Source organism: Schistocerca nitens, chromosome 5 (genome assembly GCF_023898315.1).
Source record: "Schistocerca nitens isolate TAMUIC-IGC-003100 chromosome 5, iqSchNite1.1, whole genome shotgun sequence".
Classification (NCBI taxonomy): domain Eukaryota; kingdom Metazoa; phylum Arthropoda; class Insecta; order Orthoptera; family Acrididae; genus Schistocerca; species Schistocerca nitens.
Genome location: NC_064618.1, coordinates 278,752,442 through 278,870,064, shown reverse-complemented (window position 1 = coordinate 278,870,064; position 117,623 = coordinate 278,752,442). Strand labels below are relative to the sequence as shown.

General features: G+C 40.1%; 1 protein-coding gene across 3 annotated transcripts; it reads right to left on the bottom strand.

Annotated features, from left to right (window-relative positions):
• Positions 1–11,073: 11,073 nt before the first annotated feature.
• LOC126259504 (major facilitator superfamily domain-containing protein 12-like) lies at positions 11,074–103,206 on the bottom strand. 3 transcript variants are annotated; one of them, XM_049956353.1, is made up of 11 exons: positions 102,979–103,206; positions 101,986–102,082; positions 67,080–67,408; positions 63,189–63,396; positions 57,478–57,595; positions 57,152–57,307; positions 50,412–50,597; positions 50,215–50,326; positions 36,412–36,562; positions 27,129–27,256; positions 11,074–16,356 (listed from the first exon to the last, which is right to left on the bottom strand). In XM_049956353.1, exons 3-11 carry the CDS (start codon positions 67,387–67,389, stop codon positions 16,256–16,258), a joined length of 1,470 nt encoding a protein of 489 aa, XP_049812310.1. In that variant the 5' UTR covers positions 67,390–67,408; positions 101,986–102,082; positions 102,979–103,206; the 3' UTR covers positions 11,074–16,255. The 3 variants fall into 3 exon arrangements, with proteins under 3 accessions (XP_049812310.1, XP_049812309.1, XP_049812311.1); XM_049956352.1 differs by having other exon boundaries at positions 102,988–103,206; XM_049956354.1 differs by lacking the exon at positions 102,979–103,206 and adding an exon at positions 102,764–102,805.
• Between the last annotated feature and the right edge of the window lie 14,417 nt (positions 103,207–117,623).

Below are 117,623 nucleotides of genomic sequence, written 5' to 3'. Positions count from 1 at the left end.
TTGCTCCTGGGGTATCGGCGAGGACCATTCGCAACCGTCTCCATGAAGCTGGGCTACGGTCCCGCACACCGTTAGGCCGTCTTCCGCTCACGCCCCAACATCGTGCAGCCCGCCCCCAGTGGTGTCGCGACAGGCGTGAATGGAGGGACGAATGGAGATGTGTCGTCTTCAGCGATGAGAGTCGCTTCTGCCTTGGTGCCAATGATGGTCGTATGCGTGTTTGGCGCCGTGCAGGTGAGCGCCACAATCAGGACTGCATACGACCGAGGCACACAGGGCCAACACCCGGCATCATGGTGTGGGCAGCGATCTCCTACACTGGCCGTACACCACTGGTGATCGTCAAGGGGACGCTGAATAGTGCATGGTACATCCAAACCGTCATCGAACCCATCGTTCTACCATTCCTAGACCGGCAAGGGAACTTGCTGTTCCAACAGGACAATGCACGTCCACATGTATCCAGTGCCACCCAACGTGCTCTAGAAGGTGTAAGTCAACTACCCTGGCCAGCAAGATCTCCGGATCTGTCCCCCATTGAGCATGTTTGGGACTGGATGAAGCGTCGTCTCACGCGGTCTGCATGTCCAGCACGAACGCTGGTCCAACTGAGGCGCCAGGTGGAAATGGCATGGCAAGCCGTTCCACAGGACTATATCCAGCATCTCTACGATCGTCTCCATGGGAGAATAGCAGCCTGCATTGCTGCGAAAGGTGGATATACACTGTACTAGTGCCGACATTGTGCATGCTCTGTTGCCTGTGTCTATGTGCCTGTGGTTCTGTCAGTGTGATCATGTGATGTATCTGACCCCAGGAATGTGTCAATAAAGTTTCCCCTTCCTGGGACAATGAATTCACGGTGTTCTTATTTCAATTTCCAGGAGTGTATGACACTTTAACACTTTAACTACCATGAGGCCATGGCAGACACAGTAGAGGTTCAACCCTGATCTCGTGCACCCCCCAACAGCCACAAGCTCTACTCTGTTTAGTACAGTATAAAGTGCAGTGCTGCACATTTATTTGCCTTTTTTGATTGAGTTGACACTACTGTACAGGAAATTAGGTTCAATATCTTGATCAACATTTTGAAAGTTTTTTGCAACTTTGCATACAACCTGAAGATATCCTGTACTAAACAGAGCAAAGTATGTGGCTGCTGGTAGGCACATGGTAGCAGCTATGAACTCCTGCCACATTCACCAGCGATACCGTAGCAGTCAGAGTGTTAAGGGTCCAATGCAAGGAAGGGGCATTTAGGTTGAGAAAACCTTCAGAATCATAGACTGATGATTTCATCCAGAGCGACTCGTATCTGAATTAATAGTGGAATATAGAAGAGGGAGTTTGGCTGAAAGGATCTCCGATTGCTTGCTGGTGTGAAGCAGTTTTGCCTGTGCAGAGCTGCCTCTATTGAGAGTGGTGGTCTGCTAGCTAATAATTTGATAAGTTGCCTTGGCTGCTGGTGACAGACTGAAGTCCATACCTGACGTTGAAGCAGTGATTACTTTTGAGTCACCAGACAGTCTGAACTGCTGATGGAAAATTTATCCCTCAACCAAAATAATAACTGCATTGAATTCTCCACCTAGATATATGGTCTTATGGAGCCACTAAAACTCAGAGTACAATGTTATTATTATTCACTTGTTTCATAAGCTGAATCAAATTTGTAACTATTCCTGTAACCTAAAACTGGGACAAGTAATTTAGCTATAGGCCACTGGCTGAAGAGGATGAGAACTGTGTCATATATATTAACTGGTGGGAATTAAGTGGCAATGACATTAATGTTTTCTACATGTTAGGCCAAGTTAGGATTGGGAGTACAATGGAACTCAATTACAGCAGCTATAGTGAATTAAAAAGAAAAAAAACTGGAACTACCTTAAAGAACAAAAACAAAAAGTTCTGGTTTGTAGTTAAAAAATAATAATTCTAGAAAAAGAAAATGAAAGTACTTCACAAAGAAATATATTATGAAAAGATTAGTAAGAACCAAAGAGATAACACCTATTTCAACGATAAAAATTGATCAGTTACAAATGAGATTTTGAAGTGCTGGGATAATGGTCAATTTATCACAGTGAACCTCTACACTACCTGCATGTAGATCTCTGAGCTCAAAGCATGGAACTTCGACATGCCTGCAAATTCCTGTAATCTGAATTGTAGTCTGCCATGTTATAGTTAGGCAAACAAATTTCTACCAGTTTGCAGGTGATAAAGTATTCTTTGGTTATTTCTGGCATTGAACCTTGTATTAATATATGATGGGGTGACATGGAAAAAGAATATAACAGGATTTTCATTTTGCATTCTTGTGACATTTCGTGTTATAATTAGGCAATAAACAAAATATGAGCATTTTGGCCAGCAAGTTCAGACAATTGGAGTATGACTCATTTATTATGATACTCCACTGACATTGACCATTATCCTAGCACTGGTATCCCTGGGAGAGTTATTACATCTCTATCTTACTACAGCAATAACAACTGAAAGAGGATTACAAAAATCTTTATGTAAAATTTCTACTTAATCATTACACATTTCTTTTGTAAGGAAACATTGTTTTGTATTTTTCTGGAAACCATTTGTTTGATTGATTATAAATTTACAGTATAATTTTCATATTTCCAGTAATAATATAGTCTCAACTTTACTATCACTTGATTATTCTCAATGGATTTTTATTCTGATTATTAATCCACTGCAAATAATCATTTATCTATTAGTAATATAATTTTAGATATACTGCTATTCTGTTGTATTTACTGTTTCCTTTTATGTTATTACTTTCATAAAAGCCTTGTAGATTCATTACTGTTATGTCCTTTTGGTGGAATGTTCTGCCACTGTGATAACTCCTAGGGTTGCCCAGGCTGTGCCCAATCGTCTGTGATGGCATATATCAGTGGAATGATCTTTGGGAGGACCTTTCTTGCACCACTAGGCTACAGCCGAGAAAGAGCTTACTTTGAATAACTGAAGCAATTACATCATCACCTTCTGCTCACTGAGTAGAGCTGTAATGAGACAAGGCAACTGGAAGTAGCAGCCAAGACCTAAATGAAGAGCCTGCTGTGGGTTTACAACTACCCTACCAGATGTGGAAGACTCTGAACAGACTGTGAACTGGATTGACACATGCAAAGTAAGCTTGAAGAGGTGGTGCTACATTACTGGAGATACAGCATATGAATTCAGAGAACTTCAAGATGCTGAACTGCTCGTGGTCCGCCCAAAGTTTCCTGAAGCCTTCACACTGGATGACCTGGTTTTACCAGATGATCCAGCAATCATGGCATCTGAATTCTGGGCCTCAAAATAAATTTTAAGTTTATGAAGTCTTGTATATATATTTGTTTTTGTAAATGACTGTACTGTACCATCCAGAATATGAAAATAATACTAATAATTATTACCTTCATTCTTGTTTCAGTATCACTATTTTACTAGCATTTTCTCACATTTTTATATACTGCACACATTGTTGCCATGTTTTATCAATTGTATCGAAGTATCTTTCTCTCTGCTACGTTCACACACCTTCGATTTCCACACTTTCTGTCAGGTAAGCATAGCCGATCGAAGACATAAAGTCAAGTATACCTTCCAGCTCTGTATATATTAATAGCTATGTTTTTCTGCGACATGACAGATCTAAAAGACAAGGCAGCACAGTGTGGCAAGATATTTCCTACATGCAAACTTATTACCTAATGTTGTGCTCACATCCAAAAATAAGGACAAACAACCTAAATATAGGCTCATCAAAATCAAATCTCACAACATAAAGTGTCTTATCTGTGCAATATACAAGCCACTCAAAGTTAGACAAGTCTTGAATCTTTGTATAATCACACAACTATAGTCAGATGTACGAACACAATTTTGCTAAACAACAGTTCTTCCACAACAATACTCAGCCCTGTTCTTTCCTGCTCGAATCTTCCACTGCTTCCACTTGGGTCAACTCACCATACAGCAGACACTTCTACATTTATCAATATATTCACAGCCAAATCTCTAAATAGCATAATTTTCACTGATCACATCTCTGCACCTGGCTTGTCTGCTCATAGTTTAATATTCATGACTTACTCATTGCAATGTCCAAAGAAGAAACCACAAGAGGCAACTTTTAGAGATTTTAACAGCACAAATGTGTCTGAGCTATGATATTTCTTGGCTGGCAATTATGACATAAATTATAAAGTATATAATTTCACAGTGAGACTCTATAATTTATACATTAAATATGCTCCATAAAAAACTGTAAGAATACAGAGAAAACCTGCACCAGGCTTACTGATGACCTCCAACACATTATGAGCAACATGGACGCAGCATACAGGACATTTAAACAGCACAGACCTCTGATGATCACCTTGCCTACCAACTACTGCCCAAAAGAAGTTAGTCAGTCTGTGAGAAATGGAAAACTGAGGTACATCCAGCCATTAATTGGGAACTTTCACAGGCCCTCTGACTTGTGGAAAAATCTACTACAACTGAACCTCTAGTTCCTAATGAGTATCCAAAAGTGTATTTCATCTTGCCAATATCTTCAGTTGAGCAAGACACAAAAGTGCAAACCACTGATTACCTTGAAGAATCCGTGGTTCGTATAAACTAGAAATTTTTTCTGCAGCTGGTAAGGATTGATACAGTCAAGAAGTCAACTGCAGGAATTCATTTGGCAGCTACACAATGCTATAATAGTACAGTACAAATGATACGTTTCCTCCTCAGCCCACTACTGTCCAAAATAACAGACATATTTAACCATTCTCTGACCTCTCAATAGTCTTGAAGAAGGAGCTCTTAAAACCATTACCCACTCACGAATCTGCTAAGAACCCTCTGACTACACATCTATTTGCATTCTACCAGCATTATCTAATGCTTTGGAATACATAGTTCATGGCCAGCTTACTATTTACTTAACATCAAATAACCTTATATTTTTAACCAGTGTGGTTTCCAGCACGGTGAACTGAGACAAGCTAGGGACAAACAAAATGTGACTTTTATAGGCTTTTTGAATTTCAGAAAAGGTTTAGTCATTATTGACTTTTGACATTCTATGTACTAAACTCAAAATTTTTCTTCAAGTGTTGTACAACGGTTCAACTCATGCCTTACATCCCACCAACAGAGGGCAATGAGTGGAACAAAAAGGTCACAAAGGAGAGATGTAGTGTCATGCGTCCCACAAAGATCAGTATTCAGTCCATTACTTTTCTCATTGTATGTTAATAATGTGTTGACCATTCTCTCTGAATGCAAATATCTTTTATACGCTGACCACCTTCAGTTATACCTAAATGCATGTCCAACAAATCTGTACACAGTCATCCAATATGTGAATACGGAATTACTTGCTTGCTCGCTTTATCAGAGTAGGCGCAGATCATAACCCATCTAAAACACTAGCAATCTTAGTCCTTCACAAAAGACTTATCACCCTTCAGTTCAGAAAATATCTTCCACCTTTAATCCTAAATGGCACTGAACTGACCTTCTCTTCTTCTGCAAAGAACGTGGGCATAATTCTGGACACTCACTTAAACTGGACTTAGCACACAACTGCAATACATAAGAAAATGTCAGCATCAATTCATTAATTACAGAAATATAAAAAAGTATTTTCTTTTGAGGTTAAAAAGAAAGTCTTAAGAGTCACTAATACTACCCATTCTTGATTACAGCAATCTTACTCTCCAAGGGCTTTTGTAAGAGATCTCAAGGCAGCTGGAGCTATCAAACACTCGTGTACAATACATTTGTGATATATGCTATTTTTGCCATATCTCTCCTGCCTGCTCACAATCATCATGTCTGTGTGTTTATAAGCATAGAGATTATCATACCCTGAATTTGCTCTACCACCTACTCTATCATTGTATCAAGCTTTACACAAGTCTCTGAAAACCGCAGCAGAATTACTCATTCTGTACCACTATGTAACACTGCCAAGTTCCCTATATAAGTTCTCTATCAGGAACCCAAGTTTGGAACAATCTTCCTCAAAATATCAGAGAAATTAAAATCCTTTCAAACTTCAGAAGACAGCTAATGGCCTACGTATCACAATTGCTATGTCTTTCATATACCGGGTGCTTATAATTAAAGTGCATCTACTCAAGAGGGTCCAATGTGAACTGTAATTACCATATGGGAATGATACATGGTAGATATGCAAATGTAGTAATGCAGTACTGATTCATGCTGGAAAACAAAGTTCCAACTTTAGCTACCAGGTGCAAGTCTAGCAACTGTAACTCATATGCATGATGGTATGACATTCACATTGTCATTTGACAAGACATAAAATTAATGAACAATATGGCTACCAAGAAGAAAGCCCATGTGCTGCTAGTGAAACTGTTTCATGTGAACAGCAACAATTACAGTGCTGTGTTGAGAGAGTATTGCCAACTGAAAGGTCTGAGAAGCTCGAGGTCTTTAATGGTTTAAAGAAGATAATGAAATTTGAAAACACAGGTGAGCTTAGAGTGACATCCAGAAATGGAAGGCATCCTATCCTGGTTGAAGTTATTGAAGATGTTGCTGTTGCTGTAACTGACCATGCAGCACACACCCTGTGTTAGAGCTCGTGCAATGCTATGAGACTTGTCCATCCGATGGTCAATGGTATCGAAAGTTTTGTGGTCTATATTACATTCGGACTTGTACAAGTTCCAGACAGTGCAGCAATTGAAACCTCATGACCCGCAGTAATGTTCTGAATTTGCTCTTTGTTTTCTGGTATGGATCAAAACTGATGATGTGGCTGGGCAATGCTCTACGGAGGGACAAGGCACATTTTACGCTACAGGGTGCAGTGAATACACAGAACTGATGAATTTGGGGTACTGTTAAACTGTGTATCACACATAAAGAGTATTTGCACTCGCTGTACGTGACTGTGTAGTGTTGATTCACAAACACCTTTATTCTCGGTCCATTAATCTTTGAAGAGAATACAACCAGAGGGCTTGTCAAGTGTACCGAGACATCTGCACATTATCGAGACCTCCTTGTACGGCACGATTCCTGCTTTTGGAGAACACAATCATGTGCAAACTGCTGTTTTCATGCAATATGGGTCAATGCCTCATGTCGTTTACCCAGTGAAAGATATGCTTAATGCATCTTTTCACGAACATGTTATCTCCAGAGATTTTCCAGATGCAGGGTTTGCAAGATCACCTGATCTGAATCCGTGTGACGTTTGTCTCTGGAGACATCTAAAAGAACACATTTCCCACATTTCTGTCTGTACCTGATCTGAAGGCCTATATACAGGAACACGTTACTCATATTCCACCGGAACTGTTGATCATGTCGTTTTATAGAAGCAGCATCTTGCCAAAACCTCTGTTGCTCATACTGAATGATTTGTGTATGTGGTGGTTAATAATAAAATCAACATTATGGCTTTCTCACTTGTTTGACCGTTTCTGTCCATGTCCCTTTTATAATCCGTTATATATGGCAACATATAGATATGTCTTTCTTGCATTCACAGTGCCAGATTTGCACCTGGTGGCCAAAATTGGAACTAATTATTTTCCAGTGTAAATTGGTTCCACATCACCACGTTAGCATACCTACCTAGTTTCACTCCAGTATCATTAGTACATCCCACATCTGACCTCTGTGAGTTGCTGCACTTTAATTGTAACCACCCAGCACTTTCGTTTACAGTTCATTCTCACCAACTGTCCCTCCCCCACACATTTCCTTTCCATCTTATCTACAGAGTTCCCAATTATGTTCCGTTCTTTCTCACCAGCCACTGTTGGCTTCACTTCAGTCTTCTCCTCTTTCATTATCCCTTCCACTTCTGATAATACCACGCATAACCTCAAATGTGTTAAACCAATCAATACCACTCTTAATACCATTTATTATTATGATTATTATTATTAATACAAGTTGTTGTTATTATTGTAATTGTTACATAATTTTTTGGGGGGTGTATATTTCCCAGTCTAATGTACCAGAAGGTCTTAAGCTCCAACTACATAAGCAATAAATAAATAGCCATGTAGTATACAAAATACCTTCAAAATGGGGTAAATTAAAGCTGCAAACCAATGGATCAGGGATTACTAGTATGTTGCCACAATTACAAGTGATCTAAATTTAATTTTGTACAGTGCACTGAAATTTCATGCTTGTCAGATTAATTTTTTTATTTATATGTATGAGTACAAAGTGAATAATTAGGAAAGCTTGAAGTGGGTCAATTTAAATTATGATAGTATAATCATTTTTACATAAAAGATAACTGAACTTTCACATTACAAGCAAATGATTACTACATACAGAATGATTGTACCAAAAGATTAATTGTGTAGTGTCACAAAAGTAAAACTAAACAAGAAAGCAGCAGGCCATTCTTTGAGGCAGTACATGCTCCATATGTGAATGAAATATGAAAATAACTGATACAATGGAAAGTATCCTCTGCGACAGTCTTCACACTGGTGTGCAGAGTATAGATGTAGATTTGCTTGCTTTTAATTCTGTTTAACACATTAACTGCCATGTGGCCACTGGTGGCTGAAATAGATCTAAGTGCCTGAGACTGTGTGGCCACTGCTGGCTGCAGCAGAGCCTGACATCTAATGCCGTTTGCCTGGCCTGGTGGTGAAACATCCATCACTAAACATAGGGCAGTTCACGTGTTAATTAGCTTGTTCTATAAGTTTTGGAAAACTTCCAACTGAAATCAAATTACAGTAGCTAAATAACATTTCTATATTATTTCTTTGGTCATAACACTTTAGCAAATTTACACTAAATTCCAATGCAGATTTAAGTGTTTCTTCCTCTCCAACAGCAGAGTCTTGTTGCATCAAGATGCATATAGTTCACAATTTCTCAATGACCATCTGTGCCAAGTTAAAATAAGAAGAGATGTTCTCAGGAGCAACTCTTAAACCTTGGCATTTGTGGTATCAATGTAAGGAAAATCGGCCCACTTCGATACTTCTTAATTTGTATCCTACCTTCAGCAGAAAACCCAAGTTCTGCACATTTACTCTGCTCAGATGTGCTCAAGAACAACATCTAACATGAAACTTTCTGAAACTTAGTGTTACATGGAGTTGGTTTCCAGAAATCTGATTCTCTGCTAAAAGATATTAAACTGGCATTTGGCAGAGTCTTACTGGTTTATACCTTTGGACAGCCACTATGTAGATGCATAAAACTGTTTTAAGTTAAACATCACACACAACTGTTACATTCAAATGTAAGTACAGGAGAGTAGGATTTTTAAAGCCTCATCGATGACGGAGACATGGTACGTACGAGGCACGTTTTTTTAAGTAATGTCCGTTTTGTTGCAGACACTAGTAGTTCGTGCACATGCCACAACGAGCGCGTGCGTCTTATACCGGCATGCCTCAGGAACAACTGTGCTGTTTCAGCTCTGTAGCTTACCTGTACAGTTCTGTTCTGTGCTTTCAAAATGTTTAAGACTATCAACTTGCCTGCCGTGTGTGAGGTTCGCTCAGTGATACGGTTTCTGTCAGCAAGGAACCTGTCTGCTGCAGAAATTCGACAGATTTGCGAAGTGTACGATGATACTGTTATGAGTGAAAGCACAGTGCATAAGTGGGTATAAGAATTCAAAGATGGCCGTGACAATGTCCATGATAAGGACCACTCCAGTCACCCTTCTTTGATTACAGATGATTTGGTGGCTTCAGTTGAAGCGAGGGTTCATGAGAACAGGCATTTCACAAATTTCCTGATGTGTAGAGATCAGTGTTTTACAACATTTTTCCTGAACACCTAATGTTTAGGAAACTGTGTTCTCATTGGGTCACGAAACTCCTAACAGAGGACCACAAAAACCAAAGATTAGAGAGTGCGATGAAGTTCTTGACTCATTACCATGAAGAAGGTGATGGCTTCTTGGGTCAGATCATAACTGGAGATGAAACATGGGTTTTGCATATCACACCTGAATTGAAGCACCAGAGCATGGAATAGAGATACACACAATCGCCTGTAAAGGCGAAGGCCAAACACTCTGTCCTAGCGCAAAATCATGGCGTCGGTGTTTTGGGATAGGCATGGTGTTTTTGTTGGTCAACTTCATGCAATGAGGAACTAATATCAAGGCAGAAGCATACTGCCAAACCCTGATAAAGCTACGCAGAGCAATTCAAAACAAAAGACGCGGCATGCTGACAAAGGGAATTGCCCTTCTCCATGACAATGCAAGACCTCACACTGCAGGTCAGACCCGCGATTTATTGGACAGTTCTGACTGGGAAGTTTTAGACCACCCACCCTACAGTCCTGATCTTGTGCTGAGCAATTACCATCTGTTCCTCACCTCAAACAACACCTCAGTGGCAGCCATTACAATGACGACGACGACGACCTGAAAATGGCAGTGAACTCTTGCTCATCGAAGCAGGTGGCTAGTTTTTATGAATGGGGTGTTTTAAAATTGGTTGAGAGGTATGATACGTGTTTCAACAAACTTGGCAACTATGTCAGAAAATAGAGTGAAGTATGTACTTTCTGAAAATAAATTTACTTTTTTTAAATAACCTTTCGTTGTGTACTTATGTTCAAATGGACCTCACTTAAACGCGCCTTGTAAGTTGAAGGAAATCTGCCAGGTCTTTTACAAGGAACCATTCTGGTATTTGCTTTAATTTACCTAAACCACAAGTGGGCAAACAAGATTTCAATGATCTTCTCACAAGTGCAATTCCAGTGTGCTTATCACCGTGCCACTTCATTTGCTATGAGATTACACTGACATAGGGGTAAAAACAGTATGGGAAGTTGATGAAATGCAGTATGGGTTGAACTGCTGGAAACTTAGCTTCTATGGACATGAGAGTAAGATAATACAGGGGAGAACTTTTCAGCCTGCTCTTCATAACAAAGTTTTAGTGCTGCTTCTTGTACATGCAGTTCAATTTTTGATGCCCTCAGCTGACATACAATATTTCTCATCCATTCTCATGGGAGTACAACATACAAAAACTGAAAAATTACAAACGTTTTGAGAAATGATTTTAAATTTTATTTTCATAAAATACTGTGCTGAATAAATATAAATGATTCACATAAATAAACTTCTGCAGGTTATAAAATATAATTTATCACATTGTGCTAATTAAATCTCTCTCTTTGTGCTCTTTAAAAAATGTGTTACCTTATAACACACTAATTCTTCCGTATCACCTCAAACATAGTACCTTGACAACATTCACAATAGTGCTTTTAAAAATATACAAGAGGCAATGATTTGTGATCCATAAATAAAAACAACAAGCTATGAAAACAATGTCTTGGTCTCACAATTTTAGTAAGTAAAGGATACACAAAAAACAGTTTTCAAGAAACCTTCTTATTACATAGTAATACAAAACTGAGTACTTATACTTCTGACAGGATAACTTAAAGTAACATTTCTACAAATAATTTCTGAGTGAGTATTTGCAACATATTCAAGTGTTTATGCTGAAAGAGCCAGCAGTAAGAGCTGAAAAATACACATTTTTCAGGTACACAATGTTATTCATTGATATCTGTAGGAATCAATGGAAAAAACAGGGAAACAGAATTTTGTCTTAAAGACTAATATTATATTTCTGGAAGGGATCATTGTCACAGGACAATACCTGAAGCTGGAACTAAAGTAAACTCAAAACCAAAAATGAAATGCATGTGGATATATAGCCTTTATCTCATCAAAGCTGACTACAAAACACAAATAATCAGAGAAAATCTATAACTGTGACTTATAGGAGATTCAAGGAGTAGGAACATTTATTTTCAGCAGATTCAGTTTCTTAATTTGATTAATACAGAATACATTTCACAAATCCTACCAATATCAATGTTGGCATTAAAATATTAAGTACAAAATCTTCAAACCATGAATGTGGTTAGGCAGAAACTGGTCAGCATCTGAGCTGTTATTAGAAGACTAACAAGAATTATCATATAGGGTAATGCCTGTTACATTTGGTGCTAAAAGAGATTAATTCATTTAGTGACACACAATATTATAACCTTCAATGGAGGGCAAAACACATATATAGAGAGAGGATAACCCACATTCAGCATAGTAATGACATACTTTCGCGTAAGTGTCATTATATTTGAGGTACAAATAATTAACAAAACGATTATTCAGGAAGTCTAAGTCATAATAATTTAAGACAAACACAGCTGAAACCATGCAACTTAAAAGTGCAAAATGGTATTCAGATTATTCACTCTTACATGTAATAGGAGTTTCACATTCAACTGAAAAAGTTACAAAAATAAATCTTTGAAACATTACTTTTTCCAAGTCAAAATTATCACAAATTTGTGATAAAGTGTGGCAGCAATAAGTTATAAAAAGTAGAGGATTTTACAGGGGAAAATACCTTATTGGACGGAAATATCAAATAAGAATTCGTTGTCACATATACAATTATATGAAAGCTTTAAGTAAAGCAGCATTTCTCTTGGCCCTATTTATGAACACGTTTGAACTAGGGCCCACAATTACAGAGAGGACATATCAAATATCACTTGCAAGCTTATAGGCAATTCTAATTTTTTCAGGTTGTTTTTGTTCTACATTCCGTGAGCTGCAACTATGTGGTCTGACTGATACTGTAATATACAATGTTTCCATAATAAACTCAATGAGGTGCTTCCATAAAAATTAAACATAAGGTAATCCTTCACTACATCGACTCAGAATGTTAAGTTTTAAGACATGTCGAAGCAAAAAAATTCTTGAACTATTATATAGTATTCAAAATTTAGCAAAAAATCCGCAATTTGGATTTGAACATTTTCCTTCAGGTTCTGATATGATTAGTTTTACACATTTAGCACCAATAAAACTATGTAAGGAAAAATATTCTGTAGGCAGGGATAACTACTCAAGTTCGTTTATATACAAATGCACCTAACAATAGATCTTAATAACCTGAGTGGTGGTGGTGGTGGTGGTAAAACTCAATTCTACAGAGTAATGGAGGCTTAACCTGTAAGACTTTTCAACACAGTTGTCAACTACGGTTTTTCTAGCTTTTTTAAAACCACACTTGGCCATATCAAGCTTTATGGACCCTTAAAATTGTGTCAGACGATAATATTTGACTATGATTCAATAATATTATACAATTATTCCTATAAAACAGAACATTGCTAATAGATTTTTTATGTTTCTCCTGTTCCGTAGTTTTTATGCTAATTCTTTTAACCTGTACACTTAGTGAGCAAGGTGATTCAAATCTGATGTTTGAAACATTTTTATTCCACCTGTCTACCCTGGGTCTTTTAACACAATATTGTTAATATTTGCTTCCCAAATGGCTACACATTAAGCATCTTTCTTTACTTTAACCCTGCACATCAGTAGATCAATACTACTCATAAAACATTCTGTTTCAGTTTTATAAGAACTGAACATTGTGCACACGCACACGCGCACACACACACACACACACGCGCACACACACCTTAATTTCATTTTCTATGTTTAAACTTGATCAGATTTCTGAGAAAAGAATTATAAAGCCTAATGACATAGCTATGCAACACAACATGGCTGAACAAAAATTTTCAATTGAAGACACATTCAGAATAATTTTTTGACATTCACTATGCAAGATGTATTCCTGTACAGAAATTAGGTGACAAAAATTAAGATGTGCACCGCCACTGAAGTGATAATGAGGCTTTCATTGTTGTACTTGTGCAGACTGTAAGTGCTCTCCTTGCATTGTCTTGTGGGATACTATATGACATTTTGCAGAAAAGTATCATCAGTACTCTTAGTCCAGATGAGCATGTGAGCCACAGCACCTCAGACACATGGAGCAGTGCAGTTAACATCACGAGTGCCAGGAGCATCACTAAGACCAAGCCTGAGATACACCACAAGAGGAAATATCAGGAATTCCAATGCAAGCGTAGCATAAAGATGGTACACAAACTGACAAAAAGATAGAACTACTCACAGCATAGGGAGTTTGAGGAATACCACATAACTGTGGAAAATTACAATTCAATGACAGGTTTGCTGAAATAATCGGCACTGGTGGCTGTGATTCAGCATGACATATCATTATAAAAAGAATTGATGGCACACGTAAGATATGCCGTCAAGAGCTATCAAACCTTCTATACAGAGTATCTATTGAGACACACAAGCTTGGCAACAGCTCTGCAAAGAAAGAGGACTTGCTGATAAAAGCAAGAAAGAGGACTTGCTGATAAAAGCAAGAAACCACACCAGCAACAGCCAGGAAAGGACCTACAGTCAATGATGCTGTGGCTACATGTAACCGATGGGTACAGGATCAATTCCAGTCTGCTACCTGTAGGGTAGAAGGAATGTTTAAATACTGCCACAGTGTAAAATTCAATCTCTAAATATCGCCAGACATTTGCCATGCTGCATGCTGCTACAATACCACTGCATGATATGGTGAGACACTCATCTGCAACGCAAATGTGTGAGCATAAGTTTTATGTAAATATTTTAAATTTTCTGTATACTAAGTACAAACACATACAAGAGGCCTCAGTGAAATGAAATTTGGCAATTCAGACTTCGCAGGTGGAAATTTGAAGGTGAATATAAGATACAAAAGATGATAACGTTATGCAATCTTAAGTTATTTGTGGACAGCTTAATGGGTTAACATTAAAAAAGAAACAAATAACTTATATGAAGCGTGAAGTGCACTTAATTCAATGATTTGAACACTAAAACTATGTCACCTTTCTCGAACATGCTATTAAAGAATTCAGAGGTCAACATGAAAATCAGTTACAATTGTCAACTATTAGTTTCTTATGGTATATGAATGGAATCTAAGAGTGAACTATCTCAAAGATCATGTCTATCAAAGAAATGTGCCTGCACTCAAATTCAGAAATGGTGCTAATTTGCTCATAAAATATTCGTACAAGATGTCTAGTTAATGAATGGTTCTTATCAATGGCTTTAACTACCCATAAACCTATACCTCCAGCTTTCAAGTTCACATAAATAACAAATAAAAAAGTCCGTTTTGGAAATAGTTTCAATTATGTTACTTTGAATGTCTACTCCTGTTGGTGACTAGCTACAATATGCCTTTCCTATAAGACACTCCCAGAACAGAGGAAATGAAAGAAGAGAGAATATGTGTAAGAGTAAAATCTGAAGTACTTTTGCAGAAGATACAAGAAAGCTAATATGGAATTAGATCTGGTTACATTGGCCTTTAAGAGTACTGTATGGCATATTGGCAACATCTTTCCTTTTTTTGGAAATTGATAACTGAAATAAAGTATTAACCACAGCATAAAAGATCACATTCAGTTGGATTACAAAAATGAAAACAAAAGCTCATATTGTTCTCCAATGTAGTGTAAACTAATATCATAATATCAAAAGTGGTCATCTAAACTGTTTGCAACAATTGTGCATATTTGAAACTTAGTCCAATATAAAATTTCCTATTTGTATTACATTTAACAAGAAGTTTTACAAAGTGTTTTGTAGCATTATCAAATTATGTACATAGTACAAAAGATCAGGTAACTACTAGCTGTTTGCTAAAACAGAGTTTCAGGTTGTCAGCCATAAATGGAGTGTAAAATACAAATACCTCTTATTATGATTACATATGGGAATTCTTGAAAGTCAAACACACATACTATGAATAAAATTTGTTCACAGAAACTCCGTATTAAAGTTGTGCACTGTTAGCAACAAATAATCTTGTTAATACACTACAGTTTCCACCTGGAGATGAAAGCATAGAATGAAATTCTTTAGCAATAGAGCAAGCAATATTAAAAATAAATAAATAAATAAAATAAAACTGTACTACTTGTAATCTTTTTTTAAAAAATGCATTGTCTAGGAAGCAACATCACAAAACTTTTGAAGTATAATTTCAAAAGTCTCCTGCCAGTTATCTTCCATGTAGTGTGTGTGCAAAACATTTTTAAACTACACTCATTAAACAACAAATAAATAAATACAACATTTGCTAAAGCAATCATTGCACACATACTTGATGATGAATATATATATATATATATATATAAACAAACAAGGAAACCATTTTTTTGAAACAGTAGGTACAATAAAAATTCACACACAACAACAAATTATAAGTGACTAAGTTTATGAGTCAGTACCATTTACAAAATATATCACAGTCAACAGTCATATAGTAACAACAATTATACATTAAGATATCAGGCCAGCTTGATTTTCATTTTGGATGCTGGTATTAACAAAGCCATCTGTTTGTTCTTCAGAAGTCAGTGAACTGTATGGTGGTGCTGCACCTGAAATGACAAGTTCTTTTGTCAGAACAGGTTTTTTTTTTTTTTTTAATTAATCACTACCTTGGTAACACTCCCTCAATATAGAACAACATGAGTGACAACTTAATAATACTGATAACAAATAAGTAAAATAAATAAAATGTTCTCTGCCTCCAGAAAAAACAGCAAATCTGATGATTCAATACCATATGGTAACAATGTGTAATTCCATTGAATAGGCTTACCAGATGAATAGCAAATATGAGAGAAAGCAATAACTTTATGAGGGAATATATTACTAAGAATTCAAACTAGATGAATTGTATTGTGGACCTTTTAAATTCATGATATTAGCTACAAGAACAACAGACAACTGCTGTGACTTAAAAACAGTAAATTTGGCACTTGTTTCCAGTTTTTGTAATCCAAAAAACCGCCTGCAGCTTAGAATCGAGTGCAAAGTAAGCGGAAGTTCTGAAAAATGTTGGTAGGTGCCGCCACAACTAACTTCTGCCGACGAATATATGTAGCGCTACACAGGCATGCTTTGCAGGCACAAAGCTAAATACTGGCCCCAAAACCTCTGCGTCAGTAAATAAAAAAAAGGTGGAAAACGAGCTTTTTTTCTTCGCCCCGAGTTTCGACCACTGCATTTTCATACATTATCCAACGAAGTAAATACAAATTCCGTATTGTTCATCTTAGAACGTAGCAGAACTTTCAATGTACTATGAAAATCCGACTGGCAAGACTGTTTGGGATGTTTGTCAATATGGCCAACTCTAAGTTCTGAATTTTTTCCTACCTGTGAGAAGAGATGGTTGCTAATAGGAACTTTTATGAATTGTGAATCACATGCAGTATTCTCTTCGCCATAAGAATAATACGAATATAAACATTTTGCCATGTATTCTTTCGTCTTTGCTGCTATCTCATTTAAATCTGGTCTGCCTAATAAACTACGAAACTAGAGTGAGACAACAGCAAATGCGGAAGAATATACATATCATGTCATGTTTATATCCGTATTATTCTTATGCCTAATAGTGATACAGTCAGAAATGAAGCACGGCAATTGCCTAGATTTTTAAATCTAAGATGACTAATTTCTGTGCAGAATGTAATGAACTAAAGAGGCGTCTGCAAAGATTTTCAAACGGAGAAAAATTTTCGCTAAACTCTCATTCAGAACATCATCTATCATACACAGTCTATTATATGGTTCTTGTTGATCATTATCAAAGAAAGCAGCAGTGTAAGTAACAACAAATAGCAGTCTCTTGCCATTGTTTCACTAATGAGACAATTCCTCTTTTCTTAATTGTAAGCAGCGGTAGCGTGCACAAAAGCAAGCCATGCAAAAAGTGGCGACAGGTCGCAAACACTCATTATCAGAATGTGACAAACAATGCATGACACACTACAGTAATGCATTTTCAGCTTAGAGTGATGTAAACACCTATAACAAAGAGAACGGCACTTAACAGATCAAAGAAAAATAAGCAATCAATACAAACCAGACGAAGCACGTGAAAAAGGAAGGGCACCCGTATAAATATGGACGGAGCACCTGACGCATAGCAATGGTTACCTGGTAAAGCTTAACTGCTCAGCTTACGACTCGAACCAAACTACTGTAGCTGTATCGTCATTCATTCGACCTAAATTGTGTCTCATATTACAATGGCCCAACTTTGTTTCGATTTGGAGGAGCGGCCTAAAACTTTTCTCTCCCCTTGAATTTTGAGTCTCAAATTTCAGGTGCGGAGTAGATTCGAGTAAATACGGTAACCAGTTCTGCATATTTTATTTTACCTATATTCAACAGTATGTCAGCTAGAGATAAATTTTCACTCTAATTAAACAGTTATGGGACTGTGCTAGATTCAGTGCTGATATCCACAAGCTCTTGCAGTTGCGATTCAGGATAAGCATGCAGGTTAGGTCTGCCTTCCAATAAGCTCTTTATTGTCAAATGCTTGTTCACCTTGGAAAGGAGAAAAAGAGCTTCGCAGTTTTACTTGCTTCAGATTATAGAAGAAATAGTAACAAGCATGCCTTTCTCAGACAGCTCACTGCAACCTCCTTTTTGCTGAGAAAACTACAATTTATTGAGAAAGACAAATGACTGCCACACTGCATCTCAGTAACACACAAAAAACTAGTGTCATTTGTACAGAGACCTTATTTCTGTGGTGCATTAAACTGACTGACTTGTCAGTCAGACTCTCATATTACAATCACCATCGTATAATACAGAAATCAGATCCACAGTACTCCTGGCAGCACAACAAGGGTCCATCTCTACTGGATTATGTTTCTTGCTCTCTGCTGCCCACCATTCTGTATGCAAAATTGCAGGATATACCATTGGAGATTATCCTCCTGTATTTTCTTACTTTATTAGTTATTTGCATGTTCCATGGGTTGAAACTGTAATCTCTTGTTGTGATGGAATGAATCAGTTTGCAATTATAAAACATTATGCCACATAAAAATATGAGAACATGGTGACCATTAAATGACCGACTTCTACATTATTTATTTATTTATTTATTGTACAATGATTTATGAAGGTCATTTAATAAGATTTTAGAAAATACAAGACATGAAGCTCGCAGTATCGAAACAGTTTGCTGTTAGTGAGAATCACATCGCTAGAAGGCAGGTCAAGCTGCGGCCATATCCATCACATGGTTTCATTGTCCCAGTCAATTTAAATAGCAAGCTCCTGCTTATTTTGCAACTTGGAAAAAACTGAGTTTCAAGTGGTGACTAAACACTTCTATTTAAAAGGCATAACACTGAAACAGATCAAATGTGAGTTGAGTAAAGTTCAAAGCATATCTGCTCCTGTTTTTGCAGGTAAATAAGTTTAAACAAGGTCATACATTCACAAAAGATGAACAGCATTGGAGACATCCAGTGGAAATTACCACCCCTGAAATGATTGATAAAATTAACAATACTGTTTCAAGTGACCAACAGATGAAAGTGTGAGAAATAATAGAGGCAACATGCATATGGCAAAGTACAGTGTATTCAATTTTGGAGCTGAACTGAGTGTGGAAAAAAAATCTCGGCAAGATGGATACTGCATTTGATCTCCGTGGAGAATAAATGAAACACTGGTTGATGCTGAGACTGTTTGGCACTTTTCCACCAAAATCCTACCAGGTTTCTGTGTTGATGCCAAACTGTGGATGAAACAATGATACACTACTACAGTCCAGAGACTAAGGAACAATCAAAACAGTGGGTTTTTGAAGGCAAACGGGCTCTGAAGTAGGCAAAGACAGTGAAATCAGCTGGCAAGTTGATGGCCAAGATTTTTTGGAATGCACATGAAACCATCTACAGCAATTACTTGAAAAACGAACAAACAGTAACTGGAGGGTATTAAGTGTCATTACTGCACCAGAAGAGAGAAGAAATTATGGAAAAAGTCTTCATTTCATAAAGGAAAAAATCCTGTTCCATCATGAAAATGCATGAATGCACATCTGTGCAATTCTGAGGGCCAAAATCATGGAATTTTGGAAGGCCAATTCAAGTCACAGTTCATTCCATAATCCTGGATGATCACATGATAACTGCTAAACAGACAGTAGAGACCCTGGGCATGCCCCAAGGAAGTGTGGCCATCTTATTCATGACATTTTGGACATGAGAAAGCTCTCAACCAAATGGGTTCTCAGATGTGTCTATGCAGACCAAAAGCATGAATGTCTGATTCCTCTGCAGTCCATTGTGGTCCAGTTTCACCAGGATCCTGTGGGAGTTTTGGATTATCATCACCATGGATGAAACACAGATATACACTTATGATCCAGATACCAAAGAACTTTGCAAAGAATGGAGACACAACAGTTTTCCAAATTTTGAGAACTCCAAACCACAAAAGTAAGCAGACAAGTTGCTCGCATCCATCTTTTGGGATCAAGATGGAATCCTACTTACTGACCACTTGCAACGTGGTAAAACCATCGCGGCAAAGTACTACGTTAAACTTCTTAACTGAAGCAACAACAACTGGGCTCCACAAATATCGAAGAAAGCTGAAAAAAGGAATCTTGTTTCTGCAAGACAATGCTGCTCCTCACAAGGTGGCCATCATGCACAAAAAACTGGCAGATACTCACTTTTAAATCCTAAAATATCCACCCCACTAATTTGACTTTGCCTCCTCAGACTATTATGTTTCCCAAACCTCAAGAAACATCAAAGGCAGATGATTTCAGAACATTGAGGAAGCCTGAAAGGCTGCTGACGAGTGGTTTGCAGCAGCATCAATTTTTTAAATAGATAGATTAAAGAATCTGGAACAAAGATGCCTATATTTTTTGAGCTCAAGGGGGAAATGCTGAATAAACAAATTTCTTCAAATCCAAAACAGCATTTTTTCTTTATAAAATCAGAAATTTATCAGTAATCCTCATGTTTCTCATCAGAAGTGAACAGTAGCTAGTTATTTAAGTGTTTTTTAGTAGTGTTATATATTTTTGGTGTACGAGTTTGCATACTTTTCAGTTTTTTTGTGTTGAGTGAGTTCAATTTCCTGGGTGGGGGTAATGTTATCTATGGTTCAGACAATACCTGATTAATGATGGATAGGGACAGCACCTGTTATGTGCAGATATTGGGGAAATTGGCCACTGTCTGAACAGCCAGAGGCTGAGCTGGCCATGGTTGATAGGCTTCACATTGCTGCCCTGGGCTACAGTAGTGTTGGGGCATCCAAGACTAATGCTTTGGCACCTCTGTGGACTGTAGCGTCACCTGGGATCCCTGATGCTGCCGCATGTTCCAATCCACATGCGAAATGACACGTGATGGTGACTGGCAAACAGTGGCAGGGTCATGAATCTCTGGGCAGTGTGTAAAATTGTGAATCAGCTGCAGGCTGTCCCCATATGTCTTAAAATCAGGTTTGAGGTACAGCTGCTGCTGAAACTATGCTGGAACCAGCATGAAATGCCTCACCTGTTGGGACTGTGGCTGATCTCCCCGAGAAGTCCAGATAAGTGAGGAGGGTGGGAAGTGAGAGCTCCAACGTTAGGTGAGAGATAGTACGGAGGTCGGAAATGAAGGCCAATGCCCACTGTTTGCCTCCCGAGTGGTCTCAATCAAGATGTGAAGGAAGCTCTGCTAGCAGTGACTATGCACATTTGGTGCACTTGGCTGCAAACTGTGGCTCGTCTAGGCACAAATGATGCACGAGAGCTGCTGCCTGGGTTCAGAGGCCATTCTCAGTTCCTACAGGCTGCTGGCTGATTTGGTGAACAGCTAGCAACAACCGCAGGATGGACACAGAGCTATTGTTTTGCAGAATCATTCCCACAACCTATTGTGGTCATCTGGTTTGGAGCAGAGTGGAAGTATAACATATAGACTCACACGATTCTTTGACTATCAGATACAAATTCCTCAACCTCCACTAGTAGCTGGAGGAATTTAGGGTTCCCCTTCTTGGTCAGGCATATGCTACACACAGCAGCTATTAGGGTACTGGAGTACATGAATAGGCCCTATAAGATGTCTTCCAAATTGAGACAGAGTAGCATTTGTCAAAGCAGATTGGAGAATGAAAATGTTAATATAATACTACTGAGTCGCAGACAGGCACAACAACAAGACTGTCACAATACACGTGCACCCGCATGTGCATAGTGGAAGTATGTAATACAGACTCAGACGATTCTTTGTGCACGCGCGCACATAGAACTGCAGTCTCAGGCAACTAAAAACCACACTGCCAGTTGCCTGAGACTACAGTTGTGTATGTGAGTTGCGTGTGTGTGTGTGTGTGTGTGTGTGTGTGTGTGTGTGTGTGTGTGTGTGTGTGTGTGTGTGTATTGACAAAGGCCAATGGCCAAAAGTGCTTTAATTGTGAGAGTCTTTTTGTTGTGCCTATCTGCGACTACATCTCCACTATATGGTGAATAGCAACTTTCCTTTTCATAATATTGTTACAATCCATCCTGGATTTTCCATTGTTTGATTAATTTAGTATTAATTAATTGCCAGAGCCTCTTTGGAAAGGTCTCAAAACTAATCTTTCATAAATGGTAGCAATGCCCCAATGTATAAGGACAGAAAGCTGGCTGAAACCACTTGTCAATAGCAATGAAATTCTAAATTCTGGTTGGAAAGTATAACGAAAATATAGGTTGAACACTGATGGTGGTGGTGTGTTTATAGCCATAAAAAATACGATAATGTATAGTGAGATTAGTTCAGATCCCGAATGAGAATAATTTGGGTGAACAAATGTTGAAGGCGGCACAAACACGGTCATTGGATGCTTTTATAGGCACCCATCTCAGCAGTAGTAGCGGCAGAAAAGTCACGAAGTAACTTTGTTAAGATTTTGAGTGAATTTCCTAGTCACGTTATAGTTTTGGGTGGACATTTTAACTTGCCTGTTACAGACTGGGAGACTTAAATGGTTAGGATGGCTAGCAGGGACAAAGAATCATGTAAAATTGGCTTAAGTGCTTTATCTGAAAACTATCTTTAGCAGATAAGCAGGGAACTTACTTATAAAAGTAACATCTTAGACTGCTGGTGACAGGACGAGAGCTTTTCGAGCCAGTTAGTGTAGAACAGGGAATCTGTGACCATTAGGCCATCATATCATCAGTGAATATGACTGTAAATATAAATCAAAGAAAGGCAGAAAGATCTTTCTAGTTAGCTAGAGCAACAAGAAACATTTCAGATTAATTGAGCGATCAGCACAAAAATTTCATCTCCAGCACTAACAGCATTGAATATCAATAGACAAAGACCAAGCGCATCATAAAATATGCTTTATGACAGGTATGTGCCAACCAAAGGTGTGAGGGATGGGAAAGAACTGCCATGGTTTGACAGCCATGTTAGAAAACTGCTACGAAAGCAAAAAGAGTGTCACTGCAGTTTTAAACACAACCAAAGCCTCAAACACAAACGAAAATTAAATAAAGCCAAAATTAGCATAAGGAGAGCAAAGTGTGAAGTGTTCAATGACTTTGAAGGTAAAATTCTGTCTACTGACTTGACAGAAAATCCTACAAAATTTTAGCCATATGTTAAATCAGAAAACAGACTGAAGCAATCTGTCCAGACACCATAATGGCACTGAAACTGTGGACAACAGGAAAGATTAAAAAAAAAAAAAAAAACTTTTTGCTTAACAGAGGAAGATCACACAGCAGTGCCTCTAGATCCTCACATGAATGACGAAATGGCTGCTATCAAAATAAGTGACCTTGAATAGAAAAGCAACTGCAATCACTCAGAGTGCAGGCCAACAGACCTGAAAAGATACCAGTATGATTCTACACAGAGTATGCGAAAGAACTTTCCCCTCTTTTAGCAGCAGTGTATCATAGGTCTCTGGAGGAACAAGTATTCCTGATGATTGAACAAAAGCATGTTATTCCATTTTTCAAGAAGGGTCGTCATAAGGACACTCAAAATTATAGGCCTATATCTCCAACGTCGGTTATTTGAAGAATTTTCGAACAAGTTTTATACTCATATTACGAGACATGGAGGTCCAAAAATCTCCTCTCCAGGAACTAACATGTGTTCTGAAAATAACAATCAAGTGAAACCCAGCTCAATTTGTTAGTCCACAAAATCCAGCAGATACAACACCCATGTTGATGCCATGTTCCTTGACTTCTGTAAGGCATTTATACAGCCCTGCACTGCTGCCTAATGAACAAAATATGAGTCTATGGAATATCAAATTGCCTGTGTGATTGGACTGAAGACTTTCTAGCAAACGGAAAACAGCATGTCATTCTGAACAGAGAGGAAGCTTCAGTCATAAAATGAATTTTGAGATGCCCCAAGTGAGCATTATAGGACCAATACTTCTCACAATACAAATAAAAGGCATAGTAGATAATGTCGGAAGATCCATGAGGCTTTACACGCATGACGCTGTAGGATATAGACAAGTCATGACAGTAGAAAATTGTAGGAAGACCTGCAAAGGGTCAATGCTCTGTGCAGGGAGTGGCAACTGACCTTAAATATTAACAAATTTAATGTATTGCAAACACATAGGAAGAAAGACCCTTTACTGTACAATTACACATTTTCAGAACAATGACTGGAACCAGGTGCTTCCACAAAATATTTTGGAACTACTTTAACATCTAAGAGCGACTAGAAATGGAACAACCACATACATTTATATCACAAGTAAGGCAGATGGCAGAAGATTCAAAGTCCTCAAGAAATGCAGTCCATCAATCGAGGAAGTAGCTTGCAAAACTCTCTCTCAATCGATATGTGAATATCGCTCATGGGTATGGGATCTGCACCAGATAGGACTGATATAGGAAATTGAGAAGATCCAAAGAAGAGTACCACGTCTTGTTACAGGTTCTCTTAGTAAGCACGAAAGAATCACAGGGATGATCAACCACCACCAATGGCAGACACTGCAAGATACTTGTTCTGCATCATTGTGTGGTTTATTGTTGAAGTTCCAGGAGTACGTTCCTCGAAGAGTCAACAAATATATTGCTTCCTTTTACATATATCTTGCGAAATGACCATGAGGAAAAAGTTAGAGATAGATGAGCCCACTTTGAGGCTTACCAGCAATCTTTCTTCCCACAAACTATTCGGGAATGTAACATGAAAGTGGGGAAGTGACAATGGTACAGAGAGTACCCTCTGTAACAGACTTGTTGAGTATGGGTGGGGATTTAGATGCAGAATTGTGCACATTCAATAGAAGACTCCCAAATTAGTTTAGTCCAATATTCATTTTATCAAAATGTATTAATGGGGTCAGTGAAACAGGAACAATAACTAATAATCTGGCAGCAGCTGAGTAGCACTAATGCCTGGACGAAGCAGATAGCATGGGGCATGGTGGTATGTGAGTCACTGCTGAAGTATTGGTTATTCTTTATGTTTTACTGTCCCTGTTAATACATATTGATAAAACTAATATTGCACCAGAATAATTCGGGACTGCTCTATCAAATGGGGATATATAATTCCTCTTTAAAACACATTTTAAGTATAATAGGAAACAAACCGACACACTCTGCTGAGAGTAGGTGTTACATAAAATGTGGTGAGCTGTATTTGTTTGGACTGATGCCATCTACACACTGCAAAAACAAAATTGCCAACTTTTCTTGAAACACCAGAGAAAATGTGCATAGGGACTTAGGAGAGAGACCCTGTGCATTCAATTATTATACAAATATGAATACAATAAAAAGCCACTATTTTTTCTGACAAGTGTTAACCCTTATTTTAAATTCTGTTTTTAAATTACTTATGATGACATAGGCTGCATGTTAGTGATGGGTGCATAAATAAAAACAATTAAATACTCCAGTTAGCATATAAAGGCAACATCACGGGGGATTAACAACCTTCAAATAAATTATAAAGTTTTAAAAGTTTTTGGAAAGAACACACAATGGACAAATATAGTAACAGCTGTTTGCAGCAAATATGCTCATTTTACCTCTGCCTGACCTGATTTATCCACTAAAAATTCACTCCTATGTACTCAAATCCAGATTTTTTTAATTGGATCAGCTGAAAGCGATATGTGGATAGTGTGTACCACCTCCATCTTCTTAATCTTTGCTAATAATATTCTGTCCATTCCATTCACAAGAAGACTGATCCTGCTCCCTGCACTTTCTATGGTCTTGCTCATTTGTACTGGTTATGTCACTGACCTGGATAATATGCCTGTATCGGCATGTGCCAACTGAGTGACATTCTTATTCTCCATTTAAAACTCACTGATATTATTGTGGAACATTTCCCTCATTTTCTTATCTAGCAGAAACTGAAATAAATCTTGTGATAAAACAACATCCTAGCCTCTGTTCAACGATGTTACCAAAGCTATCCCCAAGATTCACTTTGTCCACTTTTTTACACAGATATAGTAGCTAGATTCATTACAACAACAAAAATAATCAGTTTTTGAAAATGTAATATAAGTGGATAGATAAAAGATCTACTCATCACCTGCCGCCAGTTGGTGAGTAGATTTTTACTTATCCAATTACATTATAACTTCTCAGATATTTTGAATTGAGTCCGACAGTTCAGTGGGCCCTCCTGATGACTAATCATAAATCACCTTTAATCTTGCCAAAGGCCCACAAATTTTTGTCGAGTTTGCAAGACATTTTGGTGAGTTATCTAATATGATAGATGCTACACATTGTGGATAATTGTTTCCAGAAACCACTATGAGTTTTACCGATACTTTCTTCCTTCACAGATTGCATTTTATAAAATATACAGTTGGGCATCATCTTATAGTGGGTTTTGACAAGAGCTGTTCCTCAACAGTAAGTGCAGTCCATTTTACTGTCATCTTTGTAAATCAGGTAATTACACCTTTTTCCCTGTTCAATAATTATCTATTAATTGAGCATCTGTCCTCAGTCTTGAATAACCAATTACTCATAATGACATCAAAAAATATACATACTTTAATCTTCTTGATCACTAGTCTGTTCCTTATAATAATATTAGCTACAAATTTAACAATGATATATTTTTAGATGTCTATAACACTTATTCCAAAATTAGTACTTGTGTATTTCTCAGTTTAAATAGCTTTTTAATTGTACACATCTGCAATAGCAAAAGTAAAAAAAAAATCTTACACCTCTTGAGTATACAAAAAAGAGTGTTACCAAAATTAAAAAAAAAGAAAAAATGTAATAAGAACACTCATAGCAATAATATCAGTAGAAACAGTGACAAAATTTTGTTCCAGCAGTGGTCATTGCTTAACTTACCATCCTTTCTTCTCCCTATCTGGAATGGCATCAGGGTCACTAAAGCAACAACACCAAATAAAGCTGCACCACCACACACATATGTCATTACATCTCGGTAGTAGCCAACACACAGTGTGCCACATTTCCTGAAACAAATTATATTTTTTCTATCTGGTAGATTCCTTAAAAACATTCAAAACAATCAAGTTCATTTAAGATATAAAATACATTAAAATTGTAGGACTACACTTTTAACCTAGACATCACAATAGGAAACATTTAGATCAATGCAATTTTTTCTAATATTATTCCAGTCAGTAGAAACCACCGGTAAATGTGTAAAATGTGATTTCTTAAGTCTCATTACATACTTTGTACAGATCATCCAAACAATGATTCTCAAAGGTTTGCAAAATCAAATACTACAGTATAAAGTTATTTATTGCTATCTAAATGTCTTCTATCCTCAAATTCCTAGGTGGAAATCAAGGAGAGGCGTGTGGTATGGAGGGGGTGCCGTATCGTAAGTTTTATCGTTCCTGAACCATCTTTGTGGTTAACTGTTCAGTTCTGATAATAAAAAGGACATTTTCCATCTTTTTCAGCCCTTGCACACTTTCACCCAGCTGATGATGCCATTCATTGTTATATCCTCTGAAGGCTGATAAAAAACAAATACCTGTTTTGCATCTCGGCAAACATTGTCCAGACGCCTTTCCAGCAGACTTAAGTGTCCTTGCCTTTTGTTACAGAAGTACTTCTACCACTGCTTTGATTACTATTAAGTTTTAACCATGAAGAGGTACTAACTCTTCTGACCTACAGTACAAGCCAGTACACAAATTATGTTATTTTTTAGCATTTCTATTGAGCAGGCACAAAAGTGCTCTTATTTACACATAGATGGAATGTTCCAGCAAACTGCAGTATTCCATTAATAACCAAGTCTCAGAAATTACCAATAATAGATAAATGCAAATGATGGGAATCCAATCAGTGATCCATATATTGCTATTCAGTGACAAACTACTACACCACAGAATACATACAGTATATGGCAATACTGCAACAGGGATCTTCTCCTACTTGAAGGAATCTGGTTGTGACACAAACAACATTCTGAGAAGAATGTTACGTTTCCAGATACATGGTTCAGTACATGCCTCATTTAGTTGATGGAAGGGACAGAATGTGGAAAATTAAGATATAGCTACCCCCCCCCCCCCCAAAAAAAAAAAAGTATTTTGAGTTTTGCTGTTAATTACTTCTCTCATGAATTCCTCTGTCCTATTGAAGCTGTTATGGAGAAACAAAAGATCTTTCATTTGAAAATCCATCTGCTACGAGTCAGAAATTTTATTTCAATGAGCAAAAAGTATTAGTTTAACGAGTGTTTCACTCTATGTTCTGTTCCAAAGTTAGATTCATTAGGGGGTAGTGTAGATCAGTTTTCCCTCCTGTGCTTGTGAATATTTATGGTTGTGAAATGGACAGCTAGCAGCAAATTTCATGAGGGAATAAATGTATTGATGCTTGAAAGATGTACATGTGATTCAATGTGTAATGCAAAGTTACCAAACTTGACAATTATTCTTATGACCGAAGCTGGCACTAAACATCTTACTTTGTTTAGAGAGAGAGAGAGAGAGAGAGAGAGAGAGAGAGAGAGAGACCAGCATGTAACTTATTGCTGTGGGTGTACAGGCTTACTAACTGAATATGAGTATGTGAATAAGCAGTATTGCACCAATCATCATACATTCTGATTAGTGTATATATCCTATGCACCTTGCTGGCACTATGGTATTTGTCCCATCCCCTCCTACACACTTTAGCAGTACTCACAGATGGTGTACACAAGTATTTAGCATGTAATCACTCATAACACAGTTTACCAGTACCTTTCTGAAGAATAAAAACCTACCCTTTGCTTTACTCACAACTGTACCTATGTGCTTGGTCCACTTTGTAACTCTACATATTGCTACTCCCAATAATTTGCAAGATGTGGCTGACTGGTTGTGATTAATTAATCTCACAGTCTAAGTAAACCACAGATTTCAGGAACAGCACATGATGATGATGATGATGATCATCATCATCATCGGTTTGTGTGTGGGGCTCTCAAATGCACGGTCATTAGTGACTGTACAAAGTCCCAAGCTTTGTTGTTGTTGTGGTCTTCAGTCCAGAGACTGGTTTAATGCAGCTCTCCATGCTACTCTATCCTGTGCAAGATTCATCTTCCAGCACTTACTGCAACCTACATCCTTCTGAATCTGCTTAGTGTATTCATCTCTTGGTCTTCCTCTACAATTTTTACCCCCCGCGCTGCCCTCCAATACTAAATTGGTGATCCCTTGATGCCTCAGAACATGTCCTACCAACCGATCCCTTCTTCTAGTTAAGTTGGGCCACAAATTTCTCTTCTCACCAATTCTATTCAATACCTCCTCATTAGTTATGTGATCTACCCATCTAATCTTCAGCACTCTTCTGTAGCACCACATTTTGAAAGCTTCTATTCTCTTCTTGTCCAGACTATTTATTGTCCATGTTTCACTTCCGTACTTGGCTACACTCCACACAAATACTTTCAGGAACGTCTTCCTGACACTTAAATCTATACTTGATGTTAACAAATTTCTCTTTCTTCAGAAATGCTTTCCTTGCCATTGCCAGTCTACATTTGATATCCTCTCTACTTCGACCATCATCAGTTATTTTGCTACCCAAATAGTAAAACTCCTTTACTACTTTAAGCGTCTCATTTCTTAAACTACTTCCCTCAGCATCACCCGACTTAATTTGACAACATTCCATTATCCTCGTTTTGCTTTTGTTGATGTTCATCTTATACCCTCCTTTCAAGACACTATCCATTCCATTCAATTGCTCTTCCAAGTCCTTTGCTGTCTCTGACAGAATTACAACGTCATCGGCGAACCTCAAAGTTTTTATTTCTTTTCCATGTATTTTAATTCCTACTCTGAATTTTTCTTCTGTTTCCTTTACTGCTTGCTCAATATACAGATTGAATAATGTTGGGGATAGGCTACAACCCTGTCTCATTCCCTTCCCAACCACTGCTTCCCTTTCATGCCCTTCGATTATTACAACTGCCATCTGGTTTCTGTACAAATTGTAAATAGTCTTTCGCTCCCTGTATTTGACCCCTGCCACCCTCAGAATTTGAAAGAGAGTATTCCTGTCAACATTGTCAAAAGCTTTCTTCAAGTCTACAAATGCTAGAAACGTAGGTTTGCCTTTCCTGTCCCAAGCTTTAAACAGTCTAATCTAGCCACTTTCACGGATGACGATGAAATGCTGAGGACAACACAAACACCCAGTCCCCAGGCAGAGAAAATCTCCAACCTGGCTGTGGATCGAACCCAGGACCCCATGATCCAGAGGCAGCAACGCTAGCCAATAGACCACAAGCTGCGGACAGTAACAGCACAGATAGCACTTCTCTACAACAGAAGGTAGTTAGCAATCTTTGCATCGGACACCTATTTTATTGAGAAATAACTGATTGTTTCTACAATTGCATCTTATACTACTGAGTACATCATTACAGTACAATGGGGACAGTAATAGACATATTATTCTTCACTTATGAACACTAGATATTATTACAATATCTACCAAGAAGTTTTTGATCCATTTGTAGATCTAGTTAGGTTATACCAAAGGAACATGTTTGCCTTTAAAAGTATTCAATATGGTACCAAATCAGAAGCTTTTCAACATTTCGGAAATGCTGAAACAATTAGGTTTCCTCCATTAATGGCACTGATGATAATGGATGTGAAGATTGCGAGTTGGGTTTCGTTAGATCAAAGTTTTTGGAGTCCTGCCTGATTTCCATTGACATTATTTGTTCCAGGCAGGTTATTACATTCGAAGTCAGAATGTGTTCCAGTATTCTGCTACACAAGCAGGTGTAAGTAATGTATGATGATAGTAGTTCTATGACTGTGTATACATCCTTTTAACACATAGGTATGACTTTTTCTTTTCCAAGCATTGAGACAATATTTCTGCTCCAACAGATTTCTGGTTTGTTAATGTCAATATTCAAGCTAAATCACACACATCCTGCAAAGTCTAGGATGTTAGTGAGCAGTTGTGTTCAAGCTGTTTTTCAACACTACTAGAACAGCCTACTTTGTCACATGTTCCTATTACATAGATGTTTTTCTACAGCTTGGTGGGTCATTCATATAAACTTTAACCACATACCCTCTAAATCTTCCAGCTGTAATCAAAACTGATTCTAGTTCTGCTTAACAGATGAGATAACCCACTTATTAATTTTACTGACTATACAGAATTTTTTGCTGATTTTTTCCTATCCCTTTACACTTCCCTGCTACAACTGTTCACCACCATGGATCTTATTCTGTATGTGAACATCCTCAATGAGATTGGGTCGGCCTGTTAAGTTTAGAATGTTTTGAGCATGATTATGGTACTACACTCCCTCTGAGGAATTTAAGAGGAATTTTTTATAACTACTTCACAGGAAGTTCTCTCTCATCCATTACACCTGAAGTAGTTATTTTCCCAATCAGCTGTGGTGTGGCTAATATCTCCAACTATCATAGCACGACTTGGAAACACACATACTACTGAACAGAGTGAACAGTTACTTCTGTAGAAGGATCTGTAGGTTGATATAAGAATTTACTAACAACTTTTATTCCACTCATGCTGGCTTTCCTTGCCTAAACCATTTTACACAAAGACTCATTTTCTACATAATCCGATTTCAGGTGCTTGGTTGCTGCTACTTATCATTGCACAGAGACTGTTTTCAGTACACATGTACGTTTGCATCAAAGATCTCTTAGCTATTGAATTCCAGAGTTCAACTCTCAGAAACAATAATGAAAACCCTAGCACATCTTTGATGCAATGCCTAGTGTCAACAAAAAGTGTTGGTTTGTTTCCCTCTACAAACAAAATTACTTTTAAATTTGAGTTGTGTGTGTCCATTTGATACAACACTCCCAAATTGGTCTAGTCTGATGTTTGTTTTATCGTTATGTATTAATGGGGATGTGGTATCAGCTACTATGTGGCCATCAGCACTTTCAAATATGTACACCACCAGTTGCACTGTCACATTTCCTACAGCCGCCACCACAGTACGAGGGCACTGCCACAAGCAATTACACTGGTGACAATGACATGCAAGCATCCCCTCTCTGGAGGTCCAGCGATGGGAGTACTTAAGTTCGAACATTCACGCACAGAGCCCCATTTTGTCTGTTTAGCTGTTGAACAACATTTACAGACTTTCATGTACAACAGGGCTCATGATCTACTGCGTAGTTACTGCATTAAAGAAAGAATGACTTGTAAATCTCATCATATAGTGGAGATTCTGAGTTGCAGATAGGCACAATAATTTAATAAGTTTTAGTGATTACAGCACCTCAAATTAAAGAATTTTTTAATTGAACTGTGCTGAGAGTAGTAAGAGTAGGGAATGTTATTGTTATCTTAAATAGTGATTGTTGGACAAGGGTGACGACTTATTATGGACAGACCTAACTGACCAACCAAAGTGCAGTCTTCTCAAACAAATTACTATAGGAGAGCACCAAGTGTATACTGTGACTTTTTCTGTAAATATGAACTGTTTTTCTGTGTAAATAGAAAATTAACTTCCCCACTGTAGCTGTAGATGCTAATCTTGTTCTGTGTGCTAGTAAGTTTTTATAATTGATAAACTGGTCCCTTTCTTGATCTATAAGTAATGAATAAATGATTGTGTGTGTGTGTGTGTGTGTGTGTGTGTGTGTGTGTGTGTGTGTGTGTGTGTGTGTGTGTGAATGCAGTCTAAATTGTGATGGTGTTGGTGTGTACATTTTTGGCGGAACATTTTTTAGTTAACACCATTCCATGCTCACTTAGATTTTCAGCTTCACAGTGATCAAGAATGATGCCACTGAGGAAGAGACAATGAAAACTGGGTCACTACCACTAAACATCGATGGCAGTGTTTGCTCCAAGACTGGCTCAGAGATGCACAATCATAAGAGAATGTTTAAAAACTGTGTCTGCAATTTTAAAAAATCCTCACCCATCATAAAATTCTCAAACTCCAGACATTGGTGCAATTACAGACAGCACTAAAAAACCAGGACTCTCCAGGCTAATGCCGGACATATAGTAGGCCAAATCCTGCACATGGTTCTCCTTACCATCACTTCCTACCATTTTTCCAAGTGGACCACTTTCTCCATAAGTTCAAGTTTCCAACAATAAATAGAACCCTTCCCTCCAGCAGGATGTAGACAGCTTTCCAATGTAACAAGTGTATCACACTGCTTCAGATACACTGTCAGTTTCACACAACACGTCATACTTGCTGGTCAAAGAAATGGGTGTAACTTCATTCTCTCCTCATATCCTGCTTCCCCTGAACAGAATGTGTAGTCCTGAAATAAGCCAGCTACAGTCAAAAGGACAAACACTTTTCAGGACAGTCTTTTCTTTAGAGTAGACTTTAGAAAAAGATGGTAACGCCTCAGATAATGGGTTCTTTTCTAATAAATAACCCAACACATTCACTTGCAATGGTTTCCAATTTCTGGATCACAGTAGTCTGCTATCATGCACAAATTTCAGCCTGGAAAAATCTTGTGCAGTGTGGTTCTATTTTAATTACGATCATGATGGAGTGCCTAGCAGAATGTTAAAGTACTGTGCTGCACATGTTAGCCCTGCATCTAGCCATATTTGTATTTTTTTCCTTTAGGAATGGTCAGTTTCCTGAACAATTAAAAGTACCCTGTAGTAAAACCGCTTTATAAAAAGGGAGAAAGGAATAATGTAGACAATTTTAGACCAATTTCTATGCCATCAGTGTTTGCTAAGGTTATTGAAAAGGCTGTGTATGTAAGGATAATTGATCAATTTACATCGCACAATTTCCTATAAAATTTACAGTTCGGCTTTAGAAGTCATTAACAACTGAAAATGCTATCTTTTCTCTGTGAGGTACTGGATGGGTTAAACAAAAGGTTTCAAATGCTAGGCATATTTTTTGACTTAACTAAGGCGTCTGATTGTGTTGATTACAAAATATTTCTCCAGAAGTTGGACCATTATGGAATACAGGGGAGTTGCTCACAACTGGTTCACCTCTTACTTCAGCAACAGACAGCAGATCATTATTCACAGTATTGAGAATGGCTATGATGTGGGGTCTGAGTGGGGTACAGTCAAGTGGGGGGGAGTGCCCAAGGGATCAGTGTTGGAGCCACTCCTGTTCCTTATTTGTATAAATGATGTGTCCTCTAATATTACGGGTAACTCTAAAATATTTGTTTGCTGATGACACTAGCTTGGTAGTATAGGATGCAACATTGGCTTGGTTTCAAATAGTGCAGTTCATGACCTAAGTTCATGGCTTGTAGAAAATAAACTAACACTAAATCTCAGTAGGACTCAGTTTTTACAGTTTCTAACACACAATTCAACAAAACCTGACATTTTAATTTCACAGAAAAAGCATGATTAGTGAAACTGAACAGTTCAAATTTCTAGGTGTTCAGATAGATAGTAAACTGTCGTGGAAAGCACACATTCAGGATCTTGTTCGAAGACTTAGTGCTGCAATTTTTACTATTTGAATGGTATTTGGAGTAAGTGATCATTCAACATGAAAATTAGTCTACTTTGCTTATTTTCATTCGTTTATGTCATATGGTATTATATTTTGGGGTAACTCTTTCCATTGTAAAAGAATATTTTTGGCTAAGAAACAGGCAGTTCGGGCAATAAGTGGTGTAAGTTCATGAACTACTTCAACCCCTGTTCACTAGTCGGGTATTTTGACATTGCCCTCTCAGTATATATACTCCTTACTGCCATTTCTTGTTAACAATGTTAGCTTATTTCCAAAAATAAGCAGTGTTCACTCAGTTAATACTCAGCAGAAATCAAACCTGCATTTGGATCAGACTTCCTTAACTCTTGTGCAGAAAGATGTGCAGTATACTGCTACATCCATTTTCAGTAAGCTACTACTAGATTCAAAAATCTTAACAGTAATCCACATGCTTTCAAATCTAAACTGAAGAGTTTCCTCATGTGTCACTCCTTCTCTTCTGTCAAGGAGTTACTTGCAAAATTAAGCTGATTATTGTTGTATTGGTGATTGCATTTACTTAAACTTATGACAACTTTTTTCAGGTTCATTAACATTTTATTTTTAGGTGTTATTACTTTTATGTTGTAATTTCCTGTACTGACACATTCCATGAGAATGGAGATTTGCTCCTCAATTTGGTCCTACAGAACTTGACGTGCAAATAAATAAAATAATCAGCAAATCTATACTGTAAAGTTATATTCCATAAGGAGACTCATGTAAAAAATCTGACTGATAAAACCAGATTATAGCTACAGAAACAGAAGAAGAAGAAGAAGAAGAAGATGATGATGATGATTATTATGTAGTTGAGTAACTTGCACTGAATGGAGAGATATTTCAGGGAAACAAGTTATAAACATTACGCAAACAATAGTTGTACACGACATCCATACTCTGAACTCTATGTAAAATATTTGACACATTTTGCAGTTGAGACCCAACAGTGCTAAAATATTTAAAAAATATAATACAAATCATATAAATATATACTAACATTAAGGAAAAACAATTTTTGAAGCAATATATCACTACAATGAATATTAAAACATACAAATGTATCAAAGGTGTTGATTTAATGTGAAATGTGTTGTGACTTCATACTCAAATTAACCACATGTAAGCATGAAATTTGGCTATGCATTTTATCTATCTATTTTATAATCATGAGTGTTGACTACATGACTTCCTGCTCATTCTTTACAATTCCTGCAATCAGTATTTCATATCAGGCAGTAGCCCTGAAATAAAATGGTTTCTCACTTACACTACTACCTGTCAGATTTCTTTCTGGGTTTCTTTTCTGTTCAGCAAACAAGTAAAGTTTTCAGTATTATTAAGGAACCAAAAAAAAAAAAAAAAATACTGATAAATTTAAAAATGTTTTCAACACTAGAGATAATGCTGGGAAAAGTGCATTGCATGTAATGAATAATATTCTGAACTTTATTAAAGGTGCTTTAAGTCTCATCAAGTGTAACTATGATGATTTGTGTTCCTTGTCAGCCGAGTTGCACTAATCACTTACAGCAAACCTATGGGATGGTTACTGTTATAAATATTAATATTCTAATCATATTGCATGAAAGTGATCATGAAATCACATTTTTCATATCGAAAAGAAACACTTACAATGTCTGTATTATAGTTACAGCAACTCCATTTGACAATTTGTCAGTGAAACTCATTGCCCCATATACAAATGCACCACTTTCAGTGTTATGCCCAATAAAGTCAGCTGTGATACCAAGACTTGTCACCAACATTATGGAACCTCCAGCACCTGCAGTCAAAAAGAAAAAAGAATGTGGCTAATCAACAATATTTTACTAGACAAACTGACACAAATGATCAGATGTTAACTGTAAATTGTGCAGTCCACGTAAACAGCATATGCTAACTACACAAACATCAATGAATGATATTCTATGACACTGAAATGCAGACTACCAAAATTCATTAAATCTTTTACATCTGTATAGGTACAAAATACTACCGGAATTCTAAAAGTTTAAATATTAAACATCAGCTGCTAACTGTATGTTGTTAACTATGATCAGTTGTGATCAGGAATTATTAACCATAACTCTCAGTACTGCCACAGAAAACTTGGGATACTGCTCCCTATCTGCTTAAGAAACAGTGGGAAACTAGAGCAGAGTTTCAAGGGCAGATAACAGCTCAAACTATGTGACAAAGTAATACTGAGGATAACAACAGCACGCACAGTGCAACACTGAGGCATTAACATAGAAGGGAAAGCCTGACTCACCAACAGCACCTTCAGGTAAGTAGCTGTTTCAGCCTCCTGGCTTCAGTCCATCAGCATGTCTCATAACTCACTCCGCTGTCAAAATACTGTGCATGTCCAATACGATAACAAGAACAATTTTTTGTCAATAAACAAACTGATTATCAAGCACAACACATAGTGCAACAAGCTGCAAGTATTGGCACTTGTTGGCACAAAATTATGCCAGCCACTTGGGTGCAGTGGCTGTCCTCAGCTCCTTTTGGCACATGTGGGGTACAGGCTAAACTGTGTATTTATAGAATCACACCTGGGTCGATTGCAGTCCTCTGCTTAGAAACAGATCGGGAAGTCTGAACCAGAGGATCAGATGACTCCGCGATGGTATCGGATGCGAATTTCTCTAACTCCACTATCAGGTGGAGAACTGTAGGGTTCCCCTTAATAGGTCACGCATACACTACACACATAAAGCAGCTACTAGGTTAGCGGAGTACACGTAGTGTGCACTCTTTTTTAAATTTAGACAAACCCCTCTTAGGACCTTAGTCTAACTGCCTGCCAAAATCGAAGTTACACCAGCCACAATGTTCTCAGAGAAAGCTTGTCCTCACAAACCGGATGCAGAAAAGGTTGATAAGATATTAATAAACTGCAGAAACATCAAAGGAAATGTCCCAGAATTAGTATCACTTATTGAAGGTTATAATGGTCTGACAGTATTAGGGTCAGAAAACTGGTTGAACCTAAAGTGAATAGCAATGAAGTCCTAAGTTCCGACTGAAATATTTATGGTAAGGATAGGTTAGTCACCAATGGTACTGGGGTATTTGACACTTAAATTCACGCTGATTAAATTCACAATCAGGATCCATAACAGCCTTGCTAGACATCATCGAGTAAAGAACTTGATAGTATCTAGCAAGGCTGTTCTGGATCCTGAATGTGAATTAATCAGGGTGAAGTTAAGCATCAAAGGTCATTCAAAATGGTAATCTGATGCTTTTATAGACCACCTAGGTCAGCAGCTGTAGTAGCACAGCATCTCAGAGATAACTTACAGAATACTGTTCATGATTTTCCTCATCACGCTGCTGTAATGGGTGGGACTTCAATTTCCCAGGTATAGATTGGGAGAGTTGTGCTATCAAAACTGGTGCCAGAGACAGGGAGTTATCTGACAGTATTCCAAATACTGTGTCTAAAAATTACTTTGAGCAGATAGTTAGAGAACCAAAAAGAACAAACAGACTTGAACTTATTGAATCAGTTAATGTAGAGGACAATATCAGTGACCTTCAGACTGTGATACCAACGATGACTGGGTTTCACAAGGAATATTGAGGAAGGTAGGAAAATATTTTTGTTTTTCAAGAGTGACACGATACAAATTGCAGAGTATCAGCATCAAATATTCAGTGATGAGGACAAAGACGTGAAGCACAAATTGAAAAAATTCAAAAGCATTATTCAATATGCCTTAGATAAGTTAGTTTGAGCAAGGTCTTAAGGGAAGGGAAAGACCCACCATGGTTTGATAGCCATGTTAGAAAACTGTTACATAAACAAATAGAGCATCTCAGATTCTAGAGAAGTCAAAACCTAGATGACAACCATGATGAACAAAGCAAAAAGGGCAATGAGAAGTATTCAATGCCAAAGTAATATTTTGTCAACTGATCTCAGTAAAAAACCTAAGAGGTTTAGGTCTTATGTAAAATCAGTAAGCAGTTCGCAATCATATGTTCATTCACTCAGAGACCATACTGCCACCAAAATGGAAGATAACAGAGAGAAGGCCAAAATATCGAATTTGGTCTAACAAAATTGTTTCACTGCAGAAGATCTTAACACAGTCCCACCTTTCAATCACCATACAATAGTCAAAACTGAGATAACCAATCACTGAATAGAAAAGCCAACTACAATTGCTTAGTAGTGTAAATGCATCAGGACCAGATGAAATACCGATAAGATTCTACAAAGATTATGCAAAAAGAGGTTGCTTCCCTTCTAGCACCAGTTTATTTTAGATCACTGGGGCAACAAAGAGTACTTCGTGAATGGAAAAAAACCGCAGGTCATCCCGTTTTCAAGAAGGGCTGCAGGAAAGATGCACACAAATATAGACCTATATCAATGACGGCACTCTGTCTAGAGTTATTGGACATGTTTTATGTTCAAATATTTTGATGTTTCCGGGGAACAAAAATCTCCCTTATAAAAATTAACATGAATTCTGCAAACAGAGATCTTGCGAAACTCAGCTTGCTCTGTGCTCTGTTCCTCCATGAGATCCACAGCACTGTAGACAATAGCACTCAGGTTGATGCTGTGTTCTTTGGCTTCAGGGAGGCATTTGACACTGTTCCGCATTTCTTTTTCGTGAAACTTATTGAGTATCAGACCAGATTTGTGAGTGGATTCAAAACTTCCTTGCAGGCAGAATTCAACACGTCACTCTTAACGGAACAAAATCAATAGATGTGAAGATAATTTAGACAGTACCCCACAGAAGTATCATAGGACTGTTGTTGTTTACAATGTATATAAATGATCTATTAGAAAGCTTCGGATACTCTTAAGGATGGTTTGCAGACAATGTAGTTGTCTGTTATACAGTAGCAATGGCAGAAGACTGCTCTGATTTGCAAAATGACCTGCAGTGGACTGATGAGTCACAGGTGAGTGAGTGAGTGAGTGAGTGAGTGAGTGGGCGCAAGAGCATTACCAAAATGCTCAATGAACTCCACTGGCAGTCATTGTAAAATAAGTGTTGTGCATCACGGAGAGGTTTACTAATGAAATTTCAAGAGAGCTTCCTTCCACATACATCTTGCATTATGATACTCCAAGAAAATTTGAGAAATGGGACAGGATAGTGGGTATCAGTTAGTGGTACCAGAAGTACCCTCCACCACACGCCATTAGGTGGCTTGTGGAGAATAATGTAGATGTAGGTTTCAAGATGATATCCAATTCAGAAAGATTAAAAAAAAATAGAGAAATACAAATCATCTATCAATATGGTGTAATAGGATTGTTCAGTTTTCTTGAATAATTCAGGGTACGGAAGCTTACAAATCTTTAATAATCTTTAAACAATCATTAAAATGAAACACACAATGTTGGGAGGGGGAGGGGGAAGGAAACTTACAATAAAACAGCAGTGGACACACTAATCCAAATTCAGAAGTCTCATGCAGGAACACTATAAGTGAGAGACTTTCCAGAGTGTTATTTTATGACATACTAAAAGATTACTTTGTCTGAATTTTAGGCTGTATTTCTGGTTTTTCATACAAAGTGCTCTATCTGAACTACTTGAGCACTGAACACAATCTAATGTAATCATGCCTCTTTCTTTTTTCAATATTCCGCTTCTTGCTTCTACATATGGAAGATTGCTACCTGTAATGGGACATTGTTTAGTACAAACTTAGATAAAAACAGCAGGAGACACTTCCACTGGTGGAAGGATAAAGCAAGTGAGATACGTAAATGAATGTAAGAAAATAGAACCGCAGGGAAAAAAAACATTTTTTAAACGCATATGAAGTTTGGTTGCGAAAGATGACTCTACAAGGAACTGGTTTTGGGGTGATGAAGGAAAAGAGAAAAGCCCTTAATTACATTAGGGAATCAGTCCAGCTAAATTCCACTGCCCATTCCAGACATTCCTACCATGCAGCTGTTGGTTACCACCTTGTTGGTTCACATTATGGGAAACAAATATACTAACCAGCCCACTATGCACATAAAGATGCAACTCTAAGTGTATCTCTCTTTCATTTAACTGGTTTAATGATACTAGCCTTTCAAGACATTTCTCGTTAATGTTTGTACTGCTGATCGATGATCAGTGTGACTCATGATGGATAGAGTAAAACTGAAAAGGAGGAAGTTAATAGATATGTTTATGTGGTTACATGTCAATTATGTGATATTCAATTGTATTTATGCATGTTCTAAATGATTTCTTTCATGTAAACATATTGCGATGATGGGTCACCCATAACATGCTCAGTGCCGTACCACTATACTCCGAGTCGCCTGCCAAATCCTTTTATGCACACATGTAAACCATCTAACAAGTACAGACAGGAAAATTTCACATAACGAATAACACGGAAAAGACACAAAATCTATTATTTTTAGTGACCATGTGAAATTGGAGGTTCTTATGAAATGTGGAAAACTGTACTGTTTTCACCATTCCCGTGTAAAAATATAGTACATCTGAAGGCAGCAATTTACTAACATTTATAACCGAGTGTTATTGGATATTGAAATTGGACTTTTCCTTTTTCCTCCCACATAGGTCCATGTACAACTGTAAAATGACTGTTCAATTCCCTCCAAGAACTGTTGCTCTATATTTAATGCCAAACAAGAAATACATTACTCATACAGGTCTGCATGGGTGTGGAGCTGTGGAAGTCTGCAGTAATATTTACTTTGCTGATAAACACTTGTGCAAATGAAGATATCAATGGGTATTTCTGCAGACACCCCCAGTAAAATTACTTTGTGACAAAGTTTACATTATCAATATCATGATTTTTCTGTTTTTGTACCACAATTCATAACAATTATTATTATTATTATTATTATTATTATTTCTTTCTTTTCTCAGATGTTATGTCTGGTCGAAAATGGAAAGTGACGCGGACCTTGATCAAGTGTGACTTCCTTTTAACTGTACGGTATATGTTATATTGCATTTAGGAACTTTCGGGTAATTGAACATGTATCAATAACTACGGATTTCTGTAGTTGTATATATAAGTTTGGATGTACTGGTGGATATTGTGTGGTATGACTCCTGTAGTTGATAGCATAATTGGTAAATGGCAACTTTATCCTGATGCCACATGTCCTTGGCTTCCTCAGCCAGTTGGATGTATTTTTCAATTTTTTCTCCTGTTTTCTTTTGTATATTTGTCTCACTGTATATATTGCCTTTTCTTAGCCATGTGTTGGATGCGTCTTCATCGATGTGTGGCTGTGTTAGATGATACGGGTGCTTGCCATGTAGTGTTTTCTTTTTCCAATTTACTTTCTTCGTATCTGTTGATGTTATGTGATCTAAAGGGTTGTAGAAGTGGTTATGAAATTGCAGTGGTGTAGCCGATGTATTTATATGAGTGATTGCTTTGTGTATTTTGCTAGTTTCTGCTCGTTCTAGAAAGAATTTTCTTAAACTGTCTACCTGTCCATAATGTAGGTTTTTTATGTCGATAAATCCCCTTCCTCCTTCCTTTCTGCTCAATGTGAATCTTTCTGTTGCTGAATGTATGTGATGTATTCCATATTTGTGGCATTGTGATCGTGTAAGTGTATTGAGTGCTTCTAGGTCTGTGTTACTCCATTTCACTACTCCAAATGAGTAGGACAATATTGGTATAGCATAAGTATTTATAGCTTTTGTCTTGTTTCTTGCTGCCAATTCTGTTTTCAGTATTTTTGATAGTCTTTGTCTATATTTTTCTTTTAGTTCTTCTTTAATATTTGTATTAACTATTCCTATTTTTTGTCTGTATCCTAGATATTTAAAGGCATCTGTTTTTTCCATCGCTTCTATGCAGTTGCTGTGGTTATCCAATATGTAATCTTCCTGTTTAGTGTGTTTCCCCTTGACTATGCTATTTTTCTTACATTTGTCTGTTCCAAAAGCCATATTTATATCATTGCTGAATACTTCTGTTATCTTTAGTAATTGGTTGAGTTGTTGATTTGTTGCTGCCAGTAGTTTTAGATCATCCATGTATAGCAAATGTGTGATTTTGTGTGGGTATGTTCCAGTAATATTGTATCCATAATTTGTATTATTTAGCATGTTGGATAGTGGGTTCAGAGCAAGGCAGAACCAGAAAGGACTTAATGAATCTCCTTGGTATATTCCACACTTAATCTGTATTGGCTGTGATATGATATTATTTGAATTTGTTTGGATATTAAGTGTGGTTTTCCAATTTTTCATTACTATGTTTAGGAACTGTATCAATTTAGGATCTACTTTGTATATTTCCAATATTTGTAGTAACCATGAGTGCGGTGCACTATCAAAAGGCCAATATTTGTAATAACCATGAGTGGGGTACACTATCAAAAGCTTTTTGGTAATCAATGTATGCGTAGTGTAGCGACCTTTGTTTAGTTTTAGCTTGATATGTCACCTCTGCATCTATTATCAGTTGCTCTTTACATCCTCGTGCTCCTTTGCAACAGGCTTTTTGTTCTTCATTTATAATTTTGTTCTGTGTTGTATGTGTCATTAATTTCTGTGTAATGACTGAAGTTAATATTTTGTATATTGTTGGTAGGCATGTTATGGGGCGATATTTTGCTGGGTTTGCTGTGTCTGCTTGATCTTTAGGTTTCAGATAAGTTATTCCATGTGTAAGTGTATCAGGGAATGTGTATGGGTCTGCAATGTAACTGTTAAATAATTTATATGTAAAAACAAAGATGATGTGACTTACCGAACGAAAGCGCTGGCAGGTCGATAGACACACAAACAAACACAAACACACACAAAATTCAAGCTTTCGCAACAAACTGTTGCCTCATCAGGAAAGAGGGGAAGGAGAGGGAAAGACGAAAGGATGTGGGTTTTAAGGGAGAGGGTAAGGAGTCATTCCAATCCCGGGAGCGGAAAGACTTACCTTAGGGGGAAAAAAGGACAGGTATACACTCGCACACACGATAATATCCATCCACACATATACAGACACAAGCAGACACATTTAAAGACAAATATATGTCTGCTTGTGTCTGTATATGTGTGGATGGATATTATCGTGTGTGCGCGAGTGTATACCTGTCCTTTTTTCCCCCTAAGGTAAGTCTTTCCGCTCCCGGGATTGGAATGACTCCTTACCCTCTCCCTTAAAACCCACATCCTTTCGTCTTTCCCTCTCCTTCCCCTCTTTCCTGATGAGGCAACAGTTTGTTGCGAAAGCTTGAATTTTGTGTGTTTATTTGTGTTTGTTTGTGTGTCTATCGACCTGCCAGCGCTTTCGTTCGGTAAGTCACATCATCTTTGTTTTTACATATATTTTTCCCACGTGGAATGTTTCCCTCTATTATATTGTTAAATAATTTAGTTAGATGTGAATGTGTTGAGGTGAATTTCTTTAGCCATAAATTTGCTATTTTATCTTTTCTAGGGGCTTTCCAATTGTCAGTAGAATTAATTGCTTGGGTGACTTCATGTTGCAAAATTATCACTTCAGGCATTTGTGGTAACATCTTGTATGTGTCTGTTTCTGCTTGTATCCACCGTGCATGCCTGTTATGTTGTACCGGGTTTGACCATATGTTGCTCCAGAAGTGTTCCATGTCTGTTATGTTTGGTGGATTGTCTATTTTAATGTGTGTTATCTATTGTCTGATAAAATTTGTTTTGGTTTGTGTTGAATATTTGGTTTTGTTCCCTTCTATTTCCACTTTTTTTGTATCTTCTAAGTCGTTTGGCCAACTCTTGTAATTTCTGCTTCTTTTCATCTAATTGCTCTATTGTTTCTTCTTGTGAGATTTTACCTAACCTTTTTCGTTTTTTGTCTGATATTTCATTTCTTATAAATTGTGTTAGCTGTCTGATGTCCTTTCTCAGTTTTTCTATTCTGATCTGTAGCCTGTGTTGCCATGCTGGTTTTGTGGGTTTCTTCCGTGTGTTGGCTGGTTCTGATCTCTGCCTAGTGTGTATATTTAGTGTAGTGAGTGCTCCTATATAAACCAGTAGTTGTAACTCTTCCATAGTTGTTTTTTCATTTATTTTGTTGTGTATGATTGTGTTGCTAGTTTTTATTGTATTATTATTATTATTATTATTATTATTATTATTATTAATGTTGTTGTTGTTTTACACCAACCATTTGAATGCATAGTATACTGAAAATAGACATGTTGTTAACACCTCCAAGAATTAAAGGCAGCAACAAATCTATCTTCCATGTTTTCTGCACAATTACACCCACATCCTACTTTCATCATACTACCTGCTGCCTTAAATTCGAGTCACGCCTGTTTCATCTGCATAAACAGATATCATTTATGTAATTACCAAAAGCTGTCAAAGTGACAACACGGCACACTGATTTTTGTAATTTTTAAGGTTTCGTGCCATTCAGCAATACTAAACTGCAAAATTCTAAGATAGAAAAATGGCTTAGTGGTGTTGGAAGAGTAATTAAATAACCAAGTGGAATGTAGTAGGGTTATAAATAGTATTCTGAATGAATAAGATCAAGGCCTAAGAAAATGAAATGAAAAATGAAAATCAGAAACTATGTTTACTACAGTGTAACAAAGCAGGAAGAAAAATTCAACAGTAATCAATGCAAACAAGATCATGAAAATCAGTTTTACAGATACTTGAGGAATACAGGAAAGAACAGTAAGAGTTCTTTTCAAAAAAACACATAGGTATTCCACTTAAATTATGTAAGTCGATACACCAATATGGTCATATTCTGATGAGGAGGACACCTCAATAAACTGACAAATGACAGCAAATCTCAATACAATGCAATAACTGAGAATTTTAATGTGGAATTAAAACTAATATTAAAGAATGGATTAATTGGTACCTTTGGATACAAAAAATGACAAGCCTGTATTATTGTCCAGACAAAGAATATGTCCGAAATACATATTTATAGAAGGAGAAAACATAAACCCTTTGCATGATCCACTTAACTAAAATTGACCCCAACTATGCTGGCAAGAACAATATAGAAACATCGCAGGATGTGATGGTCCTACACCACTTAAGAATGTCAAGTTGCAGAGCAAAAATGCATAAAGATAGAGAGAAATAGACTTATTGGACAAGAAGTCAGAAAAACCTGCGTCTTAAAAAACTAACGTTATACAAAAACATATGAAACACAAAATAATGTAATAACTGTGGAAGACATTGTAGGTATGAGCAAAGCAGAAGACAACTATTAAACAAAAGGGAAAAATATCTAGCAAACGATAATAGAAACACAGTAGAATTTACTAAATGCAACAAAATTATGAAAATGGCCAAGCAAAGCATAAACTTATGTTGAATGACCTTCTGGCCAGAGAAAGGCAACTCAATGCGTCGTCTTTACAGTGAATAGCTATTTGTTCTTTCTGACATTGTAGAAACTTACGTTGGGTGGATGTCACATTTCGCCAGCTAATATGGCAGATGGCAAAGTATGTCACAACAGAGAGAAAACTGTACACGATTTTCTAGACTTATTTAAACCTTCATATAACAAAACTGATATCAGAAACATAGAGAACTAGAATGAAAATTACAAGATTCTGGAAGTAATGTCAGATGACATTTATGAAAACACCCATTCAAGCTATAAAGATAGGAAAGGCCTAGAAATTGTTCAAGCTGGCAGCTAAACACCACAAAAGGAACTTGCTTACGGAAGGCATGCAGAGAAATTCAATTCCCGGTGTTGAAATTATTTTGCTTCATTTGAAAGGAAATACATGATGCATACACTATAGCACTTCAGCCTGCTCTCCATAACATGAAAGATATTCATTTGAATATGGACTACTTTGAGGTTTGTAAACAAGTACAGAATGAACAATGAGTATTAATTACTGATTTAGCTAGGAGTGACACATTCTGAGAAAACTTGACTCTGTTTCATAAAAATCTATACCTACAGCCACTGCAGAACAGTGTACCAATTCATCCTATGCCATTATTATGAAGAACACGCACAGCAATGCTACAGCTTCCCTTAGCTCTGCTGAACGAGCTATCTAAGCACAACTCACAACCTGCCATCATAACTTCATTCTGGAAACAATCCCCTGGAATTGTTTCTCATTCTTAATTCTGCTATTCTTCTTTCTTCCCTTAATCTATCTTTATTTCTCACTCTGTCCTTATCTCTGTATAAGAGGTAGTACTGTGCTTACCAACATACCATCTCTGACACCTCTCCCTTCATCTTGGTTGACTTTCATCCTCTCTCTCTCTCTCTCTCTCTCTCTCTCTCTCTCTCTCTCTCTCTCTCTGATGCAAGTGCACGCGCACACGCATGCCCCTACACCCTTGGGTCTGAGTGCCCTGCCCTTCATTTTTAATCTACCCAAACCATTCCATTTCTCAACTCTGATGGAGTAATTTACCAGAGCAAATTTTCACCTTGCAGCTGAGTATGCCCCAATTTGAAATTTACCTGGCTGATTCGAACTGTGTGCTGAACAGTGGCTTGAACCTGAGACCTTTGCCTTTCCTGGGCAAGAGCTCTACTGACAGCTTCACAAGTATGATTCACTACCTACCCTCACAGCTTTGCTTCATCAGTATCAACTCCTACTTTCCAAATACCATTGAAGTTCTCCTGCATGTCTTGCAGGAATAGCAGTCCTGGAAGAAAGAATATTATGGAGACATGGAAGAGATGTGGTACTGGAGGAAATAAAGCTTTTAGGGCAAATTGAGAGTCGTGCCTGAATGGTTCAGTCAGTAGAGCAAAGTATGCAAAGTTCCCAGTTTTAAGTCCCTTGTGAGGACACAGTGGTGTTTTTTTTTTTTTTTGCTTAGTAAAATTTGGGATTTTTCCTTGAAAGACAGAAGTGCAAAGTTTTCGTACACTTATATATATATATATAACAGAGGGAAACATTCCACGTGGAAAAAATATATCTAAAAAGAAAGATGATGAGACTTACCAAACAAAAGCGCTGGCAGGTCGATAGACACACAATCAAACACAAATATACACACAAAATTCAAGCTTTCGCAACAAACTGTTGCCTCATCAGGAAAGAGGGAAGGAGAGGGAAAGACGAAAGGATGTGGGTTTTAAGGGAGAGGGTAAGGAGTCATTCCAATCCCGGGAGCGGAAAGACTTACCTTCGGGGGAAAAAAGGACAGGTATACACTCGCACACACACACATATCCATCCACACATACAGACACAAGCTTGTGTCTGTATGTGTGGATGGATATGTGTGTGTGTGCGAGTGTATACCTGTCCTTTTTTCCCCCGAAGGTAAGTCTTTCCGCTCCCGGGATTGGAATGACTCCTTACCCTCTCCCTTAAAACCCACATCCTTTCGTCTTTCCCTCTCCTTCCCTCTTTCCTGATGAGGCAACAGTTTGTTGCGAAAGCTTGAATTTTGTGTGTATATTTGTGTTTGATTGTGTGTCTATCGACCTGCCAGCGCTTTTGTTTGGTAAGTCTCATCATCTTTCTTTTTATATATATATATATATATATATATATATATATATATATATATATATATATATATATATATAAATAAGAGTAATCATGTCATTTACCAATGATAGACGAAAAGGGTATTTTGCAGATACTGCACAGGTCCACATTCTTGCATAGGATATGCTGCATTGGTACGGATACTTGTCTGTGTTTGGATTGCATGTGGCAGTGAAGTTCACCAGCAGATTACTTTTCAATATAACGAGTATGTCATAAAGCTCCCAACACCACATGGATGCTGAAGGGGGCCTTTCAGACCATATAACAACAATAATTACCTTGGAAGATTGTTTATACGACGTGCATCCAGAAAGTACATTTCCCGAAGTTTCCTTTAAAGCAGACATATTTAGCCAGGAAAAATGCACATGTGCAACAGACCTACGACATGACAATCAAATGCCAGCCTGACACACCCCACATGGTGCTAGTACTGTGGCAGCAGTACCCCGAAATGGTGCCTCTTATTCGTTTTCCTGTAGCTTGTGAGGTTTGGCCAGTGGTAAGGTCCCTCAATGCACAAAACATAGTGCCCATCGAAATTAATTGTCAGCTCTGTTAGGTCTACAGGCAGAACATCACGAGCAAACAGATGGTGCATCATTAGTGTAGGCTTTTCTCCGAAGGTCATCAAAGTGTCCCTGAGAAGAGTGCAGTGGGTGAACATCTCTCAACAATGATCATCTGGGTGAGCAGTAGTGCACCCAGGAGACTCATACCTTCACAATTAAGGAGCTCAGCAGTCATTTTCCACAGATATTGAGATTCTTGTAGCATGAAATTGTCACTAAGCAGCTGCTGTTCAAGAAATTGTGTGCCAGGTGTGTGCAGAAAAACCTGACACCCAAGTACAAAACAAAATGCTTTGGAGCAGCACTGACATTTCTGCAGCAGTATCATCATGGTTGTGATGAGTTCCTTGACAGAATTGTCACAAATGATTTCCATCTTTTCTTGCACCTCACAAAATTCCTGTCCTCCATGATGATGATGAAGAGCTGAAGATGACTGTCATATACTGATTCCATTCACAGGTGGCAGACTTCTACGACAAAGGAATACAAAAGTTGATCCCACGACATCACAAGTGTCTCAATTCTTTTGGAGACTATGTCGAAAAGTACCTCAAACATTGCTGTACCTGTTGCCGATAAAATTTTTTATGTAAATATGTTGTCTTTGTTTTAATAAAATACGGAACTTACTTTATGGATGTGCCTCATACACGAAAACCCCATAGCTGCAAAATTTAGTTTGTTTCATACGCACTCTGATATTAACACTGTAAGCAAGATTTTATGTAATCATTTAATAAACAGTCACTGTTATTTAATCTTGAGGATAATTATTTCCAATATTACGAAAAGGGAAGTTTGCTACTCACCATATAACGGAAGCACTGTGTCGCGGACAGGCACAACAAAAAAGACTGTCTCAAAATAAGCTTTTGGCCAACAAGGCCTTTGTCAAACACACACACACACACACACACACACACACACGAGAGAGAGAGAGAGAGAGAGAGAGAGAGAGAGAGAGAGAGAGAGAGAGTGAGTATTTTTGATGAAGGCCTTAATTTGCTTTATTTGTGACAGTCTTTTTGTTCTTCCTATCCACGACTCAGCATCTCCACTATATGGTGAGTAGCAACTTTTCTTTTCAATACTGATACTTTAGGAATAGTAATTGTTTATGATTTAGCCACCTAGAACCCTCTCACTCTTACTTTTTTTTGTGTTTAACATTAGTACCACACCCACCACCTCCTGAAGGTACCTGTATGTAATGGCCGTCAAATCTGTCTCACAGTTTATTAATTTTTCCAGCTGAATTTTCCTTTGATACTAATATTATTAAGTATGATGATAATGATGAAAGATAAACAGGTTTACTTGTGCAATAATTCAAATAGTTTTAGGAATGACAATACCTGAACATACCCAATAAAGCTGCAACACCATAGATTTCGTATCTAACAAATGCACTGCCATATCCAAATTGGATCCATAAGCACCCAGCAAACCCCACAGCAGCCCCAACTAAATATGCTACCTGAAAATCAAAAGTCATAAAATAAGAATGTAATGAAGACTACATACACTAACTTTTTTTAATTACAATGTTAAACTAGTCAAACCTTTCTGCCAAGTTTCTTGTTTAACAGTTTGATCAGCAATGATGTTCCGAAACTGGACAGAAGCATGACAAGTGGAACTATTGCCAAGCTTTCTGCATTCATACTCAGTGACTCATGCAGGTACAGAGGGATGTAAACCTGGCTGAGATTGACAAAGAGCCTAGTTGCCATATACACTCCTGCAACCTGAAATTGTGTGCACATATAAGAGAGAGTTCAAATTTGCAACTATTCATATATTAATAAAATAGAGAACTAAAGCAAACATTCACTTGAGTACTAGCGACTAACCCTATTATGATATGTATCTTACCTCACTTAAGTAGTGCCATTAATATTTTTTAAATAATTTCTATCCTTATAATAGATTAACCACAATCGGAGATGTACGCACTTGCTAGTACCACGGGCCACAAATCCCTCACTGTGACTATGAAAGAACTGTAAGAAATTTTTCACGAAAATTCATTTTTTGGTGTGGCTCAAAGGAACAATGTTCTGCAAGGGCTCATCCTCTCCTCCTTAGGAAAAGGTAAAAAATGAGTAAAAAAATTATAAGAATGGACAATGAGGGGTGGGCTGCCATCAGATCAATGCTGGGCCACATGAAGCTCATGGGCCATCAACTGTACATCCCTGCCCAAGATGATCTGTGCCACCTAGGTAATGTTACCTTTCCATAAGAAGGTTACTTTAATTCATATGAGAATATGCATTTTTATTTTAAGAGATTACTGACAGTACAAGCACATAATAGCATGCGAGTTTATACAAAAAGCTGTCTTTCAAAGGGAGAGGGAAGCTGAAGCTGTCCTTTATATATCCTAACTGTTGTGCACCTCATTCTTTGCTTCAAGTTGTATGGCAAAATGAAATAGTCTCCTTATGTTATTGATAGCTTTCACTGTGTAGCACCATCTGTCTGTCTTTGCAGAAAGGCAATACCACAAAATTTTATGATCACTGAGCTGTAGATTTTCAGCACACACTGTTTCCTGTTAACTAAAGATAACAATTATATAACCCAATGCAGCATGCTGTAGGGTGACAACATATTAAAAATAATTTACTGGTAATACATGCTAAAGTGATTTAATCTATACTCAAAAGGTGTTTTGGTTGTCATGCTATGTGAAACACGTGTTTAAAAACTGTTTTTATTTCTATTTACTTAGAGCGCATAAGTGCCTTTACATTCTGATGGTCGTACCGTCGTTACAGCAACCATATGTGCTCAGACAGCCACTGCCACAACTTAAGCGACAGCAAGAAGATTCTGCCGTTCAGAGTTACAGAACTCTGACTTCAGTGAGATTCTTAACACTCTGTAGAACACACTCGAGCACAGCTCAAGCCACAACTCAGTGTTAAAAAAGACTACACCTGAGTATATATTGGGCTGCAGTTTTCCAGATGCACAAGCCACCCACTGCTCGGAAACGATGTATGGATGTATTGCTACATGTCCCTTGTCTGGTGCTACCTTGTGTTGTTAACTTCTGGAATTATTTCAAAAGAAACATTGGCAAATGTAACAGCTGCTGTAGTGAATGGATGAGCCAATAGGATCACACTGACTTAATTTTGTGTGTGTGTTTGTTAGATTTCATAGTTTGCTGTAATTCTGCTACAAATACATTTCGTTTGTTGAGCAAGCATGAAATCTTGAAAGCTCAAGAGGACTTTTTTTTGGAATCTATAAAAAACAAAAGTACATATGAAGAATAAATCTTGAAGCTTTGTCTTTTTTAATATGCATTACTCTTTAAGATACATCAATTATATACACTGATCAGCCAGAACATTACGACCGCAGACCTACTATCGGCATAAACCCATCCAGGTGATAGCAACGTCACATCCTGAGGAATGACAGCTAGTCAGATACACACACAATACATGTAGCATCACTGTGCGTGCTGCCTGTGAGTAGAATGGGGAAGGTATGTGATCTATCTGAGTTTGACTGAGGACAAATCACGATGGCCCAGAGGCTCGGCACAAGCCTTTCGGAAACTGCATGACTTGTCAGGTGTTCTAGGAGTGCTGTGGTGAGCATCTTCAACATGTGGTGAAACCAATGTGACAACATCCAAACTTCGTGGGATTGGGCAGCCAGTCCTCATTACACATGGCTGACGTCGCAGGCTGGGCAGACTGGTACAACACGACAGGCAACAAACTGCAGCAGGACTAACATCAGACTTTAATGCTGGGCAGAATACAAGTGTGTCTCAACACACAGTACGCCAAACACTCCTAAAGATGGGCCTCAGCAGCTGATGACCCATGTGTGTGCCAATGTTAACACCACGATATTGGCAACTATGAGTGAAATGGGCATATGACCATCAGCACAGATCATTGCCGCAGTGGCAGAGTGGTGAATGGTCTGATGAATACCAATACCTTATTCATCATTCTGACGGGAGGGCGTGAATCCATAGTCTTCCAGGGCGAACAGCTCCTTTACACCTGTACAGCGGGATGGAGTTCAAGTTGGCAGTGGCTCTATTATGCTCTGGGGAACATTCACATGGGTATCTGTCCGTTAGAGCTTGTGCAAAGCATCATGACAGTCAAGGAGTATAACACACTGGTTGTAGATCATGTACACCCCTTCATGAGGATCATGTTTCCCAACAGCAGTGGCATTTTTCAACAAGGTAATGCACCATTTTGCAAGGCCTGAAGGGTGATGCAGTGGTTCGAGGTACAGTGATGAGTTCCTATTGATGTACTAGTCCCTCAATTCCCCAGGTCTGAACCCAATCAAACACATCTAGGATGTGATTGAACGTGGCATCAGAGCTCATCGGCCCCCCTCCCTGGAATTTACAGGAATCAGATGACTTGTGTGTGCAGATGTGGTGCCAACACCCTCCAGTGCCCTACCAAGGCCTCATTGCTTCCATGCTATGACACGTCACCACTGTTATCTACGCCCAAGATGGTCATACTGGCTATTAGGTAGGTGATCATAATATTCTGGCAGATCAGTGTACATGCCAGTATCGCTTTAAATAATGGCATAGGTGGCCTGTTTCCTAGGTCCTATATTCTTCTAAGTGGCTGGTTGCCAAAGCAATACAATTCACTTGTAAAAATTAAAATAAGTGAATGAGTATCGTACCATGTCATTTCGAACTTTTTCCATTTCCTTGTCTGTGTTCGTCATGAACAGACCAACTTATTTCATATGTGCAAATATATATTTGTCTACAGGAAGTTAAAAACAATTTTGCACTGGGAATAATTACATGCAAATGATATTAAACTGCACTGGAAGACATGAACTAATTTTATGGTACAAAAATACCACATTGCAAGACAGGCCTAAAAAAATATTACATTAAATACTGTGAAAAGCAGTCTCAAGAAGTAAAAGGGAATCATTGGGTTATATACAGTGGCGGTCGAAATAATAGATCCACCTCTATTGACGAGATTAAGAACTAGGATATCTATTAGTTCGCGAAATCGCCACGAGTGCCGTGTTGTCAGTCCCTTGTAGACAACATCAGGAAAGACGTTGCTGCTATCTTTAGTCGTCCGAAAGGAAGCGTTTGAGCTAGACGTGTGAAAAGAGGCATAAAGGTAAGAATCTTATGGGTCAAAATAATAGAGCCGCTTTACACATGTGCCTTTAAATTGATTTTTATGCAGTTGTTTTGTATGTAAATTGACGTGTGGTTTTGTTTACATTCGTCTAGATGGGCAGAGCAAAGCATACCAGTGAAGATGAGCGTATAGTAATGTTCCGGATGTTCAAAAGTGGGATGTCCATGAATAAAATAGCCAATGTCTTGCACGTTTCGCGAAAACGAGTCCAGAACGCCATGAGACGGTCAAAACAAACAAAGCCGCAGGTGGAGAACAGGGGGCGACCTCGTGTAACTACTCCTCGCGTAGACAGACTCATCACTAGGGAAGTGAAGAAAGACCCATTTTTGTCAACACCACGACTGAAAGCCATTTTGTTTAGCGACGAACATGATGTTCAACCATCAACCTCAACGATTCAAAGACGACTGAGATCTGCAAAATTGAATGGGCGCATTGCAAGAAAGAAGCCACATGTTTCACAAGCTAATGTTCGGAAAAGGTTAGCCTTTGCCCGGAGAAATGAACAAAAACCTAATACTTGGTGGAGGAACATCCTTTGGTCCGATGAATCCAAGTTTAATAGGTTTGCCTCAGACGGAAAAGTCTATGTGCGCCGCCCACCAAACCAGGAATTTAATCCCAAGTACACTTTAAAAACTGTGAAATACGGTGGCGGAAGTGTTATGGTATGGGGATGTTTTTCGTGGTATGGCATTGGTCCAATACACCGTATCAACGGCATAATGAACGCAGAAATGTACAAAGACATCTTGGCAAATGTGATGCTGCCTTATGCTGAAGAGGAAATGCCGCTGAAATGGAAATTTCAGCACGATAATGATCCAAAGCATACTGCAAGGATCATAAGGCAGTTTGTTCAAGAGCACAATATCGAAGTATTAGAGTGGCCACCTCAGTCCCCTGACGCATCACCCATTGAGAACTTATGGGAGATCTTAGACAAGAGAATTGACCGCTCAAAAGCTACATCTTCAGAAAAACTGTGGGAAGAAATCCAGAGAGCCTGGTATGCGATCAGTAGTGACGAATGCAGGCGTTTAGTAGACTCTATGGGTAAGAGGTGCAGGGCAATCCTCAAAAATAAGGGTTACCCCACGAAGTACTAATGCAGTCCTATGCAAAAAAGACTGTTCCTGTACGTTTCATAAGACTGAGATCAAGTACAATATACATTTGTTTCAATTGGCTCTATTTTTTTGACCCTGTGGTCTGGTATTCTTTTGAATATTATTGATTATTACTGATTATTTTGTGTTGTGTTATCTATATAACTGACTATAGTACAATGTGACTCGGTTGTAATGGTTTCCATCATAGTTCAAACATGTCTAGTAATAAATGTGCACTTTATTCCAAACCTTTGCCAGGTGGCTCTATTATTTTGACCGCCACTGTATATAACAGATTAAAAAGGATCTTCTTCGCTTTTCCAAAGATTTGACAAACTAATAAGGATTATTATGGTTATGTTCAGGAGGAAGTTTATTCTGAGCACTTTTATAACAAGAAAATGAAATCACTGGTAATCTAGACATAGCATCAGAATGTGCAACGAGTCAAGTTTCACAACCATAATGATGACAATTTGGTCCAGAGAATCAAGGTGTTGGGTGGGTGGTTGTTGAGTTAAACAGACCAACTTGTGAGGTCATCAGCCCTTTTTTCCTATCAGTATGGAACCAAGAATAGCCCTCAGAAGAAGGATGCAAAATGGCAGATCCTGGTAAGCCCGACTGTAAGCAAAATACAATAACACAGAGATGAAATCAAGGAGAAGTAGACAGGCAGTGAGAGGAGGTAAAGTGAGTGAGCCACTCTGCCCTGGATGCAGTTGGAGGTTTCCAGAGCATGGTGGGAGATGCATCCTCTGCATCCCACATCAACAACGGTGTGCACAACACCAAGATAGTGCACGCTGCTGACTTGCTGTTGATAACATAAGTTAATGAGGAAACTTTAAGCATCACATGGTGTGGAAGGGAAGGAGCTGATGATTTTCTGAGGAGCATTGGAGACGAGATTCTTTAATAGTTGTGTCTGCAATACGTAGAGTAAACTATTAACTCATGATGGGGGATAGGGCGTACTGTTGGCAATTCTGAGGTTACAATGTCAGACAATACATCATTCTATACTGGATTTCCTTAAAGCAAATGACACAAAATAGCTACAGGTGAAACAACTTTTTGTTACACAGCAAGCATACAGACATACTGTTATGCCTTTAATATCAGTATTCCACGTGAAAATTTGCACTACTTTCATTTTTCATTCTATGAAATTTATACTCTGAAATCAGAAAACAAAATGTGCTCTGTATTAGATTGTTATCAAAGAAGTTAACAAAAGTGAATACATGCTTAAAACTTTTATTGGACTACATCCTTCATATTAAATGCAAAATTCACTTAATCACACCAAATATACAAAGAAAAAGAAATTAAGATATGTGTCATAATTCATAGCACATGAGAGATAGTTCATTACATGTCCAATTAAATCCCACATGTAAATATGGGATATTACAAAAGCAATAAAACAAGGAATTAATAATCACCAAAATTCTGTGAAGCATGTCAAGAGATAATGTTTGATGACTGCAATATTAAGCATTAAGACTGTGGACACATCTGGCAGCCCAGGATTCAAATACCCAGTTGGCTATCCAGATTTAGGTTTCCCATAGCTTATCCAGGACTGATCAAGACAAAGTGAGAGACAATGCCTTTAAAAAGATCATCATCAATTCCCTTCCCAAATCTAAATTTGTATTTCCTTTTTAATAACTACTTCAGTGATGGGATGTTGAAGCCCAAGTTTCTTTCCATTTTCTTCATCAAAAATTAAATTAAAAACAGAGCACACCACACACAACTTTCTTCAAGTAATGGGAGCTTACGAACAGTGCTTCTGCTGCGAGTGTCAAGGCCCTTAAACTCAGCTTTCCCTACACAAGCATCAAACAAATATAAATACCTGCTATTGTTACACAAGAATGTTTCAAATTGAAACTTATCAGTGAAAGATGTTGGGGATAAGCGAGTGTGAAGGAGAAGATAAAGGTTTCTTAGCAAAACATAACACCAAACATCTGATGGTATATGCATTCTTACCTGATAAAGCTGGATATCTTTCAGCATGTGTAATGCTGTGCGTCTGCCACCTGGACCATGCATTAAGCCATCACTGCGTGGTGGTGCTTCCTTGACACCCAGATGAAATATCAGAGATGCAAATGCACCAACTCCAATCCCAATCAGTGATACATTCTATTGCAGTAAGACACAGCACAATATGTTACATAAATAGGAATTTCCAACTGTGTATCATGTAAATTACATCAGGTTCAGTGTTTAAAATAAGATAAATGACAAAGGAAATGTAAAACTATGCTGCTTGTGAAATTATAGTAATTTGTCCATTATTAATTTGTACTTGCCTGAAATTTTGTTAAATCTTTTGGGCCTATTTGTGCTTCTGAATTTTCACTTGTGAAGTGCAAAATTGCCCATGTAATAATGTACACAAATACATTGGAACAGACTGTAAAACTATACCTATAAATAACAAAACACATTTCACTAACAACAGACACATGCCAACAAATTAAATGCTACTTTAAATATCAAGAACCTTTGAAGTTTTATATTTAACAAATGAAATGAAAAATGACACACAAACACACGCATTACTAAAAGCAAGATGAACTTTCAATTATTAATCCAAGCTTGAGAAAATATATTAATACATTCAGTGAAATGAATTATAAGCATGAGGGCAGATTATAGCTATTTACACTGAAAGAATACCTTCTCCAAAAGTCAATTTGGGTTTTGTGCTAGTCTTTGCAATCAACAAGCAATATTCTCTTCACAATCAAGTTTTGGAAGCCACTTAAAAAATGTCTGCAACAGGTATTTTGTGTGTGTGTGTGTGTGTCTGTGTGTGTGTGTGTGTGTGTGTGTGTGTGTCGGGGTGAGGGTGGGGGAGACAGAGGGGAGGGGGGTGGAAGAGACACCTTACATTGCCGTGTGTCACAAGGCACTGTTCTAGGAATGTTGCTATTTTCTTCATTGTGATATAGAGTAAATTTAACCTTTTTGCAGGTGATACTACAATTCTCATTGACAAATTGTCAGATAATCTTGAATAAACTAAGTTTTCAGTAATATTTTAAATTGGTTTTCTTCAAATGGTATCTCACAAAGCAGATAAAACCCATTATATGAAGTTCCATACACTACAAAGAAATCTTGAAGAAATTAACTTAAAGTGTGGAGACCAACCAAAACAAAATGTTGAGGATACAAAATTCCTGGCTACATATATAGACAGCTTATGTAATTGGTCAACACACATTCTTCATCTTTATAGAAGACTTAGCTCAGCAATATTTGCACTATGAATTATTGTTTCAGTGGCTGAAGTAGATACCATTAAAGACTTCCTAATTCAGCTACTTTCATTAATTAATGTCCTATGCTTTTATATTCTGGGAGAACCAACATTTCTCAAAAACACTAAAAGCCATCACAATAATGAGTGGTGCCTGCTGTACACAACTTGCAGGTACTTGATTCGAAAGATGTGGATCCTCACCACCTCCTCAGTATATTTTTTCCTTGTGGACCTTTGTCAGTAATAGCTTTTCTCTGTGCAAAGATAACAGCGAATATCATGACTATAACGCAAGAACCAAAAACAGTATGCACACTGAATTGAAAAGTCTAAATTTGGCTGAAAAAGAAGTTTATTACTCTAGCATTAAGCTCTATAATGCACTCCCACTAAATAACGAAGTCTTCATAAGCAGTTACTGAAATTCAAACGAATTCTGAAAGAGTACTTAACAGAAATCTTTTTATATGGTTAATGAATTTATAAGAAAAAATGGAAACCATCCCTAAACTTACAATTGTTTTAGAAATACTATTAATTACTTTTATTTGTAACACTACCACAGACACAAAAATTTGGTGTTTGGTATTCATGTATTTATTTATTGTGATATTTAGCTTAACTCTACATCATGTACATACAAAATTTTTTGTTAACTGGGTATATTTTTATTTGATAACTTATTTAAATTGTATCTTTTATTGTATTTAGGTAAGTTATGTCTGAATTGTGTACAATTTGATACATTCCATATCCTTGTGATTCACTCATTCATTCATTACCTTGATCTTGCAAAAGATAAACAAGTATATAGAACTGCATCAAACCTACTTTTGGACTGAAGACAGCAGTATAAAAGCGAAACACACTTGACCAGGAAAATTTTATGTAAACTGTAACACAAACTCTGCAGTTTTTGTTGACATAGAGCAAAACATGCTGTTTTACAAAGTGATGTAAAATAGGGTATTTTCCCCACTCCAATTTAGAAATGTCTGAAATCTGACTAACAGTGTACTAAACTGGTAACTAACAGTTATTTTTGCAAATGGATTCTGACATTTTTTTCTCCAATCTGATAGTCAGGATAATCTTGGGGTGTCAGTTCATTTTCCCTGTAAGGAACATGACTAGATGTCACATCAAACAAAATAGCCCTATTTCCAATTTATTCCATTCCAGTAACAGATTTAGTTGCCAAGGTCACACTTCCTACACTTTTACATAACAAACTGCACCAACATCCATGTCGTGCTGTCTAAGTGGATGCCGTGATTTCTGGTCCTACACTCCCATGCATTTGTTTAATGTGGGAGTTGTAATGGATCTGGGAGATGTGTTATTTTCTACTGGATTTGTTGATACCAAATCTAATGAGGGAGGTTGTAAATGTTTTCTTATATTTTTGTCACAATATTTTTTGTGAATTGTATTTTGCCTTATTTTATGTTAATTTGCTTATATGTTCGAGAGTGACAGCTTATTGATTAATATTAGTAGATGTGACAAATATTATCAAAGAGACTGGTTACAAGTGGAAGCTTGTGTGTTGTGTGAAATGTCTTTGATGCTGGAGTCGTCTTTGACCGTAGTCAGTCGGCAGTGAACACTCGGTGTGTGACGGTGGAACAAAGTACAGGTCCCCGTTATAATAATTTGCAAGTGACCAACAAAAATGAGTTGTTCTACTACTTTTTTATATAAACATCAAGAAGGAAGCACATTCAGAAAAATGGTATTTGAAGCACCAAAAATGAGGCAAACGCATTGTACCAGAACATTTCTGCAGCCGACGAAACAGCATTATGGAATCATACTTTCACTAGACGACTGAAGCCAACACAAAAAAGTCAATCATCATCTTATAAACATCCATGGAAAAGTGAGTACTGTCACGAAATATGCTAAATTCAAGTATATAAAAATAGTGAGCATATTTCAGAGTGACAGGCCAAGACTGATGGGCCCTACTGCCACACATGTATGTTTCCCTAATTATTTGGTGGCACCTGAAGATGAAGCTTTAGGCCTTGGAACTCGTCGTGAAATAAATAAGAAATTACTGACAACTGAAGTGGATTTTTTATTTTATTAATATGTACCAAAAATGGTGCACTTTTGGGAGATCCGTAATGCAGTGTATTTATTAAAGAGCATGTCTTTGTAGTCAGCACGTTTAGATATGAAAACCACAGCAGTTTAGTTTTGCAATCTGGTAAACCAATATGGTGTTGGCTCAGCATGCATGTATCTCCCACTTGTAGTATAGGATGTGTGACATACACAATAGTAGCTGTTGAAAACAGTTTTGCTTTGTGAGCTCCTAACCAAATTATTACCTTTCAACCAGACCTAGAGCTTGTGTTACACAACAATTCAGTTAGTGACCACAAGATTTAGCCATGAAATAGTAAAATTAATATTCAACAAATACTGAAATAAACATTTTCGGTGTGCTGTTTTACCACCAGGCACATGTTTACATGATGACACACATCCTGTGCTGTGACAGGGTGATGAGAGAAGCCAAACAGGTACCATGTTTATTTACATGTTTGTGAAGTTAAAGTGACATATTTGGTGGTTTTCATATTTATAAATACATACCACAAAAATATACAGTTTAACTGATGCCCCCACACTAACGATTTTCCAAACTGTATTATTTCTGATACAACTTATTGTGCACAAATATTGGGCAATGTGATATCACTGGTGTTACCTATATTACAAGTTAAGAATTTGAAGATTGCTTCATTACTGCGATAAAGGGGATTTTCAACAATGAAATCAGCAAGCTTTAGAGAAACATGAATGAACAAATATTTCAGGAAGAGGTGAAGGAAACACAAACACATGACCAGCAACAAACTGTCCATTCGCATGAATGGACACAGGCAGACGGTGTTTGTTGGTAATGAGGATCACCCTGTAGCTAAACATGCCTTGGTGCACGGCCAGCACATCTTGGCACAGTGTTACACCGTCCGGGTTATCTGGATACTTCCCACTGACACCAACCTATCAGAACTCTGGAGATGGGAACCTGCCCTTCAATATATCCTCTCTTCCCGTTACCCACCTGGCCTCGAGCTCCGCTAATTTCAAGTTGCCGTCCCTCGTACATCACTTGGCACTCAACAAAATCTTTGCCTCTGTACTTCCACCTCGACTGACATCTCTGCCCAAACTCTTTGCCTTTACATATGTCTGCTTGTGTCTGTATATGTGCGGATGGATATATATAGAGTGTGTGTGTGTGTGTGTGTGTGTGTGTGTGTGTGTGTGTGTGTGTGCGCGCGCGCGCGTGCGCGTGCGCGAGAGTGTATACCTGTCCCTTTTCCCCCCCTAAGGTAAGTCTTTCCGCTCCCGGGATTGGAATGACTCCTTACCCTCTCCCTTAACCCCCACATCCTTTCGTCTTTCCCTCTCCTTCCCTCTTTCCTGATGAAGCAACCGTGAGTTGCGAAAGTTTGATATTTGTGTGTGTGTTTGTGTGTTTTTTATTGTGGCTATCTACCAGCACTTTCCTGTTTGGTAAGTCACAGCATCCTTTTTTTTTTTTTTTTTTTCTTTTGAGGAGGATGAACTCTGTTAATGCTGACTTATAATGAGCCTGTTCTGTTCTACCTGTAATGCCAGGATTCAGCTGCACAAATATTCCCATGGATTACAAATCCATTCAAATCATGTCTCAGAATTGCTTCAATGTCTTCCTTTAATCTGACTTGGTGGGGATCCGAAACACAATAGCAGTACTCAAGAATGGATCACAGAATATACAACTGTCTGTTGATGACATTTTACTGTGCGGTAAAGTATCCTCATGCGACTACAGGAGGGTAAAGGATGATTTACACAAAGTTTCTGATTGGTGTAATGAATGGCAGACCAGGTTGAATTAAAGGGAGACATCAAAGCAATTCAGAGGCAGGCTGCTAGATTCATTACCAGTAGTCTCAGTCAACAGGCAAGTATTAGGTAGATGCTTTGTGAGCTCAAATGTGAATCCCTGGAGAAAGGTGACATGAAATACTGACAAAATTTAGAGAACGGGCATTTGTGGCTGACCACAGAACAATTCTAGTGGCACCAACATAAATTTTGCATAAACACAGTGGAAAAAAGATAAGATAATCTAGAGGTTATAAGGAGGCATATAGATGGTCTTCCCCCCCCCCCCCCCCCCACTCCATTTGCAAGCGACACAGAAAAGGTAATGCTAGTAGTGGTACAAGGTACCCTCTGCCATGCACTGTGTAATAGGTTGGGAGGGAGGGGGGGGGGGTTATTATGTAGATGTAGATTATTTAGTGGAAAAGCAACTTTATATGTCAGGAGGAAAAGTAGACATTGTCAAATATCTGGTGGTGTGCTGAATGCAGTTTGTCTTCCATGTTCAAATATAGACTTCAGGCAGCTATTTTGTTCTGACAGATCGGCAGTATAATGTCTGCAATTTTGTTTGAAAACTTTCCAATAATTTATGGCTGCAGAGCTATTTGTCATAAGTGACTAGATTTAATTGCTCTAGTGCAATCTTTTTAATGATGTAAATAAATGTAATGTAATTGACAGACATAATGTCATTTTCAACACACACACACACACACACACACACACACACACACACACACAGACAGAGAGAGAGAGAGAGAGAATATGCCTCCAGCAGATGCTTCACAGTCCTATGTAAAAGACAATGTCATGCAACTACTTTGGCTTCTAATACTACAGCTGTTATGATCTCACCTTATAGCTGTCAATTCTGTGCGTTCATGCTCACTTGGAGTGAGATCAGGAATTAGTGAAAGATGTGAAATCTGTACGGATGCCCAACCCAGCTGGAAGATGATTACAAATGCAGAATAATATATAAGCTGAGCCCACTGATGGCTATGTTCGCAGTTCAAGCACGGTGAGAATATCAGAGGAAAGCTGAATAGTACACACACTGTACCTGTGGAATGAAAAGGATTACTCTTAGTGTTGTGAATCAACTTTTATCAAGTAACTACAGTCACATTAAAACTATTATAATTTATAAACAGGGAAAATTAAAACAAAATAGCTGAAAGATGACTATAAGAATTTGTCTTAAATGAAGAACAGAACAAGCGAAAGTCAAATTATCATTATGTGCTCTAACACTGTACAACTGCAAGGACTTTGAACAGTGCAAAGGGCTTTCAGTAGAAGAGACCTGCTTCCAGTATCTAAGGTGAAGTGCTCATAGTTCCTAAGATATGCATTTTACAGCCCTGTTTATTATACTTTTTGCTTCAAATGGGACCGAAAATTGTTATATCATGTATTTTATCATAAGGTAAAAATGGGACAGTCCCCCATTTGTGCTAATCATCATCATTTGATTTTCTTAAAATTTGGCAAAGACTATTTTTCAAACAGCTATGTTTATTGAATTCTGTGTTGGTGCAGAAAGAGTTCAAAACAGGTAGTTCCATTACTTAATGCACACAATTCAATTTAATGTAGACAAAAGGGAATTTTGAAAAAATTTAAAGGTCAACACTGGTTTGCCACTATCTGGAAACATGTTGTATTATACAGTGAACAACTTTAAGATAATCTGCACCACTTTGTATGTGTAACAGCAGAGCCTCTGTAATTGATGTAGGACAAATCGAGATGTCACCAGCATCACCACAAGGTTCAGCAAATGAAATGGCACTTTTAGATTAAAAATACATACAGAAAATGACAAAAATATCCCATAAACTGTACAGAGTAACTTACAAGAGGTAACCAGTAAAAAACTAGTAATGGTCAACAAAAAGGACTGAAATTTTCATTTTTCTTCATTAACTTTAATATCCTTACACATCCATTACTGAATTGTGCATTTCATACTGGACAGTACATTCAGAAACCAGCTGTGCATTAACAGATGAGACAAAAAATGTAACTATACTCGATTCATCATAACAATAAACCTGACACAAACAGTACACGCTGTATTCTTCCACATTTGCTTGAATGTCATTGTTGTTAATTTCATGCGGGGTGGAAGCGGAGCCATGTCCAGTACAGTCAGATACTATCATAAGGATATATTTTATGCTGTGTTGCATGCACGTAGATTGAGCACTAATGTGTGTGACAGCTTTATTGGTGCTTTAAACTTTGATAGCACTGATTAGATTAGATTATATTAGATTAATACTTGTTCCATAGATCATGAATACGACACTTCGTAATGATGTGGAACGTGTCGGTAGAGGAAAACTGACCAGTCAGTTGGTCCAACTAACCTACACTAATGCAAGCAGTTTCAGTTCAGATGTAAAAAGGAATGGGCAAAGAAAATATAACTTCATATGTGATTTAATTTTTGAAGAGAATGAATAATATTTGGCAAAACTCCATCACTACCGCATGCTTCTTAGATAATCAGACGGAAAGCATAAAATGCTCTTGTTCCTATCTAAAATAGTATTCTAATTACAAACAAGAATAATGAAAATTCCTAACTTAAACATAGGGTAATTTTTCTGAGCAAGCTAAGTGTGATGCAAAAGCATACTGCAGGGATTTCATCGTATTGTTGAATACTGAAGGCACTGAAGGTATTAATTATAGTCAGTCATCTGATAATCTCCTAGCTCCTTCCTTTTCAAAATGGAGATATACATTTCAGTTCTGGGACTGTGACCTGCTATGCTGATAATGAGTCAATCATCAACCGAATCCATGAAGCCACCCAGGCATTGCATTTTCTTCTCTTTTTTTATGACACGCCAGCATTCGGCATTGACATGTGAAAAATCTGCATGCGTTAGTTTCGGTGTGTCTGGTAGCTTAACAGTTTTGTTATTTTTTGGGACAAATCCCTTAACTTGGCTCCAGATCAGTTTTGTTGGGTTTTCATTGTAATGGTACGGTGGCACATGTAAAAATGCAGCAATTATATGGTGTGCTCGATGCTTTGAAAATGATTGTTTTTCATGTTTTTATGACACTTGACACTCCGGTTCATGTGAGACTACATCTGTAGTGTAAAACAATGGACATAGTCCAAATAAAGAGTATCTGGTTTTTCAGTTTTGCCCTAAAAATTAAATTGTGATGTTTTCTTAATTTAAGCAACCTTTATTAACTATCTTTCACAAAATATCAATAATTAAGAATTTATATTTGAAACAAAAACAGGAATTTTAAGTGCAATGTGTAAATTGAAACAAGAATAAGTGCATTATTCATAAAAAATGATGATGAATTTTACAATTATGAGATGTAGGTATTTAAAATTGAATGAAAAATAAATAAATAAAGATTAAGGCGAGACTTGGACCAGAGACCCATAAACTGCACTAGGTTATTGATCTACTACGCTGATGATTCTGCTATACGTCCAATGTGTATTTCTTTCTCAACTGTATCAAATATGGTCCACTGGAAAACTTCAAAGCCAATTTTTCTGTAAATCTATGAAAAACATTAAGAACAACCTATTTCTCAACACTTTTTAACCATGTTTCACAGGCATGTTTCACTACAGAGCAGGAAGCAGCCTCAACCATTTTCATACTGCGTATTAACAGTGAGACAATCAGAGCACAACAGTACAGAGACAGTGACTGTACACATTTTTTAAACAAAAACTAGGAAGCTAAAGCGTGTATGAGAAAACCGTTTATGGCTGTTTATACATTAGAATATCTTAAAGTCTCATTAAATATAACTTATTACTAAAATATCTAATACATAAGTAGCACCTACTTCCAAAAGCATAACACCACACGTGTGTGTGTGTGTGTGTGTGTGTGTGTGTGTGTGTGTGTGTGTGTGTGTGTGTGTGTGCGCACACACGCTCTACAGCCTCTGACCAATCATCACATTTGTGTTTGTTTATATCATGTTTTCCCATATGTTCAAGTTTACACAGCTGGGGACTCAAATAGTAGACAATCACAATGAAAAATTTCATAATATTTTTTTGCCTGCTGAGGTAGAAAGCATCCCTACATTAAATACTGGAGATCCAAAGTTTTCAGACTACTTATAATACAAGCTAGGGAGTTACAAAACCCTTTCAAAGTGTGTGTATTGTAGTTTGCAAATTTACACCATACAGATCTCTCCATAGCATAGCAAACAAAATACAGCGAGCTGCACTATATATTCCTCACTCAGTACAATGTGACATAGGCATCTCCAATTCATGCCTCTCATGAAACATTCTACATTTGGAGAGTAGAAACATCTTAAATGAAATTGTAACGCAATGAGTATGATCACCAAGTGCTTAAGGCAGTCCAGAAATTGTATTTTGGTAGCAAGCATGGGTATCATAATGGTGCATTACACCCTGTAAATGATCAGTTGCTGTTGTATATCTTCCTGTCATATACGCCAAGCATAATTTAATGTTTAAGTGTGTCCAGGTTCTGGATGATGTTACTTCACTTATATACAATTGAAGTTCTGTAATGGTTATTGCAAAATTGTTGATAGTAGAAAGTGTTAGACTACCCATTGTTTACAGGCTTAACAGATGTGCACAACAGATTATTTCTTTTGGGTTCTTTCTATCTGTCAGTTTTAGTACAGTATCTTTACATTCAATTTTTTTAGTAATTTTACATATTTTGATGAAAAAAATAAAAACAATAAAACACTCACCAAACAAATGCCATGTTTTGCGTCTTCCGTACTTGCAGAGCCAAAAGTTGTCATCTCTATCCGACTGATATCCTACAAATGGTGTGGCTACTGCATCTGCTATTTGTCCAATTAACAGCACTAGGCCAGCTAAAAAACTGTTGAACTGTAGCACCAAATGAAAAAATACTAGAAGGTACGTAAACCACATAGACGCACATATATCATTCAAAACATGGCCAACACCATAGGCTAAACGGTGTTTTAGTGGAAGACGGCTAATTATTTCAGTATAGTCACTACTCGGTCTTCTTTCAGTTGACTCCATCATCAGGGTTGAAGTAGGACAGCTGAAATTAGGAAACATTTGTTTACAATGCAACTAAAAAAAAGCACGAATAGTATTTATTTTAAAAGTAAACTACAAGATGAAATGTACTTAGCTGGGTGTTTAAAACGGTAGTTGGAAAATAACAACAGCATAGATGCTGCACATTGTGACCTGCTCATCCCATTCTCTTTCTTCCATTCGTTTACTCTTTTCTTACCCCTTTTGAGTAACACATACAGGTAAAACCACATCCATTTCATATTCAAGAAAACTGCTTATTACAGTTAAAAAAAAAAAAAATTGTCCTTTCTGTGCCATTCCCATTACTCTGTCACTTCTGTAAATAATTTAAATTTAGTAGTTCCTTATCACACCAAAGTAACACTGGCATGAGAAGTAAAGCTACTACTCACCATATAGCAAAGATGCTGAGTTGCAGATGGCAGTGTGGTTTCAGTTACCTCAGACTGCAGTCGTGTGTGTGTGTGTGTGTGTGTGTGTGTGTGTGTGTGTGTGGTGCTGACGAAGGCCTTAACAGCTAAAAGCTATAATTGCGAGTGTCTTTTTGATGTGCTTATCTGCGACTCAATATTACGCTATATGGTGAGTAGCAACTTTCCTTCTCATAATATTCTTACATTCCATTGTGGATTTTCCATTGTTTGATCAAAGTAATACTGCTGTTACATGACAAACTTTAAAAAGAAAAACAAGGAAGATTAGGATGTGACATCTCATCAACATCAAGGTCATTAGAGACTGAGCACAAGCTCTGGTTCAAGGTTTGGGAGGGGGGGGGGGGGGGGGAAATCGGCCATGCCTTTTCAAAGAAATTAGCATTTGCTGGGACCAATTTAGGGAAATTGTGGTAGTTCTAAATCAGGATGGCCAGATGCAGATTTGAACCACTGCCATCCTAAATATGAGTCCAGTGTGCTAACCACTGCCCCAGCTCGCTCGGTGGCAAAATTTATAATGGAAGATGTACATATGGAGAAGAAAGAGGGTGTGATGTGCATCTAGATGTCTACTCTATAATTCACACTTAAGTGCCTGGGAAAGAGTTCATCGAATGACTTTCGGGCTATTTTCCACTGTTCCATTCTCGAATAGCAGATGGGAAAAGTAAAACACTTAAATCTTTCTGTAAAGCCTCTAAATTCCCTTATTTTATTATTATGATCATTTCTTCCTATGTAAGATGGCATCAACAAAATATTTTCACATTTAGGAGAAAGTCTGTGATTGAAATTTAATGAAAAGATCTTGCTACAAAGAAAAATACCTTTGTTTTAAGGATAGTCACACTAACTTGTGTATACACCTGCGACACACTCTCCCCTATTTCATGATAATATCAAATGTGCTGCCCGTCTGTGAACTTTACAATGTCTCATCAATCCTGTCTAGTACAGATTCCATACCATGCAACAATATTCTAGTAAATGGCAGACAAGTGTAGTGTAGGTAGTCTCTTTAGCACACCTGCTGCATCTTTTAAATGCTCTGCTAATAAAATGCAATCTTTGTTCCACCTTCGTCACAGAATTTTCTATGAGATCATAATGCTTTAAGTTGTTAATAATTTTAATACCTGAGTATTTAGTGGGAATTGATAGCCTTTAAATTCTTGCAATTTATCATGTAACCAAAATTTAATGGAATCCTTTTAGTACTCATGTGGATGACTTTGCACTTTTCATTATTTAGGGTGGATTGCCACTTTTTACACCATACAAATCACCATATCTAAATCATTTTGCAATTGGTTTTGATCTTCTGATAAGTTTATTAGGCAGCAGATGACAGGACAATCAATTTATGACAGCTGCTCAGATTGTCTCTCAAATCTTTTATATAGATTAGGAACAGCAGAGGATCTCTAACACTTCCCCTTGGGGAACATCAGCCAGCCACACAACTGAGATGACAGGCACACAATTTGACTGTAAGTAATTTGAAAAACAGTGTCACATCATTATGAAAATCTAGGTATATGGAATCAATTTGAGCCCTGCCAGTAGCACTCATTACTTTGTGTTAATAAAGAGCTAGTTGTGTTTTAGAAGAACACTGTGTTCTGAATCCTTGCTGATTACAAGTCAATAAATCTTTCTTCAAGGCAATTCATAATGCTTGAACACAGTATATGTTCAAAAATCCCCACTGCAAATCAACTTCGGTGATACGGATCTGTAATTGAACGGATTGTTTGTCCTTCCTTTCTTGATTATTGGTGTAACGTGTGCAACTTTCCAGTCTTTGGGTACGGATTGTTCATCGAGCAAGAAGTTTTATATAACTGCTAAATATGAGGCTATTATATCAGCATACTCTGAAAGGAATGTAACTAGTATACAATCTAGACTGGAAGAATATTTCTTTGAATTTAAGCCCTATCTGGTCTATGCTTACATAGTTTGGAAGGGGTGTAGACAGTCTCTCGAGAAGGCGTCAAGGAAATGTGTTCCTGCTTTTTTAAATACAAAGGTCGTTAAATAAGTAATGCAACACATTTTTTTCAACCAGTTTCAGTTGAAAAAACGTGAAATTGTTTTTGTGGAATATTCCCATTTCAGCCCCTACAGTCTCATGAAATTCTGATACGTGGCGCACTATATACAGCCTTGAAAATAGTGTCCGTATCAGAGGTGCGTTCCAGGTAGATAGCTGTCACTGAATTTCTTTTGGTGGCAAACCAGAGCATCATAGATTTTCATAGGCACCTGCAGAATGTTTACAGACACCTGCCAGCGAACAAGAGCACGGCGAGTCATTGGGCGAGGTGTTTCACAGCGAACAAGAGCATGGCGAGTCATTGGGTGAGGTGTATCATCAATGCAATAAGGTTCCACAAACCTGTCTGCTCTCCTGCATACCACCTGGACACACACAGCTATGACCCTTGCAATGTTGAAGTGTGCAGACACACTCGTAGGAGGTGATCAACAAATCACAATCAAACACCTCACTACTTAACTGGACATCTCTGATGCTAGTGAAGACACACCCGCCCACCATTTGGGGTACTCAAAACTGTGTGCCCACTGTGTTCCTCGCCATCTACCAGAAGACTGTAAAGAGCAACGAAGAACCATCTGTGCAGAACTGCTTCCTTGTTACAAGGCTGATATGCCAATTTTTTGTCGAACACGATCGCAGGCAATGAAACGTGTTCATTACTTTGAACCAGAAACAAAATGGCAATCCATGGAGTGGCTGGCACACCACCTTCGAAGAACAGTTCAAAGCCAGCTGGTAAAGTCATGGCAACTGTCCTGGGACAATGAAGGGGTTATTCTGTATGAGATCCTCTTTCATGGTGCAACAATCAATTGTTAAGTTTAGTGTGCTATCTGAAACTGAAAAAACAAGAAATAACTTCAATGTGTCGGTCACCACAAGAATGCAAATGAACTACCCCTTCTCCATGATAATGCAAGGCGCACACAACAGGAACTAACAAAACTTCATTGGAGTGTTCTTCCTCATCCACCCCATGGGCCAGATCTTGCACCTTCCAACTTTATTTGTTTGGCCCAATGAAGGATGCACTCCACAGGAAGATGTACACGGGTGATGGGGAGGTTATTGATGCAGCAAAAAGTTGGCTCTGACATCTACTAGTAGAATGGTACTATGCAGGCATACAGGCCCTCACAGTAAAGTGGCATAAAGCCAACGCACTGAACGGACATTATGCTGTAAAACAGGACTTTGCAGCCAAGCGACTGAGAAACAACATGGTGTACTGGAAACCTAAACAACAACAACAACTGCAGCCAGGAAAAAATGAGCTGCATTACTTAATGAACGCCCCTCACAGATATTTTTGCATTATTTTGGTGGATTTGGATGTTACAGCATTCAGTCTCAGTACAACCACCTTGTTGCCATTAATCCCTTTGTCTCTTGGCTCAGGATTATTTGTTGCTGAGAGGTCAAGTATGTTTTTGCAATCATTTACACATCAAGTGGGCTCCTGAAATAGTTTTTCAAAATAATTTTCAGAGAGAGCATTTAGTACAGTTTTGGACCATGTTTTCTGCCTGTCACAGACTTTAAACCTGTATTTTCACCAACATATTGATGATAGATTGAGATCACCACCAAGTATAATAATTGTGTGAGTGGGGTACCAACTTGAAATGAGACAAGGTTTCTTTGAATGGTTCAGCAACTGTAACAACTGAGTAAGGATGGGGTGGGGTTATTAAAAGAAATCAATTATTAATTTTTTCCAGGTGTTAAGTATAAACTTTGCCCAAACAGATGATTCCATCACAAGTTTGATTACAGCAGTGGATTGGTGTTAGGTTTTATATCTACACTATTTCAACTCTTAACAGCCAACACTGAATTGACTCCTTTTTATTTAAGTGGTTTTGATTAAATTTTTGGAATTTCCAGCACTTTAAAAAAGAAAAGGAAAATGGTTACCCCTCGAGGTCTGATGTGAAAATATTGATTTTTACACTTATGAATGTCAAGCGCTGCATTTCAGAATCAATTTTAAGTTATTTGGATTCTATTCAATGTAATGCACACATGCCCGCCCGGTTGGCCGTGCGGTCTAACACACAGCTTACCGGGCGGGAAGGAACGCCTGGTCCCTGGTACGAATCCACCCAGCAGATTTGTGTCTAGGTCCGGTAAACGGGCCAGTCTGTGGATGGTTTTTGGGTGGTTTTCCATCTGCCTCAGTGAACGCAGGCTGGTTCCCCTTATTCTGCCTCATTTTTTTGGGGGGGTTTTAGGGCACACAACTTCAATGGTCATTAGCGCCCAGACTACGTTAGGAATGCACCGCGATGCACAAGTTTAAAACAGCAACTAAAAGGGAAAACACGATAAAAGACAGACTGACAGGCACAGGATTAAAAAAAAACAAAAACAGCATAATCAAATGTCCTTAGAGAGGTTTGTCAAGTTGATAAAACGAAGAACGCGAGCAGCTGCTCGTGGGTCATCCGCTAAAATGGCATCTAGAGTACATGGCAGGCCAAGATCAAGACGCAGTGTGTTAAAATCCGGACAGGACGTTAAAATGTGGCGGACTGTCAGCAATTGCCCACATGGGCAGAATGGCGCCGGCGCAGCCGTCAGCAGATGGCGATGGCTGCACCGGCAGTGTCCAATTCGTAACCAGGCCAAAACGACCTCCTCCCACCGAGAAGGGTGGGAGGAGGACGTCCAAGCCGCGGGATGAGGTTTCAAGGCCCGAAGCTTGTTGTCCGTAAGTGCAGCCCAATCGGCATGCCACAGTGATAAAATGCGCCGACAAATTACCCTGCTACAATCTGACGAAGGGACACAACAAGAAGCTGTCCGAGGCTGGAGGACCGCAGCATTGGCCGCGGCATCTGCAGCTTCGTTCCCAGGGATACCGACATGGCCAGGAACCCACATAAAGCTAACCGGAGAACCGACGTCCACCAGCTGCTGAAGAGAGCGTTGGATCCGGTGTACGAAAGGGTGAACCGGATACGGATCACTGAGGCTCTGGATGGCGCTCAGGGAATCGGAGCAGATGACATAAGCAGAATGTCTGTGGCGGCAGATGTAAAGAACAGCCTGGTAGAGGGCAAAGAGCTCAGCTGTGAAGACCGAACAATGGCCATGGAGCCGGTATTTGAAACTTTGTGCCCCGACAATAAAGGAACACCTGACCCCGTCATTGGTCTTTGAGCCATCTGTATAAATAAAGGTCATATTAATGAACTTCGAACGAAGTTCGACAAAACGGGAGTGGTAGACCGAACCGGGGGTAACCTCCTTTGGGAGCGAGCTGAGGTCAAGGTGAACGGGAACCTGAGACTGGAGCCAAGGTGGCGTGTGGCTCTCGCCCACTCGAAAGGTTGCAGGGAGTGAAAAATTAAGGTGTTGAAGGAGGCGACGAAAGCGAACTCCAGGGGGTAGCAGGGCAGAGACATACAACCTGTATTGACAGTCGAGAGAGTCGTCAAGAAAGGAATGATAAGACGGGTGGTCGGGCATTGACAGTAGCCGACAGGCATACAGACAAAGCAGTATATCGCGCCGGTAAGTGAGTGGCAATTCACCAGCGTCAGCATGAAGACTCTCGACGGGACTAGTATAAAACGCTCCGATCGCAAGTCGTAAACCCCGATGTTGTATGGAGTTGAGGCGGCGTAAGATGGATGGCCGTGCAGAGGAGTATACGAAGCTCCCATAATCCAGCTTGGAGCGGACGATCAACCGATATAGATGAAGTAGGACGGTTCGATCCGCTCCCCACGACATACCACTGAGAACACAGAGGACATTTAGAGAACGGGTACAACGGGCAGCCAAATATGACACATGTGGAGACCAGCTAAGTTTCCTGTCAAATGTAAGACCTAAAAATTTTGTTGTCTCCACGAATGGGAGAGCAACGGGACCGAGTCATAAGGACGGTGGGAGAAACTCTTTGTAGCGCCAGAAGTTAATACAGACCGTCTTCTCGGCAGAAAAACGGAAGCCATTGGCGACACCCCAGGAGTAAAGACGGTCAAGAGAATGCTGAAGACAGCGCTCCAGGAAACATGTACACTGCGCGCTGCAATAGATGGTATAATCGTCCACGAAAAGGGAGCCTGATACATCAGCTGGGAGGCAATCCATTATTGGATTGATCGCTATGGCGAAGAGAGCAACGCTCAAAACTGAGCCCTGTGGCACCCCATTCTCCTGGCGAAAGGTGTCTGACAGGACAGAACCCACACATACCATGAACTGTCGATCCATTAAAAAGGAACGAATAAAAAGAGGGAGGTGACCGCGAAGGCCCCATGTATGCATGGTGCGGAGAATGCCCGCCCTCCAACAGGTGTCGTAAGCCTTCTCCAAATCAAAGAACACAGCCGCGGTCGGGCGCTTCCGCAAGAAGTTATTCATAATGAAGGTCAACAAGGTAACCAGATGGTCAACAGCAGAGTGGCGCCTACGAAATCCACATTGTACATTGGTAAGTAGGCGTCGAGACTCGAGCAGCCAAACCAAACGAGAGTTAACCATTCGCTCAATCACTTTACAGACACAGCTGGTAAGCGAGATGGGTCGATAACTGGAAGGCAAGTGCTTGTCCTTCCCCAGCTTAGGAATCAGGACAACAATAGACTCGCGCCAGCATGCGGGAACATGGCCCTCAATCCAGATGCGATTGTAAGTACGAAGAAGAAAACCTTTACCCGCAGGAGAAAGGTTCTTCAGCATCTGAATATGAATAGAATCAGGCCCTGGAGCGGAGGACTGTGACCGGGCAAGTGCGTTTTCGACTTCCCGCATGGTGAATGGGGCATTATAACTTTCACGATTCGAGGAGCGGAAGTTAGGTGGCCTAGCCTCCTCTGCCTGTTTGCGGGGGAGAAAGGCAGGGTGGTAATGAGCGGAGCTCGAAACCTCTGCGAAAAAGCGGCCGAAGGCATTGGAGACATCCTCAGGGGCCACAACGACGTCATTCGCGACCATCAAGCCAGAAACTGGTGAGTGGACCTTAGTGCCAGATAGCCGGCGCAGGCTACCCCAGACAACAGAAGAAGGAGTAAAACTGTTGAAGGAGCTTGTGAAAGCAGCCCAGCTGGCTTTCTTGCTTTCTTTAATAATACGACGACACTGCACGTAATCGTTTATAAGTGATACAATTCGCCACTGTAGGGTGGCATTTAAAGGTGCGTAAAGCACGTCGACGAGCACGTAAAGCGTCTCTACATGCTGCGGTCCACCAGGGGACCGGTACGCGACGTGGAGAAGAAGTAGGGTGAGGGATGGAATAGTCAGCAGCAGTGAGAATGACTTCCGTGAGGGGTGCGACCTGACGATCGCAGCCTGTGAAGGTTTGATGCTGGTTGGTTGGTTGGTTTGTGGGATTTAAAGGGACCAGACTGCGATGGTCATCGGTCCCTTTTTCCAAAAAATTAAAACCGCCCTAAGAGAATAAAAAACGAACAGCAGGAAAGACGTCAGACGACACAGGACGAGAAAGACTCCGACAGAGATCAGACAAAACAAAGTAAAACACACAGAGTGTGACGGTGGTTGGCCGACCATAGAGAAAAAAAGAGGAAAAGCCAACCACCAAGAATACATTAAAAACTCAGTTTAAAATCAGAGGCTAGAAGCCAGAATCAACGCTAAAAAAAAAAAAAACACTCAGATTAAACTATAAAAACCCCCTGCCCGAATAAAACGCAAAACTAAGTCCACCATGGCAGAGTCATCTAGTAAAAGGGCAGGGAGCGTGTCAGGCAGTGCGAACGTCTGCCTGAGCACAGCTAAAAACGGACACTCCAATAAAATATGGACCACAGATAAAACGGAGCCGCAGCGACACAGAGGCGGGTCCTCACGGCGCAATAAGTGGCTGTGTGTCAGCCGAGTGTGCACAATGTGCAGCCGGCAGAGGACAACAGACTCCTTGCGAGAGACCCGCAAGGAGGAGCGCCACACACCGGTAGCCCCTTTGATGGCCCGAAGGTTGTTGCGTGAAGGCAGGGCGCGCCATTCAGTGTCCCAAAGGTCCAGAATTTTGCGGCGTAGGAGTGCTCGCAAATCTGTCTCTGGGAGGCCAACGTCCAGAGATGGTGCACTAGTCGCCTCTTTCGCCAGCCGGTCAACATTCTCGTTGCCGGGGATCCCAACATGGCCTGGGGTCCACACGAAGACCGCAGAGCGGCCGCAACGCGCAAGAGTATGCAGGGACTCATGGATAGCCATCACCAGACGGGAACGAGGAAAACACTGGTCGAGAGCTCGTAAACTGCTCAGGGAATCGCTACAGATAACGAAGGACTCACCTGAGCAGGAGCGGATATACTCTAGGGCTCGCAAGATGGCGACCAGCTCAGCAGTGTAAACGCTGCAGCCAGCCGGCAAGGAACGCTGTTCGGAATGGTCCCCTAGAGTGAGCGCATAACCGACTCGACCAGCATCCATCGAGCCGTCGGTGTAAACAATGCCAGAGCCCTGATACGTGGCCAGGATGGAATAAAAGCGGCGGCGGAAGGCCTCTGGAGGGACTGAGTCCTTCGAGCCCTGTGCCAAGTCTAGCCGAAGGCAAGGGCGAGGAACGCACCACGGGGGTGTACGCAGAGGTGCCCGGAAAGGAGGTGGAACAGGGACAAGCCCAAGCCGGGAGAGAAGCTCCTTGACGCGTACGGCGATCGGACAACCCGACCGCGGCCGACGTTCCGGCAGATGGACGACTGACTGCGGGAACAGGACACGGTAATTTGGATGCCCAGGCGAGCTAAAAACATGGGCAGCATAAGCAGCCAGTAATTGTTGGCGTCGGAACCGCAGTGGAGGTACACCTGCCTCCACTAGTACGCTGTCCACAGGGCTGGTGCGGAAAGCACCAGTGGCAAGGCGTATCCCGCTGTGGAGAATTGGGTCCAGCACCCGTAACGCAGATGGGGATGCTGAGCCATAAGCCAGGCTCCCATAATCCAGGCGGGACTGGATTAACGCCTGGTAGAGCCGTAACAGGGTAGAGCGGTCGGCGCCCCAGCGGGTGTGGCTCAAACATCGCAGAGCATTGAGATGCCGCCAACACGCCTGTTTGAGCTGCCGGATATGAGGCAGCCAAGTCAACCGGGCATCAAAAACCACCCCCAAAAACCTGTGGGTCTCCACCACAGCAAGCAGTTCGTCGGCAAGATAAAGCCGCGGCTCAGGATGGACTGTTCGGCGCCGGCAGAAATGCATAACGCGGGTCTTGGCTGCCGAAAACTGAAACCCATGCGCTACAGCCCAAGACTGCGCCTTACGGATAGTGCCCTGTAGCTGACGTTCAACAGCTGCAATGCCAGTAGAGCTGTAGTAAAGGCAAAAGTCGTCAGCATACAGGGAAGCGGAGACAGAAGTTCCCACGGCCGCAGCAAGCCCGTTAATGGTTAGTAAAAACAGACAGACACTTAAAACAGAACCCTGTGGCACACCGTTCTCCTGGACGTGGGAGGAACTATACGAGGCCGCGACTTGCACGCGGAAGGTACGACACGACAGAAAATTGCGGATAAAAATTGGCACAGGACCACGAAGACCCCATCCATGAAGCGTAGAAAGGATGTGATGACGCCATGTCGTATCGTACGCCTTCCGCATGTCGAAAAAGACAGCGACCAGGTGCTGACGGCGGGCAAAGGCAGTACGGATGGCCGACACCAGGCTCACCAGATTGTCAGTGGCGGAGCGGCCTTTACGGAACCCACCCTGGGACGGAGCCAGAAGGCCCCGAGACTCCAGTACCCAATGCAAGCGCCGGCTCACCATCCGTTCAAGCAACTTGCAAAGAACGTTGGTGAGGCTAATGGGACAGTAGCTGTCCACCTCCAGAGGGTTCTTTCCAGGTTTCAAAACGGGGATGACAATGCCTTCCCGCCATTGCGACGGAAACTCCCCCTCGACCCAAAGACGGTTGTAAAGATTGAGAAGGCGCCGCTGGCAGTCCACTGAAAGGTGTTTCAGCATCTGACAGGGGATGCCATCTGGCCCAGGAGCGGTATCAGGGCAAGCAGCTAGGGCACTGCGAAATTCCCACTCACTAAATGGAGCATTGTAAGATTCTAGGTGGTTGGTGCGAAACGAAAGGCTCCGACGTTCCATCCGCTCTTTAATGGAGCGGAAGGCCTGGGGGTAATTCGCAGAAGCGGAACTCATAGCAAAATGCTCTGCTAAGCGATTTGCAATGACGTCGGAGTCAGTACAAACTGCTCCATTCAGTGAGAGCGCAGGGACGCTGACTGGTGGCCGATAGCCGTAGACGCGTCGAATCTTGGCCCAGACCTGCGATGGAGTGACATGGAGGCCAATGGTGGACACATACCGTTCCCAGCAGTCCTCCTTGCCTTGGCGGATAAGGAGGCGGGCCCACGCACGCAGCCGTTTGAAGGCGATAAGGTGGTCTATGGAGGGATGTCGCTTGTGACGCTGGAGCGCCCGCCGGCGATCTTTAATCGCTTCAGCGATCTCAGGCGACCACCAAGGCACAGCCCTCCGCCGAGGGGACCCAGAAGAACGGGGAATGGCAGATTCGGCGGCAGTAACGATGCCGGTGGTGACCGATTGAACCACCGCATCAATGTCATCAGTAGAGAGAGGCTCAAAAGCGGCAGTGGAGGAGAACAAGTCCCAGTCAGCCTTATTCATAGCCCATCTGCTAGGGCGCCCAGAAGAGTGACGCTGTGGTAGTGACAAAAAGATCGGAAAGTGGTCACTACCACACAGGTCGTCATGCACACTCCATTGGACAGACAGTAAGAGGCTATGGCTACAGATTGAAAGGTCAATGGCGGAGTAGGTGCCATGCGCCACACTGAAGTGTGTGAAGGCACCATCATTTAACAGCGAGAGATCGAGCTGCGACAATAAATGCTCAACGATGGCGCCTCGACCTGTTGCCACTGACCCACCCCACAGAGGGTTATGGGCGTTGAAGTCGCCCAATAGCAAGAAAGGTGGCGGCAATTGGGCGACCAGTGCAGCCAGGACATGCTGCGAGACATCACCGTCCGGTGGAATGTAAAGACTGCAGACGGTAACAGCCTGTGGCGTCCACACGCGTACAGCGACAGCCTCTAAAGGCGTCTGGAGAGGGACAGACTCGCTGTGCAGAGTGTGAAGGTCATATATGCAGACGCCACCAGACACCCTTTCATAAGCTGCTCGGTTCTTATAATAACCCCGATAGCCACGGAGGGCGGGGGTTCGCATTGCTGGAAACCAAGTTTCCTGGAGAGCAATGCAGAAGAAGGGGTGAAGGCTGATAAGTTGGCCGAGCTCAGCTAGATGGTGGAAGAAACCGCTGCAGTTCCACTGGAGGATGGTATTGGCCATGGCTGGGAAAGGCGTGACGGGACTGGGAAGGCAGATTACGCCGCCGGGTCACCTGCTGCCTCCGATTGAGCACCCGCGCTAGTGCTATTCATGGCGTCTGAGTGACCGGCGAGATCGAGGTCCTCAGCGGACGCCAGAATCTCCACCTCGTCCTCAGACGCAGAGCTGGAAGGTTGCGCTGGGGTGGCTGCCACCGCGAATTCCTTGCGCTTAGAGCTCTTCTTCTTTGGTTTCTCGCGCTGCTCCTTGGGTTTAACTGGCTGGGAGGGCTTCACCGATTCAGTCTCCGGGACTGAGGAGGATCGTGAAGCCCTTCGACCAGCTGATTGTGGGCACTTACGCCACTGTCTGTCGTCAGCCTTCCCGCTGGTGGAAACCTGGGAAGGGAGGGACCCAAGGGACCCCTTGCGAGTGTCAGAAGCCGAAGAAGTTGGACACTTCTCCGGCTTAGAAGCAGGGACGGACGTCCCTGATGGGGGGGATGGTGTTACCCCTGAGGGAGGTGGCGCAGGAGCAACCCGGTGGGTAGAGCCCCCCACTGGCAAGGGGGCAGGAGGAGTTGTACCACTTAGCGATCCGGCCAGAAGTCGCGAAACTGATGGGGCGAGCACAGGTGTTGTAGCAGCGGCATAGCAAGATGTCATTCTCACTGGATGTAATCGGTCGTATTTCCTTTTGGCCTCAGTATAAGTCAGTCTGTCCAGGGTCTTATATTCCATGATTTTGCGCTCTTTCTGGAATATGCTGCAGTCTGGTGAGCAAGGTGAATGGTGCTCCCCGCAGTTGACGCAGATGGGAGGCGGGGCACATGGAGTATCGGGATGAGATGGGCGTCCGCAATCTCGACATGTGAGGCTGGAAGTGCAGCGGGAAGACATATGGCCGAGCTTCCAGCACTTGAAGCACCGCATCGGGGGAGGGATATAGGGCTTGACGTCACATCGGTAGACCATCACCTTGACCTTTTCGGGTAACGTATCACCCTCGAAGGCCAAGATGAAGGCACCGGTAGCAACCTGATTGTCCCTCGGACCCCGATGAACGCGCCGGACGAAATGAACACCTCTACATTCTAAGTTGGCGCGCAGCTCGTCATCAGACTGCAAAAGGAGGTCCCTATGGAAAATAACACCCTGGACCATATTTAAACTCTTATGTGGTGTGATCGTAACAGCAACATCCCCCAACTTGTCACAAGCAAGTAACTGCCGTGACTGGGCAGAGGATTCCGTTTGTATCAGGACCGATCCAGAGCGCATTTTTGACAAACCCTCCACCTCCCCAAACTTGTCCTCTAAATGCTCGACGAAGAACTGAGGCTTTGTGGAGAGAAAAGACTCCCCATCAGCTCTCGTACAAATTAAGAATTGGGGCGAATATCTGCTACTGCCATCCTGAGATTTATGTTCCTCCCACGGCGTGGCCAGAGAGGGGAACGTTTTCGGATTGTACTTTTCAGCATTAAATTGAGCCTGAGAACGCTTAGAGACTGCTGGCGGCTGGCCGCCAGCGAGAGATGATGTACCACGCTTCATTGCGGGTCATCCGCCCTGATGCCACCTACTCCGACCAAGGGCCCTCCCCACGGGCGCCACCCAGCCGCAGCAATAGCCACCTGGCAGGATGGCCATTGCCGGGAGTCCTGATGCCCCAAGGAGATGGGCATCTACTCCTTGGCATACGTGGGGAGTTAACGGCACAGGCATCAGTAGAGCGATCCCTGTGTTGTCAGGGGGCTACAACCAAGAGGGTACATGGCGGCCCCACCACAACGGGCTGGCTACCGTGCTGGATCTTAGGTGCAAAACTGTCCAAGGTCGTCGTCGCAGTTAAAAGAAACACTGCAGAGTGCAGCGTGGGAATCGCACCCAGGGACGTATCCTCGCCCAAGAGATGGAAAACGAGCGGGACACCAGTGGAACGACGAAAAAGCCGGCTAAAGGTCTCAACGCACAGCGGATGCAGTGCACCATGTAAGGCGCCCTTCCCCAATTGGCTCGCTCTTCGGAATAATTTAGAAAGATGGAGGTCAAACCCGAAAGGGGACCATCACATAAGGCCGAAACATTTGAGACTCCTTTTAGTCGCCTCTTACGACAGGCAGGAATACCGCAGGCCTATTCTAATCCCCGAACCCGCAGGGGGGGTTTGATCCTGAAAGGTCGCCCTGGAAGAGAAGAACCCCCAGTCTGCTTTGGAGATGGTCCAACTAGATGAGCACGGAGAGGGGGTATGCTGCAGGAGATGGATAACACACGGGAAGTGGTCGCTCGAATACGTATCAGAAAGAGCGTACCACTCAAACCGACATGTAAGTTGGGTAGTACATATAGAGAGGTCTAAATGGGAATAGGTGTGCGATGTGTCCGAAAGAAAAGTAGGGGCGCCAGTATTGAGGCAGACAAGATTGAGCTGGTTGAAAAGGTCTGCTAACAGGGAGCCCCTCGGGCAGGATGCTGGAGAGCCCCAAAGGGGATGGTGGGCATTGAAGTCTCCAGTTAACAAAAATGGTGCAGGTAGCTGAGCAATAAGGTGCATCATGTCTGCCCTGGTAACGGCAGATGACGATGGAGTGTAAACGGTACAAATGGAAAATGTAAAAGTGGGGAGAGTAATTCGGATGGCAACTGCCTGCAGGCCGGTGTGCAATGTGATGGGATCGTAGTAAATATCATCCCGGACCAGCAACATAACCCCTCCATGAGCCGGAATACCTACCACAGGGGGTAGGTCAAAACGCACAGAGGTGTAGTGTGCGAAGGCAATTTGATCGCATGGGCGTAGCTTCGTTTCCTGGAGGGCTACGACGAGCGGACAGTGCAAGCGGAGCAGCAACATCAAGTCCTCTCGGTTGGAGCGAATGCTGCGAATATTCCAGTGATTAAGTGCCATTGTAAGCAGAAAAGAAAGATGAAAGAAGGGGTCACCTCGAAGGCCGCTGAGGGCCTGGCTTCGAGCGAGCACTGCCACCACTATCAGTAGGCGGACAGTCATCATCCATTGGTTCTATAGGTTCATCGGCCATCTTGGTAAGATGGCCGGGAGGGGGAGCTTCCTCCGCCGGTGAACAGCCAGATGTTCGGCTACCAGCGGTGCGGCCAGGCGAAACGGATGACGGCCTGGGGCGGCAACTGCTGGGTGCCGCAGGAGAAGAAATGCGCCGTGGCGGAGAAGGAGAACTGTGCTTCCTATGAGCCTTCTTGGAAGGTCATTTGGTGGAAGTACTGGTCGATGGCTGGGAGGTCGAGGTACATAGGAAGTCTGCACGGGACAGTTCCTTCTTGAAGGCCCGTGCATCTGACTTCTGGGTCTTCGTCTTAGCAGAAGCTGATGAAGGGGCTTGTGTCTGTGGGATGATGGGAGGAAGAGGGGACGTCGACCGCGCAATCTTAGCACTGGCCGAACGGACGACCGTGGTGCTGAAGGTCAGATCGCATGTCTGGGTTGCCACCTCCCTGGTACTCCGAGGAGAGGCGAGGACAGTACTGTATTTCCCCGCTGGGAGCAGCGTGGGCTTCCTACTAGCAAACAGCTTGCGAGCAGCCGAGGTGGACACTTTCCCTTTGACCCGAATTTCTTGGATACAGCGTTCTTCCTTATAGATGGGACAGTCGCGGGAGGACGCTGCATGGTCACCCTGACAGTTCACACAACAAGGAGACGGAGGTGGACAGCCGCCCTCATGGGCATCCCTGCCACAAGTGACACATTTAGCCGCATTGGAACAAGACTGGCGAGTGTGATTAAAACGCTGACACTGGTAGCAGCGCGTAGGTGTCGGGACATAGGGGCGAACAGAAATAACCTCGTAGCCCGCTTTGATGTGCGATGGCAGCTGAACACTATCAAAGGTCAAGAAAAGTGTCCGGGTCAGTACAACGTCATTGTTGACCTTTTTCATGACCCTATGGACAGCCGTCATGCCCTGCTCAGCGAGGAAAGACTGAATCTCCTCGTCAGTCAATCCGTCGAGGGATCTAGTATAGACCACACCACGAGACGAATTCAAAGTTCGGTGAGCCTCCACCCGGACAGGGAACGTGTACAGGAGTGTGGCTCGAAGCAGTTTCTGTGCCTGAAAGGCGCTCTCAGTTTCTAGTAACAACGTACCATTACGCAACCTGGTACACGACTTGACAGATCCGGCTATGGCATCGACGCCCTTCTGGATAACGAAAGGATTGACAGAGGAGAAATCCTTTCCGTCCTCAGATCGAGAAACGACGAGGAACTGTGGGGCAGGTGGTAGTGCTTTTGTCACTGGTGGCTGGTCATGTTTCCGTTTGTGGGCTGAAGTCGAGAGAGATAAAGAGAAATCTATTGCGGAGGAATCCCCCATGATTGCCAGCGTCTCCGGTGGCGCGCTCCTTCCTTATGGGGACCCTCTCAGAGGTGAATGTTTACACCTCAGGTCACACCTCCCGAGAAACAGACGGAGGGACCAATCGGCATGGTCAGAAGGTATCAGCTCAGACAATCACCCCTCCCCGGGCCTGGCCTTTACCAGGGGGTACGTGCGTGCCTTACTTGTCTACCCAGGGCGGGGAATTACGCGTTACCCCGTCACCGGCTATGCATGCGAACGCGTGGGTCGGCCTTCAGGCGCGCACAGGGAGGAAGGAAGAAGAGGAAAAGGAAGAGAGAGAGGACAGACTGTCTCAAACGCCGAGGCGGAGACCAGAGAAGGCAAGGAGAAGAAGGCAAGGAGAAGAAGGCAAGGAGAAGAAGGCAAGGAGAAGAAGGCAAGGGAAAGAGTAAGGAAGACAGTGAGATGGAGAAGAACAAAGAAAGGAACCAAAGAAAGGAACCAACCAAAGGAACCAACCAAAGGAAGGAAGAAACGAGAAGTGAAAAACCAAAAAGACCACAAATATAGGTCGTGGAACCGTCCGTCTCCGGACGCAGGCGCTAACTACCCCCTTGAGGGGGATGGACTCCTTTTAGTCACCTCTTACGACAGGCAGGAATACCTCGGGCCTCTTCTAACCCCCGGACCCGCAGGGGGGATTCTGCCTCAGTTACACTATGTTGGCGATTGCTGCACAAACAGGTTCTCCACGCATGCTTACATCACCATTAATCTACCACACAAACAAAGGGGTTACACTCATCTGGTGTAAGATATTCCCTGGGGGGTCCACCGGGGGCCAAACCACACAATAACCCTGGGTTTGGTGTGGGGTGGCGGAGGGGTGAAGTGGACTGCGGTAGTCATCGTGGGGTTGTAGACCACTGCAGCTGCGGTGGGGACGGAGCCTCTCCGTTGTTTCTACGTCCCCAGTTAACATACAATACAATACAATATGCACATCTTAAAATTCTACACCTTTTCTTTGGTGAAATCATGTAAAATGATTCCTCCACAGCAAACATTTTTACTGCCACCACAAGTGGGCTACGAGTTACACTTCTGATTCATACTTTAACTAAATTTCTTAGGACTTTAAAATTTACTAAAAGAAATGTTACAAAAATTTTATTTCTACTTCTAAAATTAAAGCTGTCAGTATACTTCAAATCTCTCTATTTTTTATATTATTAAACATCAGTCACTAGATTTATCAGTACTGTTTTATTTACTACCAGAATAGTGTCTTAGATGTTTTACTTTAATTTCTTGAAAGTATTCTCAGCAATCTGATGATATATTTTTAACTAAGGGTGACATTTCATCATCTCTTGTATTTCCTCCGGAATACACCCAGGGGCTTTTCAAAGAGTGAAAGAATTGCCCAAGACCTTTAACAATAATAAATTGAAGTTGCAAGCTGCCCCCACTTACCATGAAAGGTGATCTTTCTGGCTGTTAAGTTTGTCGCACAACTCCACATGACACTGTCCCAAGAGAGCAAGGTCTCAAAATGATTACATTCCAAATAAGAGTCTTCAGCTATAAGACTATATTGTTCACTGACAACCATACAGGAGAAATGTGTGATCTGAGGTTTTCCCGGCGTACAGAAATCTTGAAAATTTCTCGGGTATTCAGCCAGGCAGCGTCGTCCAAAAGGCGCGATATTTCGGCAAGAAGTTGTCTTGCTGAAATATCATGCCTTTAGGACAACACTACCTGGTTGAATACCCAAGAAATTTTCAAGATACAGGAGAAATGTTTCCTACAGTCATTTGGCAACATTTTGAGGTACATTCTTCCTAATCACATTTCTTTTTAACTATATTGTGGATTTAGTGTAAGCAATGCACTTCCAATCAGGAGGGAATGTGTACAAGAAGTTTATCTACAACATATTCTGTGCAGACTAAATGAAACAAATCTATTTTGCTGCAATTTCATAAAATGTAGTGATGATCTAGATACAGGAAGAGAGAATAATTTCTTGTTAGTTTCAAGCAACAGGAAAATAATTAAAATGTGATAAATATTTAATTTTTGACCTTTGCTTGGGTGTAGTAGGGTGTATAAATGATACAGGTTGGAGTGAGTAAAATCAAACAAGTGAATGTCACATAGACTTTGTGCTTATGAAACTTGCTCCCTGGTGACATGCTGCTCACACACGGCAACAATTGGAGACACACTGTAGTTTTACTCCTGAATTATCATTAACGTACTAATGTTTACTGCTCGTCTGGTATTGTCACCTGTGATTAATACTATCATGCCACTTTCATTCCACAGGGTATTTGAATACAATGCAATCTCCTAGCAACAAAATTCAAGAAATCAAAACTGCAAATGAACAATCTGAAAAAGTACCAACAAGAACGTTTGAAAATCAGTGAAATGTAGGTCATTTGATGACATTACAATGTCAAATGAAATTGTGTAAAAATAACATTCACTGTCAACCACAGATTAAAATAGTTTGCCTGTTCTGAAATAAATTAATTTTAACTGAAAGAGAAGTGACTAGCATACTGGTCCCCAACTTTGTAAAAAATCAACGATCTCAAAACTGTCAAAAGTCTCATCTAACATCCCTGTAACACTACATCAATACCTAATACCAGCATCAGACATGAAATTAAAGACATTTTTGTATTGATAATTTATATTTATTTAATATGCATGTCTAGAATTATCATTCTATTTCTGGACTCATTACTGTCAACTACGAATCAACACACTCCAATACTTTTATCTGTATACTTCACATGTTGTAATTTCTCATCAACAGTCTCTCACAATAAAGTTCTTTGGAAATATTCATGTGCATAAGATAAATTTTAATAGCAGGTCTAATGAGTATCTCAATGAATTTCAGTTGAACTGCTACAATTATCACTACTTATATTTATGAATTTAATCACTTATTTAGCAGCATAAACAGCTTTGGGTATTCCAGTAAACAAACAAAATTCCTAAAATCAATCTGTTCAAGAATGATTTTGCATTACTGTAAAAGGAAATATGAAACACTTAGTGACTCTTCGACAATGTCACTATACATTATTAGTCATTACAAAATCTTTTCTGAAAGAATTAACCCCTAATTTCATAAAGAAGCTTATGGGCACTCAACAGTGAGATTATCAGCATTAATTTCATCGAATTAGTCCTTTAATAAAGGTGAGGTGAATTTTCCCATCTACTGTCACCTTTATATTAACTTACTGTAAACCCTGATCCCATTAAATCACAACAAACCTTACACCTGTTACATTTCCTCATGGAAATACCAAAGTTTCTCTTTACACATCTGCATCATTGTGTGTGATTAGTGGATCTTTCATGTATGCATCTGCTACACAGGAGTGTCATTCCAGTGACATGCAAGAATGAATCAAATTTTTTAATAGTTTGTAGTGCACATTCTCACACTTATTCTCCTGAGCAATTATTATGAAATATATGGTGCAGCTAAGATCTAGTTTCAAAACATTAAAAGGATTTTTTTAAACAGCTTTCATGAAAATTATTTGCAAGGGCACCAAATATGATGAGGACATGCCCTTTAAATACATAAGGGATTCCAATAAAAAATAAAATAGTGTCAATACAAAATAATTTTCATTCACACCAAAAGGGATAGTTTACAGCATGTTACACCACTAATCTACAACTTATATGGAAACAGACTGAGAGAGAGGGTGGTGGTGAATGACAGTTATGATGATCAAGAGAATGACAAATACAGCTTTCTATGTAACAAACAAAACACACACACACACACACACACACACACACACACACACACACACACCGTGTTTCATAAGTAATGGTTAATATTCAGGGATTTGACAGGAATGATCATTCAAAACAAAAAAAAGTCAAGTAAACACAGGCTCTAAAATGCATACCTTAAGAGCTATTTGCAATTCTGGATCTTCAATACTGTGAAACAAATTTCTTCTACTGCCAGCTCTTTGCTTTCCATATCTTGGAAAGTGGTAATACATAATAAATCAAGACAAAAGTGTCCAGTAAATGTGTGCTCTAAAACTCCTACCTCAAGAGCTATGAGCACTTGCTCATCTTTGTTACTTTGAAACAACTCATCTAATGAAGAAGTGCTCATAACTTTTAAAGTATGGATTTTAGAGCACATGTTTCCTAGACACCTATTTCTTGTTTTGGTCCATATTACCACTTACCAAAATATGGAAAGCGGAGAGCCTGCAGTAGAAGAGATCTGTTTCACAGTATCCACGATCAAGACTTGCTCATAGCTCTTAAGGTACACATTTAAGAGCCCATGTTTACTAAACTTTTTATTTCCAATGATCATTCCTGTCATTTCCCTGACTATTGACCATCACTTCTGAAACACCCTGTGTACTATACTAGTTTCAGAAGCAGAACAGACTATACCAACCTGTAGGCTAATAGGTGACGTCAGCTATCCCCTGATCTGCAAAAGCTACACGTTTCAAATGGAGAGCTGCTCATTACAAGTTTCTCCACATCCCACTTCCATCTATTGTATGTTGAGATTACGCATGCATAATGACGTGCTCATTACAAGTTTCTCCACATCCCACTTCCATCTATTGTATGTTGAGATTACGCATGCATAATGACATCTCTGATGGTCACAACATGATTTGAATTTCTAAGCTCCCAGTTTCCAAATTAAAGCACTGCATGAAAGAAAGGCCAACTGAACACTCATTACCAACTTGTTATTTAAATGGAATCACATGGTATGGATGACCAATTGTATATCAGAAGGACACTGCAGATGATCAGTCATACAGCAAAAGGGATAATACCTCATAAGACAATTGTCTTCTGGCATAGCTACCTTTAATAGAAATGGCTCTCACTGACATACATGTCCAGTCATGCTCAGAGACTATTTCCTATACTTCAGAAAGTGATAGCAGATGTTTAATGGCCTTCTTTGCTAGCATCACTCACATGTGGTTTTGGTTACCAGACTTATGGTTGAACTTATTAATATCTCCATTCCTGTTGCTTGCCTACTGTACTCTTTATTTCAGCACAATTGTTGCATCACTTGTCAACAATCTGTATTATACACTCTTAACTAGATCTACCATTTGATTATTTCCTTCTATCATACCTTCAACTGCTGTTAGCTCCTACCTCTCATTTTCATACCGAGCACACATTTACGATAAGAAGCAATGTCGCAACACAATACATTGCATTTTTTCTTTCCTGTATTTGCACATACTCTTGTTCAGTCAAATGATGCTTCTTTAATTTTTTTGACAGGGAAGGAAGTGTTGCATTTCCTGGAATATTATTATGTGTCAGACACGAAAATAGTGTCATGAAGGATGTAGGAAAATTCTTTAGATTCAAAATTTAGTCTTACTATCGGCAGTGTGTTATCATTTAAATACAGGACCTTATCAGACATCCTTGCTGACTGTAAAGACACCCTACATCATTACTTTCTATGGTTGTTAAAGCACCATTTAGTGAATGGTAAGAGCAAGATAAAAACTATCATTCCCAATTATCCTCCTCTATTAATTCTAAGCTGCTGTTGATGCTGTGGCATGATTTATGGACTTCAAAAACTACAAAAAGTACTGGGAAAGTTTTGCAATACTATTCAACAAGAAGTCACAGGAGGCCAATCATGTTGTGTTCTGAGAATACTTCATACCTGCAGTGTAGCCTCTGCGCAAAGTTTGTGGGTGTAGTCACTCACAAGCACAGTTAGTTTTAAGTGCTCGGTATGGCATTGTGTTAACGAAGTGAGATTCGGGAAGTTTTGTGGTACAACTTTGCGCGTGGTTTAAACCTAGACCTGTGCTTTGAAGAAATCACTCTTGTGTTATGTGATGTGTGTCCACATCATACGACTATATTCACGTACCAAATATTGCAGGGTACAGTGCTGAAACTTCTTGACCACCCTCCTTCCAATCCAGACATAGCTCCTTGTGATTTTGCACTGTTCCTGGATGTGAAAATGAAGCTGAAAGGAGTGCAGTTTTAAAGTGATGAGGACTTCAATGAGCATGCCTTTCTCCCTACAGTAACTTGGGAGAACTGGCTTAGGCCGGTATTACACTATCAAATTTCTTTGTCCAATATCTTTGACCAATATCTTTGTCAAAGATATTTGATAGTGTAATAGGGACTTTGTCAAATGTCGTCCAATATTTGATCAAATCTAAGGCCTCGCTGTATATTTGATCAAAGAAACCGCTTGTCTTCTGTTCACTGCAATGTGACATGTTACCACATGGAGCGCTAGCATTGCTGCAGCGTTCTGTCGTCTGTAGTGTTTTTATAACCATTGCCGGTAAATACAATTGGTGTGTGCCGACAACTACAAAATTAATAGATGTCTGAAGCTGATGAGGCACTTTACAACGTGAGGCACCCTGAATACAAAATAGATTAAGAAGATTGGAGACCTGACCTGACCTAACCTAACCTAACATAACATAACCCTCTCCTGTGTCAAGGAATCGGAGTGTTACAGTGAGCCTGTCTTCTGAAGATGTAGCAGTTCTTAAGTGAATATTGTGCTTTGTGATATGAGGATACACTTCATTGAGCACATACAGAAATGTATGCTCATCTATTCTTGAGTAATTGATGTACGACTTGACGTCTTCCACTGTAAGCTCACGTAACAAGTTTTGTTGAATGCTTTTATCGTGTCGTCGTAAAACCCACGGCTTCACCCAGATTATATTAGTTTTTCGTTCCATAGATCCGTGCTGAGGAGATCCTCGTGGATGTGGAACATGTTGATTTTTTTTTTAAGCTGAAATAACAATACTATGAATAAATACAATACATCATTTGTTTCTATTAAAAATTTCGACAATGGAGTAGAAGGAGCTGGCCAGTAGTAAGTCTTTCAGGCTCCTTTTAAACTGATCTTTATTTCTAACTAAATTTTTTATGTTTCCTGGCAAATTATTGAAGATGAGTGTTCCTGAGTAGTGGACCCCTTTTTGAACTAAAGTAGGTGCTTTTAAGTCCTTGTGCAGATCATTTTTGTTCCTGGTATTGCATGTATGAACTGAGTTGTTTGTTGGAAAAAGAGATATATTATTTACAACAAATTTCATTAAGAAATAAATATACTAGAGGCAGTAGTTAGTATACCCAGTTCTTTGAAGAGGTTTCTGCAGGACGTCCGTGAATTTACTCCACAAATAATACGTATTACACGCTTTTGGACTCTGAAAACTTTTGTTTGACTTCAAGATTTATCCCAAAATATTATCCCATATGACATTATGGAATGAAAGTAGGCAAAGTATGCAAGCTTTTTCATTTTTATGTTGCCTATGTCTGCTAACACTCGAATTGCAAATACAGATTTGTTAAGGTCTTTCTGCAGTAGTGTGGTGTGCTCCTCCCAACTGAATTTATTATCAAGTTGTAATCCCAGGACTTTTAAGACTGTCAACCTCATATGTATGGTTCCATTTTTTCCCCCACTTCTTTTCCGCATGTGCACACAATGCAATTGGGGTACGTACAACTGCTGTGGTTAATAACAAGTTGTTGTCGGCCATCTTGAACTTTGACGAAAAATTTGATGACAGTGTAATACCCCTTCTAGCACTACGTCAAAGATCTTTGTCAAATATATTGGACGGAATATTGGATCACATCTTTGATCAAATCTTTGACAAAGAATTTGATAGTGTAATACCGGCCTTAGGGACTGGTTTCAGAGGATGGGGAGGTGTATTCCACATGGTGGAAATTACTTCAAAAAAATTAAAGCTGTATTGCAAAACTTTTCTAGCATCCTTTGTACAATCGTTTTCTCTTTGGTTGTTCACCTAGCTACAGTAGGCCCTCACAATGTGAGAAGATGTTTGATTACCTGCAGTCTCTCTCTCTCTCTCTCTCTCCCCTCCCCCCCCCCACCAGCCCACCAGCTCAACTGTCATTCTTGACTACTTGACTATTGAGATCACTGGTATGTCAGATTAAATGAAGACATCAGAACAGTTGAGGCGGGTACTGTTACATTTGTTACCAGTCAATTAGTATGAGGGGATAATTTTTCTCACAACATCCTTTCTATTGGCAAACTTTTTCTAGATAACTAGGACACCCAAGCTTTTTCTTACACCATAGTTGCTGGTTTTGTCAACTTACAACCAAACAATTTCCTTTTAACTAAACCTAGATCTCTCATGTTATTTTGCTGATCAGTGACTATACAACCTTACTCCAAAATGAAAAATGTAAAAATACTGAAGCAGTGATGATGACATCAATTTAGGGCAACCTTTCAAGATTGAGTGTAACACAATGTTCAATAGTTCCAATTTTGGCACTCCAAATAGATCATTTCTTTTCTAGTCTGTTACTGGTGCAGATGACTTATGCATTGTCTATGGTAAGTGTGCTGGCTGGCACTGCCACTGTTATACAAATTAGCCTAAGATTTGAACCACAATTACAAATAAAATTTTGTGGGACAAGAACATTGCCAAAGTTACAATTCATAGTAATGTCAGGTATGAAACTTCCTGGAAGATTAAAACTACATGTCACACTGGGACTTTGACTAACATCAGGTGGGACCAATGGCCTTTGGATCTCAAGAGATCACATTTCACAGCTTCAACAGCTTCCAAACTATCATCTTACAATGTGCTACAAATCAGTACTGCACCACAACTTTACTTCCAATAGCTAGTACAAATAATATTAAATCCATTGCGTAAAAAAAAAAAATTGCGTTGTTTGTCACGTTTCTGTTTCTTTATGATAAAAACTCTGAAATCTATGCCTATTATTATGTTGTAATTGGGCTGTAAATTACTCAAAGTGCTTCATTTTAATGGGAGATTGGCAATGCTCCGAATAAATGGAAAACTGCATAACAAAGCACACCAAACCCCCAAACTGAATATTACTGAATGATTTCAATTTCTGCATCCTCACTGGTACCTCACATAATTCTCTCACTGGTCTTACAAAACTAATGTCTTGCAAACCTACATACTATAGATGAAAAAAAGTCCCCATGCAGTTGCACTGTTACTGCTCACAGGCTACTTCATGTTAAATCAAACTCACAACACCACAGACAATACTGGGAAACAGGAAATTCTAGTAAGGGGAAAAAAAAAAAAAAAAACATTTTAATTTACTCCTGGTTTGCAAACTGAAGAAATAACTGCTTTCTATCTCAAAGAAGTTGTTCTTTTAATCAACCACTGGTATGCATGTTTAAATGGAGCCAAAGAAATGAGAAACATTTTTAATACCGGAGCTTATTGTTGTAAATAATTCTCTAATGGGATTACATCTGTTACATTAATACTTATTTGAGAACTTTGATGTAGCTCCAACCATTCAATTTAACATCTAAAACAGAACAGACTACTCAAGTCACTGCAGCTGCTGCCTGACTACATATACAGTCTTGACACCGCAACTACTACTTTATGAACTTGTCTTGACTGCTTAATAGGATGTGGTGTGAGAGCAAAAGGAAGAAGCATTGCCCAAAATATTGCTGCCAAGTGGAGAAGAGCAGAGCAGCAAAAACAAGTTACGTCCTCCGCATGCAGTATTGGTAGCATTCCATCAGCGTTTTGTTTTGAGCAACAACTAAATTAGAATTTAAACAAGGTAATAACAAATGGTAACACATTAACATGAGGATACGAAGGGGGTAGATGGGAACTGCATCACTTCATAGACCCAATGGTTACTACAATGCTACAAACATTATTGCTACTGTTACACCTGTAAGGCTGTTAGTGGCTGGATACAGTTCTTTAAGCCTAAAAACTTCAGACTTATTTAGACTCTGAACTAGGAAGGTCAATCATCAACAATGATACAATTCATTTTTAGTTGTGTTCAGAATTCGTTGTGCTTATTTACAATGCAGTCAACAGTTTAATGTGATGAACGAGTTTTGAGTAGTCCATCTGTAGACTACAGAGTGCATTGAAAAAGAAACATTGGTAGGAATTAATATTTATAATATGCTTTTTTGTATCAGTTTGTTCAGTATCACAATGGGCACAAAACCTGGGTCTTGAACTACACCCTAATAAATCACAAGCGACCCTTGTACAGGGTGTTTGGATATTCCCATTACAAACTTCTAGGACCCCTAGTGGGGAGTGAGTACATAATATTCTGAATAGGAACCCATGTCCAGAAATGTACCATTTCGAAGGCAGTTTCAATTTAGGTGTTTAACTCATCCACTTCTGCTTTAGGAATTGAACTAGGTGTGATGCAGTAAAATCGTTAGGTAACAATTCAAAAGAAAATGTAAGAAAACATCCATTTATCACTTAAGCATATCATTTTACATTGACACTGAAGCATTACATGTTTACATTATTCCAAAGCAAAAAAGAACCCAGCATACTGTATGTACAGAATAGTACCGGTGCATTACAACAATGCCTCAATGTGGCAACCACCAAGTTTGTAAGAGACAGTGTACCTACAAATCATGATCACGTGTACAGGCACACACGCACACGCACACACAACACAACATCCCACCTGGTGTCTCTCCAATTTCTAGTGCAGTGGATTGAATTCCTACCATCAGAGCTTCCTCTGTGTTTATACAAGTGTTTCATAAATTAAACTTTGTAAATGATCCTACAAGAAGTATTCCATAGGAGTTAAATCTGGCAATCACAGTAATCATGTGGTTGGACTACCTCTAATTATCGGTCTTTCACCATATCCATTTGTTGATATGTCTCCGATCCGCACATGACAAGTGAGGTGGTGCACCATCATGCTGAAACCACACTTCCTGACAGACATTCGGTTGCAAATCTTCCAAGAACAGGTCCAATACATTTTGTAGGAAAGTCAAGTATGCAGGACCAGTTAGGTTGAATGGAACAAGGTATGCCTAATCACATGACCGTCCAGAATACCTGCCCACACTTTAATACCAAACCTGTACTAAAATCCCTGAATGTGTGTGACAAAGGTTTTCGTCTGCCAAGACATGTCTGTTCCAGTGCAGGAACCACATGCAGTAGGCAATGCATTTTAGAAAATCAGCTGGGCCCATAGCATGTTCCCATTGTAAGTGGTACGGATGTAACTGTAGCTCATACAGAATGTGCCAGATAATACTGTGACTAACAACCAATGCACATGTAACTGCTTTAGCACTCCAAAGGTTCTCTTCAATGTGATTCAGTATATCATCTTCAAATTCGAGCATGCAGTGCAGCCGTGGAACATCACAGCCTTGTCTCCTCACAGTGCGGGTACTTATTTCTCAGAGCCACTGCGTAACTTGGACAAAAAGTTTGTGCAACAGCATACTATACAGGGGAAAAGCTCATGATACATTGAACTAGCAGATCTATCCTTACCTCAAGCTTCACCACACACAAGAATCAAGTATTTCAAAAAATGTACTGAACCATGTTTACTGTATCGGAAATGCACAGGCATTGAATAGCTTTCACGTCGGTGACATCAGGCAATCACCTGACGTAATTCTGTCTACTCTACCACATAGCAAGACAAGTAACTCAGACTTTTCTGTTTCCTTCACCAGATCTGGATACATTACACATCTGAATTGAAACCATCTTAAAACAGAAAATGTACACTTCTGAACAGCATGCAAGAAACCTCATGCCAAAATTTTACTAAAAAAAATTTAGGAAAATATTTCCATTAAAAATAAAACAAAAACAGTCCTATCATTTATTACATCTACAGCTACATTTATACTCCGCAAGCCACCCAATGGTGTGTGGTGGAGGGCACTTTACGTGCCACTGTCATTACCTCCCTTTCCTGTTCCACTCACGTATGGTTCAAAGGAAGAATTACTGCCAGAAAGCCTCCGTGCACGCTCGAATCTCTCTCAGGAGGTATAAGTAGGGGGAAGCAATATATTCGATACCTCATCCAGAAATGCGCCCTCTCGAAGCCTGGACAGCAAGCTACACCGTGATGCAGAGTGCCTCTCTCGAAGAGTGAATGCCACTTGAGTTTGCTATACATCTCTGTAATGCTATCACGCTTATCAAATAACCCTGTGACGAAACGCACCACTCTTCTTTGGATCTTCTCTATCTCCTCTGTCAACCGGACCTGGTACGGATCTCACACCGATGAGCAATAATCAAGTATAGGCCGAACGAGTGTTTTGTAAGCCACCTCCTTTGTTGATGGACTACATCTTCTAAGGACTCTTCCAATGAATCTCAACCTGGCACCCGCCTTACCAACAATTAATTTTATATGATCATTCCACTTCAAATCGTTCCGTACACATACTCCCAGATATTTTACAGAAGTAACTGCGACCAGTGTTTGTTCCGCTATCATATAATCATACAATAAAGGATCCTTCTTTCTATGTATTCGTAATACATTACGTTTGTCTATGTTAAGGGTCAGTTGCCACTCCCTGCACCAAATGCCTATCCGCTGCAGATCTTCCTGCATTTCGCTGCAATTTTCTAATGCTGCAACTTCTCTGTATACTACAGCATCATCCCCGAAAAGCCGCATGGAACTTCTGACACTGTCTACCAGGCCACTTACATATATTGTGAAAAGCAATGGTCCCATAACACTCCCCTATGGTACAACAGAGGTTACTTTAACGTCTGTAGACATCTCTCCATTGAGAACAACATGCTGTGTACTAGAATGAGATTTTCACTCTGCAGCGGATTGTGCGCTGATATGAAACTTCCTGGCAGATTAAAACTGTGCCCGACTGAGACTCGAACTTGGGACCTTTGCCTTTCGCGGGCAAGTGCTCTACCATCTGAGCTACCGAAGCACAACTCACGCCCGGTCCTCACAGCTTTACTTCTGCCAGTATCTCGTCTCCTACCTTCCAAACTTCACAGAAGCTCTCCTGCGAACCTTGCAGAACTAGCACCCCTGAAAGAAAGGATACTGCGGAGATATGGCTTAGCCACAGCCTGGGGGATGTTTCCAGAATGAGATTTTCACTCTGCAGCGCAGTGTGCGCTGATATGAAACTTCCTGGCAGATTAAAACTGTGTGCCCGACCGAGACTCGAACTCGGGACCTCTGCCAGGAAGTTTCATATTAGCGCACACTCCGCTGCAGAGATACAGGCAGAAGTAAAGCTGTGAGAACCGGGCGTGAGTCGTGCTTCGGCAGCTCAGATGGTAGAGCACTTGCCCACGAAAGGCAAAGGTCCCGAGTTCGAGTATCGGTCGGGCACACAGTTTTAATCTGCCAGGAAGTTTCATGCTGTGTACTGTTTGCTAAAAGCTCTTCAATCCAGCCACACAGCTGGTCTGATGTTCCGTAGGCTCTTACTCTGTTTATCAGGCAACAGTGCGGAACTGTATCGAACGCCTTCCGGAAGTCAAGGAAAATGGCATCTACATGGGAGCCTGTATCTAATATTTTCTGGGTCTCATGAACAAATAAAACGAGTTGGGTCTCAAACGTCGCTGTTTCGGGAATCCATGTTGATTCCTACAGAGTAGATTCTGGGTTTCCAGAAATGACATGGTACGCGAGCAAAAAACATGTTCTAAAATTCTACAACAGATCGATGTCAGAGATATAGGCCTATAGTTTTGCGCATCTGCTCGACGACCCTTCTTGAAGACTGGGACTACCTGTGATCTTTTCCAATCATTTGGAACCTTCCATTCCCCTAGAGACTTGCGGTACACGGCTGTTAGAAGGGGGACAAGTTCTTTCGCGTACGCTGTGTAGAATCGAATTGGTATCCCGTCAGGTCCAGTGGACTTTCCTCTGTTGAGTGATTTCAGTTGCTTTTCTATTCCTTGGACACTTATTACGATGTCAGCCATTTTTTCGTTCATGTGAGGATTTAGAGAAGGAACTGCAGTGCGGTCTTCCTCTGTGAAACAGCTTTGGAAAAAGGTGTTTAGTATTTCAGCTTTACGCGTGTCATCCTCTGTTTCAATGCCATCATAATCCCAGAGAGAGTGGATATGCTGTTTTGATCCAGTTACTGATTTAACATAAGACCAGAACTTCCTAGGATTTTCTGTCAAGTCGGTACATAGAATTTTACTTTCAAATTCACTGAACGCTTCACGCATAGCCCTCCTTACGCTAACTTTGACATTGTTTAGCTTCTGTTTGAGTGGGTTTGGCTGCGTTTAAACTTGCAGTGAAGTTCTCTTTGCTTTTGCAGTAGTTTCCTAACTTTGTTGTTGAACCACGGTGGGTTTTTCCCACCCCTCACAGTATTAGTCGGCACGTACCTGTCTAAAACACATTTTACGATTGCCTTTAACTTATTCCATAAAGGCTCAACATTGTCAGTGTCGGAACAGTAATTTTCATTTTGATCTGTTAGGTAATCTGAAATCTGCCTCCTATTGCTCTTGCTAAACAGATAAACCTTCCTTTTTTTATATTCCTATTTACTTCCATATTCAGGGATGCTGCAACGGCCTTATGATCACTGATTCCCTGTTCTGTGCTTACAGAGTCGAAAAGTTTGGGTCTGTTTGTTATCAGTAGGTCCAAGATGTTATCTCCACAAGTCAGTTCTCTGTTTATTAACACAGCTCAACATGGTACATACAGCAAAACTTCAGACAGTCCAAGTCGGTCATGAAGTTGACAACACCAGTTATTTGTAGGCTCCGCCAGGGCATATTCAAAGAGAGGCAACATGATTTTCACAGTTTCTGTTTTCTCCGTATCTTAACTGGTGTCCTCAATACCTCCCCTTGAACACCAAATACATATCACTTCGTAACTGTAATACAAGATCTGATATACCCAAAATCTTGGCTGTATTTATGCTTAACACTAAATAAATCTCTTCCCTTCTCCATTTCAACTGATGGACTCTGGAACGATCATACCAGTAACCTGACACTTCCTGCCCGGTTGACCGTGCGGTCTAACGCACAGGTTTCTGGGCAGTAAGGAGCACCTGGTCCCCAGCACAAATCCGCCCAGCGGACTTGTGACTAGGTCCGCTGAACCGGCCAGCCTGTGGATGGTTTTTAGGTGGTTTTCCATCTGCCACGGCCAATGCGCGCTGGTTCCCCTTATTCCGCCTTAGTTACACAATGTTGGCAATTGCTGCAAAAACAAGTTCTCCACGTACACCACCATTACTCAACCACGCAAACATAGGGGTTACACTCGTCTGGTGTGAGACGTTCCCTGTGGGGTCCACGGGGGGCCGAACCACATAATAACCCTGGGTTCAACGTAGGGTGGTGGAGGGGTAAAGTGGACTGCGGTAGTCACCGTGGGGTTGTGGACCACTGCGGCTGCGGCAGGGATGGAGCCTCTCCGTCGTTTCTAGGTCCCCGGTTAACACACAATACAATACATACAACCTGACACTGATCCAAAATCACGCTGTATTCAAGAAGACATTACACCTCTGTTCTTTATCATCATAGCTTCCCCCTCCACTTATCCCAGCTGCCTCCCTTCTGTTCATGTGAACCAGTGTTTCTGTCAACAGCTTTACCTTATGTTACGATCAGGGTCAACGGCAGTCAAGGTGGTGTTTCTCTACTACTCACAGGTTGACAACATATAAGTTTTGCCAGAAAATAGAAACTATTCCTTTTTTCACTATGATCACAAATATTTCACTTTTTTCAAATATGTCACAAATTATGGCAGCACAGTTTCAATTAATAAACTTGGTTGTTAAAATATTTTCTGTTGTTTGCAAATGTGTACAAGACTTCAGAGGTTGTGGTATATTGGCATGAGAATGTAATAATACTCTCATGTCTCTTACTTCAAAACAAGTCATCTGTCCGTTGCTCTCTCATTGGTTGCATAGACCCAGCAGATGGCACACCCACTTTCCTTCACATTATGCCTCCTGGTGAGCACTTAAAAATGTTATGACACTCCTGGGAACAGTTTTGAATACATAACTCTCGTATATGCCTTTTGTCAGATGGGTGATGCAGCTCTTCAAATATAATCACCCTAATTTTTTTAAATATGCCTGATATCCACATCTAGCATTATGAAGACAGTTTTTGTGGTACACAAATTATCAAACGATGTACCCAACTAATTGCATTTCATCTTTCACCTATTTATTTCTACGAAGATACACCAATTTATCATCAGAAAACCCCATCCAGGACTAACTTAAGACCAGTCTAAAACTGATGGAAGACTAACACAGTACTGACTGAATCTATGTGGCCACTGCTAGTGTGACCTATTACGGAGTACTGCTCAAATGTTTGGGGTACCCATCAGGTTGGATTAAAGAAAGAGACAAGCAATTCAGGGGCAGGCTGCTAGATTTGTTACCAGTAGGTTCGAACCACAAGTATTAGAGAAATGCTTCAGGGATTCGCTACCCTTTGTAGTCACATTTCTGTCACGATATTATTCCCATTCAACAGGAATGTTGTGTTATTAATTAAATTAATGTTAACAACACTGCAGTTATTGTAATAACTACATGAATGGTGACACACTGACCTGTAGCACAGGTTAGAAGGTTACAGTTTGAGAGATGGCAATGTCAACAAAAATGAGTACAATCCAAAGGTTGTGGTAACACTGATCTGTTGCATAGGCTGAGGTCCATACATAATGTACTTTTAACTACAAAATAAATTTAGAAAAACTGTAATACATAATTAACAAGTCTCCCACAAGTATTATAGTAAATACATTGTACAGTCGTCATAAAAAGTATGAGGATAAACCACTATGTGATTCATATAACAGTACTATAGTGTTTTGCTTCAACATTAAATTTGTAGAACAAAAACAAGCCAGAAAGGCAATGGTCCATAATAAAAACTATGTGGGGTGGCACACTAGTTAAGAGACTGGACCCATCTGGGAGAGCCATGGTTCAAACCCATATCTTTTGTTGAGATCTAAAATTTCTGTATTTCATCGTCAGCTGCTGAAGGGAAATAAAGGTAAGGTTACTTTTATAAGGATACAACTGAATTCCTTCCACATCCTTCCTAAATCTGTATCTGCTCTGTCTCTTATGACATTGTTGACTGAACATTGAATCCTATTCTTAATTCCTTTCTGTTGTGACAATGTTTCCTAGTATTACGGTAATTGTATAATACCTATTAATAGTCAATGAATTTAAGTGACAGAAGCCATATCCACCACTTTAATTGGTTTCTCCAGTACACAGATCTGTGAGAAAATTAAGACTATTACCCTAATTTAATGAAGTAATTAAATCGCACAACATTGTACAAATGAATAAAAGTGTGTCTTCATTGATACTTGTTCCAAACACCATGAATGCAACATTTTGTAATGATGTTAAATGCTTCTGTTTACCGTAAGTTTTCTTTAAATGATATATATTTTTTTTTATTTGCAGTTACTATTCCATATCTAAAAATTCACCTATTGAGGAGAAGGAGTTGTATTCAGAAATTCTTTTAACTTGTTTTTAAATGTTGGTTGGCTATCTGTCACACTTTTAAAGCTATTTGGTAAATGACTAAAGATTTTTGTGGCAGCATAATACACCCGTTTCTGTGCCAAAGTCAGATTTATCAACCCAGAATAGTGAAGATCATTCTTTCTTCTAGTGTTGTAGCTATGCACTTTGCTATTATTTTTGAACTGGGATGGATTATTAATAACAAATTTGATAAGTGAATATATGTATTGTGAAGGTACTGTAAATATCCCAAGATCCTTAAATATATGTCTGCAAGGTGATCTCGGGAGGGCTCTAACTATTATTCTCATTATACACTTTTGTACAATGAATATTTCTTCTCTTACTGATGAATTACCCCAAAACATGCCATGTGAAAGAAGCGAATGAAAATAGGCATAGTAGGTTAATACGTTTATCACCAAAATTTTCAAATAACCCTTATAGCATTAGTATCTGAACTTAACCATTTCAGCACTTTATCAATGCGTTTTTTCACGTTCAATTTCTCATTAACACACACATTCAGAAATTTTGAATATTCTGTCTTAGCAACAGACTTCTGTTAAATGTCTATGTTTATCAATGTTGTTATGCCATTCAATGTACAGAAATGTATATACTGTGTTTTCTCAAAACTTAGTGAGAATCTATTTGCAGATAACCGCTTAATAATTTTCTGAAAGACATTGTTTACAATTGCCGCAGGTCATTCTTGTTTGTTGGGTGTAATTGCTGTACCTGTATCATTAGCAAAATGAATTATCTTTGCATCTTCATGAACATAGAGATGTATGTCATTAATATATATGGCAGTCATACATGTGGTTTACAGCATAGTTAATTACACAAAAAATGACTATTTGGCAATTTTTTTTTTTGAATTATTATTTCTCTTTGTTCGGGTAATGTGGAATACCATCATTTACATGTTTTACAATACCGGTATATAAATAAAATTACTATAGCAGAAACATACCTCGGATCAAGTAGAGAATTCTTTAATACTATGGCGTCAAATTAGTGCTGAACTGCATGTAAAAATCTGCAGATTCATAATTATGACAGCAGCAACCCTGCAAAATAAGATTATATTTTATAATGATGTTAAGTTTTTATGTTTCTACAGTAATTGTTGTTCAAGGGGCATGCATAAGCCTCTAGTGTTAACAGTTCTGGTACATGTACTTAAACTTATCTGATGTTTCAATATATGAATCTCGAGAGTGCCACTGTATCACATTTTGAAAATTCAACAACCTGCCAGCAGTAACCAGCAGCCACTACCTGACAGAGACATTGGGGATTTTACAGAACTTAATCCAGAGGCGGAACAGAGAGCCATATATTGAACAGATTCGCAAGAAAGTCTAAGAGAATCATCAGTCTGTTTCACTGCAATTTAAAAGTCTACAGTTTAGAAATTAGGAGCGATTCCTGCTGATTAGAACGTTCAGAACATTAACTGTTTTAATGAATCGTGTTTCCTATTGATACTGCGAATACTCTCCAAAGGAATAAGTTCGAAAACTTTCAGCTGCAGCGCATCGGTAACAAAACACATTACTCTGAAGGCATCGAATGTAACACCCACAATCTCCGGAATTTCTTATAGGCCTAATACAGCGATAAGGTATAATAGTATTAATCAAGAAGAGTGATTTGTTAGTACACTTGCTCCCGCTACAACACCAAGGCAGATATATCTCTTATTCAAATTTATGCCGCCGTAACCAAATTAAAAATTCGATACGTACATAAGGGGTTAACATCTGAACACAGCTCGCAAAATTTCCAGCCTGATGCAACACGTTTGTCCTTGGTGGCGCACGCTATTACCAAGAACGATGATAACATGCATGCAGTTATCAATTCCATTCTTGTCCTTTCGACCTAGTAACCTAATTAATATTCCGATTCTGTAAACAATGCATTTAGAAGCGAAAAAAGTAAAATAACTAAAATAACTTACGAAACTTACGGATACAGCGCTCAAACAAAAACATGTTCACGTCAGTTGTTTCTACCTAGTTTCCGCGTTTAAAATACTGTCATTGTGCTACCGATCAAATACCGTGAACAAATGGTCACTAGCACTATTCACACGCGGTGATGAAAGAGTTGAAGTGACATTAGTCACAGGATTTCTTATCAGACAACAAACACCGGCTGGGAAATTAGTCATCCCTGTCACAAGGAACTTGAGCTGCAGCTGTCATTGGGACCAAGGATGTTTTATTCTGCGTAAACTGCGCTGGAGTGGACCACTAGCGATATGGTATAGCGTCTTTGGCTAGCCATATAGTGTGGAAAAATCTTTTTCTACTTCATGATTACGTTGAGGCAGTAGGGATAGCGAAACAACAGCTGTGATAACAAAAATTGGGCTTTTTTCCCTCAATGATTTGTTTCAGTCACTACAACCCAACTGTAGAAGCTGCAACGTAAAATCCATCTGCTTTACTAGTATCCTGGTTGATGGGTGATACTGTTAAAACGGCGACTGCAAAGTTATGTAATACAAGAAAATCTCTGTAATTATTACCTCGCAGGAAGGCATCACTATATTCAGAATTAAGAGTTTATTTTCCTGCCTCAGTGCACCCACTACATCATTCATTGTTATTCGCTTTTGTCACACCATTGAAGTGCCCCTAAATGCTATTAAAATAAAAAGAAAGGAACACTTGCCCAGTTGCCTACGAAATTTGTTTAGATTATTAGGCTACTGTTTTATTACCACATCAAGTCATTACTGGACAAATAGCGTCAATATTACAGTGCAGGCATAATAGAGTAATGCAACTGCATACAACAAAAGAGAAGTACCGTACGTGAATTAAACATAGGGATGAATAAAGTGGGGCAAGATTCAAACAAAATAATTTTGATGAACAAAACTTTGAAATTTTTGCATGCTCATGACGGTAGTTCCTCGGTATATAGAAAAACAAGCGCACACAATTTGGTGCTTGCCCGAGTATTGTTGCATTTTAGTCCTTTCGCCTTCGGTTTTTGTGGTAAACAAATTTCAAGATTAGTCCAAAATGTTATTACCAAAAATTTCAGAAGATGTGTCTGATGAATGTATGAACAGTGGGCTAACTTCTTGTCATGTATCGTTTCATCTAAATACTATACATTCCCAACAATTTTGGTTTCATGTCGATAGTAGGAAAAGGAATACAAGGAAACGTGGTAGGTGAATACGGATTAGGGGTAAGAAATGAAAGAGGAAGCTGCGTGGTAGAATTTTGCGCAGAGCATAACAATCATAGCTAACACATGGTTCGAGAATCATGAAAGAAGGTTGTAAACATGGAAGAAGCCTGGAGATGTTAGAAGATATCAGATAGATTATATAATGGTAAGACAGAGATTTAGGAACCAGGTTTTAAATTGTAAGACATTTTCAGGGACAGATGCGGACTCTGACCACAATCTATTAGTTATGAACTGTAGATTAAAACTGAAGAAACTGCAAAAAGGTGGGAATTTAAGGAGCTGGGACCTGGATAAACCGACTAAACTAGAGGTTGTACAGGGAGAGCGAAAGGGAACAATTGACAGGAATGAGGGAAAGAAATACAGTAGAAGAAGAATGGGTAGCTTTGAGGGATGAAGTAGTGAAGGCAACAGAGGATCATGGAGGGTAAAAAGACGAGGCAGGCAAAAAGGAATAGAAACGTCTCAAAAATGAGATTGACAGGAAGTGAAAAATGGCTAAGCGGGGATGGCTAGAGGACAAATGTAAGGATGTAGAGGCCTGCCTCACTAGATGTAAGATAGATGTTGCCTACAGGAAAATTAAAGAGACCTTTGGAGAAAAGAGAACCACTTGTATGAATATCAAGAGCTCAGATGGAAAACCAGTTCTAAGCAAAGAAGGGAAAGCAGAAAGGTGGAAGGAGTATGTAGAGGGTCTATACAAGGGTGATGTACTTGAGGACAATATTATGGAAATGGAAGAGAATATAGATGAAGATGAAATGGGAGATATGATACTGCCTGAAGAGTGTGACGGTGAACCGAAAGACCTAAATCGAAACAAGTCTCCATGAGTGGACAACATTCCATTAGAACTACTGACAGCCTTTGGAGAGCCAGTCCTGACAAAACTCTACCATCTGGTGAGCAAGATGTATGAGACAGGCGAAATACCCTCAGACTTCAAGAAGTCCAATCCCAAAGAAAGCAGGTGTTGACAGATGTGAAAATTACCAAACTATCAGTGTAATAAGTCACTGCTGCAAAATACTAACTACTACAGACGAATGGAAAAACTGGTAGAAACCAACCTTGGGGAAGATCAGTTTGGATTCCATAGAAATATTGGAACATGAGAGGCAGTACTGACCCTATGACTTATCTTAGAAGATAGATGAAGAAAAGGCAAACCTACATTTCTAGCATCTGTAGACTTAGAGAAATCTTTTGACAATTTTGACTGGAACACTCTCTTTCAAATTCTGAAGGTGGCAGGGGCAAAATACAGGGAGTGAAAGGCTATTTACAATTTGTACAGAAACCAGATGGCAGTTACAAGAGTCCAGGGGTTGGGAAGGGAGTGAGACAGGGTTGTAGCCTCTCCCTGATGTTATTCAATCTGTATATTGAGTAAGCAGTAAAAGAAACAAAAGAAAAATTCGGAGTAGGTATTAAAATCCATGGAGAAGAAATAAAAACTTTGAGGTTCGCCGATGGCATTGTAATTCTGTCAGAGACAGCAAAGGACTTGGAAGAGCAGTTGTACGGAATGGACAGCGTCTTGAAAGGAGGATATAAGATGAACACCAACAAAAGCAAAACAAGGATAATGGAATGTAGTCGAATTAAGTCGTTTGATGCTGAGAAATTAGATTAGGTAATGAGACACTTAAAGTAGTAAAGGCGTTTTGCTCTTTGTGGAGCAAAATAACTAATAGTGGTTGAAGTAGAGAGGATATAAAATGTAGACTTGCAATGGCAAGGAAAGCGTTTCTGAAGAAGAGAAATTTGTTAATATCAACTCTAGATTTAAGTGTCAGGAAGTCGTTTCTAAAAGTATTTGTGTGGAGTGTAGCATTGTATGGAAGTGAAATGTGGACGATAAATAGTTTGGACAAAAAGAGAATGAAAGCTTTCGAAATGTGGTGCTTCAGAACAATGCTGAAGATTAGATGGGTAGATCACATAACTAATGAGGAAGTATTGAATAGGACTGGGGAGAAGAGTAGTTTGTGGAACATCTTGACTAGAAGAAGGGATCGGTTGGTAGGACATGTTCTGAGGCATCAAGGGATCACCAATTTAGTGTTGGAGGTCAGTGTGGAGGGTAAAAATCGTAGAGGGAGACCAAGAGATGGATACACTAAACAGATTCAGAAGGATGTAGGTTGCAGTAGGTACTGGGAGATGAAGAATCTTGCAAGGATAGAGTAGCATGGAGAGCTGCATCAAACCAGTCTCAGGACTGAAGACCGCAACAACAACAACATCAAAAATGGCCCCATGGCCTTTGGGGCAATTATGGACAGTTGAAGAGGGATGAGAGTGGAGAGTGCTTACTGTTAACCCAGTCCTGTTGTAAAACAGACTCTAACTTTCAGTTAGATAACTTCACTTTTATAAATGATTTTAAGTAAATTATCTATATTGTACGTGATGAGGAAAACATACCCACAAAACTGACATGACTAATATTAATGAAGAAAAAGTTCAGAGAGCGGTGAAAGAAGTTTTCTTCAAAAATAGGAGTAGGGCCTAGCTAAGCAGATGTATTGTACAAAAGATAATTGCCTCCTCATACTTCTGGACAACAATGCGATTCACATCAGCATTGATATTAACAATATGAGCAGGGATACTGGACTCACTGTACCAACATTGTTCTCATAGGCTACAGCCACTAAATATTATGGTATTTGGTCTGTTTAAGGGATCCCTAAGAATAGCAATAGCTGACTGGATGAGAATGTGTTCTGGTCGCCCAGTCACTATTTCAGAGATCACTATGTTTGATGGGACACAGTAGCATTTCCACTCTCCTTTATCCCCCTGCCCTAACTCTAACCAAAAATGTCACATCTGGCTTCAGTGTGCCTGTATTGTGGCCAATCAATAAATTGATATTCAATGAAGATTATTTTAGGCCATCAGAAGTAACTGAGCAGCCAGGTGCCTCTACACTGACTTGTGATACACTTCCTACTGTGGAACCTGTAACTTTGTGTGATGTTGTACCATCCACTTCAGGTCCAAACCTAACTGAAATGCTGATTCTTGGAGACTGTAGACCATTCCTAAGAGCTGTAAGGCTATAAGCAAAATCAAGGCAAAATAAATCTTCAGTTTACACTAGTGCTCCAGTCAAAGATGAATTGGAAGCAGCAGTCGGTGGCAAAACATGACCAGCTTTATAGAAAACCTCATTCCTGAGCAAGAAGTAATTAAAAGTTTCAGCAGAAAATAAAACCAGTGATGATATAGATAGTGAATCAGACACCCTTTCATTCAGTACACTGGAATCCGAGGATGAGAGCTGCTGCGAAAGAAAATACAGTTGGGAAAGGGGAAACATATGTTACCAATCTGCAGAAAAAGGTTCTGGATTTATATTCACTATTGAGCCATTTAAGTCAGTAGTGAGAATGTCTGATATTATTTGTTGCTTAGCTTCCACAAAAACACCTCTCACACAAAGGGGAGGGAGGATCCTGCAGTTTAGAGTTAATTTTGAAATGTGCAATATTTGTAAAGAAACAAAAAAATTAGGGTAATTTTGATATGTAGGAGGATGCATGGTTGACAACCGTGGAACATGTCAGCTGGACTCCGATCCCCCACCAGTGTAAATCTGTAGGAACTCAAGAAGCTTGTTAAGGCATCGTCTGAGGAGGACCCCATGATATACTTCTTCATTTGGACTTTGAATGTGCATACAAGACGTTCTACCTCACAATTAAATTGGGGGCGAAAAGGAGGAGCAGTCATATGATGAATGCCTTACTCTGCCCAAAAATAATGGAAAGCTTGAGAGACAAACTGTGAACCATTATCCACCACATTCGTATAAGGCAATCCTTCAATATAAAAAAAAATTGGAGTGGGCATGAACCATAGCCAGTGGCTGAAATGAAATACATAAAATAATCATATGTCATTGATGGCCAGGAGTCCCCACATGGAGAAGTTTGACCACTGAGTTGCAAGTCTTTTCAGTTGATGCCACATTGGGCAACTTGCATGTTGATGATTATGAAATAATGATGAGAACAATGCAACACCCAGGCCCCGAGTCTAGAAAATATCCAGCCCTGCCAGGAATAAAACCCAGGCCCACTGCATGGTAGGCAGACATGCTGGCCACTCAACTAAAGAGGCGGACATAGCCACAGCTGAGGTCAAAAGAGAGTGGATAATGTATGGAAATTTAATCAATATGGATGCATTACCACAGATGCTGTCGTGCAGGCCATAGAGAGAGCATCACCTATGAGACTGACTGAAGGGAAGCACACTTTAGCTAAGAAATACAGAAAGGTGGTGACTGAGGGCAAAATAGTTATGCAAAGGATTTGCAAGATTTGTCTCAGTAGACAAGAAATTCAAATCCACAGAGATAGAAACTGAAGCTTCATGTGAGATTGTTTGGGCAAGACTCAGTGCCAGGGGTGGGCATAAAATGATAACTAGATCCTTCTATCACTCAACCCCCTCTACATCTACATACATACTCCGCAATCCACCATACGGTGCATGGCGGAGGGTACCTTGTACCACAACTAGCATCTTCTCTCCCTGTTCCATTCCCAAACAGAATGAGGGAAAAATGACTGCCTATATGCCTCTGTACAAGCCCTAATCTCTCTTATCTTATCTTCGTGGTCTTTCCGCAAAATATAAGTTGGCGGCAGTAAAATTGTACTGCAGTCAGCCTCAAATGCTGTTTCTCTAAATTTCCTCAGTAACGATTCACGAAAAGAACGCCTCCTTTCCTCCAGAGACTCACACCCAAGTTCCTGAAGCATTTCCGTAACACTCGCGTGATGGACAAACCTACCAGCAACAAATCTAGCAGCCCGCCTCTGAATTGCTTCTATGTCCTCCCTCAATCCAACCTGATAGGGATCCCAAACGATCGAGCTGTACTCAAGAGTAGGTCGTATTAGTGTTTTATAAGCGGTCTCCTTTACAGATGAACCACATCTTCCCAAAATTCTACCAATGAACCAAACACGACTATCCACCTTCCCCACAACTGCCATTACATGCTTGTCCCACTTCATATTGCTCTACAGTGTTATGCCCAAATATTTAATCGATGTGACTGTGTCAAGCGTTACACTACTAATGGAGTATTCAAACATTACAGGATTCTTTTTCCTATTCATCTGCATTAATTTACATTTATCTATATTTAGAGTTAGCTGCCATTCTTTACACCAATCACAAATTCTGTCCAAGTCATCTTGTATCCTCCTACAGTCACTCAATGACGACACCTTCCTGTACACCACAGCATCATCAGCAAACAGCCACATATTGCTATCCACCCTATCCAAAAGATCATTTATGTAGATAGAAAACAACAGAGGACCTACCACACTTCCCTGGGGCACTCCAGATGGTACCCTCCCCTCCGATGAACACTCACCATCGAGAACAACGTACTGGGTTCTATTACTTAAGAAGTCTTCGAGCCACTCACATATTTGGGAACCAATCCCATATGCTCGTACCTTAATTAGGAGTCTGCAGTGGCGCACCGAGTCAAATGCTTTCTGGAAGTCAAGGAATATGGCATCTGTCTGTTACCCTGCATCCATGGTTCGCAAGATATCATGTGAAAAAAGGGCGAGTTGCATTTTGCAGGAGCAATGCTATCTAAAGCCATGCTGATGCATGGACAGCAACTTCTCTGTCTCAAGGAAATTCATTAAATTTGAACTGAGAATATATTCAAGAATCCTGCAACGAACCGATGTTAAGAATATTGGTCTGTAATTTTGATGATCCGTCCTTCTACCCTTCTTATATACAGGTGTCACCTGCGCTTTTTTCCAATTAATCGGGACTTTACGTTGGGCAAGAGATTCGCGATAAATGCAAGCTAAGTAAGGAACAAATGCAGTAGAGTACTTTCTGTAAAACTGAATTGGAATCCCATCAGGACCTGGCGATTTATTTATTTTCAACCCATTCAGCTGCTTCACAACCCCAGGGATGTCTATCACTATGTCCTCCATACAGGAATTTCTACGAGACTCAAACGGCGGTATGTTTGTACGATCCTCCTGCGTGAAAGATTTCTCAAATGCTAAATTTAAAATTTCAGCTTTCATTTGGCTGTCCTCCGTTTGCCAGGCCAGACTGATCAGTGACTGACTGAAAGGAAGCCTTTGACCCGCTTACCGATTTTACGTAAGATCAGAATTTTCTTGGGTTTTCAGCAAGATCTTTTGCTAAGGTATGATGGTGGTAGTGGTTGTATGCTTCGCACATCACTCTTTTTACAGCAGCACGAATCTCTACTAACTTTTGCCTGTCCTCATTCTCCCGTCTTTCTTGTACTGCGAGTGCAACTGTCTTTGCTTCCTGAGCATTCTCCGAATTACGCTGTTAAACCACGGTGGGTCTTTTCCGTCCGTAACCCACTTTTTTGGCACATACTTCTCCAATGCGTGATTTACAATGTGTTTAAAATTTGTCCATAATTCTTCCACGTCCATCGTACCGGAAGTAAATGAAGTCGATTCATTTACTAAGTGGGATGCTAACAAATGCTTATCTGCTGTTTCTAGTAAGAATACTCTCCTAGCCTTCTTGACCGACTTTTTAACTTTCGTAACCATAGTCGTAATGACAACATCATGATCACTAATCCCTGTCTCAACACTGACACCATTGATGAGGTCTGGTCTGTTCGTGGCTACCAGATCTAAAATATTTCCATTACACATTGGCTGTCGATTTAGCTGCTCAAGACAGTTTTTGGATAATGTGTTCAAAAGTAATTCACACGACGGCTTGTCTGTACCACCTGTCATGAATCCATAGACATCCCAGTCTATACTAGGTAGGTTGAAGTCGCCTCCGACTAATATAGCATGATCTGGGTACTTCTGCGATACAGAGTGTAGACTCCCTTTGAATGATTCTAGTACTGTGACGGTGGAACCTGGTGGCCAGTAATAACACCCAACAATTAACTTTATTTCTCCTAGCCCTGTTAAACGTGTCCAGATAACTTCACAGTCACACTCTACTTCGACCTCAGTAGACACAATATTTTTGTCAACTGAAATGAAGACACCACCTCCTATGGTGTGTAATCTGTCTTTCCGATACACGTTCCAACCCTCACTAAATATTTCAGAACTTCCTATACAGGGTTCAGCCACATCTCAGTCCCAAGAATAATTTGCGTGCCACATGCTTCCTGGAGGGCAGTAAATTCAGGAACTTTATTCCAAACACTCTGAAACTTTACTGCTAATATCTTGATAGCTGAAGTGTCTTTACACTGAGCGCGTCCTGATTTCCCTGCCTGCACGTCGACTGGTGAGTGTTCATCAGGACACCTCGCACTACTGCCTAGCCTAAAAAACCCCCATGTGCACGCCACAAGTACTCTGCTACCCAAGTAGCTGCTTCCTTTGTGTAATGCACCCCTGACCTATCAAGGGGCATCCTACAATTCCCCTCCCAATAGCGCAAGTCTAGAAATCTGCAGCCAAGACCATCACAGAGTTGACGAAGCCTCTGGTTGAGACCCTCCACTCGGCTCCAAACCAAAGGACCCCGATCCACTCTGGGAACAATGCTGCAAATAGAGAGCTCTGCTTGCACCCCGCATGCGAGGCCAGCGGTCTTCACCAAATATGCCAGCCACCTGTACGAACTGACGATTGCCTCAGAACCCAAACGACAGGCATCATTGGTGCCGACGTGAGCAACTACTTGCAGACGACTGCACCCTGTACACTCGATAGCCGCAGGCAAGGCCGCCTCCACATCTCGGATGAGGCCCCCCGGCAGACAAACCGAGTGCACATTGGAATTCTTTCCAGCCCTGTACGCTATTTCCCTAAGGGGCTCCATCACCCGCCTAACGTTGAAGCTCCCAATACCCAGCAAGCCTTGCCCCCATGTGCCTGCTCGGGCCCTGCTGAAGGAGCGGCCACCTGCCCACTGACAGGATGAACGGGCGTGGCCATCCGGCCAGCCTCCACATTGACCCTCCGCCTCGAGCGATGCGAAAGCGTTGCAGTCCGCCACTCATCCTGAGGTGAGGGTGGCCCCAACGCACTGGGTACACTAGAAGGTGCTTCGGCGGCTGAGTCAGCGGACACAGCAAGTGACACCTGGAGTGTCTCAAGCGATGCGCCAGATCCCCCGCCATTGCTGCACCTCGAGGCAGCAGTCTGAAGGTGGCTGACCATGGCCAACAACACACTCAGCTGCTCGCGAACCGCGGCCCGTTCCTCTGCGCCCGCACACAGCACGCACACACCCTATCCATCCTACTGCTAATATCTGAACATATAGAGTTGGGACAAATAAAACAGCAATATGCAACTGCACAGTTGTGTCACCAACTCCAGATTGAGCTGCGATATATGAACAATTACTTACGAACTAAGCAAGCAAATGACCATGACTACACCACTATACAGATGTTACAATGTGATCCTACCCCTGTCTTAGAACAAATGACAACCGCCTACACTCTACCGGTATTAAAATTTGATACTACCCCTTTCTAATTCGAAAATATGCAAAGATCCAAAAAATTTCACCACGCAAGCGCACAAACACACAAAGTAATTTGAATTAAACCTGTGGAACTAATACTAATTTAAGACTTTAGAGAAAACCTCAATTCCCTTGTACATTACGTCCCCCAGTCATACTGTAATCATCAGTAGAGACTTTAATCATCCAATAATTAATTGGAGAAATTACAGTTTTATTAGTGGTGGGCATGATAAGACATCCTGTTACTAAATGCCTTCTCTGAAAACTACCTAGAACAGATAGTTAGTAACCCCATTCATGATAGAACTATATTGGATCAACAAATAGACCTGACCTCTTAGAGGATGTCCACATTGAAATTGGGATCAGTGAATACAATGTAGTTGTGGCAACAATGATTAACAAAGGACGAATAAAACAAGCAGAAATATATATATGTTCAGTAAACTAGAAAAAAAAGTACTGTTATATACCAATGAGGAATCTGAAACTTTCAGCACAGGGCAGGAGCATGTAGAGGAATGGGAGGGAACCTCCATGATATACATTCACTGTAAAGGAACTTCTAAAGAAACAGAGATTACTGCATAATAGATGTAAAACAAACCCTAGGACTACAGATAGAGAGATGCTGAATGAAATGCGTTTGGTTGTCAAGAGAGCAATGCATGATGTCTTCAATGAATACCGTAACAGGACATTGGCCAATGAGCTTTCACATAACACCATGAAATTCTGTTATATGTAAAGGCACCAAAGTTAATATCCAGACCATAGCAAATGAGGCAGGACTGAAATTGAGGGTAGGAAAGCAAAAGCTGAAATGCTTAACTCCATTTTCAAATGTTCCTTTACAAAGAAAAACCCAGGAGAATTGGCCCAATTCAATCCTCATACCACTGAAAAGATGAATGAATTAAGTATTAGTGTCAGTGGTATTGAGAAACAACTGAAATCGTTAAAACTGAACAAAGCTCCAGGGCCTGATGCAGTCCCTGTCAGATTTTATACTGACTTTGTGGCTGATTTAGCTCCTTTTCTAACATTTATCATAGATCCCTCAAATAAAGAACCATGATCATTTCATGGAAAAAAGCAAAGGTCAAACCTGTCTGCAAGAATGGTAGTAGAAATGATCCACAAAACAAATGTCCAGCATCATTGGCATCAGTTTGTTGTAGAATCTTATAACATATTCTGAGCTCAAATATAATGGGATAGCTTGAACAGAATGACCTCCTGAATGCCAACCAGCTTGGATTTCAAAAACATCCATCATAAGAAATGCAAAGCGCACTTCTCTCATGTAACATACTGAAAGTTTTAGCTCAAAGCAATCAGGTAGATGCTATATTTCTTGGCGTAAGAAAATCATTTAACTCAGTACCATACCTACGCTTATGTCAAAAGTCTGCTGATGGAAATTTGTGACTGGATTGAGGACTTTTTGGTGGGGAGGGCACTGCGGGAGTGGAGCGTCATCGTCAGATGAAGAAGTAATTTCGGGTGTGCCCTAGGTAAGTGTGTCGGACCCGTGCTGTTCATGCTGTGTGTTAATGATCCTGCAGACAATATTAATTGTAAAATGAGGCTTTTTGCGGATGGTGCGGTTAAGTTACCTGTAATGAAGTGCTATGTGAAAGAATCTGCATAAATATTCAGTCAGATCTTGATAAGATTTCAAAGTGGTGCAGAGATTGGCAACTTGCTTTAAATCTCCAGAAATGTAAAATTTTGCACTTCATAAAAACATAAATAAATGTAGTGTCCTGTGACCATAATATCAATGAGTCACTGTTGGAATCGGTGAACTCATACACTTTATAGGAATATAATATGGAATGGTCACATAGGTTCAGTCATGGATAAAGCAGGTGATAGATTTCAGTTTATTGGTAGGAATCTGGAGAAGTACAATCAGTTTACAAAGGGAATTACTTACAAATCACTTTTGCAACCAGCTCTAGAATACTGGTCAAATGTGTGGGACCCATCCAGACAGGACTAACAGGAAATTTTGAACATGTACAGAGAAGGGCAGTACAAATCGTCACAGGTTTGTTTAATCTGTGTGAGAGTGTCACAGAGATAGTGAAGGACCTGAACAGGAAGACTCTTGAAGATAGACATTAACTATCCCAAAGTCTACTAAAAAAGTTTCCTGAACCAGCTTTAAATGATTACTCTAGGAATATACTACAACCTTATTTGTATTGCTCACGTGGGTATAGTGATGATAAGATTAGAATAATTACTGCAAACACAGAAGCATTCAGATAATCATTCTTCTCACACTTCACATGTGAATAGAACAGGAAGAAGCCCTAATACCTGGTACAATGGGATGTACCCTCTGCTATGCACCTCATGGTGCTTTGTAGAGTATATATGTAGATATAGATGAAACCCTGCCCAGAGACCTGTCCAGTCAATCTTACTGAAGGAGGTGACTAACTTGATGCAAAACTGGGTCGGAGCTCTGGCATAGCAAGTTACTCCATTGAGCAAATTGTCATGTAAGCAAACTGTCATGTTTCCACATACAAAGCTCACTATGCCAGACAATAAGAGGCCTGGAAAACACCTATGCAAGCTGCAGGCCAAGACGTCCACAGACCAGGTGGACCTGCATGGTTGTCTCCAGTGATGACATTGCCACTACCTGCAACACTGCCTTGAAAGAACCCACCAACTCTGATAACGCCACACCTCCTATCCTACATGTGTAATACACATGGGATTGTATGCCGACCGATTTGGAAGCTGCCATCTCCTTGGTGACATGTGGAAATTACTGTGCAATGGAGGGGGGTGATGGGTCACAGCAGTTTACTTCATTGTGCTTTGTCTCCCAAAAAGCTCATGATGTGGCCAAGCAGCCTTTGCCTGAACACCTAGTCACCAAGAATGCACTCAAGAGCCTCAGATGATGCGAGACTGTGAGGGCGGCCATACATGGCCTTCCCTGACTTGTGTCAAAAGGGAGGTCACTGGGGCTCGGGTTCTACAGCATGACTGACCTCCATCAGGTCGCAAAGAGGAAATGGGTGCCAGCCTACCTATTTGTAGGCCCCGTCTGGCACAAGAAGAACAAAGACATCTTCCAAGTCTGGATGCTGATGCAGTTTGAAGTCAAAATTGCGTCAGACATGGAAAAGTGTAATAGACTAAGCAGTGTTTCCACTGCCAGCAACTGGGCTATATAGCGAAGTATTGCCACAACGCTGAGGCATGCACAAATGCATGTGAGGGCACGACATGCGTGCCGTGCCTGCTCCCAGCCACACACAGCCCCACTGATATGTACATCAACTGCGATGCCAAACATGTGGCCAGCTTTCACAGCTCCTGTCCATAATGGGTCGTGGAAAGAAGCTCAGACAAAGGCACAGAAAGAAGGCCCTCACAACCAGACCTCCTTCCCCTGCTCTACCACCAAGACCATGAGCACTTGCCCCACAAGAGGTCGATGCCAACATGACAACAAAGCATTCGGCGATCCGTTAAAGGATGGTGGGGACTACCAGATGGCTATTGGAGCAGTACATAGCTGCCTTGATGACATCACAGAAGAAATCCTCCAGCTGGTGAATGCTGCTGCCACCAGATCCGGGCTGCATGCTGCTCCCTTGATGAAGAAGCCGAAAAACACAGATTAAAGAAGACTGCAGCCAGCACCCCCGGCACTTGCATGTCTGCAGAGTGGCCGCAAAGCTGTGCAAAGTAACCAACAGATGTGTCAACACCTGTCTGCCCCAAAAGTCAGACAGAACAGTTGCTGCCAGGTGCTCTCGACACCATCCGCACCACTGAGCAACAGCTCGCCTCACATGCCACAGGACCCAGGACGGTGGCCATGAAGAGACAAGCCAAGCAGACACCACCCATGTCACCTGAACAGCAGGGAAATGGCGGGGTGCCATTCACCTTCAGCACCAGTTCGGTGTCGCATCAGGATAGGGTGGAGGCTGCCACACAAGATATGCTTGCCTTCCCAGCCACACCACACTGGGCATCTGGGAGCCCATAATGAGAAATTCTTCAACTGCATGTTGCGCCTCCATATCTAAGTGAAAACTGGGATCACAACCCGAAGTGACCACCCACCTGTGGTTAGGAGAACACCACCATCAAATATTGAAAGGTAGTGACACAGGGTGAAATAATTTTGCAATGTATCAGACATGCTGGCAAGAGGCCTGTCTGACCAATAATGCTGAATGAAATGAATAACTTGGTGTAAAACCAGATTGGCAGCGACAGTAGCTGCATTCCAGGAGCTTGTAATCAGAAATCCTTCGACAGTATGTTGCACCTCAACATCTGAATGAAAACAAAGCAATTCATCCTCATCAAAATTAGGATCTGGCTCCACTGGAAGCCAGGACACAGCATCTGAACTGGAATGCTGCATGGTAGAGTGAAAATGTATTTCAAAGCTTTAGTGAGTCAGAAGCAAGGCCCAACAATGGAAGGAATATGCCGTTTTGTCAAGCAAGTAGTAGTAGAAGTATTAAACAATGAAACCAAGGGCATGTGGTCAGTAAAGGGGTGGAACTTAGACACTTACAAGAACACATGAAACTTTTTTGGGGACATGGATTATAGCAAGTGCTTCATTTTCAACTAGGAGTAGCACTGCTGAGTGGAGTTGAGCTGTTTTGACACTGGATGTTTGGAACCATTCTCATATCGATGTGCAAGAATGGCCATAAATCCATACTGAGAGGCATCTGCAGCCAAAACCAAGTGGTTGCCAGTATGAAAAGGAGCCAAACAAGGAGCAAAATGCAGTTTAGACTTCAAAAGTGTGAACACATGGTTGCAGGCCAGCATCCACAGAAAATGAATGTTGTTGTGGAGCAACTTGTGGAGGGG

Excerpts from the sequence above, each read along its gene's own strand:
- LOC126259504 (XM_049956353.1), bottom strand. The coding sequence starts at position 67,389 with ATGATGGAGTCAACTGAAAGAAGACCGAGTAGTGACTATACTGAAATA. Across the intron at positions 50,598-57,151 it reads AAGATATCCAGCTTTATCAG|GTTGCAGGAGTGTATATGGC; the intron begins GTAAGAATGCAT and ends ACACAATTTCAG. Across the intron at positions 27,257-36,411 it reads GTAACTATAATACAGACATT|GAAATGTGGCACACTGTGTG; the intron begins GTAAGTGTTTCT and ends AATTTGTTTCAG.